This window comes from Elgaria multicarinata, chromosome 13, assembly GCF_023053635.1.
Source record: "Elgaria multicarinata webbii isolate HBS135686 ecotype San Diego chromosome 13, rElgMul1.1.pri, whole genome shotgun sequence".
NCBI classification, from domain to species: Eukaryota; Metazoa; Chordata; class Lepidosauria; order Squamata; family Anguidae; genus Elgaria; species Elgaria multicarinata.
The window spans coordinates 32,515,503-32,634,107 of record NC_086183.1 but is presented as its reverse complement, the minus strand read 5'-3'; the positions used below and the strand labels follow the sequence as shown (position 1 = coordinate 32,634,107).

Sequence of the window (118,605 nt, the reverse complement as noted above, 5' to 3'; positions counted from 1 at the left end):
GGGCAGGAATATTCTGTCTTCCTCCTCTGGTCCTTCCCCCCCCCCCCCCGCAAAGAACAGGGAGACATTTCTCCCTCCCATGGGCCTATTCAGTCGGAATTCCTTTCACTTTACTCGATCAAAGTCCTACTGAGCTGTAATCCCAGCAAATCCAAAATCCAACAAATTCTAGCAATGCCTCTAAATATACACGGGGATTAATTTAGTCCAAATATGTATTTGGACTTTTCAATATCAGTGTCCCATTAGAACTGGTCTTTACAAACTTTGCCCAGCATGGGAGAGGGCCAGGGTGCTGACTTTAGCACGCTCAACTTTGACCACTGGAAGTTCTGGTCAAGAGGGATCGATTCCCTCCAGACCATAACGCTCCCTGCAGGGTACCATCTGACTCCCCTACCCACCACTGCACCCCGAATTGCCAACTCAAAGACAAAAAGAATGTGCGGAATTAGGGTGACCAGATGCACCGGGAAACCCCGGAGACCTCCAGAAAAATGGCGGTCTCCGAGGCAACCGGGATTGGGCCCCAATTCACCGGGGAAAAGGCTGGGAGATGTGTTCCTGAAGTCCGGAACGCGCAGGGCCAGTGCTACCATAGAGGCCACTCAGGCGGCCGCCTAGAGCGCCAAGCTAAGAGGGGCGCTGGGCACAGTGCAGCACTCACGCGCATTGGCTGTGAGCCGGCCCGGCCCAAGGATTCAGCTGGGCCTGGGTGGGTGAGATGGTGCCCCACGCCCGCCCAGCTAAAGCACAGCCAGGGACGCTGAGGTGGGGGTGGGGCGGCTCCATGTTCGGACTTCTAGAACGCACCCGGAAGAGAGAGAGAGAGAGAGAGAGAGAGAGAGAATGTCTGGGTGAATGGGGTGCATGGGGTCTTTGAGTGAATGCATGTGTTCATGCGTGTGTTTGTTTGGAGTGAGTGATGCTGAGTGTGTGTGTAAACATGCGTGTGAGTTGGGAGGGATGATTTGGAGGCGATATTCCTATTAAATAATGCATTTTAGACCCATAGACATTCCTTTCCAATTTGTTTGCTATAATTGGCATGACGTCTTTCTTGCACTTTAAAATAAATTTAGCAGTTTCAAGTTTTGTGCTTCTTATGTTTTCCAGGAAACATCTGTTCTTAAAAATCAAAGCTGGCATTTTTGGTGTGTGTGTGTGTGTGTGTGTGTGTGTGTGAAAGTAGCTCACCTTGCCTAGGGCGCAGAATAGTCTGGCACCGGCCCTGGGAACGGGTCTTCCAGCTCCTCCTCCCAGCGCCAATCTAGGCTTCTCCTGCGCTCTGGTGCCGTCACGCAGGAGAAGGCCCGCATCTGCACTGTGGGGAGGAGCTGGAAGACGCGTTCTAGAATTCCGGGAACGCATCTCCCAGCCCCCGCCCCCAGCGCCAAACTAGGCGGCTCAGTTTTCGCTGCCTGCCCTGGGGAGCTAAAACGGAGCCCCGCCCATTGCCTCTCGTCACCCTGACGCTTGTCAGCGTCAGGGCGATGAGAGGCAAGGGGGTGGGCTCAGTTCACTCCCTGCCCTGGGCTGATTGACAATGGAGTTGGGGGATCAGATGGTGGTAGCCATGACACTTTAGCACAGCCTTCCTCAACCTGGGGCGCTCCAGATGTGTTGGACTGCATCTCCCAGAATGCCCCAGCTGGGGCATTCTGGGAGTTGTAGTCCAACACATCTGGAGTGCCCCAGGTTGAGGAAGGCTGCAAGTTTAGCAGATAGGGATAGTTCAACTCCCTTGGCCAACCAGCCTTTCTCCCAATGGCCTCCCCCCCCCCATCAAACTGGCAGCCAACCAGGGGCGCTTTACCCATTTCAATCCTTTTCTTTGGCAGATTTAGGTAGCTGCTGAACCTGGGATTTTAAATATTTAAATTCTTTTTGCCACAACGATGAGTAAGGGCTGTAAAATCCCAACAAAGGAAAGGAAGGCAGACAACAACCATGACATTTACTGCAAAGCCTTGGCTCAGACGCTGAAGGATGTTGACCTGCCAGTGACGGTGGGACTGTATTCACCGTGGGGACAGCAAAAAAGAAAATTCTTAGATAAAATTGAAGGTAAGCATCACTATACCATATTATTGGTTATGAAAACCAGAATTCAAAATCAGAAAGGCAGAATTCAAACTATGTGACAGAGACAGGATCTTACCCAGTTAATGCAAAGACGTCCACCATCGATGAAAATTGAGCCACTGTCCTGCCCTCATTGTGAAACCATGAGATGCTAAGCAAGGCTTGGATGGGTCTGACATCCAGCCACTAGTAGCGGGTTTCAGATGATCAGATTCAAGTTCTGTGGGATTTTAGAGGGAAGATGTTGACCTTGCAAAGGCCAAACAACAACTGAGCTTTTTACTCTCCAAGCAGGACCTGATGTATCTAATATTGCTGCCAGGTTTGAGGCGGTCCTTGAGCTAGATCCTTGGCTGGGTATGTCCCCTTTCAGGCCATAGACTTCGTCAATGCTCTGCTCTGTAGTGTGGCTTGCAAAGTTCTGCGGCAGATCAGAACTTTAGCAGGGGTCAGTTTAAGCCGGGTTTCACAGCAAAGCAAGGCAGGAAGGGATCAGCACCACAGAAAGCCCCAACTGGGACTGGAAGCCAGGCAAAGGTGTATTACGTTACTCCAACATGGAACAGAGCAAGACTGAGCCTTAAATAAGAGTTTGGCTTCATTTAGGCTGATTGACTCCCCCTCCACACTGACTGTGGCTTTGTCTCTTAAAGGGGCCTAGCCTGTTTTAGCATGTGAGTGCCCTCAGGATCAAAGTCTTGAGGCAACCCCTTCTGGAAACAATATACAAAATTTAAAACTACAAAAACATACAACATGGTTTCTTACAAACCATTTGCAGAGGTTGTTGGCCACACTGGTTTGAGCATGCTGGACAACCTCGGTAGAAAGGTTTTCTTTAAAAGACACCTGCTCCTTCCCATCCTCTAGTCACTCCCCCTTCCCACCTCCTACCAGGTAACAACAGGTGCTTCAATTTCTTTCCTTCCCCTTTGCTTTTTAATAGGGCAGCCCTGCAGAGTGAAGCTCCAGGCATTCATGCCAAAAGCAAAGGAAAGAAAAACAAGAAAGCGCTTGCAGTGGCTACAGCTGTCATTTCTCCAGCCGCCGCCCCCCAGTGGTGCAGGGCCCCTGATGGGTACCCCATAATTCTGCCTTGCTCACCCTCTGCTCATTCCTCTGAAAGGGGGCTGAATATACCAAGGAAAAATAGGTGGCAATTTTCTGGCCAGTGATTGCAAAGGAACAAGGGTGGTTGCTATACACTTTGCACCCTTTCTTTATTAATTTTTTAAATCCTTTTAATAGCATATGAGGCTGCATTATTTAAGTTTTTGCTGTTTTGCATTAACTTGTGACACTTTGCAGCAGCCCCCCCCCCCATACCACAAGGTTTCTGGGTCCTGGTTTAACTTGCTGAATTTTATTTTGGTGAGGATTTTTTGCTTATGACAAATTGAGCTACCTGCAGTCATCCAGGCCAGGCAAGGTGGATTCAGGACTGCAAAGGATGTATCTAGGAAATCAGATCAAACTTTCTGACTGTAACTGGAAGGTTGTGGGATCTCTTTGGTTAGAGTTTTTCAAGAAAATTGGTGGGGTGTATGTTTGGGATTACCCTTCTAACCCTGTGGCCACAGAATACACTCTGAGGGCATCTCTACATGAAGGGGAAATAGTGTTGCCTTACCAGGGATTTGCTTCCTGCTTCTCTTACACGAGTGTAATGGGCTGCATTACATGGGTGGAGAGGGGAAGCCACGAAGTCTGTAATTGAAAACTTCCCCTCCTCTCCGTATGCATATATGTGAATGGGGCAGCAGCCTCTAGTGGTTGCTTTGTAGAGCAACTTTGGCTGCACACGATAAGAAATTCTGCGATATTTCAGAAGAATTGGGGATATCCAGGTGTTGTTGTTTTTTAAGAACTGGATAACCAGGGGAAGATGTGGAAGACATGCAAGGGGTTGACGACATCATCTAAAGGACCCACTGGTGTAGGGTTGCTCATAATGTCTGAATTGGTGAGCATTTCCTGTATTATATTTTCTGTTGCAGATTACATGACAGACAAACCAAAAAATGATGGAAAAAGAATGAGAAAGATTTGCTCTGGGCTTCTAGCTGGCTGGTCTTGGCTGTTACTCAACTGGCATATAATATTTTGTCACTTTACCTCCGATTTGCCCAGGTATATCCTCTTCTTCTTGGTTGAAGTTACTTCTTTTCTTGAGGTCAAAAACATGTGATGTATTTCTCTCTCTCTCTCTCTTCTCCCTCTGGTGTCCTTTCAGCTCTTTGGCCTCACTTTTTCTTCCTCCTATCACCACAGACGTTTCTTCACCCCCTTTTCTATCATTCTGTGCCTGTCCTTTCATTGGCCCCAGCACTCTAAAACCTCACAGGAGTAAACATTATTACATGTGCAGATGCACATGGTGTCACATGTTACATTACATGCACAGTACTAGAATATGCATTAACCTTCCTTCACCTCATCCCTCTTTCGTCTCTCTTCCACAGCTTTGATTTTTCCCCATTGTTTCAAACTTTTCTGCTCAAGCTTCAGTTTAAAACCAAAATGAGCAAAATCGGTCTAGTAGATCTTGAGTCATAATCCTTAGATCACCGTATTCTTATATATGGTTTTTTTTTGTTTTGTTTTTGGCTTTGCCTGCCCTCTAGTGAAACCTTCTACGAGCACAATCACTCCAAAGCTTCCAAACAGCCAAGGTAGGCTTATTTTTTATTTTCTTGGAGTCTTCAGATCTCTTTATCAGACAAAAATACAAAAGGGTTTTTTTGAGCGGGGTGTGTGTGTGTGTCATCTGGTTTCGTCATCCTCAGGGGTCCTTCTCCGCGAGCCCCTGCCAAAGGAGGTGAGGCAGGTGGCTACCAGGAGGAGGGCCTTCTCTGCTGTGGCACCCCGGCTGTGGAATGAGCTCCCTAAGGAGGTTTGCTTGGCACCTACATTCTATGCTTTTAGACGCCAGGTGAAGGCCTTTTTATTCTCCCAGCATTTTAACAGTCTATAAATAAATTTTAACTTGGGTGTTTTAAATTTGTAATTTTGCATTGCTGCTGTTTTTATCTGGTTGAGCTTTTATATTGTATTTTATATTATGGTTTTATACTGTTGTTTTATACTTTGAATGATTTTAATTTCTGTGAACCGCCCAGAGAGCTCTGGCTATTGGGCAGTATAGAAATGTAATAAATAAATAAATAAAGAGTTAGAGATGATACATTCAGTTCACCTTCACCCTGACCTTCTACTGGACATTAGGAAGTTACAGGAAGCCAGATTCTGGCTGGACATCAGGAAAAACAGTTCGACAATGGAACCAGTTACTTAGGGAGGTCATGGGCTCTCCCACCCTAAAGGCCTTCAAGAGGCAGCTGGATAGCCGTCTGTCAGGGATGCTTTAGGGTGGGTTCCTGCATTGAGCAGGGGGGTGGACTCGATGGCTCCATAATGGGCTCAAGTTACAGGAAGCTGGATTCCAGCTGGACATCAGGAAAACCTTCCTGACTGTTAGAGCAGTACGACAGTGGAACCAGTTACCGAGGGAGTTTGTGGTCTCTCCCACCCTAGAGGCCTTCAAGAGGCAGCTGGACAGCCCTCTGTCAGGGATGCTTTGAGGTGGATTCCTGCATTGAGCAGGGGGTTGGACTCGATGGCCTTGTAGGCCCCTTCCAACTCTACCGTTCTATGATTCTATGATTATAACAACAAATTGGCCTCCAACTCCATTTCCACCTTTGGTCCCCCTGTGACCTAACCACAATGGCAGCCTGTTACAAACAAGAGTATTCTGCCATTGGTATAGAATCTCATTTTGTGTAACATTAATAACCACATTGAATGGGATTACAACAAATGTTTCATTATGAAACTGTGAAGACTGTGGTCATGTGCACACCACGACTTCAACATCAAGGCAGCTTCTCTTTCCTTTCTCCCCCAATCCTGCTTTTGTATTCATTTGATGAAGAGATCTGGAGATTGCAAAAATGTATACACTTCTTTCCGTGTCTTTTTGGTTGGCCTAATAAAGATATTACACTATTATGGATTTTTTTTTCTTATGGCCAATATGTGTGACTTTTGCTATTTGTGTGACTTACAGAACACAGAGCGGAGCCATTCCACAGGGTGAGCCTACGCTGGAGGAAGAGACTTTATTATCGGAGAAGTCATCCCCTCCAATTCCTAGGTAAAGCTACCCAATATCACAAAAGATTATAGGTCCCCCTCTAAGCACTGCTCTAGAGTGAAGAAAGTCCTTTACGTCTCTATTTATTTATTTATTTATTTATTTATTTATTTATTTATTGCATTTCTATACCGCCCAATAGCTGAAGCTCTCTGGGCGGTTCACAGTTCCAGAAGCCTCATTTAATTTGATTTTTTATTTTTCACCTTACCTACCCTCTAGTGCAAAGTTGGGCAATGTGGGGGACCTTTTTGCTCCATGGAGCACCCTAAAAAACAAGGAGAAAAAGGTGGGGAAATTGCCAGTTCGCTGACGAATTTCGGCGGCTAACCGCTCTATAGTGCTATTGCTACAGCACAATTTCCAAACAAGTTACATTTAGCATTTTGGGTCATGCATTCTTTGGAACTCCGAGGGTTCGAACTGGTGACAGGGATGGGGCTGTCCATGCTGCCCCCCCCCCCAGGTCCCTACATATGCTAGGCTCCACCCCTTCATCCCCCAATCCCATTCAGTTGAACTTGAGTAGAATGCTCCGTGCAATGAGGTTTCCGGATCTTGTGGAGCATTGTACTCACAGTACAGCTGTGCTCCTGGCATTGTGGGGACATAAAAGGGATGGGGGCATTTGGAGACATTGGGGGCGGAGCATGCCTGCTCCGTCCCATCCCCAATTTCAGCATTCAACATCCCAAATAGAACGTGAATGCAGCTACCGAGTCTTGAAAAAAGACCCTGAGCTCTATGAAGTGGCCTCCTTATATCAAATCCCTGTAGAGTTTTATAAATGGTGCATTCTCTGCTTTCACTCATCTGGAATGCCATTTCTCTCTCTCTCTCTCTCCATTTTTCCAGGTCAGAAGAGACCGAACATAATAATATCCAGTGTATCTTCATCAACTTCAGTGCCTGGGATTATGTGGGCTGTGATTACATCTGGGCCGGCCTTGTGACAACGCTGCTTGATGAAATTGAAGGGAAATTTAAATATAGTTTTGGTGCTTTTAGGATGTTTGGTGCGGAATATAAGGGAAAACCTATGAAAAATAAGTGGATTGTGAAAACAATGACTAAGGTGTCATTTTTCGGTATTGTATCTGTGTCTTTTGCTGTAACGCTGGGCGCTTGGCTACTTATAGAAGAGAACTTATTGGAAATATTTTCCTCTGTGATTGCCTCTGCTGTTTCCCTTTGCGGTATTCCTTTCATATTTCCATGTAAAAATCTCTTTTTCACAGTAAGAAGGAAGATTCAGAACGAAATCAGGAGGAAGGACCTTAGTGTTGAGCTGGGCTTCATGCACTATGTGAAAAAAGAAGTCAAAACCATCGTTAAGTTCCTCCAGCTCATGGCTTTTAAAAACAAGAGAAAGATCCGGGTGGTCCTGAAGATCACCAACTTGGACCTATGTGCTCCGGACAAGGTAGTTGCTGTTCTGGATGCCGTGAGCATACTTTTATCCGACAAAGATGCTCCATTTATGTCCATCTTGGCTGCTGATTCCAGCATCCTCGTGGAATGTATTCAGCAGTCAAGTAACACCTGGAGCAACGGTTATTTATACCTAGACCGAATTGTGTCTCTGCCCTTCTCTCTGCCACAGATGAGCCATCAGGGTAAGACACAACTCAAACAGGATATTAAAAGAAGGCTGGGGGATATGAAACTAAGAACGTCCCCCAGCCTAAAAAACTACAGATCGCAAAAAGCAGCCACGATGATAGTAATGACCGAGGACAGCCAGTGTGTCGTTTACGAGCTAAGGACTCAGGATTTGGGGGGATATCTTTCGGGGAATTTTGTCCAAATGGAGAGGATTGTGAACACAGTCCTGACCATCTACTCCATGATCACACAGGGATATACGTTCAAAGACGTAGAGATCGATGGGGGAAATGAAGGCACGTTGGGGATCTGCGAGGTGATCGATTGGGTCATTCTCGCCAATTGCTGGCCGTGCCGTTTGAGCTGGATTTTGCAGTGCGAGGAAAATGATCGGCAGCGAAGGAAGCTTGATCAAAGCAGTCGGATGAAGTCGGATGCCAAGACACTGTATCAGATTTTTGAGGACCATGAGTTTGAGTTGGGCGAGATAAAGAATGATATCAAAAACCTTTTGGAACTTGACGGCGATCCTGAGCTTTTCAAGATTTTCTTGCGGGACAACGAGAGCCATTTCACTGCGAAGTGGGTCAGGTGTATTTCTCACCTTCTCATCAATTTGGACTTCTCTTTGAAAAGGCAGCTCGAGTTGCATGAAGGCCTGAAGTGCATACCCACGGGCAGCAAGGGAAAGCACTTACTGGAGAGTAAAGAATGCTGAATGCCTGTCCAAACGGCGGTCTTTGAGGCATGAAGAAGACAAAAATGTCTTAGGATTCATGCCTTGCAATTTGAAAATGCGCAAATCCTTTAAGGAGCTAAGACTGCCCATCCCCCCCCCCAAATGAAATCTCTCCTTCCCACCCCAAACTTTGAAATGGCGTTGCTTCGCAGACTATTGGATAATGCTACATTGGCGTGTGGTTGTTTTCTTTGTTAACTGCTTAAACATGACTTTAATTAAATATTGTGCTTTAATTGGCTTTTCTTGTGCATCTCCTTGCAGGCTTAAAGGTTAAATAGTGATGACCTGAGCCAGTAGTGAATGCATAAATGGTGCTTCCATGTCCCATGGAGAGGTGCCCATTGCTGCATTTTGATCACAGCCATTTCAGAGGGGTCAGCCACCTGCCCTGGGAAACCAGTTGCTCACCATAAGGAGTGGAAGAAAGGGATCTCTGCCTAGACGTGCAGCTGCAGTTGTGGGGCTGGGGATCTTAGTGGCTCACTCTCTAAATCTATGGGGCAACTGATCTCTCATAGGGTCGACAGGGCTATTCTAAGTCTAGCCTTTTATGCTCCGTGCTCAGACTTTGACAGTGGACAAGCTGGAAGCCCAGGGCATTATGGGGTGTTGTTGAAGGGTCTTGTGCCAAGTACACCCACACCCACATCCCCCCCAATAATCTCCTTTCTGTGGCCTCTTTCTGAGTTTGTTATTTTCCTTGGGTTAGTTAGGATTCAAGGAGAGACTGTAGTTCCTGAGGTTCATCAGACGAGTGTTTTATCGCACGCTCGCTACTGCCCACTTAGGGATGTGTGCATGTCCGTTAGAAGATGTCCACCTCTCCCATGCCTCCTGCTCATTTTTCCATTGCAAAATGGACCCCTTTTAATCCAACTTTTTTTTAAAAAAAGAAGAATGTGCCATGATCTCCTGCTGTGTGCAGGAAAAGCAGCATGATTAAAACAGCCTCTGAATGGGCCACGTGGCCTTTATTTACTTCCTCTTTCCCCTACGGAAACTTCCTGTTAGAGCGGTATGACAATGGAACCAATTCCCTAGGGAGGTTGTGGGCTCTTCCACAATAGAGGCCTTCAAGAGGCAGCCGGACGGCCATCTGTCAGGGATGCTTTAAGGTGGATTCCTGCACTGAGCAGGGGGTTGGACTCGATGGCCTTTTAGGCCCCTTCCAACTCTGCTATTCTATGATTCTGTGAGGAAGTGTGGAGAAGCGACGGTAAGGAAACGTGATTCTCCCCTCCCCCGTGTGATGATGCTCCCTGTCTTTCCGTTTCCATTTGGGTTTTTAATATGCATCTGCAATACATGAAAAAATATGAACTTCCATGGCGCTGTGTGGCAGGGCTCTGGGGTCCCCTATAATGGCTTAGCCAGCCGTTTGGTTTCCCCATCATCAGCTAAATGGGATCAAAGCCCACGACCCGGTGTGGTTGGAGGGAATCGCTCCGCAGTTTGCCCCAAGGCTGGGCTGTGCCCATGGCGGTTTTCCAAGTGTACGAGACCAAAGAGGAAGTAAAAACCCTTTGTGCTCCCCTCCTTCTGAAACCGGGAGACCTCCTCTCTTCCTCTTTCAGTTCCATGATTGACCCAAAGCACTTCCCTAACTCTCCCTTTTCTTGCTCTGTCACGATTGTTTGGATGAGTCTGCCAACCCAGTGTGATGCGGTGGGTGTACTAAGCCATTTTTTCCTCTCTGTAAAGGCTTGTGGTAAAACAAAAATGAGATTCAGGACAGGCAAAAAGACGCACTTCGCACAGCATGCATTTAAACTATGGAATTAGCTACCACAAGCTGCAGTGATGGCCACCAACTTGGTGTCACGGCCCAGGACTAGAAGTCCTCAAAGACGGAACAATGACTCAGACCCCATAACCTATCCAGTGGAGTGGACCCAGACTCTTCTAGTCAACAGGGGACCCTGAAGAGTCGCTCCCAATCAGCTCCTCCAACTTTCAATCCCAAGGAGAAGTCTGCACCTACAGAAAAAGTGTTCTGGCCCCATAATAGGAAGATGCAACAGCCGAAAGGGTGAAGCTTCCAGAAAGACTCTCCTGGCCTTACTTAAAAAAATAAAAAAATCCCTGCCAGTTGCTCCTGGTCAATACTGGAGTAATTTATAAGTACGTCTAGCACCAGGGTTGCTGTCTATGGTCCTGATATTAACCCCCAAGTTGCAGGCATGATCTGTCCGCCCGTCCCACTGTGTGCCTCCTCACAGGTTTTTGTTGTGACCAGTACAGCCTCCATTTTCAGGGGCAGTGTACCTGTGAATGCAAAAAGCGATGACGCAGGCCAACAGCAGAGAGCTTTCGAAACCGGAGTTTAGGTGAACGGGTATGATATATCATGGTGGGATGGTGGTGGGCTAGTCTGTAAATCTAGTCTGCTGTTTTTATCTGGTTGAGCTTTTATATTGTATTTTATATTATGGTTTTATATTGTTGTTTTATACTTTGAATGTTTTAAATTTTTGTGAACTGCCCAGAGAGCTCCGGCTATTGGGCGGTATAGAAATGTAATAAATAAATAAATAAATAAATAAATAAATAAAATGGTGTCTGTAAGTCATGATGGGTGTAGTTAAGAGAGTTTAAAACATGAAAGTTTGGACATGCTCAGAGTCTTTTTTTCTTTATCAGGATTGCCAAACTACACCCGACACACACACACACCAGGAATGTGTGCTCATGGTAAAACCATTGAGGGCACAGTCCCATGGAGATGTCCATAAGCCTTGTAATGTGGAGAATTATAGTAATCCTATGTGATGAAGGCAATCTTTGCCTCCGTACTCCTCCCACTTTTAATTTCAGCTAGACAGGCTTTTTTGCCCATCTAACTGAGACATCAGGGAGTGGGGAAGGAGTGGGGAAGGCCAGAGGAGTCCTCATAAACTGGCCTCCTTAATCCCCTCCTCGCCCATGGAAACGCCCTCCCTTTACCTTCCCTGTAGAGCTGGAAAAGGTGCAGAAAAGGGCTATTAAAATTATCAAGGGGCTGGAGTGTCAGCTGGGACTGTTATCTTAGGGAAAAAAGAGGCTAAGGGGAAACATGATAGAAGTGTACAAATTATGCATGGCTGTTCTTATGTTCCTTCCAAGGCTGCTTTTGCTCCGTGGTAAATTGCAGCTGTAATTCATGCACAACTAAGCACTTCACGGCTGCATATTGTGTGAAATATGCTAATTACAGCTGTAATTTGCCCAAGATACACTAATAGTGGCCGCACTTGGCAGATCTTGTCCTGTTTACACAGACAGTCAGGCTGCTGTGGACTCTGCAGGTCCGATTCTCAAGAATCCAACCTCATTCAGGTCTCCAGCAGCCCTAGCTATCACCCCCCACCCCAAGAGCAAGACTTTGATAAAGCAAGTGGATCTTAATTGCCCATTCAAGATCAAGCTGCCCCAAAATGCATTGCATTGCAACGAGGATGCTTTGCAGGAATATACAGTTGCTGAAGAAAATCTATACCCCACCCCAGCTAACCTCAAAAGGAATGGGGAAGCCTGAGGCTGGGGGCAGGCAGACGACCTCAGCATCCCTGCTAATCGAAATATTCAAAATGTACCAGTGCTTCGAGCCTGCAAGCCCTGGCCCTGTTGCACCACTGAATTTAAGAGCAGGGACCTTCTCTGGGCTTTGGTTGGCTCCAGGCCTTTGCTGAGACAACAGCGATCTCTAGCTTAGCTGGCAGTGTGCTCTGGGAGCTAGCCATGGTCTTGATGGCTGCTTACATGGATCTGCCAGAACTGAGCCATGAGTGAAATGGCTTGCTTTGACCAGGCCTGACTGACTGTGACCTGACTGACTGAACTGGACCCACTTGACTCAGAGCTCCATCAGCATTTGAAAACCTTACGTTTCATTCATCTTCATACCTCTCCTCGGAATCGCTGTTTCCCCCCTCCCCGCAGATCTCATTTGTACCTCCCCCTTATAATCTATTGGTTGTTCGCAGGGACACCTCACCCCAGCATGCCCCCTCCCTTTCATCAGCAATGCTGCCCACCCTCAGAACATCGGATTGAGTACACTGGGATAAAAATACACGTAGAGGGTTGAGCGTATTGCTGGAAAAAACATTGCTTCCCCGCACTTGGAAACCTCGCAAAGAGGGCGGGGGGGGGGGGGAGAGGCAAGATCAGGGCAGGACATGTCCTTTGTATGCAACCGTGACAGCGGGCTATAACGCTGGTGTGATGGAGCCCTCAGTCTGCAACTTCACTCAGATTTCTCTGACTAAGGCTACCTCTCCCCTCGCAGGTCCCAAGCCCTGGGAACCAGGGTGGGATCAGGCTGTTACCACACCGGTAGAAGTCGCTGGAGACAGAGGCTTTTTGCACCCCGTTCGTCGGGTTGGAAAGGAGGTTTGTTGTGCCATGAAGCCCAGTAATGGGGGCAGCAGAGGAGGCAGAATCTCAAATGTGGCATTTTGCAGTGTGCGAACGAGAGGGGACATGTAATAAGAAGGGGGCTAGATATGGGGTGTAGCAGCGCATGTGTTTATCTGCGGATTGTTCCCGTCACATGCATGTCCCAGCACATGGGGCTGGGCAGGTCTGAAATATCTTTCTCATAGTTGTTGTGTCCTTAGTAAATTCCCTGAATCTGCAAGCAAAAAAACAAGGTAATGATTCAATAATATCTCAAGATCCAAGCCAATGTTTTTATATTATATAACACTTTAAGATTTTGATATTAATTTTTTTTTTTGCCAAATAGCCAAATAGTCTTGTTTTAGGTTTTAGCTTCCAGAACCTGGATACTGGTTCCTGTGAGGGTATCTTGGGTTTTTCCTTAATTTTTCTTAGAAATGGGAAGTGGTAGAGTCTGTTGCGTCTTTTAAATGCTCAACCACACATGTTTTCAGACTGCTGGAATTCAGTTCTACAACCTTTTTGTCACCGAGTTGCAGCCAAGCAAATCTTTTTAATTGCCATTCTCTTTTCCACCCGACTCATCCTCGGTTTGGTCTCTCCAGGTTATACCGCTCAGGCCTCGTAGCAATTCAAATTGCCTTTTCAAAGAAAAGTCTAAATTGATGAGCAGGCCGGAAAAATATCCGGCCCCCTCAACAGTAAAATGGCTCTTCTGCAAGAAGAGCCTGAAAAGGTCAGGATCTCCATCAAGCTCTAAAAGTTTTTTGATACTGTTCTTAATCTTATCTAACTCCCAAGCATGGTCCTCGTAAAATGCCAATAACGTTTTGCCATCGATCCCTGGTTGGTTTCCTTCTCCACTCCTGCTGCTGGCCAGCGAGCGCCCCGCCTGGCTTTCATCAAGTTTCCTTCGCTGCTGAGCATCTTCTTCACACTGCAAAATCCAGCTCAATCGGCAAGGCCAAAAACTGGCAAGAGTAACCCAGTCTATCACGTCTTGAATCACCAATCTGGCATCTTTCCTATCAACGTTCAGCCCTAACTTGGGTTTAAATCCCAGCCCAATCATGGATGTGATGGTCAGCACTGTGTTCACGACCCGCTTTATTTGGAAAGGATTCCCTGGGATGTAGTCTTCAAAATTCTCATGACTCAGATATTGAAGGACCTGTTGAAACTTCTCCGTTGTCAATGAGCATTTGTCTTCTCTGACCCTCTGGCCGTTTTGGTTGTAAGGATGTGTTCCTTGATTGGCAGCAGAAGCCTTCTCCCCGTTCTTTTTTCTGTTCAGAATCTCATTGAGTAGTTGTCGCTTGGCCTTGCAGCTCATCTGTGGCAGAGAGAAGGGCAGAGACACAATTCGGTCTAAGTATAAGTACCCGTTGCTCCAGGTGTTACTTGACTGCTGAATACATTCCACGAGGATGCTGGAATCAGCAGCCAAGATGGACATAAATGGAGCATCTTTGTCGGATAAAAGTATGCTCACGGCATCCAGAACAGCAACTACCTTGTCCGGAGCACATAGGTCCAAGTTGGTGATTTTCAGGACCACTCGGATCTCTCTCTCCTCTTTGAAGGCCACGAACTGGAGGAACTTAGTGATGGTTTCAACCTCTTGTTTCACAGAGTGCATGAAGCCCAGCTCAGCGGTCAGGTCCTTCCTCTTAAATTCTTTCTGAATCCTCCTTTTCTGTGTGAAAAGGACATTTTTGATTCCGCATACAAAAGGAAAAGAAAATAGAGAAAATGTTGCTATCATTGTGTATGACATCCTTTCCCATAATTTGCTTTCCACACTTTCCCTCAGCATCACGGCACATAGTGTTAGGCCAAGGAACAGGCACGAGACACACAAAAAGAAGATCTTACTCCATCCTTTAAAAACCCACTTCTTTTCTTGTGGCCCAGGCTCTTCCTTGAAGTCCGCACCAAAGGCCCTAAAAAGGCTGAATGGGATGATATAATTCCCTTCAATTTCATCAAGCAGCGTTGTCACGAGGCCGGCCCAGGTATAATCACATCCCACATACTCCCAGGCGTCAAAGTTGATAAAGATGTAACGGATATTCTCAGGCTTTATTGAACTGGAAATAGGGAGTTGAAAAATTATATGCCACATGAACAAAAGCAGAGAACACACGTTTCTTGCGCCGTTGTATCCATCCTGATTTTGTTTGCCTCTCTGGCACATGTGATCTGTAATGAAAGCATAATGCACAACATTCACACCGCTTCTAACTCTGTGAGTGTGTTGTGATTGCTGTAGGCCACAGTGTCGGAATTTATTTATTTATTTATTTATTACATTTCTATACCGCCCAATAGCCGAAGCTCTCTGGGCGGTTCACAAAAATTAAAACCATAGTAAGACAACCAACAGGTTAAAAGCACAAATACAAAATACAATATAAAAAGCACAACCAGAATAAAAACCACACAGCAAAATTTATATAAAGTTAAAATACAGAGTTAAAACAGTAAAATTTAAATTTAAGTTAAAATTAAGTGTTAAAATACAGAGAGAATAAAAAGGTCTTCAACTGACGATGAAAGGAGTACAATGTAGGCGCCAGGCGGACCTCTCTGGGGAGATCATTCCACAACCGGGGTGCCACAGCAGAGAAAGCCCTCCTCCTAGTAGCCACCTGCCTCACTTCCTTTGGCAGGGGCTCACGGAGAAGGGCCCCTGTAGATGATCTTAAGGTCCAGGCAGGTACATATGGGAGGAGGCGTTCCTTCAAATAACCTGGACCCAAACCATTTAGGGCTTTAAATGTCAATACCAGCACTTTGAATCGGGCCCGGACCTGGACTGGCAGCCAATGAAGTTGTAAAAGGACTGGTGTAATATGATCTCGCCGGCCAGTCCCTGTTAGTAAATGGGCTGCCCTGTTTTGTACCAACTGAAGCTTCCGGACCGGAAGGGACGTTACGTCATCCCAACCAGATGCTCACCAACCAGATGTTCCACTTTTAACGAAGCAAGTGCCAAGTGCCCATGGGCCAATCATTCATCCATGTGCCTCGGCACTCCATGGCCATCAGCAGGTTCAATTCTCATTGAGCGAATGGGTAAAACAACAAAGACGACACCTGGTCGTGTTGTTTTCCTACAGCCAAATCCAGGAAACAGTTTTCTCCAACCTGGCATCCTCCAGATGTGCTGGACTACAATCCCTATCATCCACTGGCCATGCTGGCTGGGGATGATGGGAGTTGTAGTCCAATGCTTACAGAAGGGGGGAGGCTGCCACAGGTGCTCCAGCTACAACATGGCAACCCTGACACTCCAGAGCAGGGAAGCAATGGATGGCCTCCGGCAGTCATGAGATCCTACCTGGAGAACTAAGGACTCAGGAGCTCTTTGGGCCTTGCAGGATCAAAAACTGCTTTCCCTAGGAGTCTTTCTGTGTCCTGGAGAACCTGCTCTGTCTATCACGTACCTCGATACATGTTGAATTCTCTCTCCATTTCTCACGTTTTCTTGCTGCTTTGATCATTCTTACAAGGGATAATGATGGTGCTTACCTTCAACTTCATCCAAGAACCTTTTTTTGTTTCGCCCCCATGGGGCATAAAACCCCACTGTCACAGGCAGGTCAACGTGATGCAGGGTCTCTGCCAAAGCCTTGCAGTAAATGCTTTCATTTGTTCTTGGTTCTTCTGTAAAAGGAACGGGAGAAAATCAAGGTGAATTTTTAATCATCCGACTGAAAGTAACACCAGCAAGAAGAGAACTGGCATCCAGAAAAATTGATTTGGAAATGGTCTCACACACCTGGATTTTCTTTAGCCATCGGTGGGTCAATGGCGTTCTGGAGCAAAATGTAGATTGGCTTATTCATCGTGGCATTTTGAAAGTCTCATGTTCAGAAGCTGTTCAACTCTCCCAAAGAAAAGTAGGAAATAAGTAGAGACCCTTTGACTGCTAAAAAAGAAAGAAAAAAAGACACCCAGATTAGCGAGTGTATTTCCATCAAGATGGGACGGAAATAACGTCTAACGATGCTGTGATTTTTGAGATAAGCAAGGAATGGCAGTTGGAGCAGTGGAGAAGGCAGTTGTGGCCCTAGAGCGGCCTCCTGTCCCACCCAGGTGATCCCAGGGCCCATTTTATTTAATGTTTTTAAATAAAAATAAAATGAGGGAGGGAGGGGGTCAACAGAGAACCTGCTCTGCTGACCCTCTTCCCTTCTCTTTAAGACCTCCAAAAGCCATGGCCACTGTAAGGTAGGTCAGTGGAGGCTGGTGGCTCCAATGTCGGTGGGGCAGTGAATCTGCTCCAGGTTTCAAACGGAACCAGTCAGAGCTCTAAAGGGGCTATCGGAGGTGTGAATAGCTCCTTTAGAGTTCTGTCTGGTTCTGACTGAAACCCAGAGCAGATTCACTGCCCCACTAACATTGGAGCCACCAGCAACCTCATGCCTGCATGAACCTCTGCACCACATAAGCAGAAAACATGATGCCCTACCGGTTCACATAGCGGCAGAGTTCGGACGACACGCTAATAAATTGTGTGTGTGTGTGTGTGGGTAATATAGGATGACCCTATGGAAATGAGGACAGGGCTCCTATATCTTTAACAGTGGTATAGAAAAGGGAATTTTAGCAGGTGTCATTTGTATGCATGCAGCACCTGGTGAAATTCCCTCAGTTCAAGCTACAGGAGCCCTGCCCTCCTTTGTATCGGGTCATGCTAGCTTTAACTGTTATGATGAAGAGAGAACTTCACCAGGTGCTGCATGCATACAAAGGACACCTGCTGATACTCTCTTTTCAATGCAACTGTTAAAGATACAGGGGCCTTGTCTGTCTTTCCATATGGTCACCGTAGGTAATAGGAACAGAATGGGAAACAACAGGTGATTAGTGTGTTGTCCGAACTCAGCCACTGAGTCTCTCCACTCCTTCTTGTACTACTACTACTACTAGTAGTAGTAGTAATAGTTATGTGCCTTTCCATCTCTTATTTGGCCTTCCTCTTTCCCTCCTTACTCCTGTTTTTCCTAGCATTATGGTCTTTTCTAATGAGATTACTTCTCATTATATGTCCAAAGTACGGTAGCCTCAATTTCAACAGTTTTGCTCCTAGCGAGAGTTCTGGCTATGTGTTCTGAAACCCCACTTGTATCTGCAAAACTCTCCTCCAACACCACATTTCAAATGAGTTGATCTTCCCCCTATCCACTTTTTTCATCATCCAACTTTTGCATTGCTGCTGTTTTTATCTGGTTGAGCTTTTATATTGTATTTTATATTATAGTTTTATACTGTTGTTTTATACTTCTAATTTTTGTGAACCGTCCAGATTGCTCCGGCTATTGGGCGGTATAGAAATGCAATAAATAAATAAATAAATAAATAAACTTTCGCATCCATCCATAGAGATCGGAAATTCCATGGTCTGAATAATCCTGACTTCGGTTTCCAACGTTATATCCTTTACTTTTAAGGATATAAAACCTTAAAGAGAGCTCCGGCTATTGGGCGGTATAGAAATGTAATAAATAAATAAATAAATGAATGAATAAATTTCCTCCAAGCCTAACCTTTTTTCCTAATAAACCGGAAACTGAGGCAGCTGAGGCCACTCTAACCTTTTCGCTCTCTCTAGTTACAATCCCTGTCATTTTTCGAGATCGACTACAACTCCCCACCTGCCCTGGGTTGCCCACTCTACTCGCAGCAGGAGAGAAACTACATATCCCAGAACGCATCACTTCTCTCTGAAGACCAATCAGGCGTCAGGCCCAGGGCAAGCGACACCATGTCATGACTGACAGGTCCGAAAGGGCCTATGCCCGTGTGGAGACGGCGCCTTAGCGCCGCCTTATTTCAGAAAGACAAGGGCTCCGGCCAATCCTGACGGAAAGGACGCAAAGGGGCGGCGCTTAGCCAGAAGCAGCCTATCGGCGCCGGCCCCGCCTTCCGTGCCTCACAGGGCAGAGGTCTGTCTCCACAGACCGGTTCTTCTGCGGGCCGGCGCCGCCGCCATGGCGCTAAGCGGGGCTTGGTGGGGCCGGGTCGTGGCGCGGGCCAGGGGGGCCGGCGGGCTGCTGAGGGGAGAGGCCTGGCCCTGGAGAGCGCGGGGCCCGAGGTGCAGCTCTGGGCGGGGGCCCGGACCTCCCGCCGTGTCGGAGCTGGACAAGGCGGACGCCTGGCTCCTCAGGAAGGCTCACGAGACCGGTGAGGGGCGGGGCCTGGCGCGCGCGCGCCCCTCCCCCGGGGTGGGCGGGGCTTGTGAGAGGGCGCTTGTGGGCGGGTGCGGCCAGTGTCCGAAGTGTCCCGAGCGAGAAGAGCAGCCCTGCCCCCACGCGAGACGTGTTGGACTACAACTCCCATCAACCCCAGGCATTGGTTGGGCTTGATGGGATTTGTAGTCCCAAAACACATCTGGGAGGGCAAGCCTGGAGTTTGCAGGCATGGTTGATGGGAATTGCAGTCCAACTCCTCTGGGCTGGGAAGCGGTTGCAGCAGGAGGAGGAGGAGGAGGAGGAGGCCGAGCCTTTTAAAGCTTTTATTTTACTTCTTTTTCATGGCATTTAAAACTCAATAGTGCTGTTCCTCTTTTGTGAGATTTGAGTTAGAATAACGGAGCGTTTGAGCTGTTGGGCTGTTTTCCTAAGGGTCCAAAAGGCTTCACGCAGATGCTGCCGTCTAGGCCAGTACGCGTGTATATCTATTTAATGTTAACAGGAGCCCTTTTACTGTGCAATGCTCTACTCAGAAATTATTCCCATTGGGTTCAGTGGGGCTTAATCCCAGGTAAGTGGACATAGGGTAGCAGCCGTCAGGGCAAGATGGTTCTTGAGCAGCCCTAGAATCATAGAATAGCAGAGTTGGAAGGGGCCCACAAGGCCATTGAGTCCAACCCCCTGCTCAATGCAGGAGTCCACCCTAAAGCATCCCTGACAGATGGTTGTCCAGCTGCCTCTTGAAGGCCTCTAGTGTGGGAGAGCCCACAACCTCCCTAGGTAACTGGTTCCATTGAGGTGCAGGGGACGCTTATCAGATTTGCAGATGACACAAAATTGGGTGGGATAGCTAATACCCTGGAAGACAGAAACAAACTTCAAAGTGATCTTGATAGGCTGGAGTGCTGGGCTGAAAACAACAGAATGAAATTTAATAGGGATAAATGCCAAGTTCTACATTTAGGAAATAGAAACCAAAGGCACAGTTACAAGATGGGGGATACTTGGCTCAGCAATACTACAAACGAGAAGGATCTTGGAATTGTTGTAGATCACAAGCTGAATATGAGCCAACAGTGCAATATGGCTGCAAGAAAGGCAAATGCTATTTTGGGCTGCATTAATAGAAGTATAGCTTCCAAATCGCGTGAGGTACTGGTTCCTCTCTATTTGGCCCTGGTTAGGCCTCATCTAGAGTATTGCGTCCAGTTCTGGGCTCCACAATTCAAGAAGTGGGGGGGGAGGGGGCACCCCAGCTAGAACACCAGGAGCCGGATGGTTGGCACCTGACCTGTCTCTTCTCTCCTCCCTTTGTTTTTATTCATAAGCTGCCCTGGAAATATTTGTATTGAAGGGTAGCACATAAATTCTTAATACAAAGGAATAAATAAATCCTCCCCATAAAAGCCCAGTTCTCACTAGGTCATTGTGGCTGCACTCATCATCTGGCCCATCTCACTTACACAATCGTTGTCAGTTGCATGGTCAGTTGCTCCTTATTTCCTTTGCACCAGGTTGCTTCACAGTCAGGCAGAGGGGTAGGAGGCAGTTGTTGAGGCAGCCATCGCTCAGGTGAGCTGTCAAACAGCCCTTTAAGGTTGGCTGTTATTTGGGTATCTGTTTATTAAATGATAACAAAAGTACTTCAGTGCTGAAAGCATTTTAAGTAAGGCGTGTATAGGATTGCACTGTTAGTCTTATTACTATATTTTTGTTTCCTTTGTTAAAACTATAGTTTAATGCAGAAAAGTTGGTTAATTTTTTTTTCTGTTCTCCTTTCTCACCAGGGTTTCTTTCCTGGTTTCGGAATGGCTTGTTGGCTACCGGTGTTGGAGTGATTTCTTACGTTCAGAGTGACATGGGGCGTGAAGCAGCTTACGGTAGGTAACAAGCAAGTTGTTATGACTGTGGGAGGACGCTAGCAGAAGATGCGAAGGCCTGGGTGTAGAGATTAAAGTAACCACATTTGTAGAAATGCCCTGCTTTCCTAAAAGGGTTTGTTCTAAGAGTTCTTAAGATCTGTATGGGGCCACTCTTTGAGAATCACCCTAGCTCTTCCAGAGTGTCTGATGATCCAGAAGGTACACATAGCAGTCTCCTGCCCATCTGCAATGTAGATCCCAGCACGGTTTGCATGCTTATCAGGAGAGAGAACTTATGCCACACTGCCACTGTTTTTACTAAGGCTATTTCTCTCATTTCCTCTTTGGTGCTGAAACTCTGACTCTAAAGCACAGGGAACCTCCCGGTTTGGAAAGTAATTTAGCAGCCATAGACAGATGTTTTATAGAAGGTAAATGGTTCATTGCCTGATCTATGGTGGGGACTAAAAATGTTACTTATTTATTTTTATTACATTTTTATACCGTCCAATAGCCAAAGCTCTCTGGCCAAATCACAAAAATTAAAACCACGTGGTTTAAAACTGCAGTTTCAAAATGAAACCAAAGTAAAACCTACCAGCAGTGCAGAGATTTAAAATCCAATATCAGATTTAAAACAGAGCTAAAAGATTAAACTGGCTGGGAAAATAAAAAAAAGTCTTTCCCTGGCGCTGGAAAGAGCACAATATAGGCGCCAGGCAAACATCTCTAGGAAGCTCATTCCATAACCAGGGTGCCACTGCAGAAAAGGCCCTTATCCTGGTAGCCACCAACCTCACTTCTTTTGGCAGGGGCTCCCAGAGAAAGGCTCCTGAAGATGACCGTAGGGTCTGGGCAGGTACTTGTGGGAGGAGGCATTCCTTCAGGTAACCTGGCCCCAAACCGTTTAGGGCTTTGAATGTTAATACCAGCACTTTGAATCGGGTCCAGAAAGGGACAGGCAGCCAGTGTAGCTGGGAAAGTACTGGCATAATATGATCTCACGGCTTCCAAGTGCCCAGAGTGAGATGTGTTTGCAAATGGGAAGAGAATGCATGGTTCTTTCAGGCTAGTGCTGTGTAGCAAATGACCTACGCCAACGTGTGTCTGGCCTGACGCGAGACCCACTTGAGATGCACCTTGTGCATTGCTTGTCTGTAGGCTTTGTGCCGTCTGTGACCGGGACAGTCGCTCTTTAAAAAATTGTAAGAGCTAATTGGCAGTGAGAGCCAGAAAGGGTTTTTCTGAATGTAGTCAGTCAATAGACGAGAGTCGCTTGAAGAAGTCTCAATTGACATTTCAGACATTAATAGCTCTGGTGATATCATCTTTCGTCAGCGGCCTCCAGAAGAGCAAGTGATTGTAGCGCCTTGAAAGTCAGGCAGGGACAGTTGCAGTTTGTGGCTTTAACATGATGACCTTGGCCTGTATGCTTGTTCCCAGAGAACATCTGAGGGCAGGGGAAGGAACTTGCTTTGAAGCCTTAAAAGTGCAGCATCCAGTCGCCGTTGGAGACTGGGGCTCTGCCACCGTGAAATTGTGTGATTTCCTCATCCGCATTGCATGTTCAGGAAGGGGTAGAGGAAGTGCAAAGGAGAAAGCTCGTGGTAAAAGTGGAGAAATCGTTCCTTGAAATCAACAAATTGAACTCTTTTTAAGCAAGGACAAAGTGTGAAACAAAGTTCCATGTACCTTGGATGTCTCTGCGAAATAAAGCAGGAAGGGAGCCTAGAACGGGCAGTTTTTGCATACAGTTCTGTCGATAAGAAACCCCACATTCTAGGGTTATGCTGGATGGGGGAATATGGAAGCTGTAGTCCAACACATCTGGAGGGCACTGGGTGCAGAAAAGGGCAACTAAAATGATCCAGGGGCAGAATCTAGGATTGTTTAGTTTGGGAAAGAAAGGACGGAAAAGGGAGACATGATAGAGGTGTGCAAAATTATGCATGGTGTGGAGAACGTGGATAGGGAGACATTTTTCTCTCTCTGTGATCATACTAGAGCAGTGGTTCCCAAACTTTTTCAGGTCACCGCCCCCTTGGTTCCACAAACTCATGCCCAGTGCCCCCTACCCTACACTATAAAAATCATTATTCAGAATAGCGGTTTTCAACGACTCACTAAGGAAGATAATAACAATAAAATTCAAAACTGTAACAATTAATTGAATATTTATTCAAAATCCGAAGCACCCACCACCGCAGGCTTGCTGAGGGAGGGAGGGAAAAGAGAGCAAACGCCTCTATTTTGCAGCCGGCGTGGCGGGGCACACCAAGCAGGGTATGTCTCTGCATTAGCTTTTTGGTGCTTTTGAAACATTTCAATTCACCGGTAAAAGGACTCTTCTTAAACGGTCTTAATACATGTGTGGATTCTTCCCCTATATGGCTTGGGATCAAACTACCTTCTCCCATAAAAATGTCCCTGGGTTATAAGACCTTCTGGAGAGGCGCTTCTCGGAAAAGTCCACCTTGAGCGCCCCCCTGCTGCCCCCTTGCCTCTTAACCCCCCCCCCCCCATGCAATCCCACCGCCCCCAAGGGGAAAGTACCACCCACTTTGGGAACCACTGTACTAGAGTAAAAAGGGAGGGGGTCTCCGACGAAACTGATTGTTAGGAGATTCAGGACTAACAAGAGGAAGTGTTTCTTCACACGGTACATAGTCATGGAATTCACTACCACAAGACATAGTGATGGCCACCAATTTGAATGGCTTTAAAAGGGCATTGGATAAATTCCTGGAGGAGAAGGGCATCAATGGCTACTAGCCCTGATGGCTAGCAGTAGCCCACATCCAAAAAGGATCCATGGATCATTTCCGTGGTGCCTTCTCTTCTCATGGGGTGTGTTGGAGACACTGCTGATAGTGTAGGCTAGCGGTTTGCTAACACCCCACACTTGAATCCTCCCCCTTCCAGTGTCTGCTGAGGAATCAATATAGGTGTCTTGTGACACATTAGAAAGCCCAGTCTCAGCCGTAGGTCTTGCTGGGCCAATGGAAGCTCTCTTGCTCAGCTTAATTGCCATGCAAGGGGCAATTTTCAGGGGGGAGGTGTCCCATGTTACAACCCACCCACCTAAATACCCTCCCCCTCCCCCCCCCCCCCCAGCGATTAAGCTTAGAAGAAATATTGAATTGATGCCACTGGAAACTTTTTTCTAAGCTTCATTACTGGGGGTGGGTGTTGAAAAGGCCCAGGCACTTTCCTTTGGCCATTTTGTAGGTCTGTTCACAGCCTTTGCCAATTCATTGTAGTTAAAGAAGAACTCTGATTTAGGGTGATTTGGGTATGGGGTGCACATTAATTAAAGAACTTATTTTATTTGTGTGATTTGAATGGGAATCTAGACATTTGTGCTATTTTGTACCTGCTGAGAGGCAGAGTGGCCCTGATCCGTCAAGCGTTTGCTGGCTCCTTACCTCTGTCCACCGGCTCCGACACAGTTTCTGAATTTTGCCACAGTGGGGCAGTGGCGTCTCACACTTTGAAAGAGGCCTGTAGCTGTCCGTTGGTATCGCCCTAATTTGTAGCCAGCATTTTCATTTTGGAGGAACAACATAGCCGTGCTGAAGAATAGGTCTGCTCGATCTTCAGCTTCAAGGAGTGGCCATGAGGGATGCCTTAGTGCAGCCTTCCTCAACCTGGGGCGCTCCAGATGTGTTGGACTGCATCTCCCAGAATGCCCCAGCCACCTGGCTGGGGCATTCTGGGAGTTGTAGTCCAACACATCTGGAGCGCCCCAGGTTGAGGAAGGCTGCCTTAGTGGGTTCATCATTGCTGAAAAGTGGCAGAGTAACCTATGCAAAATACAGTGTGTGTCCCCAGAAATCCAGTTTGAATTGTGTGAGGGGTTGAGGGGTTTCCGTATTCCCAGGACTTTGGCATCTGCCTCTCCATCACTAGAGCAGGAACCTTGGGGTTTTTATACACAGTAGCTCTAATTATTCCAAGTCTTGGAAGAACTGATTAAATATTTTCGCTTTGCGGCTATGTTTTGGTTTCATTGTGCAGCGAGGAAAGTCGACACGGTAGCCATATGAACTGGGGGATAGGAGAGTAGAAAAAAAGTGTCTTTCTGGATCAACATTGGAGTATGCAAGTTTTTGTATCTTGCAGAACTCTTCATCAGAATGCGTTTCTATCTTGCAAAGAATTCTGGAACACTTGAAAGCTTGCATGCTCCTAGACCAACCCAGCTTCGGCTGTTGGGTGGTATAAAAATGCAAATAATAATAATAATAATAATTAATAAATAATAATAATATAGCATCTTTTTAATGTCAGCTCGTAGGGCTGAATTTATAAAGAATAGAGAAGAATGAAAGGGATTTCTGCCTTCTACTGTAAACCTGCCCAGACATACAAGCACACATAACGCTGCAATTACTGTCCAGTTGAGCCTTGGGCAGGAGTAATCCTGGCTAGGTCCTGCCCCGTCCCCAGAAGAGTGAGCCGTGTTTCTCTTCCTAGGCTTCTTCATCCTCGGCGGAATCTGTGTCTCGTACGGCAGTGCCTCCTACCTTATCAGCCTCTTCCTCCTCCGTCGCACCATGATGCTTTCCTTCTCCACGGCTCTCCTGAATTGCGCTGCAGTCACCACGGTGGGGCTGTTCTGGCTGTGTGCCATCTCCCTCTACATTGGCCGGCTGGAAGTAGAGATCATCCAGGATGACAACAGCGACAAGTGCCAGGCGGACAAGAAGAAGGAGGACGGGAAGTCGGAGAAGTGAAGGGCCACGTTGGCTTTTGCAGACAATCCTTTGGGACGTGGTTTCACTCTGCGGACTGAATCTTAAGGCCATCCACAGGGCACGTGCGGGCCCTCGCGGCACATGGGCCAAAGGGCAAGGAAGAGGGAATGGCTTTCTCGCGCATGAGAGACAAGCGGGTGTCTTGGCTGCTCTGTATTTATTTCAGGTTTTCCTTGTGGGCTCTGGGAAGTGACATTAGCAAAAATCAGATCCCCGGGGGAAAGACACAGAAAAAATATATGTAGAAGGACCTTCTGCTGAGCTAGTGAGCCGGCTTCCCAGCTGGAAGCATGCATTCTTGATAAGCCAGGATCTCTAGTTCTTTTCAGCAAGTGAGCATTTGTTGGTCCTGGTCCTGCTCTGTCCCCTCTCCCTCCCACTCCAACCAGGTCTGCAAGTCCTAAAGCCACTTTCAACAACAAAAAATACCTTCGTGAAAGCCTAGGGTCCCCCTGTATAGCTTTGCCTCTGCTTCTCCAGTGTTGCTTCTGCTCCAAAATCATCACCACATATCAGAAGTGTGTCTCTTCTGCCACTGGGCCACATATTCTTGGCTCCATGTGTCCAGGTCAGTTGACATTTATATTAAAGACAACAAAACCCATCTGCGCTCTCGTTTTATTTGGGAAGGGGAGGAAAATCCGTCATGGCAGCAGGTGCTCAGTTTGTAGCTCTGCCAGAGGCACAAGTGGAGGAAGACCTTTTTGTCTCTTCACAGCATCTCATTCTTACCACAGGAAAGTGGGAGATGTGGCATCGACCCGTTTGCTGCAACATTCCTGTGCTGACAGAATCTTACGCGCATGTATAAGATTCAGCCAGGTGCAGCATATAGTACCCGTCATCAGTGGTGGCTCCGATGTCCTTGGGACAGTGAAATCCGCTCCAGATTTCAGTCAGAACCAGCCTTGGAAATCCCTTAAGAGTTCTGGCTTTGCACCTTGAATAGCGCCTTTAGGGTTCTGGCTGGCTTTGCTCTCCATGGGGCCGCCTTTGAAGATGGTGCCAAACGCGGCTTCCAGATTGATAAAGGGGATCTGAAGGTCCGAACATAAAACACCAATTCTGGCCCGCTTGCAATGGCTGTCTGTATATTTCCAAGCCTGGTTCAACGTGCTGTTTTTGACCTATACAGCCTTCCATGTCTTGGGGACGCAATACCTGACAGAGCGCCTCTCCTGGTACAAAACCACCCATACACTAGGGTCATCGTGTGAGGCCATCCTCCGAGGGGTGGCATCAAGGGAGATAGCCTTCTCAGTGGTAGCCCCACCCACCCCAGCTGTGGCACAATCTCCCACAGGTCCACCTGGCACCAATATTGTCATATTTTTGACACCAGGTTAAGACTTACCTCTACTCCCAGACATCTGACGGCATATGATGGAATTTTAATGTCAAGTTGTTTTATCCGATCCCGGCATCTCATTTTAGCTGGTATATATATATATATATAATATATATATATATTATATATATATATATATATATATGTGTGTGTGTGTGTGTGTGTTAAAAGTTTTAATGTTTTGTAATTTATGGTGAACCATCAAGATCAATTATCATCATCATGTGTAGCTAGGAAAGGAAAGAAGCACTGAGTCATTACTGACTCTTGGAGGGATGCCAGCTTTCGCTGACGTTTTCTTGGCAGGCCTTATAGCGGGGTGGTTTGCTGTTGCCTTCCCCGGCCGTGATTACCTTTCCCCCAGCTAACTGGGTACTCATTTTACCGACCTCAGGAGGATGGAAGGCTGAGTTGACCCGAGCCGGCTGCCTGAAACCAGCTTCCGCTGGGATCGAACCCAGGCCATGGGGAGAGTTTCAGCTGCAGAAACTGCTGCTTTACTGCTCTGCGCCACACGAGGCTCCCAGCTAGGAAAGGCCGTGACCTAATTCCTTGACACCTGTGTGTATAAGAGCCTCTTGCCCCTACTAGAGTGTTTGAACTGCTAACCTTTTCTCTGTTATAGAACTCCGTGAAGGCTCGTCTGCAACCTCTGCTTATGGCTCAGCACTGCCGATTTCCTTTTACTATTTTCATATAATTGTTCACAATTTACCAAGGCTGCTTTGAATTTCACGCCTGTCCTTTATAGCCCTTGCAGCCTTCTCTGCTTTTCTAGCGATTAGCAAATTTGAGGAAACTCACTTAGGAATTTTTGATCCAAATCACTAATCAACGTTTCAGAGGAGGCCAGATTCCAGTAGAATGCTTGAAATTTCAGGCGGATGTGCTCTCTAAAAACCATAACCATCCTGTCATGTCAAGGTCTCCCAAATGGGTGGTGTTTCTGTCTCCTTGTGTGAATTAACCCACAATTAAGATATGTAAGCCCATAATTAGGGCAACATTTTACCGCTTTAACATGACTATAAGAAAGATTTGTGAAGTCTCTGGAAAGCCTGTTAGAAGGCAGGGAACTCGTTCATTTATTTTTATTTTCTCTGAAATCCCAGATTGCCAAAAGAAGCAGCAAAACGTGGACAAGAAGTGAACATTGGAAACTACATTCGTCTATCCAATGAGAACAGTAGATTAATAAAAGAAAAAGAAAAACCACACATACGCACACACGCACACACACAGATCTTTAGCAATGAGTTATACAGAAAAAGATCACATGGCCCAAGTGCTACTGTCTTGCTGTGGGGTTATTCCCCCCTGCTTTTCCCACCGAACTGTACAATTCTTTACTTCGAATAAGTGCTAAACGTTATGGCATACTGTTTCACCTCTTTAAGTGCTGTCATCACACATGATGGCCTGTTTCACCCCTTTTCTAGCCTCCATCCATGCTCTGAATGGGCTGGGGACGGAAAAGATCCTGCCACGTGCCCCGCCGGGTCTTGCACGTGGAGTCTTTCCGTTATCGAGCGGAGGAGTGAAACGAGAGCAGCATTTGCATAAAGGAATACGAGCAGCATCGTTGGATCAGAACACAGAGGCCCATCTTGACCATGGATGAGGGGGTCGGGGTCCACCCACTCATAGAATCAGAATAGTAGAGTTAGAAGGGGCCTAGAAGGCCATCAAGTCCAACCCCCTCAATCTCCCTCTAACTGCCCCACCCACACTGGTCTTCCCCACTCTTTCAGAAGTGCTTTCACCACTAGGAAGTTGGCGCTCCTGTGCTGCTACCTACATTTCACTTTGGAAACGTAAGCGCCACGACCCTCAAGAGCACCAACAGCGGCTTCTGACATACTGTGCAGCGCAGAGAGCAGCAGTAAAATCGTTGCGGTAACCTGCGTCCCTGACTGCCCCTCTGGTCTGAGCACAAAAGCTCAAGGGACGAAGCGATCAAGTCGTCATTTTCAGACGGGGAGAGCGTGAACACAAGGAGACATTACTAGAAAGGGAGCACAACTTGGTACAGACTTGGTACGTCCGTTTGGTTTCTCACCCCTTGATCATGTGGAGCTGAGCATGTGCCCGACTCCTGCGCATATTGCAAGGGGCTGTCAGAGAACGGAGGCCAAAAGTCGTGAACTGCTCGTGTGATACACTGATTGCAAGCACACCGGCGGAGAGGCGGCAAGGTGAAGCGCCCTGCTTTTCACTTGCAAATGCAGGCAGGCTACATTTGCCTTGGCCAGGTAGTCCTGGCAACAGAGAACTCTACCCCTGGGCCGAAACAGACCCCCGCCCCTATACACACACATAACACGAAGTTCCCAGCTAATGTCATAGCAGGAGTTAATTAACTTGTAGCAGCAGGAAGACAGACGGACGGAAGGGTGCAGGGTACCTCTTTCCTCCTAGTCGCATCTTTCCCAGAAAGGTCACACAGACCGCTTTCCATTTACACTGGGCTAACCCCTGAGCTCACACCACAAATCGCATCAGTTTAAACAGCAGCATCTGGGTGGGCAGGGACCTGCGAAGCAGAGAGCAGGAGCAAAGAGACGGACCCTCTACCCATTTTGCAAGGAGGCCGAGAAAGGGGTGTCGCGAACAGGTAGATGCACGGGGATTTGTTCTAGGACAAAGAGATTTCTTCCCCCGGTTTTGGGAACGCTGGCACGGCACTGAGCTTTCCTACAAAAGGCCACCCGGGATCTTTTATCGGCAGCTCTGCCCAGTGCAGAGTTGGGCCGTGGTTTTGTGGGCGAAAGGAGACGCCCCTTCGATCACACCCAGTTCCTCAGCCTCAGTCTTCCTTGCGCTCCAAAGCGGATGTGCCGTGGACCCCGCCGCCAGCCACCGAGAAGGGCAGCGTGGAAAACAAGGAGTCCGTGGCAGCAAACGCTCCCCCTGAAATCTGGGCCAAGCTGGCAGAGTTCCCAAACGGCGCGACCATGTTCAGCCGCTGCAGGTGGTGGTACATGAGTTCCCGGGACGTCTTCGCCTCGGCCCCGCCAAGGTCCATGAGGCTGATGGGGTGGGAGGGCGGCAGCACGTTGCCCTGCATGGCCAGCGTCATGTCAGCGGGGGCATAGCGGATCGTGCTGGTGGTGTAGAGGCCCGGGGAGCCCGGCGTGCCGGCGTGCGGGTTGCCAAGCTGGTGGACTAGCGGCACAACCACGTTGCCCGTGTGGAACCGCTGCAGCACCTCCATCTCAGTCGGGTAGACCAGCGAGGTGAAGGGCGTGGACGTGGCCCTCTCTTCGCAGGGGGAGCCCGAGAGCGGGGGCGAGAGCGTGTCTGCCGAGGAGGGGGCTGTCGGGACGGCACGGGGGGAGGTGCCGAACGGACCTTTTGCCGTGCCGCTGTCCATCTCGGGCGGGGTGAGTACAGAGTCCGGGATGGTGACGTACAGATGCGGAGGGGCGGGCCTCAAGGCGGGCTTCTCTAAGCTCAGGGCTTTGCTCGCAGTGTAAGGGCCGCCCTTGTGAGCGGCCGCGGGGCAGGTCCACGGGGCCCCTTTGGCTCCGGACACCTGTTCGGATTTAATGCTGGGCGCCGCGTTGGCTTTCAGGGCCACGCTCTTTTGGGTCTGGATGACCGAGGCAAACTCCGAAGTGCAGGGGCGCCCAGGCCCCCCGCTCCTCCGCCCGCCGGCCTTGCAGCCGTTCACTTTCCGAACCAAGCGCGCCCGCTGCGGAGTGAGGAGGCCCAGCTCCGCTTCGCTGCTGCTGTCCGACTCCTCGGAGCTGCCCAGCGGGGCCTCCTTCGCCTCGCCCGAGGGGCTGTCCGGCTGGAACTCCAGCTTGATGCGTTTGCTCGGAGGCTCCTCGTCGTCGCTTCCGCCGGCCTCCTCCGACGCCTCCTCGTCTCGGTAGCTCGTTTCGGGGCCGCTGGAATCGGTCTCCGCCATGTGGCAACGGGACGTGGCCTCCACCACACTCCTTGGGTAGGCCTCAGTTAGGGTGCCGGGTTTGCTGGGGGAGTAGAGCTTCCTCTGGGCGCTCTCCTTGGCAAAGCTGCTCTCTGAAAAGGAAACGAAAATGGTAGGGGAAATCAGTGGAGGCTGGCGGCTCCGATGTCGGTGGGGTGGCGAGTCTGTCCTTGGTTTCATTCCGAACCAGTTAGAACAGCCTTCCTCAACCTGGGGCACTCGAGATGTGTTGGACTGCATCTCCCAGAATGCCCCAGCCAGGCTGGGGCATTCTGGGAGATGCAGTCCAACACATCTGGAGCGCCCCAGGTTGAGGAAGGCTGAGTTAGAACTTTAAAGGAGCCTGTCCAAGGTTCTTTGCATAGTGCATGCATCACACCTTGGAGAGCTCCTTTAGATAGATAGGTAGATCTTTATTGTTTCAACCAGTGGTTACAGCAAGCGTAGTAAAAACAATGGTAAAACAAATCATACATTCTGCAAGGTCTGAAATTTTGCTGTATACATTTGGGCTGCCAGAGCGAAGTTCGCCGATGCCAATAGGACCGTCTTGCTATCGCTTGTAAACAAAAAGTGTATTCTTTCTGAATCGGACCAGCTGGACTTTTTTCTCAAGAAAACAATCTAAATATTTCGAGCGAATTTGGGAACAGACAGGGCTGTAGAACAAGTAATGCCCCAGAGCCTGAAGGCACAAGGAATTTTATTAAAACGCCCTTCTAGAACTGCGGTTTTCATTTGTTGCATCTTTAATCTTTAGCGTTCTGGTTGGTTCGGACAGAAACCCAAAACGGATTCACCGCCCCCATGACTTTGGAGCCACCAGCCTCCATTGAAGTGAGGGAGCTTCAATGAAGCGCCTCTACACGGCGAGGAGACGGATGGGCTTGTTGTCTAGAATGAAATATTTATCCGGAGCAGACCCTCGGGGAGTTTTTAGATCTCCTTTCAAAGCTACTTCCTACCGGCAGCATCACGAATAATCACCGTTGCAGGGCAAAGTGACTCCGCAGAGGAAGCAGTCAAGAGAATTTTGCCACCGTGGGAACTCAGCACGGCAGAGTCCCCCCTTTCGAAGGAGAAGCCTGCTTGGGAGAGTTTCACATCCTCTCCTCAAGGTTAAGAGGAAGTAAACAAGACCCCGGCAAGGAACTAAGAGTAAAAGACGGCAGCTGCCCCAGGCAGAAAACACCAGAGGGCGTCCGTCGTGGGTGGCTCCAGCCCTGGGCATTTTATTGCAGAGTGGTACCATGGGCGCAAAGCAGTCTGCCATCGCACGTGCTACAGGGCCAGGCGCTTTGGCAAACGCTGCTTTTCCCGCCACACGGACCTGTTTGACACGCACAGCGTGAAATCACTTCTGACCCCCCCGGCCTACCCCCCTTTTCTGGGCAAGCCCTCTTCCGTGGGTGACGCATGAGGGCGGCTGGGCTTGCCAGCGACCTCCTCTCCCACCTGAGGCCTCCTTTCATTCACCTTTGAACTCTCCCCCTGCCTCTGAGGCATCCGTCGGCCTCGCAGGGCTCCCAGGCAATTGGAAGACGTCCAGCGCGGTGTTCTTGTACTCAGGCTTGCTGGAAAGGGTCAAAATAATAACGGAAGGGGACAAACAGGGAAAGGTGAAAAGAGCAAATGCATATGCAGAGGTCGTTCTGGGTGACTAGGAGAGGCAGCGTCCCTGGCACTGGGATTTTAAAGTTTCATGGAGGACAAGCAAAACAACAGATTCCATGCTGGCTGAGAATGATGGGAGTTGCAGTGTGCCGCACACCTGAGCAGCACCAGGACTGGGAAGGCTGATGTCTAAGGTTGCGCTAGTCTAACCCCAGGCTATCGCGAAGCAGCAGCTGTCCGAGCGTCACATCCCAGCCATCCATGAAACCGCCCAGGGGATTGGGGGTGGGCGCAATCCCAAGAGAGAGGCTTCCAAACATCCTCTGTGACGTTGCAAAGAACCGTGGCGTGCGCCCGGCGGACCTTGCAGCGTCGCCGCTTGGGGATGGCAAAAGACCGGCCCTGGAGGAAGCCACGAGAGCGAAAGACCCTGACCGGCAGCAACGTGGTGATGCTGAAAGGCCAAGCATTAAAATAACCGCCCCACGCTCTCCGCCGCTGCCCTCCTCCCGCGTCAGAGAGCAAACGGCAGAACGCGGCCGAGGATGCAGGCTGACACATCCAGCCACCTGCAGGCTGGAATCAGCGGAACAGCGCCGCAACGGCAGAGGGCCATCGGCGCTTCATTGTCCAAGAACAAACAAGGACAGATTGAAATCGCAAAGCCGGTCTTGTTCAAACACAAAAAGACAGCCGGGTTGGGAGGGGGGGGTTATTGTCAAGCCAGCAAAGTTGGAATTGGTCCAAGTCAGACTCCCCCATCTTCTCCCCTCCCCAAGCGCCTGTCGTTGCCAGGGAGGGAGCATAAGGACAGGAGAAGAGCCCTGCAGGATCAGACCAAGGGCCCATCTAGTCCAGCACTCTGTTCCCACAGTGGCCAACCAGCCATCAGCCAGAGACCAAAAAAGCAGGACATGGTGCAACAGCACCTTCCCACCCATGTTCCCCAGCGACTGGTGTACATGTGCTTACTGCCTCTGATACTGGAGGTAGCACATAACCCTCAGGGCTAGTAGCCATGGATAGCCTTCGCCTCTAGGAATTTACCCAACCCTCTTCTAAAGCCATCCAAAATTGGTGGCCATCGCTACATCTTGTGGTAGTGAGTTCCATAATTTAACTCTGTGCTGGGTGAAGAAGTACTCGCCGGGGCGTCCTGGTCCCAGCTTGGGGCTTCCTTTGAGCCCCAGAGCCTGTTTGGAAAACTGGCGACACGGGAAGGCCGAGAAGCACTCTGTGGGTGGCTGTGCCGTCACTGTGGCAGCCCAGGCCCGCCTGAGACCAGGGGACTCGGGTTCTCGGCAGGGCCGTCACTCGGTGAAAGACGTCGTCCCTGATTCTTATAAAAGCTTCAGTCAATTTGCGATCGAAGAAATATGCTGATGGGTAAAAGCAAAAGTTCCGGTGCAAGAAGCATCTCTCGGTTTCAGATCAGCCCTGCAGAACCTCTTTCAGCCCAAGAGCCAAAGGCCATTTCGGGGAAGCTCTTGGCCACAGGCGGGACCAAAGGCAAAAGGGGGCAGGTCCAGAGGCAAAATGGGTGGGACCAAAAATCCCAGCCCGTTTTAGCTTAAAGTTCTTCCTGCCGATAACTAAGATTTCGGAGAGGCCTTCCAGCCTTTCGGAGTGCGGAAAAGCTGCACAAAAGCTGGGGACAGGGGGCACGTCCCAGATTTGGACCCTGAGGTTTTGCAGGCAGCGTCGCCAGAGTGGCATCTTCCCTCCGTGAGGGTAGGCGAGGGGTGGGGGGTGCATGCATGTGGCTGCTTCTTTTAAGATGGAGCTTCGTGTCTGCAAATTTTATAAGGACTTAAAAAGATATTTTTTAAGAGTCTGCTGCCCAATTAGTCTGGGGCAACTTTTAGTCGATTAAAAGGTTTTGCAAGCAATGACTCATCCGTCAGTGAAACGCCGCAGCCGCACGTCCGGCTCTGAGAGCAGGACCCACGCCGCTCGACTCCTCAAAACCGCCACGGCCTGAATCCCAAAGGCAAGAGGTCTGGGGCAGGGGCGGGATTCAACTGCCCCGCTGATGACCTCCGCCCACATTCCAAGGAGCTCAGAGTGGGCCCATTTGTATCGTCACAACGGCCTTGTGAGGTACGTTAGGTTGAGGGATAGTGAACGGCCCCAAAGAAGCAAAGCACCTCGCCAAATTCAAATGGTACCACCAAAGCGGAGGCAAAAGTTCACAACTGTGTGTGTGTGTGAGAGAGAGAGAGAGGGGGGGGATAAGAGAGAGAGACAGTGAGAGAGAGAGAGAGACAGTGAAAGAGTGGATGAGAGAGAGAGAGACAGTGAAAGAGAGGTGATGAGAGAGAGAGAGACAGTGAAGGATGGATGAGAGAGAAACAGTGAAAGGGGATGAGAGAGAGTGAGTGAAAGAGAGGGGATAAGAGAGAGAGACAGTGAAAGGGGATGAGAGAGAGGGGGCAGTGAAAGAGAGGGGATGACAGAGAGTGAGTGAAAGAGAGAGAGAGAGAGAGTGAAAGGGGATGAGAGAGAGAGACAGTGAGAGAGGTTTCCTGCACCACTGCACACATTTTTTTGCTGCCACTACCAATTTCCACTCCTTGCCAACCCCCCAAACACACCCACAACTTCTCCAGAATATTACATCATCACATAACCCCCCTTTCCCAATCTGACGCCCTCCAGGCATGTTGGACTGCATCTCCCATCCTCCACAGCCAACATGGCCAACAATTCATACTGGGAATGATGGGAGTAGCAGTCCAACAAGGGTGGAGGGCATCAGGTTGGGGAAGGTTTCTGGAGGTAAAAAAATAAAATAAATAGCAGCCCACTTCCAGGAGGACCAGAGCTGCTGGTTAGTCCGGTTGTCTTACCCACCGCCCCCCACACACAACCCCCACAACCCAAATTGCTAAATTGAGCCCCTCATGCTCCGTTGTTTGCAAATGGGGTGACAAAATGGGGAGGCTCCATTTCAGCTCAGCACAGTTGGGGGGTATTTTAAGCACAGATCCTTGGAGCCCGGATCCTGTTCTTCCCACCCCGTTCCCAGCCCCCCCCCCCCCAGCCCCCCATCTCTGCAGATCGCAACAGGCCAAGAATCCATCCTGTTGCCCCTCCCCTTTTGCAAAGCGGAGCACGGAGGAGGAGAGGAAGCAAGCAAGTTTCCATTGCAGGGAGGCTGCAAGAAAGTTAATTAGCCTCTAATTACAGCACTAATTAACTAAAATACTAATCACCCTGACAAATCATACATTAGTATCGGCAATTGCTTACAGGATTAGCATAATAATGCTTCCCTTTGCTTTATCAGGAGGGAGAGAGGAGAGCAGTCATTAATAACCATCTGCAGTAGCCATTCATATATTTCTTTTATCTGTTTGGAAAAGTGGGCAAAGGCGGAGAACAGAGATATCAACAGAGAAGATGTTGTAGCTGTTAAGTAGATTTCAAATGTTCCAGGTGGGTGGAGAGGAGTAGAGATGGCGACGGGGGGGGGGGGGGGGAGTAGATGGGGTTTGGTTTGAGGAGCACCAGGAACCCCTAGTGGGGGCCCTTGCTGGGACTGTACCACCTCAGACCGCAGGGAGAGGGAAATCAAGAGTTTCAAAGCTCCCCTATATTTGAAAAGGGAAAGAAAAAGGAGACAAGCCACCCTGAACACAGAAAGCTAGCATGTCAGGGAGAAAACTAACATGCTACCCATATGAAAAATTCCCTGGCATGCTGGGTTTCTGTGTTCAGGGAGGGTTCCCCTTCACTTGGAAAAGCGAGATTACCCCATCCCAGGGGACATCAGCCCAGCTCAGAGCAGGCCAACCTGCACATGGCAGGGAGCATCGAGCAGTGGGAATTCTGTTGCTACTACCTGGAGGGATTTATCAATGCAACACACACTGTGCACCAGCCTTCCCAGACCTGGTGCCGACCAGATGTGTTGGAGTGCAACTCCCATTATCCCCAGCCAGACTGGCCTACTGCAGTTACTCATTCATCCAAAATCCAGCCCCGTGTGGTGGAAAGAGATACAAGCGCAGCGTTCCAGCCGCTTGAAAAAAGCAGGGCTCCCTTTTTCGTGGCAAAGTACCTCGCGTTTGCCACAAGGGGGTGCATTTCTATGAGCAAGGAACCCCTAGAGGACTGTAGAGGAATTCTTCCACTGTTAAAACAACAACAAGGAAACTGCAGTCAAACTGGGATTCTACCACAGTACTGCAGAAAGGCCCTCGCTCAGGTCCTTCAAACACATTAACCAAACTCTCCTATCACCCCTGGCTTTGCACTCACAATATTTGCAGAATGTCTTCTGCTTTGGCTGTAGGGAATGCCCTACGTAGGGCGGGCACACACACACACACACACAGGGTGACTTCAGGCTGGCCTCCCTCACAGGGTTGTTGCAAGGATAAAATGGAGAGAAGGATGGGGCTCCTTGGAGGAAAAAAAAGTGGGATATAAATGGGGGCGGGGGAATACATCCCACGGACGTTGCATGCAACCAAAGGGACGCCTCACCTGAGGATGTAGTTCACCCAAACCATGTTCTTCTCGCTCGGGTTCTTGACGTTGACCGAGATGGTGGCACAGGACTGGACCCACACGAAGCCCCCGTTCTTCTGCAGCCAGCGGTAATACCTGGTCACCACCTGCCCCTTGTTGAGCACTGCAGGGGGTAGAGGTACAGAGAGGAGGGCAGCGGCCATTAACAAACCAGTAAGCAAACACACACACACACCTCTGTCTCTGCCTCTGCCTGAATTGCTTAGGGTTAATTTAAACCAGCCTTTCTCAACCTGGGGCGCTCCAGATGTGTTGGACTACAACTCCCAGAATGCCCCAGCCTGGCTGGGGCATTCTGGGAGATGCAGTCCAACACATCTGGAGTGCCCCAGGTTGAGAAAGGCTGGTTTAAACCATCCCTAGAACCTAATGGTGACGCTGGGCCTGGACTGTACCACGTCCAGCTGCTGTGGGAGGCTGCAAGCCTGAATGCTCACCCACATGAAAAGAAACACCTTCAGCAAAGAAAGAGAGAGTGGTGTAAATCTATGCTACAACAGAAACTTCTTGCAGATGGCTCAGTGGAAATCCTTCACCTTTACATGCCGAGTTTGTCAAATGGAGGGAGTTTGGCTGTTGTTGTTTAAATGGGGGGCATTTATTTATTTATTTATTTATTTATTTATTTATTTTTATTATTGCATTTATATCCTGCCTTTTTTCCTCCAAGGAACCCAAGGTGGCATACGTAATCCTCCTCCTCTTCTCCATTTTATCCTCACAACAACAACCCTGTGAGGTGGGTTGGGCTGAGGGTCTGTGACTGGCCCAAAGTCACCCCGTGGGTTTTCGTGGCCGAGCGGAGACTAGAACCCGGATCTCCCGGCTCCCAGTCCAACACTTTAGCCACTTCACCACACTGGCTCTATGAAGGAAAATTTAAACATACCTCCCCCCACCCTGGGCAGTTTAAGTAGTACAGTCCAGGAAGTGCTTTACCACTTGATTTGACCGGCTGTGTAAAACCGGCCATCTGAAGGTCCGCTCTTGATCGACAAGGTATCAGGAACAGCATTAGGGTACCAGCAGAGGAAAGGGTTAGGCGAGGTCATGGAGATCCAAGGACAAGATTGGCTGAAACAGTGGGCTCTTCGGGGGGGGGGGGAATTCGGGAGGGGAGGGGAGGGGAGGGGAGGGTCTTGAAGAAATCAAAGGGGGAGGTGGAGGCACAAGGAAGAAGAAGGGAGTTGGCGGAGGAGATAAAGGGGCGGGTGGCAAGCAATACAACCCCAGGAGGTAAGGTCAACCTTCCCCAACCTGTTGCCCTCCAGATGTGTTGGACTACAAATCCCATAACCATGCTGTCTGGGGATGATTGGAGCAGTAGTCCAACACATCTGGACTAGAGGAGGCTGGGTTAGATTATCCGCCACTCTGTGTTCCTCCGGCAGTATCAGGCATCTCTCTTGAAACAAGTTTTTGATTCTGTTGGTTGTTTAATTTAATCTATTGATCGTTCGTTTGCGCTCTCTCTCTTTTTAATTATTCTTGATCTTTGATGCGGCTTTTGGCCTGGTAATCGCGTTTTAATAACGGACTCTTGTTCACTTCTTTTATATTTTTGTAAGCCGCTCTGAGTGACTGCTTTTTGGAGGGGATAAGCAGGATATAAATTTCTGTATAGATAAATAAACAACAGCAACACTCTTGCGGCTCAGTCGCCGTTGTTATTTTCATTTGGTAGGGAAGCTGATCAACACCTGTAAGCCGCCTTGGAAAGGCTTTGGCCCTGAAAGGGCAAAGAAATATTCTAAATAAAATAAATTCAAAAGAACAGCTTTCGTCTATGATGACTCAAATGGAGCTTCCATGGAGAGGAGCAGTAAACCAGAATTCTGGAGAGACGCAAGTGGCGGAGTAAGCAGGACCGCTGACCTCACACCCTACTTGTGAGCTTGGTGGAGCCATCTGGCTGGCAATGAAGGAAAATATATACATTTTTGACCAGACGGATCTATAGTGCGATCTAGCAAATATGATTTGGACCCTGGAAAATACTATAAAATCCTATCACCATCATTATAACCATTATCTTGAGGCCAACATACAGTCCAGGTGGCTCTGCCGGATTCCCTCCACGTCCTCGCCGTGAATGAACCGGTAACAACTTTTCCCCACAAGCTCTGAGGGGCACAAGTCCATATAGTCGCTGATCCTGAGAAAGAGGAGAAGAGGCAGATTGCAGAAAGGCCAGGTAAGAGACAGGTAAAGGTGGAAGGGAGCTGAAGAAGACACACACACCCCCTTCATCAACCTGGTATCAAAACCGAATCAGGGCAGCAGTTAAAAGGCACTTTGCGCAGGCTTTCAATGGAATTTCAAACCTATTCGCTGCATTTTCTGTTCCTGGTTTTTAATCGTATGTTGAAACTGTTAGTTTTACCCTACCCTGTGCCTGCTTACCCTACCCTGTGCCTGTTGGCATTCTCTTCCCCTCCTTATTGTTTTACTATGATTTTATTAGATTGTAAGCCTATGCGGCAGGGCCTTGCTATTTACTGTTTTACTCTGTACAGCACCATGTACATTGATGGTGCTATATAAATAAATTAATAATAATAATAATAATAATAATAATAATAATAATAATCTATCAGCAATTGCTTCATTTCACTGTGTCTCTGTATCTTACTTTCTTTCGTTTCCCGGTTGCCGTATCTTGCACTGTGACAGATTTTGAATATGTTGCAAGCTGCCTCAAAAATTTAGATTTAGAGAGGTCATTTATTTATTTAAAAATATACTGCTGTTTCGTACAAACTTCAAAATAATACTATTTAAATAAATCACTCAATGGCAGAAATGGCACAGCAACGGAACCCCATATAAAGGTCTGGGGGGAAAGCAGCAGTTTATTTCCAAAGGCCCACCAAAATCAAAGGCTTTGCCCATTTCCAGAAAGTTAACAGGGAGGAGCCCTCTTGGTTCCACAGCATTGGGGCTGCTACAGAAAAGACCCCGCTGCGAGTGGAGGTGAACGTTTTCTCTTCATAGGACAGAATCCAAAGCAGAAGATCAGAAGATCTCAAGTGCTGTGTGTGTGTTCGACCTCCACCTTTCCCACCTCAGGCACTTCAGCGTTTTTAGTTGGCCCTGCAAACACCCGCCCGAGACACATAGATGCAAACACACACATATATCCCCTCTAGCCCCAAGTCTGGCTGGCTGGACGAGCCCTGCAACCCACATATGAAGAGCCCTGCTGGGCCAGGCTGAGGGTCCATCTAGTCCAGCACTCTGTTCTCACAATGGCCAGCCATCTGTTGACCAGGGACCCACAAAGCTGGACATGGTGCAAGAGAACCCTCCTGCCCATGTTCCCCAGCAACTAGTGTGCACAGGCATACAGCCATTGATCCTGGAGGTAGCAAATAGCCATTAGGACTAGTAACCATTGCTAGCCTTCTCCTCTAGGAATCTCTCCAGCCCCCTTTTAAAGCCATCCAAAGTGTTGTCCATCACTACATCTTGCAGCAGTGAGTTCCCCAGTTGCACGACACCCACCTGCTCTCACAGTACACAATCTGCAAGTCCATGTTGACACGGAAGACGAACATGTGGCATTCGATGCGCACCTCGCTGAGGGTGGAAGGGGGCAGCGTGTGGCCCAGCGCCACCAGGCCCATCACACGGCCCAGCACCGTGTGGGTGTGGGAGAAGGACGGCAGCCGTGGGCGGAGGCGGCCCGTCACGTGGATCACCTGCGCAGCGGGAAGGAGAACAGTCAGGGCGGTATGGATGGGCTCAGCTCCCACTTCTCTCTCCTGTCTGCGATAACGGGATGGGTTTGGGAGACGGAAAGGCCAAGGTGTCAGGGGGCTGTTTAGTTTAGAAAAAAGGCAATTGGGTGGGGGGACATGATAGAGTTTTTTAAAAGTAGGCGTGGCCTGGAGAAGAAGAAGGAGGAGGAGGAGGAGCCCTTTCTTCCTCTCACAATATGGGGAGGAAATAGATCTGGTCTTAGATTCAGGGCAGACAAAAGGAAATGTATTTTCCACCCTGCATAATAAACATTCGGCATTTACTGCCATGAGGACCGCTGACTTAGATGGCATCAAAAGGGGATTAGCCATATCCATCGAGGACAGGTTATCTGATGGAACCTCCAAGTGCAAGGGAAATCTATCTCCAAACACCAGATGCTGGAGACAGGTAACTGGGGAGGGGCTGTTGCCTTCATGCTTGGCTTGTGGGCTTCTAGAAGAATCCAGCTGGTTGCTGCTGGAAGCAGAATGTGAGACTAGATGGACCTTGGGTCTAGAGTCAGCAGGGATGGACAATAGACAGACACCCTCATTCCCTCTGGCTTTCTCCGTATACCAAGGGTGGTGAACCTGCCCCACCTGGGGGTGAGATCTGGCCCTCGGGGGCTCCCCAGATGCTGAAGTTTTCGCCTCGCCCCTTTTCCCTTTTGCCCACCTCTGGAACATGGTCCCGTGGTTTCAGCTTCTCTGAAATAGTTTAACACCCCTGGTGTATGGCCATCCTTCCATCTTCCTGTTCTTTTTAAAGGGGAAAAGATCTATTTTTTGTGTGCAAATGTCACCCACATTCAGCATTAAAACAAAAACAAAAGTTCTGCAACCTGCAAAGATGTTGCAATTTTTTAATAGTTTATTGCACCTTGTGGGATTTTAGTCTTGTAAACTGCATTCTGCCCTGCTAGCTGCATGGCCATGTGGGGGTGTGGGCAGGGGTGGGGCGTGGAGGACCTGGGCATGGCACTGAAGCCTCAGCCTACCTACGGCACATTCTGCTTTGGGGATATGAGAACATCAGAAGTGCCCTGATGCTGGATCAGACCAAGGGTCCATCTAGTCCAGCACTCCGTTCCCACAGTAGCCAACCAGCCGTTGGCCAGGGATGAAGAAGCAGGACATGGTGCAACAGCACCCTCCCACCCATGTTCCTCAGCAACTGGTGTACATGGGCTTACTGCCTCTGATACTGGAGGTAGCACATAACCATCAGGACTAGTAGCCATTGATAGCCTTCTCCACCAGGAATTTATCAAATCCCCTTTTAAAGCCATCCAGATTGGTAGCCATCACTACATTTTGTGGTAGTGAGTTCCATAATTTAACTATGCGCTGTGCACTACAGTTTGTCCAGATAAGGCCATGCCTATCTCCTAACCTTAAGGGCTAGTGACTTTGCATCTTCATTTATGTTTTTAATTGATTCTAGTCTGTGCCACCGCTATCCCCCCCCCTCCACAAGACGGGCAGTCTATCAAGAGCTCTGTTGATAACACTGAAACTCCTAGATGGCATGTAGAAAGGGGGCCCGTCCCCATTTCCGCAACCGCTAGTGGAAGACCCCAACCAGGGGGAGTCACTGTACCTTATAGCCAGATGTCTTTACGTGAAGCCCCCTCTTGGTCAGGGTTGATTTCAGGCGGATGAAAAAGGAGCGTTCCAAGGCGTCACCCTCAGCAGGATGGGAGCCAGCCGGATCTAAGACACAGAGATGGGTGTCATTTGTAGAACTTAATTAGGCAGTGTGTGAAGGGATAGCCACACAAGACAGGGGACAGAAGACGGGTTATAAGGCCCAAGTGTTCCGTTCAACATCTCCAGTTCACCATCAAGAGCTATTACTCTGGCAGGAGCCAGAAAGAGGGCTTCCTCAGTGGTGGCCCCACTCCCGTCCCAGAGAGATAATAGAATCATAGAATAGCAGAGTTGGAAGGGGCCTCTAAGGCCATCGAGTCCAACCCCCTGCTCAATGCAGGAATCCACCCTAAAGCATCCCTGACAGATGGTTGCCCAGCTGCCTCTTGAAGGCCTCTAGTGTGAGAGAGCCCACAACCTCCCTAGCGCATTGGTTCCATTGTCGTACTGCTCTAACACTCAGAAAGTTTTTCCTGATGTCCAATTGGAATCTAGCTTCCTGTCACTTGAGCCCGTTATTCCATGTCCTGTACTCTGGGAAGATCGAGAAGAGATCCTGGCCCTACTATGCATGACAACCTTTTAAGTATTTGAAGAGTGTTATCATGTCTCCCCTCAATCTTCTCTTCTCCAGGCTAAACATGCCCAGTTCTTTCAGTCTCTCTTCATAGGGCTTTCTTTGCAGACCCCTGATCATCCTGGTTGCCCTCCTCTGAACACGCTCCAGCTTGTCTGCATCCTTCTTGAATTGCGGAGCCTAGAATTGTCCAGCTGCTTCCCTAGGGCATTGGTTTCATTGTCGTACTGCTCTAACACTCAGAAAGTTTTTCCTGATGTCCAACTGGAATCTGGCTTCCTGTGACTTCAGCCCCTTATTCCGTGTCCTGCACTCTGGGATGACCGAGAAGAGATCGTGGCCCTCCTCTGTGTGACAACCTTTCAAGTCTTTGAAGAGTTATGGCCTCATCACTGCTGGCTTTTAAATAATAAGAAAAACAAATCTTGTGTCTTCATTTATTCTAGTCTGCATTTGCTGCCTACGAGGTGCTGCTCCTGAGTACGTGTGTACGTGTGCTTAATTGTAATCTATATGCCCACGTTTTTCTACGATTGCAAGCCTTCTCGTGAGGGCGGTGCACCCTGAAAGGCAGGGGCTGGCACAGGTTACGTGAGTCCTCTGATGTGCACATCTGGAAAGGCAGCTGGATGAGCAAGCTGCAGTCACCTTCAATTACCTCCGTTTTGACCAGGTGAGTGCAGTAGTGCAGAGAGGTCATTTTAGATCCTAGAGTTACGATCTTTAGGGGACCCCTTTTAGATGGCCATGAGTATTACTTCAGTTGTGAAGCAAACAACAAACTTTTCTCTTTGCCCCACCCCCATTCCTGTGCCACCATTCTGTGCTTGTTGATATCTGCTTCGGCATTCCTGAAATGGTAGAGCAAGGAGAACAAAACTGTTTGCCAACCCTGATATTATTATTATTATTATTATTATTATTATTATTATTATTATTACTACTACTAATAATAATAATACTCTGATCATGTGCACTTTTGCATTTTAAATCCACCTACATCATGTATCCAGTATCAGATAGTAAGCCTGACTCCAGTTACTGAGGAACATGGGTGGGAGGATGCTGTTGCACCCATGTCCTGCTTGTGGGTCCCTGGTTGACGGGTGGTCAGCCACTGTGTGAACAGAGTGCTGGACTAGATGGACCCTTGGTTTGATCCAGCATCAGGGCTCGTCTTGTGTTCATAGCACCATCCTGAATGGATGAATAAAATCCACTTTGCTTCTGCTGCCCTGATCACCTGCTGCTCTGTGGGTGGTCTTTGGTGGTGGTGATGGTGGGGGCTCCCTGGATTTTTGGGCCCAAGATACAGCCCTAGCTTGGACCACTGATGGGAGTGCATATTTTTGACAAAAGAGCCAACATTTTAAGACACAATCAATGATTGTGGCCTACAACAGTTATGGAGCGGAGAAGAGGCGAGATGATTGATTGAAGGGGGGGGGGAATTGATTTAATTCTGAATGGCACCCAGGACTTAGATCATGTCACTGTTGCCAAACAGCTTGAGAACAGAGATCACAACACTACCAAATTCAGCCTAAACGTGAGTAGAAAATTGCTTAGGCATGTCAAAAGTAGCCACAATGAATTTCAGGAGAGGGAAATTCTCTAAAATGAGATTTGTTAAAAGTAAGTGAAAGGAGAGAGCCAGGAAAGTTGAATCCCTTCAGTAAGGTTGGAAGGTATTTAAAATCACTCTAACGGGGGCTCGGCTAACATGGATTAGTAATTGTATGAAAAAGACCAAGACCAAGAGGGAATCTACACGTCGTACTGAAGGCGCTACCATGCGCCTCCAGTACGCACCTAAAACGATGGTGTATTCCTGCCTACCTGCAGCCCAGAAGAGACGGAGGAGGAGGTGGCTGGGGAATCCGGCCGCGTCCTTGCCACTGCCGCCGCCTCCCCGCCGGCCTCCTGCTGCAGGGGTAAGAGCGACCCGAGTCGGAGAGCTCGGCTTCCACCGAGCTCTCTGACCCGGGTCACTCTAACCCCGGCAGCAGGAGGCCAGCGGGGAGGCGGCGGCGGCAAGGCAAGGAGAGAAAGGGTTTGTAGCAGAAATTGCTGAAGGCAAACAACCAAACAAATCTTTAAATACATTAGGAGCAGAAAACCAGTGAGGTGGTAGGAGCTTTACATGACAACCGCGTGCAAAGAGTACTGAAGGAGGACGGCAGATTGCAAAAAGGCAATTTGCATTGCCTGGCGTTGGCTTTTACTGTGGAAACTGCATTCGAATTGCTTTGGAATTGCTGTGGAATTGCACCGGCAATTTGCATTGACTTTTACTGTGGAAGATATAGAAGAGAAACCCATACTTGGGGCATTGTTTTCAAGGGGGGCATTTGAAGAGCAATGTCAACTAGAGGTGAAAAGGGATGACGTTTTAGAGCTAACTGACAAGTTTCAAGCTAAAAAGACACCAGAGCCAGATGGCATTCATCCGAGAATCCTTAAAGAACTCCAATGTGCAACTGCTGTTCTTTTAACATAAATATGCAACGTTAAAATCAGCCTCCTCCCACAGAGGACTGGAAAGTGGTCTATGTAACAACTTTCTTTCTTCTCTTTTTTAAAAAAAGGATACTGGGATGGAAGGGGGACTTAGAAATTAGACCCAGCAGCCTAACTTCTGTCCTAGGTAAATTTGTAGGACGCATGATTAAAGTTAGTGTGATAAGCACATAGAAAAACAAGTCTTGCTAAGGGGAATCAGCATGGCTTTTGCAGGGAGATGTCTTGCCTCACCTACCTTATAGATTTCTGGGAGAGTTTCAGCAAGCACATGAACACTAGAGTTGATTATTCTTACAGCAGACTCAATGAAATAAGTGGGACTAGTTAGTCATGACTAATTCAGGTCCCACTAATCTCAATGAGTCTGCTCTAAGTATGACTAAGTCTGGATCCAACCCATTATATAGTGGGCAAATGGGCAACAAAGTGGCAAATCAGGTTCAGTAAGCCATACACTCTGTCAAGTCATGTACTCTGGGGTGAAACAAATTCCAACTTCATATATATACTGACGGGGTCTGAATTGAAAGTGCTAACCAAGGAGGAGAACTTGGAGGTGTTGTGGAGAGAGCTCCATGAAGAGGTCGGCCCCATAATATCTCAATGACACAGAATGTTTGCTGAATGGTAAACAAAAAATGTTTTGTTTAACAAATTGAGAAACAGGTGGAGATGACATAAACAAAAAAGGATAGACTGAATCATCTCATTGTCTGGATAAATCAGTTCCAGGTTGAAACTGAGAAGCTATACTTTAACGCAGCTGGGTTTGGGACAAGGGTGTCCACCACACTCACCCCGCAAAAAAAACCAAACTGAGGGAAATAAAAATAAAAATGAAGAACCTCTTCCAAAAAATATGACAATGAGGAGCGAGATTGCGTGGTGAGCGCAGAATGCCAAGGTGGGCATGCGGGGAGGGGGAGCAGATGCCTGGAGTGAATAATAATAATAATAATAATAATAATAATAATAATAATAATAATAATAATTTGTTACCCGCCTCTCCCTCCGGATCGAGGTGGGGTACAACACAATTAAAAACAACATAAAATACATAAAACTAATTCAAACATTTAAAACCAGTGCATCATTAAAAGCAGCACACCATTAAAAAAGGCATCTTAAAATTCAGCCGGGTAGGCGTGCCGGAAGAGATCAGTCTTTATGGCTTTCTTAAATTCTGGAAGACTGGTAAGTTGACGAATCTCTCCTGGCAAGCCATTCCACAAACTGGGAGCGGCAGAAGAAAAGGTCCTCTGGGTAATAGTTGTCAGCCTTGTTTTTGCTGGCTGGAGGAAATTCTTCCCAGAGGACCTGAGTGTGCGGGGCGGATTGTCCGGGAGAAGGCGATCCCGCAGGCAGCCTGGACCCAAACCATGTAGGGCGTTAAAGGTGACAACCAACACTTTATACTTCGCCCGGGAACTAATTGGCAGCCAGTGAAGAGATTTTAAGACTGGTGTGATGTGGAATGGAGTGGCTAAAACCCTGAGAAGAAGCACTCCCTGCTGCAACATTTTCTGGGAGGGTGCACTTGTATTTTATGTTAGTACACAAGCAGGTTCCCCCCCACCCATTCTTCTGTTATCAGACACCTGCGTTTGATTTTTCCTATTCATAAACAGGGTTGCCCGTTATAGCTAACTGGATCGTCCCTGTCCAGCGGTGGAATGCGCCATGGCCGTTCCCCTTCCATGCCCTGCTCGGAGGCTTCCTAGAGGCGCGCGGCTGCCCCATGCTGAGATGAGGATGCTAGACGAGGTGGACCTTTGGCCGAATCCAGCAGGGCTTTCTCTGCGTCCTTAGGAGAACGCACTCCGGGCAGAATGCTGATCTTGTATTCTCTTTTACTTACCGGCTCGGTATAAATCTTTCACAAGTTCCCTAGATAAAAGCCGAGCGGGCAAATATCAAATGAGCAGGGGGGCAACTCGAGATTCCATTTCATTCCTCACCCTCCGTGTCCTTCGCTCGCCCAGGTTGGGGGATGAGGAAGAGGAGAAGACGCATCCTCCCCCCTCTGAAAGCAGCATCTGACACGAAGGTCAGCTTCGGGAACAGTTCGGAACAGCATAAAAGCGCCAGGATCACAGCAGCAGGGCTTTTATTTCCAAGCAAGCGTGCGCAAGTACGCGGCTGCGCGAGGGCTTGAACCTTCGTATTGCATCCACCCCATTCCTTCTGCCTCTCCAGCCACACCTCTCTGTAGTTTGGGGGGCTCCCACCTCCTTCTCTCTCCAACGCCATCCCCCCACCCCCAACCGCGCTCCCAGTTGAAACTTGGATTGTAAGCTCCTTTCGGAGCGTCGTAAAGCGCTACATCCATACATACAAACTCCCGTAGAGTTTGTTCAGCCTGCTTCTTGCAGTGTCCGATCAGATGCTTTGAGAAGCCCACCAGGATGCAATTAGCCTCTCCCTACTGTGCCTCCCCAGCATCTGGTTTGCAGAGGTAGAATGCATCGGATCATGGAGGTTCCAATCCGTGCCAGCTTCAGGTTTTGGAGGGGCCTTGGGCAAATCGCCCACACTGCCTCCCTCAATGAGCTTACCTTCGCAGTGCCGTTCTGCCCCTTGAGAGATGCTCCAGAATTGAATTCAACCTTCAGCCTGAAAATGGTTCAACACCCGCACACCCGCCCTATAAGCCATCCGGAGCTCAGAAGGCATCTCTGGGCAGATGATGAGTCCTCGTTCCTCATGACTGGAGGGGCCACACACAGTTTCCAGGGCTGCACAGTTGGGCTTAAACCCCCAAATTAAGTGCCGGTTTCTAAGATGACCCGGAACCGTACCAGATTCGGAGGCGTCCGACAGACCAGAGGAAGAGGCGGCAGCCAACAGGCTGGATGCTTTCTGCCGGCTTGGGTGGGGAGTCTCTGAGGGCGCCTTCAGGCCCAGCTGTTCGGCGACTTCTGGGTGGTCTCCTGGGTGGACGTAATCGAAGATGCTGCTCCCAGTCAGTTCCACCTGGAAGACAAAGAGCCCGTGGGTGCATAGGCGGCAGCAGGAGGTCTGACTCACCTGAGCTGGCCTGCAGTTAGGCCCTTCGTCAAATGCTGCTGAACGTTGTTGAACAGGAAGGGAATGCATCCCTCTTGCAGGGCGGAACCACTCGGAGGTTCGCAGCGTGAGGAGGGTTTCACGAAGGCACCGCAATTCTGTAGGAGCGCAGGCGGGGGGTGGGGGAATCTCAGAATGAGAGACAGTGTGGTGTAGTGGCTAAAGTGTTGGACTGGGAGTCGGTTGATCCGGGTTCCAGTCCCCACTCAGCTGTGGAAACCCACTGGGTGACTTTGGGCCAGTCACAGACTCTCAGCCCAGCCCACCTCACAGGGCTGTTGTTAGGATAACTCCCTTCTTCCTCCTTGTGCCTCCGCCTACCCCTTTGATTTCTTCAAGACCCTCCCCTCCCCTCCCCTCCCCTCCCAAATTTCCCCCGGAAGAGCCCACTGTTTCAGCCAGTCTTGTCCTTGGATCTCCATGAACTCGCCTAACCCTTTCCTCTGCTGGTACCCTAATGCTGTTCCTGATACCTTGTCGATCAAGAGCGGACCTTCAGATGGCCGGTTTTACACAGCCGGTCAAATCAAGTGGTAAAGCACTTCCTGGACTGTACTACTTAAACTGCCCGGGGTGGGGGGAGGTATGTTCAAATTTTCCTTCATAGAGCCAGTGTGGCGAAGTGGCTAAAGTGTTGGACTGGGAGCCGGGAGATCCGGGTTCTAGTCTCCGCTCGGCCACGAAAACCCACAGGGTGACTTTGGGCCAGTCACAGACCCTCAGCCCAACCCACCTCACAGGGTTGTTGTTGTGAGGATAAAATGGAGAAGAGGAGGAGGATTACGTACGCCACCTTGGGTTCCTTGGAGGAAAAAAGGCAGGATATAAATGTAATAAATAAAATAAATGAATAAATACTGACTGCAGAATTCAGCCTCCCAAGAACACCAGCTTTGCTTTTAAATGAGGAGGCGTGTTTCTAGTCCCTTTGGCTAGGAAGATAGTCTTGAAAATGTGCAGGCTGTGCTTGGGGAAACCTGGAGGGGCGGCTGAAGGAGGTCTCCAGAGGCCAGGGCACCGCAAGACCCTGTGTGGAGTTCTCTGCTCCTTCCTTGTGGGATTACCAGGAAACAGAACTATGCAAAACAGGGAAGGAGCAGGCAAATTAGATCTGCATAATTTAGGCACACACCCCAAACCTCGTCTTTTGTTGGGGAAGAGTTTAATTTCGGCTAAAAAGGAAGAGGCTCAGGAGGAGGCAGACCACCAACGTCAGTGGGGCGGTGAATCCGTTCCAGGGTTGGGTCAGGATTCTAAGGGAGCTCTCCAAGGGGCTGCACCCACTTTGGGGGTGGCGTTCAGCACTTTGGAGAACTTCTTTAGAGTTCTGACTGAAACCCAGAGTGGATTCCCTGCCCAACGCACCTAGCGGCCACCTGCCTGCGTCTCACCGTGTCGTGTTCTTGCCTGTTCCCTCTGGCATTCCCACGTGCTGGCAAGCTGACACGAGACACTCCCATCGGTGAGACGTCTTTTATTGAGGAAATCGCACGGCAGACAAGCTTAATGGTTACAGAGTCTCCAAAACACACTTAAAGCTGAACGATGGATAGGAAGCTTTAGGCTCTTTTTTCTGAAACGGTCCTTAAGGCAAACACTTGGAGAAGGGTGTGTGTGAATAGGGTGCGCTAATTAACAGCTTTGAGCTTCTCTAGACGCTGCATATGCTGGCTCCTCAAAGGGACGTGGCCAAGCTCTTAAAACAAAGTCCCAGGAAAAGTTGCTCTGAGTCACCAGAGCCGGGCAGAGAGATCCGTGACGCACTTGTCAGTCTTAGCCTACCGCTACTGAGCTGACTTCATTACCATGACTTCAGGAAAAGTTAAGCCTCAGGCCCAGGAGTCCCGTCCTTCTGCTAAGGACCGGGAACTCCTTGCCACCTGAGTCTGGCCACGAACGCAGAATCCACAGCAAATGCAAGTCCAAGTCTATGAAAAGGCCTCACTACTTTTCATGGCACACTTCTTAGATATCCCAAGTCCAAATAGCAAAGCGTCCATGTGCAGAGTGCTTTCAAAGTCCCAAGCAGAGATGGACTCCAAAGCAGGAGGGAGGTCAGGCACTGCGTCAAGAGATGAAACCTAGCCACGCTTTTTCAGCTTTGCACCAGCCTTTAAGGCCTATTCCAAGTCACTTGACAGACAGGTCCTCTGACCTGTAAACCATGCCCACGGGCCAAGAGGGCGGGATGTTACAACCCACTTCGAAGAGTGGCCCCCACCTTTCCCAAAACACTCTGAAGTTCCCAGAGAACTGGCCGCTTCAAGGCCGAAGCAAAGGAGTGAACCAGCTACTCCCATGGGGAACTGCTTACAGAGAGAAGCTTGCTGGGAACATCTGACATTCTCAAAGCATGTCCTAATAAATCTAACCACTAGGTCCAAGGCCTATACCTGACACACCGGTTGCCTGAGTTTAGTCCCCCATGTTCCAAATCCATAAAATACTCAGCAGGCAACCCACCGCTTCCCCGGGCAGTGCATGCAGAAGGAGGCCCAGATTTGTTCCTCGTCTTGGGCCTCCCTCCCAGATTCCGCCGTCTGGCTACCGATGCATTTGCATGCGCAAAGACCCCTCCCTGCGCAAGGACCAGGGCGGCTGCCGCCTTGCGCTGCCGCTCTTCTCCCCACCAGCACCGCTCATGTGCAGCCCCGTCCTCGCTGCCGTCGCCACCCTCTCCCTGGGAAAAAGAAGGCTTTTTCCCCACCCGGCCGTGACCTCCGCGCCACCCGGCCTGTCCACCCCACAGTGCCTCATTAGCATGCAGACAGCTGGGGATCTGGCACCGCCTGATTTGAATACTAAAGGTCAGCGCTTCAGGTTAACGTTTTCCACATCATAATGAAGGGCGGAGGGAGATCAATAAATAATAACGCAGAGGTATTGGCTTCCTCTCACGGAGGGTCTGGAGCATTTAAAGGAGCTGGTCCTCATTAAAGATGCACCAGGAACACGCGACGTGATGGAAAGAGTGAAGCAAGGTGGAGAAAGGAAGAACAGGGGATCGGGGAGGAGCAGGAAGTGGACAAAGGAGAATTTTGCTTCCCTTCCTACGGGGTCAAATGTTTCTAAAGAAATGGCGAGGCTCATTTGCACATTGCACCCCTGACCTGGCTTCTAAATTCCGGAAAGGGCCCAGGACCTTCAAACCTGCCTCTCCAGCATCACAGACGGGACCTCCTGCAACCTTCACCAACCTGGTGTTGGAGGGCACATCTGGACTGCCGGATGCAGCAGTGAACATCAGGGGGGATGTGGGGAACGACACCCCCTTGCTTGTGCAAGAACTTTTCCTGGTCCAGGCAGGTCGCCTTGGCCTGGCCCACTGCGGCAAATCCATATTTCTTTTCTTTTCTTTAGGCAGAGTTGGGGGGAGAGGGAGAGAGAGGGAAAATAACCAAGGAAGCCAGAGGAGCAAAGCGACAGAGATCAAGAAGAGGAGTCTCCCTTGTGAGCCACAGTTGAAAGCGGAAGTTCAATAAGAAGGAAGCATGAAGGGACCCACACACATAAACACACACACACACACACACACACACACACACACACACACAGGCGGCACTCCAGACCCAGTAAGAATGGGTTGCCCAGAGCTCTGACGAAATTTATAGTGGGATGCAAGAGTCACCTTCCTGCCTGACACTGACACACACACACACACACACACACACACACACACACACTGCACTCTCTTCTCCCCCCCCCAAAAAAAACAGCCCCCCTCTGCTTTTCTCCCACGGCCCGCGGCAAGGTCCTCTCCATCACAATTTAATGCTGTATCAAAGGCTGCCTTCTCCTTGCCTGAGGTTTGCTCCAGGTCTGGAATCTTTGCCAGAGAAGAGGTTGAAAGTGCCCAGTTTGTCAATGGGGGGGCCTCGGGGAGCAGAAATCAGCTTGAAAAGAAGAGACGCCGTCCCTTCTCCTCTTCTATGCCCCCACACCTGCTCTCAACCACACCTCAATCACTGGATTGGGGGCGGGAGCAAGCCGAGGGAGGCATTCAAAGGAAGGGGGCGGGTGGTGACGGGATATTCGGCCTTTAAATTATGACGCAGCGCGAGGGAATTGAAAAGTGTGCAGTGTGTAAACTCAAATGTTACAGGTAATTTGGATATGTATTCAGGGCCTCTCTTTAAGATAGTCCTGAGAGAGGTACCCTAGACCAAAACACACCCGACATCACCTGAGATCAGTAGACAGGCATTGGCGTTACTGTTATGCTCTATAAATTCCTGCTATGGTGCATTTTGCCAAGAAAAGCAGCACTGCCCCTGTCAAGCGGTATAAAGTCCTGCATTGCCTCAAGCCAGGACTCCTCTCCTCCTTTCCAAACTCTTTGAAGAGTTTGGGGAGCAGTGGGCTAGAGCAAAGGATTCTGGGAGTCCGAACAACCACAGTCCACAGCCAGGATCCGTGCCGAGTTTAACAGACTGCTGTAAATGATGGGAGTTCAGATTCTTGAAAGGAGCTAGCACGAAATCCAAAGAACCGGACAAAGGGTCTTCTCCGCTTAAGACACCCTTCTTCCCTGCCTCAGTTTCCTTTCCTGTAATATCCTTGGGAAAAGATGGTATAAAATTAAAAAGAATGTGGAGAAAGTGGATCGGCCTCTCTTATAACCCTAGAACCTGGGGACACCCCTTGAAGGTGATTTGTGGGAGATTCAAGACAGACAAAAGCTAGCGGAAGAACTCTCAGAACCTTTGTCTATTATCTTTGCAAAATTATGGAAGACGGGTGAGGTGCCGGATGACTGGAGGAGGGCAAACATTGTCCCTATCTTCAAAAAGGGCAAAGAGGAGGAACCTGAGAACTACAGACCAGTCAGTCTGACATCCATCCCTGGGAAAATTCTGGAGCACATTATAAAGAAGTCAATCTGTAAACACCTTGAAATCAATGCGGTGATCACTAGAAGCCAACATGGATTTGTCAGGAACAAGTCCTGTCAGACTCATTTGATCTCATTTTTTGATAGGATAACCTCCCTTGTGGACTGTGGGAATGCTGTGGACGTCATATATCTTGACTTCAGCAAAACTTTTGACAAAGTGCCCCATGATATTCTGATTAACAAACTAGCTAAAAGTGGGCTAGATGGAACAACTATTAGGTGGATTCACAGCTGGCTACAGAATCAGACTCAAAGAGTACTTATCAATGGAACCTTCTCAAATGGGGAGAGGCAACGAGTGGGGTACCGCAGGGCTCAGTCCTGTGCCCAGTGCTCTTCAACATCTTTATTAATCATTTGGACGAGGAGGTCCAGGGAACGCTGATCAAATTTGCAGATGACACCAAATTGGGTGGATAGCTAATACCCTGGGAGACAGAAACAAACTTCAAAGTGATCTTGATAGGCTGGAGTGCTGGGCTGAAAACAAAAAAATGAAATTTAAGAGGGATAAATGCCAAGTTCTACATTTAGGAAATAGAAACCAAATGCACAGTTACAAGTTGGGGGATACTTGGCTCAGAAATACTACAAACGAGAAGGATCTTGGAATTGTTGTAGATCGCAAGCTGAATAGGAGCCAACAGTGCGATATGGCTGCAAGAAAGGCAAATGCTATTTTGGGCTGCATTAATAGAAGTATAGCTTCCAAATCACGTGAGGTATTGGTTCCTCTCTATTCGGCCCTGGTTAGGCCTCATCTAAAGTATTGCGTCCAGTTCTGGGCTCCACAATTCAAGAAGGACGCAGACAAGCTGGAGCGTGTTCAGGGGAGGGCAACCAGGATGATCAGGGGTCTCTAAACAAAGCCCTATGAAGAGAGACTGAAAGAACTGGGCATGTTTAGCTTGGAGAAGAGAAGATGGAGGGGAGACATGATAGCACTCTTCAAATACTTAAAAGGTTGTCACACAGAGGAGGGCCAGGATCTTTTCTTGATCCTCCTGGAGTGCAGGACATGAGATAATGGTCTCAAGTTAAAGGAAGCCAGATTCCGGATGGACATCAGGAAAAACTTCCTGACTGTTAGAGCAGTACGACAATGGAACCAGTGACCTAGGGAGGTTGTGGGCTCTCCCACACTAGAGGCCTTCAAGAGGCAGCTGGACAACCATCTGTCAGGGATGCTTTAGGGTGGATTCCTGCATTGAGCAGGGGGTTGGACTCGATGGCCTTGTGGGCCCCTTCCAACTCTGCTATTCTATGATTCTATGAAAAGGAAGGACTTCTTCACACAATGCACAGTCAAACCGTGGACTTTGCTACCACAAGGTGTAGTGGTATCCACCAATTTGGATGGCTTTAAAAGGGGATTAGGAAAATTCATGGAGGAGAAGGCTCTCATCGGCTACTAGTCAATTGTTTTAACTGCTTTTACTGCTTTTAAATTATATATTGTTTTAACTTGGTTCATGGTTTAATTTGTTTTTAACTGTGCATATTTATTGTTTTATACTGTATGCTTTTATCTGGACGCTGCTCTGAGATCTTAATGATATAGGGCGGGATACAAATGTTTTAAATAAATAAATTAAATAAATAAATAGTCCAGATGGTTATGTGCTACCTCCAATACCAGAGGCAGTAAGCCAGTATACACCAGTTGCTGGGGAACCTGGTTGGGAGGGTGCTCTTGCATTCGTGCCCAGTTTGGGGCTTCCTGCTGGGGCATCTAGTGTGAACAGAATGCCGGACTACACAGGCCTTTGATCTGATCCAGCAGGGCTCTTCTCATGTTGCAGACGACATCCTCCCCAAGGGAAATGCCCCGCTGAAACGAGCCAGCTGACACGGACACCACACAGGCTGCCATCCCTGGGCCCCATGCCAGCCATGACCGCTCCGCTCGTGAGGGTGTCCCGTGCCTTCCCCACCTTTCATCCATCTCTAATTGCTTAAGGGGAAATGGAAAGTTGAAAGGCAAAGAGGTCTCCGTTCAGCGTTGCACGGAGAGAAATTGGCGCTATTGATTGGTTGGGCCGTGGCAGGCTTCCCTCTGCTGATATTCAGATTCTACCACCAGCAAACACACACATACACACCGCCCCGCTTTCACGTTCTTCGCATAACTGTCAAGGTGAAAATAAAAAAATAAGAATGCTTAAAACGAAAAGAAAAGCAGGGAACGCGTGCCGTTAAGTGACTTTGGCGTGCGGGAATGGCGCTGTCTCACAGGAGAAACGGCGGAGACGGTTTTGTGATGGATCCAGGGATGCTAAACGGCAGGGCCTTCCGTTGCTTAATGGAGAATTCCCTCCCGAATGCAACAGCAACCTGGAAGACCCAGGAACATCACAGTTTGGTCCGTGGCTCAGTGGTAGATCATCTGCTGTGCGTGCAGAAGAGTCGCCCGGTTCAATCTCTCGAGAAGCATCTCCAGGCAGGGCAAGGAAAGAACCCAGCCTGAAACCCTGGAGAGCTGTTGCTGCCAGTCAGTGTTGACAATACTGGGCCAGAGGGTCAATAGTCATAACTCTACATAAGGCAGCTTCCTATGTTCCTGTGAAGCACCCGTTCGAAATCAACCTGCCCGCAATTTAAGGTGACCTAAAACCCGATGGATGGATGGATTGCATTTCTAGACTGCCTTCCTGGAACCAACCACGGGCTTTTTATAAAAAAGAAAAGAAACGAGGGGGGCATTTGCTAAGACAGGGGTGGGCTTCAAGGTCACGGATCATGAAGTGGGCTTTCTCCAGCTGGGTACGGACAACACAGTAATTTTGGCACGTTGCTCCTTTGCCAAGTATACCATTTTGATATTGTCCTTTGAATTAAGAACATAAGGAGAGATCCAGTCCAGCATCCACAGTGGCCAACCAGAAGTCCCTAGGAAGCCCACAAGCCAGAAAATGAGAACAGCGACCTTCTCCTGCTATTGCTCCCCATCAGCTTTGCATGCAGGAGGTCCCAGGTTCGATACCCGGCTCCTCCAGGTTGGGCTGGAGAGCAGCAACAAGTCTGTGTAGGTCAGCCTGGCAGACTCCAGATGTGGAACTGCAGAATGGGAAAGAAAGCCCTAGCCTCATCTGTTGGGCTAAGCAATAAGAGCCTCAGAGCTTTCCTACAAGAGGCATTTATCATAACCTCGTCATTGCCTACTCACGGTTGTTTATCGGTTCTTTAGGCAATGTCATGACTCTCCAGTTTCGCTTCTGCATCTCACCAGCACTTTCAGAGAGTTTTTTTTAGAGTAGGGAAAATGCAGCATTTAATTGTGAAAGCGAAAGAAAGCACGATTTCCTCTTGTGTAACTGTGCAATTCTGTTCTACCACAGTGCCACCTAGAGGTTATGTAGCAGAAAAGCAGAAAAGGAAGCGCTCCTTGTGTAGTGCTGGGATCTCAATTCTGCGAAGAAACCCAAAGTAGATACGGCGGATTAACAGCCTCGCCATTCAAGCGGGAATACCGCCAATACCGCTCCTAGCTCACCCCCTTGTTCTGCCCTTGAAATCCGCATCTCCCTCCTCTTCCTTTCATTTTAGGGTGTAAGCCTGAACACAGGCAATCATTCTCTGAAAAGCAGGATAAAAATGCAGTAAAGAGACAAAACAACTACAGGTCCCAACATCCCCTGCCAGCAGGCCCATTTGGCTTTGCTGGCTGGGGGTGATGGATGTCGTAGTTCAACACACTTGAGGCGTGCCAGGCTGAGCAAAGCTGATGGAGATGAACGCTTCATCAACCAGTGGCCTGACTCTGTATTGGTCCGACTCAGTTTCCCATGGAGGCTCCACAGAGGCATCGTGACCCGTAACTGACTGGCAGGAACGGGCTCTCCTGGGTTTCAGGCAGAAGTTTTTCCAGCTCTACCTGGAGACGCCAGGAATCGAACCCGGGACCTTCTGCATTCAAAGCAAGGGCTCTGCCCACGGAGCAATGAGGTCCTTTCCCTCCTCCTCAAGTACTCCTGCAAGCGGGAAGGAAAAGCACCGGGAACGATGCATCCCTCTTCCCGCTACAATCAATCAATCCCAGCTTGGAAGGAGGGCTGATCATCAATTATCAGACGGAGCATGTTCAAGCGCTTCATTTGCAGCGGAGATAATGACTTCGATTAATTATTCATGCGGCAAGGGCCGCGAGGCGAAAACCCGGCACGCCGGGAACGAGACCGGCGTTCTCCATCCGCAGGTGAGAACCGCAGAGCTCAGGCACAGCGCGTGATCCTCGCCAGGAGGCAAAGAGGTGGCTTGTCACGGAGGAAGGCGCTGCTGAACAGGTGCTCACATGTCCAAGCCAAAGGAAGCGTCCTGTGGAACCCGGAAGCCTGCACCCTCAAGTTGGACACTGGCCTAAGGGACAGATGGCAGCCATCCAGATGAATGGAGGATTTCATTCACCGTTGCTTCTCAAAAGTATGCTCTCAAAAGGGCCCCCAGTCCTTTCTGTATGCCCATTTCTGCATTTATTGCGGAGGAAAAGCAGCCATTTAAAATACGCACAAACTACTCAGAGCTACGGATGTCAAAGAAATCCACAAGGACTCAAATGAGTACAAATTTCTATGAACCCAATCCGCGGATTCTGCTGCAGACCAGCTTTTTCCAAGTCGCAGGGATTCTGCAGATTGGCTGACATTTTTTTCCAGGAATTTTATGCAAATTTAGTTGTAAAAAAATACGTAAAATAAAAAAACCTCTGGCAGAAAATGCACATTTCTCCCATAGGCTAAAGCATGAAAATGCACATTCTGGGGGTATTTGTGCATTTTGGGTGGGTGGGGGGAGGTGGGCATTTTCACATGTGAAAATTTGCACAAATGCGAATTTGTGCAAATTTGGGAAATTGGAAAAAATCAACTTCCGCCAATGAGCAGACAACAGAACGAAAAGCACCCGACAATCTACAAAATGCAAATGGAACTGATTTTATTGCCCTCCAGCATCCAAACACCAAAGGTGTCCTAAGAAACATCCCCAAGACATCTTTCTTTTCTCCCTGTGTTGCAAGACTTCTCTTTGGGCTGGAGATGAACAACCATATGGGAAGGGATTCCCCAGGGGGCTGAAGGCGATTTGCAAGGCAGAGACTTGCGCCTTGTAGGCACCCATCCCACTTCAACCTCCAGTAATAGGTTTGGCAGGTTCCTGTGCTGTTTCCAAAGCCCACGCAACCTGTTTGTTCAGAGGACAAGGTGGGGGGGGGAGTAGGTATATGGAAATAGACTGTACAGTAGCTGGTAGGCTGTGCCACACATTAATCTTGCTACAAATCCAGGGGAATTCTTGCACTAGCAACTTGTTCCCAATAATTCAGCCTTTCTCCAACATGGTGCCCTCCAGATGTGTGGGACTACAACTCCCAGCATTCCAGCAGTTGTAAAGCATTGAATGGTTTGCGGGTTGGAGGAGAAATGTTAGCTGTGTGTTTCACAACTGGAGTTATCCACGTAGCGGTCAAAATGGTCATCTCAATCCACCCGCATTCCATTCCCATCCAATCTGTGTGTGGGAAGGAACTGCACCAGGTTGGTTATTCTCCATTGATTTATTTACAAGACTGGAGATCTCCTTCCTTTTGGCCCTGAGGGAAGTCCACGGCTGTTTGCAAACTAAATCATTAAAACAGAACCGGGAAAACCATAAAAACAATTCTACAAAAAAAGAAGAAGAAAAAGGCACACACACAAATGACTATTTGGCAGGTGAGAAATAGAGAAAAAAGAGAAACCACACCTGAAATATTAGAGTAGCTCCCATTTAAACCCTTCCCCAATTGCTCTCCTAAAATAGCCGGGTTTTCACTGTTCACCAAAAGAAGAGCTTTTATTGGGAGGGTTTTCCATTCTTCTGCAAATGAAGCTCAAATGCGAAGCAAGGACAACAGAAAAACCACTGAAACAATCCTCAACATGGTCAGCTCCGGGTTTCAGTCAGAACCAGACTGGTTCTGACTGAAACCCGGAGCGGATTCTGCACCCCACTGACTTCGGAGCCACCAGCCTCCACTGCCTGAGCTATCACCTTACCTGGCCTTCCTGTGTCACCTGACTGTCCTTTGCCCCGCCTCCAGTACTCATTGGTCAGTCTCTGGCCTCTACTCCCATTTCTCCATGTCTGCTCTCCCCTCAGTGCTCATGGATGCTCTAAACCTCTAGCACAGCGTTCCTCAACCTGGGGCGCTCCAGATGTGTTGGACTGCATCTCCCAGAATGCCCCGGCTGGGCATTCTGGGAGATGCAGTCCAACACATCTGGAGCGCCCCAGGTTGAGGAAGGCTGCTCTAGCATGTTCAGTCTCGGTCCTCTAAGCTAAAGAAGTCACAAGTGTTTTCAGCATGGATAAAGATGAATCCTCATGAGGACTACACACATGCACTGTGTCTTTTAAAATGGCAGCTGAGATTCTCAGAACTCTGCAGAAGCTCACAGATATGCATTAGAAGGTGCATATTAAGCAACTGGTGGGTGAGCTACACCCGTTCCTGCCCACATCAGCTGTCCTGTGGGATCCAGCTGCAGGTCGTGAGGTATTTTCCAGACTGCATGTCCTCTGCCTTGAAAATGCTGCAGACAATCATCTTGGCTATTCTCAGCACAGCCTGCCTGGCTACATTACTCATGCGCTGTACATCTGGCCATATGAGTGGGGTTTTTTTTATTTCCAGCCTGCGCATGCATTATTCACATTTTAGTACACAGCTCACACAACCCCCTACCTGCGAGAGCCCGAGGTAAATAGACACCGTCTCAGAGATGTAAAGGAATTTTCCCTCTTGGTTCAGCGCAAACACAAACCCGTCCAGGGACTGTGGAAAGAAAGAACAGAAAGAAAAATTATCTCCCTCAAATCATGCAGGTCACTTCTTTTGCCAAGCAGAGGTGGAAGTGGGGGAGGAAAAACTACGTGTCATGCAAACATAAAGGAATATCTTACTTTGAAACTCCCGGGTCATTGTGTCATAAGGACTAGAAACCTTATGAAACCTTACGCCTCCTCCCATATGTACCTGCCCGGACCTTGAGGTCATCCACAGGGGTCCTTCTCTGTGAGCCCCTGCCAAAAGAAGTGAGGCAGGTGGCTACTAGGAGCAGGGCCTTCTCTGCTGTGGCACCCTGGCTGTGGAATGAGCTCCCCAGAGAGGTTCGCTTGGCGCCTACACTGTACTCCTTCTGTCGCCAGCTGAAGACCTTTTTATTCTCTCAGTATTTTAACACCTAATTTAACTTAAATTTAAATTTTGCTGTTTTAATTCCGTATTTTAACCTATATCAATTTCTGCTGTGGAAATTCGTAACCACAAGACATATTGATGGTCACCAACTTCGATGGCTTTAAAAGGGGGTTTGACAAGTTCCTGGAGGAGAAGGGCTATCAAGGGCTACTAGTCCTAAATTTCATTATTTATTTGCTATTTTATTAATTGCATATCTATCCCACCCAATTGGCAAGACTCTCCATCCGGTTCATGAAAATTAAAACCCTGATAAAAACATAATATAAAACCAATAAAAGTTTGAAGCAGAGTAAAACCAGTGTAGAAAATACCAGTGTATGATGATTACATATTACCTCCAGTGTACTATGAAATCATATTACATTGCAATTCTGGAAGCTGCAGTCCCACACATCTAGAGGACGACCACTTGCGGAAGGCAGATCCAGATATTCAATTGCTTACAAACTAGAGCTCAAAACCTTCATTTTGAGAGGTGTTCTATACGGCTAATTTATTTTATGGGTCAGGGATGTTTGCATGACTGGCACATTCCACTTGCCCGTGTCCACTTGTGCTTCATTATACATTCCCCTGGGGGGAAAACCCAACGTGCATCTGATGAAGTGGACTCCAGTCCATAAAAGCTGATGCCGTAATAAATGTGAAGTCTTCAAGGTGCCACAAGACTCTTGGTTGTTTCTGCTGCAACAGACCACCATGGGCAACATCTCTGGGACATTACTAAAGAGATGGAAACATCTCCTAGTAAAGATGCTGGCAGGTTTGGGGAGATATAAGGCCAGAGGTACATTTGTGTCAGGATGACACAGAAGTACAGGTAGCACTGGGATTCATCTTCCTACGAAGCTCAGCTTTTGTTTAAAACAAAAGGGCAAGTTTCTAGACCTCATGGTAGCAAAAAATATGCTTGAGATCAAGACAGAATGAAATCTTAAAAGCCAGGGAAGGGCATTGCTGAATAGGATTTCTGGTGGTTGGAAGGAATTTGGTGTCCTGTACAGCTACTAGCTTATCTCCCTGGCTAACCAGAGCACCAAAAAAGAAAGGTATGCAAAATCATATTATAAAAATGCAGAACGAATTGGCAAAATATGAGACACCTTGTGAAAGTACATCGCTAACACTGGGTGACAGAACCCAGCATTTTCTGGTCAGAGTTTGGGTTAACTTGACACAGAATTCTCCTAAGTATCTATTTAAAATACGGAGTCCCCTTCACCCTGATTAAGATAAACTCACGAACATCACAACACTCCAGTCGTGAGCTCCGGTGCCAGAAACAGGTTTGTCAGCAGAGATTGCCCTCCCGCAGGCCCGGCTCACATTCTGGCTCCCTGACTGCATTCCTTCACCCCAAAGCTGGATTTCACAGGGCAGGTTTAAAACCCAAAGAGGCACCTAGAAGAAGCTGTTCAAAATAACAGGTACATCTGGAAAATTATTGGCAAATAGGGAGAAAAAAAAGAGGGGAAAGATATTCCTGAATAAGCTCCTTGCGGGCATCCCAGGTGAAGAGCTGAAACTGTCCAGACAGACAGCTATTTCTTTAGGGAACATCCATAAAGGACGGCCAGATAAGTCTGGGGGTGGGGTGGGGTGAGCTGCAGCCAAAAGCCCCCGCCCTCGGCAAACTGTCCCAGAAAACAGGAAACTGCTCCCCGAGGAGACGCGAGGCGGAAGCGGCGGACGGCCCTTTGAATCGCACCATGGCAAATGTTAACCAACGCCAAGAAATGCCCGTTTCGCGTTCCCAGCCAGAACTCTTCAGCTGGTTGCTGCTGCTCCTCCGCCCCGTCTTAAGGCAACAAAGGAGACGTGATGAAATCTGCCCCAAAGCAGGGGGCAAGAAGCCTTCGAGGGCAGGCAGCAGCTCAGGAATTCCTGCCACAAATGCTACCTTCAGCTTCCCCAGGTTTCGCAAACCCCAGGGCCAAATTCCCACCAGTTCACAGCAAGCGTGCTGCCCGTGGTCACAAGGCCCAGGTGCCGGAAGAGGCACGGGGGCCGAAAGCCGCCATCCTAAGCAGCGCCGGCTCAGGTTTTGGAGGACCGTTGGACAAGGCACCCTCATCAGTGCACCCCTCCGCTTTCCCACCACTGTTCCGACCTGCTTGCTTGCCAGGCAGAGAGCAAAGGTGCCCGGAGGCCATGGCATCTCCTCCTCCTCCTCCTCACCTCCACCGGTGTCTGGGCCGGAGCGAGAGGCAGCAGGTGAACAAGCAGGTTGCAATGAGGAAGAGGAGGAGCGAGCCCAGGGGACTTTTTTTTTTCCAGTGGGCCCCTGTTGGGGTATGGGCCCTTTGCAAGGGCCCAACTACGCCTAGCCTTGACGCCAACCCTGATCCTAAGGGCCAGACTACATGTTACACACCCACATGTGTAACAGCAGCCTGACAGCCCTTGTGGGACCAAGAGCAGCTGCAGGAGGGGGCGGTTTGAAGCAGAGAAGTGGTGGGGGCTTAACTCTTTCCTCACTTACTTTTTCCCCTGCTCCCAATGACTTAGGGAGGCCATGGGCTCTCCCACACTGGAGGCCTTCAAGAGGCAGCTGGACAGCCATCTGTCAGGGATGCTTTAAGATGGATCCCTGCATTGAGCAGGGGGTTGGACTCCATGGCCTTGTAGGCCCCTTCCAACTCTGCTATTCTATGATTCTATGAAAAACTGGGCATGTTTAGCCTGGAGAAGAGAAGATTGCGGGGAGACGTGATAGCACTCTTCAAATACTTGAAAGGTTGTCACACAGAGGAGGGCCGGGATCTCTTCTCGATCCTCCCAGAGTGCAGGACACAGAACAATGGGCTCAAGTTGCAGGAAGCCAGATTCTGGCTGGACATCAGGAAAAACCTCCTGACTGTTAGAGCAGTACAACAATGGAAACAATGACCTAGGGAGGTTGTGGGCTCTCCCACATGTCTGCAAATTTATCCAGAGTAGTGGTTTATTTTAGCCCACCCAACACTCTCTTTCCTCCTTTTTCTTTGCAATGCTTTTTTGCAGAGCATTCCTTAGAGTTGAGTCCGGTAAAGCCACAGTGCCACCTGGTGGCAATTAAAGAAACTGTTATCCAATGCATTTCAATGTACTTTAGCATGGTTCTATTAATCCTGCGGCACTTCTGAAGTTGTGGTCAGGCTCTGGGGGAGGTTCTGAATGGAATTTTGTGGATCTAGAGGAGGTGGAAATGGCTATGGAAGAGGTCCTTTGTAGTGGCTGCTGCATAGCCCATGAAATTGCTGAAGGGAAGCAAGGGGGAGGCAGAATGAGATCCCTTATTACCTTGTAGGCATCAGACTTCATCGTCTTACCCCTCCGACTTTAATGGTCTCCATTTAGAACCACCCCTTTTATCTTCGGCCACACATCTGTGCATATATGAAGAGGCCTCTCACAAGTGGAGCCCCGTTTCCTTGGGATTATGGAGCAGGGAGGCTGGAATCTCACAGGCTGAACTTCGACCGGTCTTTATTTATAACTGCCTGCCTTAATTTGGGAGGGGGGAGGAAGGCGAGAACAGTCCCAATCCACAAACACCTCCTCCCCAAAATAATAATAATAATAATAATAATAATAATAATAATAATAGATTTATTTCTTTTCCGCCTCTCCCTTTGGATCAAGGCGGGGTGCAACATTTAGTACAACAAAACTAAACGTTTCTCGCTTGTGGCTGTACTTCCGTAATAATTCCCTCTACTTCTCATCTCCAGCCATGAGTGCCGATGCTTTTGTAGCCAAATCAGCAACTGCGATGCCCACGAGGAAGGTTGTAGCATGCTTGGGGGAACTCAAAGGGTTTACAGAAGTATAAATGCACAGTTACAAGATGGGGGATACTTGGCTCAGCAATACTACAAACAAGAAGGATCTTGGAATTGTTGTAGATCGCAAGCTGAATATGAGCCAACAGTGCGATATGGCTGCAAGAAAGGCAAATGCTATTTTGGGCTGCATTAATAGAAGTATAGCTTCCAAATCACGTGAGGTACTGGTTCCTCTCTATTCGGCCCTGGTTAAGCCTCATCTAGAGTATTGCGTCCAGTTCTGGGCTCCACAATTCAAGAAGGACGCAGACAAGCTGGAGCGTGTTCAGGGGAGGGCAACCAGGATGATCAGGGGTCTGGAAACAAAGCCCTATGAAGAGAGACTGAAAGAACTGGGCATGTTTAGCCTGGAGAAGAGAAGATGGAGGGGAGACATGATAGCACTCTTCAAATACTTCAAAGGTTGTCACACAGAGGAGGGCCAGGATCTCTTCTCGATCCTCCCAGAGTGCAAGACACGGAATAATGGGCTCAAGTTAAAGGAAGCCAGATTCCAGTTGGACATCAGGAAAAACTTCCTGACTGTTAGAGCGGTACGACAATGGAATCAGTTACCTAGGGAGGTTGTGGGCTCTCCCACACTAGAGGCCTTCAAGAGGCAGCTGGACAACCATCTGCCAGGGATGCTTTAGGGTGGATTCCTGCATTGAGCAGGAGGTTGGACTCAATGGCCTTGTAGGCCCCTTCCAACTCTGCTATTCTATGATTCTATGAAATATCTTTAGAACGCACCCCCCCCCCCCGCCAAAGCAGCTTAATGAAGTCTGACCATAACACACCTTGATTAGCTCCTTTAGAGTCTTGGCTGGTTCTGACTGAAACCCGGAGTGGATTCGCCGCCCCACGAACATTGGAGCCACCAGCCTCCACTGGTTGTCATTTTGTCCAGTGACTCCCCCCTGCCCCCCACAAATTCGGGGGGGGCACTCAGCAGGTGCCCATCCATCCATCCCCCGACTGTTCCTCTGTCTCTCTCCCCACTCCCCTGTTTCTACCAAGCCTTTGGGCCTACAGTAACAATGGCTCTTTATACAACTGGAATAGATTTGCACAATTACAACTATCCCCCATACACACACACACACACGAAGGATCCGGGGTGGGGGAGAGAAAGAGAGAGTGAAATAGCACGAGATGAATGGAACCGACAGTCACTTTAACGTTCATGCGCGTTAATTACTGCTGACAGATAAAATTGCTTTTTTTTTTTTAATCATCAAGTGGTTTCGCCGAGACGCTCGGAGGTCATCGCCGTAGCAATTAAACGGTTGACACCACATGGTGTGGGGGGGCTGCGTCTCCGTGGGGATGGGCAGGGGGAGGGAGAAAGAGAGGTCTCCCTCCCTCCCACACAAAGCCGTCCCTAGATTTATGTCGTTAGGTTTGGAGCCCGCTCTACTGAGAACGTTTAGCACAGGTAGCAAAAGCCCCAAAAGAGCAGGGCCAGATCTCATAATCCTAGAACCCAACGGGGTCCTCGCAGGATGTCAAAAGTATACATTTCCCCTTGCAGGCTACAGCATGAAAATGCAAGTTTCTGCATGGTTTGGGGAGGAATTTGTGCCTTTTCGCAAGTGTGAATTAGTGCGACTGCAAATTTGCGTGAATATGGGAGATTGCGGGGGTGGGGGCACCAAGAAGGTGTGTTGAGCTACAGCCAAAGGAGGCCGGTGGCTCTGATGCCACTGTGGAGGTGAATCAGCACCTTGGTTAGCTCCTTTAGCATTCAGACTGGTTCCGACTGAAACCCATAGTGGATTCATAGAATCATAGAATAGCAGAATTGGAAGGGGCCTACAAGGCCATCGAGTCCAACCCCCTGCTCAATGCAGGAATCCCTGCAGCATCCCTGACAGGTGGCTGTCCAGCTGCCTCTTGAAGGCCTCTAGTGTGGGAGAGCCCACAACCTCCCTAGGTAACTGACTCCATTGTCGTACTGCTCTAACAGTCAGGAAGTTCTTCCTGATGTCCAGCCGGAATCTGGCTTCCTGTAACTTGAGCCCGTTATTCCGTGTCCTGCACTCTGGGAGGATTGAGAAGAGATCCTGGCCCTTCTCCGCCACACTGGCATCAGACCCACCGGCCTCCACTAATCCAAGCGTGGACAGGAAGCCAATGGAGGGGGTTTAAGGAGAGGCTTTACGTCAGTAGAGAGCTGAAAGACATGGATTCTTTTGACGGCACAGAGGTTTGGGCTCTGATTGCTCAGCAAATAGCCCCCCTTGCCTTTTGTCTCCCACCCCATGACTCTTTGCATATAGAGGGGCGGGGGGCGGCACAGCCTCATTTTCTGCCAACCAGCTGTTGACACCACATCTGCCCCCCCCCCTCCATGGCACATTGCCCCCGCGGCGTGCAAACCGCCAAATCCGATTGCTTCCAAATAAACCCGAATTAGCTGCACGGAAACAGCCCTGGGCCGGAGCAAGCCTCGGGTGATTCAGAGGCGGCCGGAGGAGAAATATATTTTGGAAAGGAAACAGGCACACCTGGCCAAGGAGCCAAATGAGGTTAAGGGCTTGATTCCCCTCTGCACGGGACCCTGTTCAGACGGCCCTAACTCAATTGATCCACCAGCTCGCCTCCGCCTCCGCCTCTCAGCATCTGCTCAGAGCGCCGGCAAAATTAGGTTCCCTTTGAGCCACCGGGCCCAGGGAAGGCGGCCGCCATCACCTGCCAAGGGTGGAACGCGGCCCAGAGGAGGCAGGCTCCTTGCCATCAGCCACAAGAGAGAGGGAGGGAGCCCTAGTGGTTAGAGAAAGCAACTGGGCTGCGACATTTGGCCTCTCTTTCGAACAGGGAGGAGGAGAGAAGGAGAGTTTAGCACAGGGGTAAGAAAGCTGTTTGCTGAGCAGGGCCCGCTCTCCTCTTGGGTAATTGTTCGGGGGGCAGCACGTGTCAGTGGTGAGCAGAACCCCCGCCCAAACTGGGTGGGTCATTCCTTTTCTTTCCTCCTTTCTACCCCCACTTTCCTCTTTCCCATTTTTCTGCCCGCTTTCCCTTCCTGCCGCCCCCTTTCTTCTTTAGTGAACTGTGCCAGGGCATAGACCCACAACACGGAAAGTGGTAAGAGTGCCTCTAACCATGTGCAGAGTTAAGGAGGTTAAGGAGAAAGTGCTTGTTTGGATTTTCTACCTCCGGTATCAAAACCTCTCTGTGCGTCTTTGTCATGTCTAACCCTACTGCCCCTGTTTTGGGAGAAGGTGTTTCAGGTAATCAATCAGAATCAGATTCGGAAATAGAGGAGGCGGCGCCAGACACCAGCCAGCCTGTACCAGTGGGGGAGGAAGCTCTCATGGGCGATTCACCAGCTGGGAGTCAGCCCTCTCCAGAGCTTATCTCCTCAAGGCCAAATCCTACACACACTCAGTGGGAAGTGAGGTTTCTTCCGGAGGAGAGCGTCCCGACAAGCTAGCTGACGCTAGGGTCTGCTGGAAGCTCAAACGCACAGCACGGAAGGAAGGTGTGAGAAAGTTGGTCTGACTAGGATTGCGCCAGAACCTGCCTCCACACCAGGCTCTCTGAAGTTACGGGCGTTTGGGAAATAGCTTCCTATTCTTCTTGAGCGGACAATTGTCTTGCTTAGTTTGCATCGTTTTGCCTAGGGGGATGTTTCCAAGAGATTAGACTCTCTTCAGGTAGAAGAGACGTTTGTTGCTTAATAAAAGCTTTGTAGATTACTTAACAAGCCTTGTCATTTACCTCCTATCATGACAGTGACATTGCTGAAGTTTCTTAGAGTATGGCTACAGCTGCCTTCCCTAACCTGCTGCTCTTCAGATGCGTTAGACTGCCTCACCCATCATTCCCCGCTACTGTGGCCAATGGGCACCAGAGTACCAGACACAACACCGGGCTCAGGCCCCGCTGACCTGGGTGCAAGGCGCCATGGATGCAAATCCTCACTCAGCCACAAAGTCCACCGGATGTCCTTCAATCAGCCATTCCCTCTCTCTCTCAGCCTAACCTACCTCGCAGGGATATCAGGAAGGTAAAATGGGATGACTTGATTTACAGAGCACGGGATACAACGGGGCTCTTTAGAGTCGCAGGTTCAACAGCATCACGGAATAAACGGCATCAAGAGCCATAAGAAGGCATTGGGAACAGACGAGGGGATACTCGGAGATTCCCCTCGTGTGCGTGAATCAACGGGGCACAAACACAAGGGAAGGTCCATTTCGTCTCTCTCTCACACACACACTCCCCGTCGCCAGCAACCAGGCTGAGCAGCAAGGGCGGGCGCTGGCTGGGGATTGATAAATTGCTGTTTAAAACATTACCATATGCCACTTCTGATAATTAGCCAACAGCCCCAGGAGACAGCTGTAATGAGAGCTCTCAAGAAATAATTAGCGCGATCCGTCCGCTTCACCGCCGCTTGCCCTCAAATGTCACAGGCTCCTGAGCTACACTTGCTGCCGCGGCAGCTGGTGGGCACCTTGGGAGCTGTGTGGGTCCCCAAGGCTGCCCCCCCACTCCACAAGGAGGCACCTGTGGATCACAGAGGTGGGACTATCACAGCTGGCTTGCCACAGCCAGGAAGAGAAGACCATGGGGCAGGGCGGAGGCCACTGGGGGCGATGTAGTACAACTAGAATGGCTATATACTCACTCTAACGGGCCACCACCTGTCCCAATTCATCCCCAGTGTGGTGTAGTGGTTACAGCATTGGAGGCTGGTGGCTCCGATGTCAGTGGGGCCAGCTTGGATACCTCTTTAGAGTTCTGACTAAAACCTGGAGAGGTTGGAGCTGCCAGTCTCCACTGGGTTAGAGTGTTGGATGGGGTTTGGGAGATCTGAGTTCTAGTCCCTGCTCAGCCCTGAAGCTCACTGGGTAACTATGGGCCAGCCACCCAATCTCAGGAGGATCATGTAAGCTGCCTTGGGTTCACTGCAAGAGGGGGAAAAGGTGGGATACAAATGTAATAATAAAATAAAAACCCATAAAACTCCATTCCAAAGGTAGTACTGCATAAAACATAAAATGCTTCTGTGCAGCAATCTGCCGCTAAACCCAACACATTTCTAACCTCCGAGGGCCTCCATGTAGACTAAACCTCATCCTTCAAAGTCAACTCATCCTCCGTGTCTGCTTTTGCCAATCAAGACGGTCACGAATTTTGCACCAGAATTATTGCCGATGGAGTCAAAGTGTGGCCAAAACCCCTGTTCTTCCCAGAAAGGCTCATCAGTAATTTTTTTTTAAAAAAGAATCCCTGCAAGACTCTCATTGAGAGGATTCACACGTCACAACAACCTGGAGGGTGTTTTTTTTTTAAAAAAAAAAAAAAACCTCTGGGTTACTGCCAAGCCAGTGTTTGTTCTGAGAGACAAGCCAAAGTTCTTGGTTTGTAGTTCCTGGTTCAGACATAAGGCTAACGTGTCCAGAGAGAGTCACTGACTTGCTTCATCATTCCCACTGGCAGGAAGAGCCAAGCAAGAGCGGTTTGCTCACAGAGTCTTTAAAACTTTAAAACCCATTCTGGGTTGCCGTGACATGCGAACCGGGCTATTGTGTTTTATGCTCTCTTTTTTTTAAAAAAAGTATTTATTAATTCCTCACTGTTTTATACTGCTGAGTCTTTTGCTGTTTTAGTTTGTAATTTTAAGCACTTGCATTTTAATGTTTTATTGAAATCACATGAGCCACCCTGGAAATCCAGAACACATTGAAAGGAGAGGTGTAAATACATAAAAATATAATAAAGCGAATAAAATAAATACGGAGGCATAACCAGGATGGAATGTGGAAGATTGGAGACGACACCTTGAAGACTTCTTTTTAAATTTCCATCTGTGCTTTATGAATTCTTATCCTGATGATTTTTAGCACCATTCATTTTAAAGGTATTTTGGGATATATGTTAAGAACGTGATTTGGTATTTGTATTACCCTGTTACTGTGCTTAATTTATTGCTCAGACACCACCTTGTAAGGGCTTTGAGTCCTCAAAGGCAGCTTAGAAATGTGTTAATAAATGAAATGAAACAAGATAAGGATGAAGCCTGGGCAGAATCTGCTGTTCAACAACTTTTCAGACTGGTTACTCGATGCAAGAGTCAGACAAGACCGGACCGGCCCTACCATGAGGCAGAATGAGGCAGCTGATTTGGGTGTCATGATGATAATGATGATGACATAGAAAAGGAAGCGGAAAAGAGAGAAAAATATACACCATTGGCTCTGGAAGTTAAAGAACTATAGCAACAGGAAAAGGTCACAATTATTCCGTTAGTCACATCAGTCACTGGCATCACATAAAAATAATAATAAAAACTATACAGTAAACCTTCAGAAACTGGGCCTAGCAAAATACATCCACACCAACATCCAGAAATTAGTCATACTTAAAAAAATTAATAATAATAATAATTTTCTCCCAGGGAGAGGTATTTTGGCACCTTGACTGCTGGGCAGGATGGAGACAGCATTTGCAGTTCCGCCCCAGGCAGCAAAACATCTCAGACCAGCCCTGTAAGGGAGCGGCTGCACACCCCCGAGATCAGTCACACTCACCTGCAGGATATGCCCCCCTAAGTGCTGTTCAAAGAGCTCCGTCAACATTGCACTCACGTTCCTCCGGCCGGAAGCTGCTGAAAAACCAAGAACCAGCCATCAGAGAGGTGACATCTTGGGCACCTGACTACAGCAGAACCACCCCACCACCCATTCCATATTGTCTCCTTGAAGTCCAGGATTCCTGGGGGTGGAGAACACCTTGTTGGTGGTGCCGCAGGAATATTCTCCCTCCGGCTCTGCAACTGCCGGGAACAGGGAGCCATGGCACAGAGTCTTGCAATGTAACGCGTGGGACGGGGGAGAAGTCAGGAGAGGAGCAGCAGCAGAGCTAAAATCAGGATGGCCACGGCTGGCCCCAGGAGGGCTGCTTTCAGCAATGCCCCAGTAGTGAACGTGACATACAAACGTAAGAACATAAGAAGACAAAACAAGCAGCACACGGTGCAACAGCACCCTCCCGCCCATGTTCCCCAGCAACTGGTGTACACAGGCTTACTGCCTCCGATACTGGAGGTTGCACTTAGCCATCAGCACTAGTAGCCACGGATCGCCTTCTCCTCCAGGAATTCATCCAGCCCTCTTTTAAAGCCATCGGAATTGGTGGCCATCACCACCTCTTGTGGTAGTGAGTTCCATAGTTTAACTATGCGCTGTGTGAAGTGTGAAGATGGATGTATTCTGGCCCTCGGTTTGACCCTGCAAAAGAAGTTTTCCTTGCTTTGAAATAAAGTAGAGTCACGGAACAGAAGATCCCTCTTGTTAGTGAAAAACTTATTCTAAGAGGGCTTAATTCCCACATCCAAAAGGTGCCAACTTTCTCCTGCTTGCCCCTTGCGCTTTAAATTCATCTCTGGTTTAGTCGGAGGCTAATTTGAGGCTCCAAGTTTATTTCTTTTCAAAGTTTGCACGCGACATTTGGGTTCAGCCCCGGAAAAATGTAAAGGACGGCACTTCTGAGCAGGGCCAGTGCTGCCGTAGAGGCAGCTCAGGCAGCAGCCTAGGGTGCCAAGGTAAGGGGGCGTGAAGCCGCTCTCCCAGAGCGGCTCTGAGAGGGATGCTTCCAGGCGCGCAGTTCTGAAGCTGCCCGCCTGCCCCACCACCCCAGTGTCCTGGCTTCGAAGCCAGGACGCTGGGGTGGGGAGTGAGCGGGCGGCTTCGGAACGGCGCTCCTGGCTGGAAGCTGCTCTGGGAGAGCGGCTTCCGGGCACGCCTTTCTGAAGCCGGCCAGCTGGCCGGGCCCCCAAACCAGCGTCCTGGCTTCGCTTTGGCTGGGTGGGCGAGATGGCGCCCTGCGCCCAGGTACGTGGGGATGGGTGGGTGGGTGAAAGCACCTCACCTGCCTAGGGCGCAAAATAGTCTGGCACCAGCCCTGCTTCCGAGCATGAACAGAGTGCAGCTCACTTGCCACTCCCACAGTCACATCCAAGCATAGTGAGCACCAAACAGCTCTCTTTGATTTTATGTTCACCAAACTCAGAGGATCACCCTCAGAGGAGCATTCCAGCTGATACCCCACTGCAAAAAATTGGCCTTCCCTGCTGTGGCGATACCCACTTTTCTACCCCTTAGGTATGTCTGGAAGTTTGTATGTCTAGTGAGTGCAGAATATTTGACTCAGTGGGTCTGGCTGATGATGCAGTGAGAGAGAGGGAGGAGTATAAATAGGTTGGCTGAGGGGATTGTGGGTTCGTTTTTAGTTTGAGGGAGTTAAGGGAATTAGGGTTTGTTTAGTCATGAGAGTATCCAGTGGTGTGGAGAGTGAATGGAGATAAGATTTTAAGAGACTTATTTATTATCTATTTATTTAGAATATTTATATACCACTCCCCATTGAAAAATTTCGGAGCGGTGTACAAGGTAAAATGAAAATAAAAACAGAATAAAACAGTTAAAACAAAATTTAAAAAGAAGCAAAAATCAGAAATCCAAGGCTGCATGTTAGAGAAAGGCTTCTTGGAATAAAGATGTTTTCAGGAGGCGCCGAAAGGAGTACAAGGTTGGCGCCTGCCTGACCTCCAGAGGCAGGGAGTTCCACAGGAGGGGGGCCACCACGCTGAAGGCTCTTCCCCTGGTGGATTCCAATCGGAGGATGGATCTAGGTGGAACCACCAGGAGCAGGCCCTCGGATGACCTCAGTGACCGGGCAGGTTGGGAAGGGAGAAGGCGCTCTCTCTCTCAGGTATCCTGGTCCCAAGTTGTTTAGGGCTTTGTACACAAGTACAAGAATTTAAGATTACTTAAGATTACTGTTTTGATTAAAACTAGTAGATTAAGCAGGTTAACTGGCATTGAAAGTCACTAAGATCTGTTAAACAAAAATAAACGTTTTATTTTGTTTTGTTACCTCAAACCACGTGTCTGCTTGACTGTACCACTTGCTCTACAGTTACTATCATAAACACCATATATATATATATATAACTTTCAGCTTATTACATGCACAGTAAAATCTTTCCAGATTCTAGCCTTTACCCTCTCATGTGAGGAAAAGGTTGTGTTTTACCCCGCCCTCAGGTTGTTCAATTGGTGGCGCTTGGCTTGAGAAAGGTGTGCGAGGCAAGGCCTTCTGTCTAAGGTCGGTGCCGTTGCACCTACACTTTGCCCCTTCGATCTTCCAACTACGAGAGGCCAGCCAAGCACTTACTTATTTATATTTATTACATTTCTATACCGCCCAATAGCAGGGGGCTCTCTGGGCGGTTCACAAAAATTTCCGGCGCTCTGCAGGAAAAAGTGCTATCATGCTGTGACATCACAGCATCTTAGCCAATAGCTGAGTGGACTTTGTAGGCAACGGGCTGTCAATGTTGTAATGTTGTTGTTTATTCGTTCAGTCACTTCCGACTCTTTGTGACTCCATGGACCAGCCCACACCAGAGCTTTCTGTCGGCCGTCGCCACCCCTAGCTCCCCCAAGGTCGAGTCCGTCACCTCCAGAATATCATGCATCCCTCCATCTTGCCCTCGGTCGGCCCCTCTTCCTTTTGCCTTCCACTTTCCCTAGCATCAGCATCTTCTCCAGGGTGTCCTGTCTTCTCATTATGTGGCCAAAGTACTTCAGTTTTGCCTTAAATGGGTGATTCCTCAGCCTCATCCATCTTTTGCAAAAGACAGGAAAATACTCTCAAGGGGGACCCACCAGCTCATCTTGAGGTCAGAACTACTGAACCAAGGGGTCAAAGGTTGCCCCTGGGCACAGACACTTTGTCACCAAAGAGCAAACTTTTACACCTTGAATGCATGTTTTCTTTTAAAAAAAAAAATAATCAAGAAAGGCGAAGATTCGGGAGGAGGAATGGTTGGGATTCTTGGCCGGAAGTATTTTAAGGACAGAAGCGATGTTGGGGGGGTGAGGTGGGGGGAGAAGAGACAAGTACAGGCAGGAATCCTGGGAAAAGATTTCAAAGTTATTTGGCAAAACAAAAGCTGTTGCCAAGAAGGCTGTTTGCATCTCCCAGTCTTGGAAATTTTTATACAGGAATACAAGAAAAGAAACGACAACAGCTACAACCAGCGTCTTTTCTCTTTGCACACATGTACAAACCCAAATTTGGGGTGGTGCGCACACACACTGAATGCAACCCACCATACAACCAAGCACAAGGCTCTCACTTGGGGGAAAGACAAGGACGGAGCTGGGGGGGGGGGCGTGAAAGGGAAGGACAGGACACGCCATTGTGTCCTGCGCATTCCTGGGAGATGGGATTAGAATATTTATCAGCTCTGTATTCACAGCTCCCCAGCAAAGCTGAAAAGCTCACAAGACCCCAGCTTAACCTTTCTTTCAGCCCCTTGGCTCATTGTAGCCCGGGACGGCAAAGTTCCCTGGCTCAGAGGCGAGAGGGGGAGAAAGGAGGGGAGACACCAGGCCGTGAGGAGTGCGGGAAGGAGGCAGCGGAGGCGGCAAGATGTGGAGCCATTGAGAAACTCGCACCAAGAGGTGTCAGGAAGCGCTCTCTCGCTCTCTGGGGGTTTTTTTTGCAATGGAGGCTTGGGGCTCCGATGTCAGTGGGGTGGAGAATCCGTCCCAGGTTTCAGTCCGAACCAGTCAGACTCTATCCAGCACCTTGGAGAACTCTTTTAGAATTCTGACCGGCTCTGACAGAGACCTGGAATGGATTCTCCACCCCATTGACAGGGCTGGGCTGACACTCAATGCCTCGGTCCAACAAACCGCTCAGTCCTGGACACACGTCTCACCTGCCTCCTTTGCGGGCCATTTTGGGAACAGCCGATGCAAAATCCTAAGACTCCGTCTTGAGTGCCTTTATGCAGAGACAAGGATGTTGTTTGCAGGTCCAGAGGTAGACGACACAGCTCTGCTCTCAAAATGGCGCCCGCACCAACCCACATTCAATTAACATAGGGTGACCCTATGAAAAGGAGGACAGGGCTCCTGTATCTTTAACAGTTGCATAGAAAAGGTGTCATTTGTGTATATGGAGAACCTGGTGAAATTCCCTCTTCGTCACAACAGTTAAAGCTGCAGGAGCTATCCTAGAGTGACCAGATTTAAAAGAGGGCAGGGCACCTGCAGCTTTAACTGGTGTGATGAAGAGGGGATTTCACCAGGTTCTCCATATATACAAATGACACCTGCTGACATTCCCTTTTCAACACAACTGTTAAAGAGACAGGAGCCCTGTCCTCCTTTCCATAGGGTCACCCTAATTAACACCACGCACAACCCCACCAACCCCACAGGAGTGGGGGTTGTGTAAAACGCCCACCCACCCACCAGCTGTTTAAAATTTTAAAAGTATTAAATACGTTTCAATGGAGCTGAGGCCAGGAGGACTTTTCAATGGGTTACACCTGAGCCAACTCTGTGATTTCCATAGGACCCACATTCCCACACCTGAGGCAGACCTCTCTCTCCTTGCGTCACAGGAAAAGGGATGTGGATATTTCTCCATGGCACACGTGCAGAGTGCGTCCATCGGCTCATTGCTCACTTTGATTCTGTCATCAGTTTATTTGAATGCCATTTTTCCACGTCAAAACCACCCTCAAAGTGGAAAAACTGGCAATATCAGGGGAGGGGGGAATGTACGAAATAAAATGTAACATTTCATGATCATCCCCCAATGGCTAGAAGTCATAACAAAACTTAAATAGTGCTATGCGTAGAACAATCAAAAAGATCTCACATTAATAAAAATACTCCGAAATTAAACAACCTGATAATAATATAGTCAAAGGAGAAATAATAATAATAATAATAATAATAATAATAATAATAATAATAATAATAATCCAAACTGCAGCAAAATCAGCAATGGGAGCAACGTCTTTCATAGGTGGAGTCAGCCAGGTTCTTGCCCTCCCAGACCGGGTGGAAAAAGCCAGAGAAAAATACACATTTGGGGCAGGTGAGAGCCCTTAATTAGGGCAACTGGGCCACCAGATTGGGCTCTCAGTCTGCGGCAAGCACTGTCCACACCTGTGCAGGTGAGCGGCAGCATTTAAAAGGGGGCATGGATCACTCTTCCAGAATCAAAACACACCAGAGTTCAGACCCAGCATCTGTTTCAAAAGCCTGCATCGCAAATTCCCAATCACACGGCTGCTGCTTGTGGTTGCAGAGTGGCCGAAAGCACTCTGCAAATGCTCAGAGGCACTGCTTAGCTATCTTCATAGAATAGCAGAGTTGGAAGGGGCCTACAAGGCCATCGGGTCCAACCCCCTGCTCAATGCAGGAATCTACCCTAAAGCATCCCTGACAGATGGTTGTCCAGTGGAATGCCTCTAGTATGGGAGAGCCCACAACCTCCCTAGGGAACTGGTTCCATTGTCGTACTGCTCTAACAGTCAGGAAGTTTTTCCTGATGTCCAGCCAGAGTCTGGCTTCCTGTCACTTGAACCCATGACTCAGTGTCCTGCATTCTGGGAGGATCTAGAAGAGATCCTGGCCCTCCTCTGTGTGACAACCTTTTAAGTATTTGAGAGTAATAATTTTTTTTATTATCTTCAAATTTGTTTGAAGAAAACAAATTTGTTTATTTATAGAAAAGAAAAAGATGGCACAAATTGATTCTAGTTCATTTATCTATTTGTTAAAATATTTCAAAGCTGCCCTTCATCCTTAAGGGTACCAGGGCGGAGTACAAGTGTGGCCATTTAGACACACACAACAACAACAAAAATCCTAATAATACTTCAAGTTTTCTGTGGCGGAGTCACACATTCATGAGATGCTGCCTTACACCAGGGTTAGGGGTAGTTCTTCTCTATCACAGGGCAGGAGCTCTCGCACTGAGCCATGGTCTCCAAGTGTTGAAAACAGGTTGTGGGGCTAAGCCTGGGTGAAATCCTACCGCAAATTAAGCCCTCGACTTTGGCAAGGATTTTAAAGAAGCATCATTAGTGTCTGGGATCTTTTCCCGGCTGTGTGGGTCACGCTAAGAGGGTGGGAAGTAAAGATCACTGGGGTTTATTGTCACAAGTACTTTGACTCACTTTCTCTGTGTGTGTTTTCCTATCATCGGTCTCTAGCCTTCTCCAACAAGCTCTCCAGATGTGTTGGGAGTACGACTCCCAGAATTCCCCACCAGCATGACTGGTGGGGGATGCTGGGAATTATAGTCCAACAGACTTGGGGGGGCACCAGGATAGTACAAGCTGATCTATTCTGCTCCGTCTGCTTCATTCACTTTATAAAATAGGCCGACAAAAGCTTGTGTCACACCGGCTCAATTAACAAAAAAAGTTGTTAACGATTACGCTGAATATCCGCAGCAGCCTTCTCCCATCTGGCACCCTCCAGATGTGTTGGACTACAACTCCCACCACCTGGGGGATTCTGGGAGTTGGAGTTCAGCACATCTGGAGGCCACCAGGTTGAAAAAGACTGTCCTAGGCAGAACAGACGCAAAAACATTTACGCCCTGGACTTACTGGAGCAAACGGAGGCGATCGGTGTGGGGAGTGAAGTGCATTCTTCTCTTTTTGAAGCTCACTTTCAAGGAGAAATATAATTTCCTTTTTTACAAAGAAATTTTTCTCCCCCCCCCCCCCACACACATTTTTTTTAAAAAATGAAATAAAAATGAAGGAAAATAGCTTCGGCACCAGGCAGCCTCAGAGATGGCATTTATAATGGCTGTCTCCGTTATCTGTACGAATTTACTTGTAACTAACAAACAGAGAACTCCCTTGACAGACACTCGGAACAATACCGGCGCTGCTAATTGCCGCAATTTGCTCTGTCATTTTCTTTAATTCCTTCATTTTTCCTCTCTTGAAATAACCCCACGGGTCAGACAGAATGCTCCTATAATTAAAAGCATTTAATGTAAGAATTAGAAACCTGCTAGGATTACTGGGAAGGGGGGGAAAGGGGAGGGGGAACACAATCTCCCCTCCCCAAGTTTGAAAGTTGCCAGTTTTTAAAGCCACAAAGCGGGACAGGGTGGGGGGGGGGGAAGAGACAACAACCCCAAAAACATGAGCACCTTTTCTTAAAAAAAAAATGAAAACGTCAAAAAAGGCAAAAAGCGAAGGAGGCAGTGGAATTGTGGGCTGGGAAGATATGGGCTCAGATGTGGTAAATATAGATCAGTGATCCCCAAAGTGGGCAGTATTGCCCCCTTGGGGGCGGTGGGATTGCATAGGGGGGACGTTAAGAGGCAAGGGAGCGGCAGGGGAGCGCTAAGAGGCAAAGGGGGCGCTCGAGGTGGTCTTTTCTGAGAAGCGCCTCTCCAGAAGGTCTTAAAAAACCCAGGGACATTTTTATGGGAGAAGGTAGTTTGGTCCCAAGCCATATAGGGGAAGAATCCACACATGCATTAATACCATTTAAGAAGAGTCCTTTTAACGGTGAATTGAAATGTTGCAAAAGCACCAAAACGCTAATGAAGTGATATACCCTGCTTGGTGTGCCCCGCCATGCTGGCTGCAAAACAGAGGTGTTCGCTCTCTTTTCCTTCCCTTGGCAAGCCTGCGGCGGGTGCCTCCCATTTAAAGGGGCCGTGCGTAGTGCGGCCCCGTTTTCATTCTCAGCTCCTCAGCTCAGCTCTTGCACCAAGCTGCCACCGCCGCTGCTCAGCCCGGGTGCCCAGACCAGCAGGATCCAAAGGAGTGCAGCCCCTTTAAATGGGAAGCACCCGCCCCAGGCTTGCTGAGGGAGGGAGGGAAAAGATGTAATTGGATTTTGAATAAATATTCAATAAATTGTAACTGTTTTGAATTTTATTATTATTATCTTCCTTAATGGGTCGTTGAAAACTGCTATTCTGAATAATGATTTTTATAGGGTAGGGTAGGGGGCACTGGGCATGAGTTTGTGGAACCAAGGGGGCAGTGATCTGAAAAAGTTTGGGAACCACTGATATAGATACATGGGGCAGTATGGTCAATGGTTAGGGACAAGGGAGCAAAACCACAAGTCTAGAGTTGGTGGCAGGGATAACACATTAGCTTATAATCAAAACAAGTTTAGACCTGCACTAACACACACACACACACACACAAACAAAATAGGGAAACCATACAAGAGTCCTGCGACCTGTAAATCTCCAAATTCTGCAATTGAGTTCAGCACGTTCATTCAATGTGCAAAAAGCCTGAGCCCAGTAATTCTATTCTTTCCGCCAAACCTCATATTCGGAAGACGTTGGATGACAGACGTGGGGAGAAAGGAGCTATTGTTTCTAGAGAATTTTAAACCTCTGAGAGATAAATCGTTAATATGTCCGTTCTATAGATGGGCATAAGAGCTCCTGGAAAACTGATGGCTCTTTTGATGGACAAGAATTCATAGAGATGCAAACCTAGGACTAAGTGGTCAACCTGTGCCCGTACCAATTTCAGACTGCACGTGGGGTGGGAGACTGAAGCCATCTTCATACTATCGAATTCCCTTCATAAAGAAAACCAGCAAGTCAGAGAGAAGGATCCTAGCCTAGCCTTCTTCCTGACACCCTACCTTTCTGTGTGTGGGGAATTTGCTTGTGTGAAAGAGTCCTTGATCATGAGAGCTGTCCCCACCCCATTTTCTTTCTTTGTGTGAGTATGGATTAGTTTAATTTTTGTATTGGCAGATTTAAAATTAAATAAATAATATTGACTTTGCAATGGAAGATTTTACTTTTCTTACTGTTCGGAGGTTTGGGTTTGGGTGAAAAAGCAGATTATGGACTGTATTAGGCACAAATAATTTGGGGGGAATCTCTGTACACCCATGAAGTCTAGCAACTTGCTTTTTAAAGGAAGAATGCATATTTGAGGCTTTTGGAAGTGATGGAAGCATCACTCGTATGCTCCAGTTAATGGAACAGCAGCCCAACAACACCTCCAGATGGACTTGTTGAAGAACGGAGCCTTCCCTTTTGCGTTGTGCAAAAACAAGGCCCACTGGGTGTGCGGGAGGAAAATGTGGGCGGACAGAACGCAGCAATCCACGTAGTAATTTTGTCCTGTCATCATGCAATAATCACAATATTTCACCCTCCACTGAACAATGGTTTTTAATCTCTTAAAACATGTTATTTCTCCTTCCTTTCACAGCAAGAAGCAGCCTTATTTAAATAGTTTAATTTTGCGGCGCCTGCAGCAGCAGGGCCGGCTCAGACCTCGGGGTACCAGCCGACTTCCTGGGCCACCAGGTGGGACAACCAACCACTCACCTCTCCAGGAGAAAATCCAGGGGTGTTCTAAGCAACACTATTGGAGGCGCAAACAAGTTCCTGAACCCCTTGTGAGCTCAGAAGAAAGCTTCCCTCCGCCCTGATCTTCATAGACCGACCCCACCATCTCCACGGCCCCTGCCTGGTTTCTATTTCTCAGAATGCTGGGAACTGCCTATTCCCGTGGTTCCCAATTGGTGGTCCGTGGACCCCCAGGGGTCCACATAACCCACCCAGGGGGTCCATGGCACCATTCACATATTAGCTCTGCAAGGTCTGCATTTTAATAAAAGAAAGCACACTGTCTCCCGCACTTCGTTTGTTTCGATAGTGACGTCATGTGCGAAAGCACCTGTGTGATTTAGCGACTAGCTTCAGAGATTACTTCCCTGCACCTAATCCTGAAAACTCATGGAGAAGGAATCCTTTTGAATGTGGTGATGTACAACTAACAGCTCTATCTGCGGAAGAGCAAGACCCACTTGCTGACGTGACTTGTGATGGTTCATGGAAACCATTTTTTCGAAGAATATAGACTGGACCAGTTCTGGGTGAAGGTTTTTCCTGATTATAAGAAGTTGGGTGAAAAAGCTTTGAAACATCTAGTCCCCTTTTGTTCCACATATCTTTGTGAACAAACGTTTTTGACATTTTGTTATACGAAGGACAAGCATAGAAATCGGCTCGATGTTGATCCAGATTTGAGATTAAAAGTAGGAAATATTGAACCGGATGTGGAAGGGATTGTTCGGGACAAAAAGAGGCACGATTTCTCCCAATCACACTTAGGTTTAGTAGCTGCTAGACACGTCAAAATTTGTTCAATTGTGAACTAGGTGTTAGTAAAATTAAATTCGTCTTTATATTCCTAACTAAATTATTGTCATTTTTGCATGGTGATATCACAAATATCACAAATTTTATGGTCTGTTTTTTAGTATACCTAAAATCCTTTGCTTATTAGGAGCTACCCCTTGTTTTCTCCAAAACATTGCTTCGCACAGGTAACTACCACAGAGATAACACAATTTTCAAAAGTAGGGGGTCCATGGCTTGGCATTTGAATCATAGAATCATAGAATAGCAGAGTTGGAAGGGGCCTACAAGGCCATCGAGTCCAACCCCCTGCTCAATGCAGGAATTGAAAAACAAGGGGTCTGCAGTACTTAGCTAATTGGGAACCACTGGCCTATTCACCAGTAGAGGCTGATGGCTCCGATGTCATTGGGGCGGTGAATCCACTCCGGGTTCCGGTCAGGACCAGCCAACTCTAAAGGAGCTGTCCAAGGTGCTTCCACAATTTCCACAATTTCCATCTCCAGGGAGGTCTAGGAAAGAGATCCTGGAGAGCTGTTGCTGCCAGTCAGTGTTGACTCTACTGGGCTAGATGGCCCTGTGGTCTGACTCCATAGAAGGCAACTTCCTAATACTTACTAGAATTTAAATAGAAACAAAATAGATCCCGCCAGGTAGGAAAGCCTATGATGCACCTGTGCAGGCTGCTGACCAGATGCTAGCTGCTGATGAGATGCTTGAAGGCTTCTGCTGGCTCTCCCGTCTTATTATGGTCTTGATCACTAAACTGGACTTAGCCTGGAGAGCCGTGCAAGCAGAGGACAGCCCTTCCTAAAAGTAGGACACACGGCCACTTAGGCCCAACTCAAAATGGGGAGTTGGTATTTCAAACTTCCCCCAATTCCACATTGCCGTTCCTTTGGCCTAATTCATTCTGCGTTTGGCGAAGGACAAGGAGCCACGGAGAACACTTCAGCCCATCCCCAACTCCAGAAAATCTTACTCGACACCCCCAACACCGCTCAACAGATTTCTACACTTAATTGCTCAAACGTTTGCCGGCTTCTCTTTGCAGGCTTAAGGACTAGGAACATCGCTCTTTCTCTCTCTTTTGCAAAGCAACACGCAGAAAAGTTGAGATGGCCTGAACGCTGACCTCCGCGCACAAGACGAATTCTTCCAGCTGAGAATCATGTTGGGGCAGAGGACGTCCTATCCTAACCCATGGAGTCTGCTCTTCCAGCCATCCAAAAGGGAAAAGCATCTCCCCCCCCCCCCCGAAGGAAAAGGCTCGAAGGGGTTAATGTCAAAATCTGGCAGGATTATTGGAGTCGCAGAACAGCGCCTCGTCCGGAGCTGGAGCAATCACTGATTTCTTCCCCCAAGTGTGTAATTATGTGGGAGAATAAAGCCGGTGGAATCGCTGCGGATTACGGTGGTGCAGCTGCTGCGTCTCTTTAGCACAGCGGAGGGACGGCAGAATTAGCTGCAGCTGAAAATCAAAGAGCAGCTCCTTGCTGGCAAAGTTAGCTGGGAAGGGGACTGAGCAAGGCAGGGCAAGAGCCTTGTCATTTGGGGGTGGCAGAAAAGGGGGAGGAGGGGGGGCGTAAAACGCTCTGTTCGCCATCCTTGAGGTCGTGCCGTTGGTTACTGGAACGCCTTGATGAGTAGCTCCTAACGCAGCCTTCCTCAACCTGGGGTGCTCCAGATGTGTTGGACTGCATCTCCCAGAATGCCCCGGCTGGGGCATTCTGGGAGTTGCAGTCCAACACATCTGGAGCACCCCAGGTTGAGGAAGGCTGTCCTAACGGGTCTTCCAGAGGCAAATAGTAAAAAAAAAAAAAACCCCACCATATCCAGAGGAGACCAGATGTGAAATAATAAGCTTTTGGCCATTAGAGACCAGGTTGGCATGTTCAAAGCACTTCACACACATTCTCAGGCATCCTTACAACAACCTAGTAAGGTAGGACACTACCCCCCAGACCGCAAATAGTGGAAGAGGCTGAGGGAGGAAGAGGCTGGCCTGAGACGAAGAGTGAATCTGTGGCAGAAGCCAGATCGGGATCAGGGACAGTGTAGTGTAGTGGTTAGAGTGCCAGATCGGGATTGGGGAGATCTGGGTTCAAGTCTCCAGTTGGTTAGGGTGACCTCAGGCTAGTCTCTATCCTTCATCCTGACCTACCTCACAGGGTTGTTGCGACGGTAAAATGGGAGTTGGCGTGAGGAGCATGTACAGTGGTCTGAGCTCTTTGGAAAGGGTGGGTGGGATTAAAATTATTATTATTATTATTATTAATAATAATAATAATAATAATAATAAGCAGCAAGACATCTCTCAAAATAAGTACAGAGACCTGACAAAGAGCAGCACTAGAAAGGCCTGCCGGAGCAAGCAGGACGTCCTCGTGCCGTTTCCCTTTCCTGCGGTATCTTCGCCGTCCCCCATTTCGTTCCAGGCCACACACTGGCCAGTCCTTGAACCTCCTTTGAGGGGTCTCTCCTCCCCCCCCCGGCCCACTTTGCAAGCCAGACGCATCCATCCTCCCCGGACTCCAACGCCCGCTCAGGGCAGCGGGGAGGGAATGGGACGAGGGCTCCTTGGCGCGTCCTGCCAATACGAAGCAATCTGGATCAATTAGTCTGAGTGCCCCTCGCCATCGCCGTCTGGACGGAGGCCAAACTCGGGCGATTCACCTTTACAAGGGAGAAAAGAGGCCATGTCTGTCAGCACAGCCCCCGTACAACAATATAAACGCATCGGGCCGGGGAAGCAGGACAGATAGGCTGGCTTTCCACAGCTGGGATTTGGGCCGGGCCGTGGCTCTCCGCCAGGGGGAGGAAGGTCCAGGGCTGCTTGAGAAGGAAGAAGACAAGGCGTGCTGCCAGGGCCTTAACGTCGGGTGCCTAAATCATCCCACACCCAGGCCTGCCCATCTCTCTGTGTGTCTGTCTCTCGGACGTGCAGCTCTGGCCCAATTATGAGGGAAGAGAGCAAGGACATCTAACGAGCCCTGCGGGATCAGACCAAGGGTCTATGTAGCCAAGCACCCTGTCTCCAAGAGGGGACAGCCTGTCCATAGCAAAGAGAGAGAGAGAAGAGGGGCCAGAACTCAGCTCTTGCTACCCTGGTCCGGAAGCCTTAATCCCCAAACATTTGTGAGGGAAAACAACTCTGCACAGTCTTAATTCAAATGAGGTCAGAGACGGAGACAAGAGCAATGATTAAAGATGACATGGAGCAAACACCGGGGGCTTTATTCCCCCCCACACACACACATCAGTAATTTTTCAAGTCTCCCCCCCCATCCCTATAACTATCATAATATAACAGCAATAGAGAAGAAGAATTTGCTATTTACTGTTTTACGCTGTACAGCACCATGTACATAGATGGTGCTATATAAATTAATAATAATAATAATAATAATAATAATAATAAGAAGAAGAAGAAGAAGAAGAAGAAGAAGAAGAAGAAGAAGAAGAAGAATTATAAACTAAAATAGAGGTGGGGGACTTTTTTAGAAAAAAGTTTTGCAAAACAGCGGTAACTAACCTCTTGGGAAGAACAGATAATTAAATTGTTTGTTACACTCTGGAATTGTTGGAGCACATGCAGTTAAATGATTCAAAGCCCTAAATGGCTTGGGGCCAGGCTATTTGAAGGAACGCCTCCTCCCGTATGTACCTGCCCGGACCCTGAGATCATCCTCAGGGGTCCTTCTCTGCAAACCCCTGCCAAAGGAAGTGAGGCAGGTGGCTACAAGAAACAGGGCCTTCTCCGCTGTGGCACCCCGGCTGTGGAACGAGCTCCCCAGAGAGGTTCACCTACACTGTATTCCTTCCGTCACCAGCTGGAGACCTTTTTATTTTCTCAGTATTTTAACACCTATTTTAACTTAAATTTAAGTTTTGCTGTTTTAATTCCGTATTTTAACCTAGATCAATTTTTGCTGTGTGGTTTTCTCCTGGTTGTGCCTTTTATATTGTATTTTGTATTTGTGCTTTTAGATGGTTGGTTGTTTTTATGCTCTTCATGGTCTTAATTTTTGTGAACCCCCCAGAGAGCTTCGGCTATTGGGAGGTATAAAAATGTAATAAATAAAATAAAATAAAAATAAATAAATGAAAGGATGCAAACCAAAGGCCTAGAGGAGGGCCCTACGCTACCTCCGGGATCAAAGGCTGTTATGCCTCTGTACATCTGTAGAGGGGAACAGGAGGTGCTATTGCACCCCTGTCTTCATTGTGGGCTTCCTCTTGGAAGCATCTGAACAGATTACAGACCCAGCACGGTTCTTCTTATATTCCTATGCAGGGTCTTGAAGGTAGAGAAAGAGGAGGGTGGGCAGGCACCGGGGTGTGTGTGTGTGTGCAGCAAGGAAGAATGAGCGGAGCTGTTCAAGAGTCTTGTTTTTATTTATTTTTTAATCACGCTCGCGCCATCTTGCCATCCAGTTTGTGGATACAAGCCAGAAGAGTTCAAAAAGCGAAGGTCACAGATTGAGGGGGGGGGGAGATAATGGAAACCCAGGCAAAAGAAAAGAAAGTGGGTAGGGGGAATTCCATGGAGACCTTCACTGGTAAGAAGAAGAGGTTTATGCTCAATCCAGAAGGGTCCTGATCAGTAGGGACTGGTGGCACTGGTGAATCCACTCCAGGTTTCAGTCTGAACTTTAAAGGAGCTAACCAAGGTTCTGACTGGTTCTGGCTGAAACACAGAGCGGATTCGTCGCCACACTGACATTGGAGCCGCCAGCCTCCACCGTTAAAAGCATTTTCTCTCTGGTCACCCCAGCCTGTCTTTCCCTTTCTGCCCTCTTCTCTTTCCCCTGTGTTGGACTATAAATAATTGCATGCACTTTGGGGCAGGGACCTGCTCTCTTGCACTTTTTACAGTGCCGTGCACACCGACAGCACCAGAAAACCACCTTAATCATAAGCAGTTTTGGTTTCCAGCCTGCATTTCCCACCAACCCCACTCCGTACGGCTTGTCTTTCTCTCCCACATTGGCTGAGTGACTCAGGGAAAAGAGAAATTAAAAATCAGGCTCCATTTTACTTGTCAAATTACGGGCAATTTGAACAATTGTGCTCCCTCCAGATGTTTAATAAACCGCTGATTGATTAATCAACATGACCTTAATATTTTTCCCTGGCTAAGCTCCGGGAAGATCCTTGCTGTCGGCATTAAAAACCGCTGCTAATTGCGCTAATGCGATTGATTGGGAAATTGGCCCCAGGTCAAAGATGGTAATTAGTACAGGGGAAATTGCTGGCCAACAGTCTCTTTGGGGGGGCGGGTAATTTGCCAGGCAGGCAAGGTGTTGAGAGTCAGGATTCCTGGGTTCCAGTTTCATCTGGAAGGAGGAACTGTTTACAGTCCTCAGAGCAGGAAGAACTTGACTGCCATCGCCAAGTTTTATAGGTGGTTATTTGTCTTTTACTGAGAGGGGGGGGGGGAGGGAGGGAGGTCCCTGCCCTCAAGAAGCTTACAATCTAAAGCAGGAGTGTTGGGGAGACGTCATAGCACTCTTCAAATACTTAAAAGGTATTTTAAGGGCCAGGATCTCTTCTTGATCCTCCCAGAGTGCAGGACACGGAATAACGGGCTCAAGTTAAAGGAAACCAGATTCCAGCTGGACATCAGGAAAAACTTCCTGATCGTTAGAGCAGTACAACAATGGAATCAGTTACCTAGGGAGGTTGTGGGCTCTCCCACACTAGAGGCCTTCAAGAGGCAGCTGGACATTCATCTGTCAGGGATGCTTTAGGGTGGATTCCTGCATTGAGCAGGGGGTTGGACTCGATGGCCTTGTAGGCCCCTTCCAACTCTGCTATTCTATGATTCTATGAAACCTGCGGGCCATAGCCAATCTACCTAGGGTCTCAATCCAGCCCTCTGAGTTTCCACAGACAGCTGGGCCCACTGTCCCCTGACTGCCAAAATTGTTTGACGGTTTCATGACTTTTCCATTCTAAAAGCCAGAGAAATGCTCTCTTAACGCTTAGCTGCTGGCAGCCAGAGCTTGAAGCTAACATACACTGGCAGCTGGGGCCGCCCCTGTTACCTCTGGCCCCGCCCACCACTGAAATGCAGCCCCCCACCCCCCAAAGTGAGTCTCTGAAACTGAATTCAGCCCTTGAGCTGAAAGAGTTTCAATGCTCAAGTCTAAAGTATGAGAGTTCATAGAAGTCTGAAGCCAACAGCCTCTGCACAAACAGGGTGATTTTTGGCTCTTTTTGCCTAGATCATCTTCTTGGCCCGCCGCTCTGACCATGTCACTCCACTTCTGAAATCTCCTCATTGGCTTCCAATTCACTCCAGAATCCAATATAAACTTCTCCTGCTGACCTTCAAAGCTCTTCACGGTCTAGCTCCTGCCTATCTCTCCTCTCTCATCTCACACTACCGCCCCGCTCGTGCTCTCCGCTCCTCTGATGCCATGCTTCTCGCTTGCCCAAGGACCTCCACTTCCCTTACTTGGCTTTGTCCTTTTTCTTCTGCTGCCCCTTACGCCTGGAACGCTCTTCCAGAACACTTGAGAACTACAAACTCAATCACTGCTTTTAAAACTCAGCTAAAAACTTTTCTTTTCCCTATAGCCTTCAAATATTGAGTTTGTTCTGACTCTATACTGTTAGCTTCACCCTACCCGGTGCCTGTTTAGACTTCCCTGTGCCTGTTTGCATTCTCCTTCCCTCTTTATTGTTTACTACAATTTATTAGATTGTAAGCCTATGCGGCAGGGTCTTGCTATTTACTGTGTTATCTGTACAGCACCGTGTACACTGATGGTGCTATATAAATAAATAAATAATAATAATAATAATAATAATAATAATAATAATAATAATAATAAATGTATACCCTGCCTTTCTCCCATCATGGAACTCAAGGTATTGTTCATAGATTATCCAGGCATTCTTCTCTTTGCTAATGATTATTAATTTATTATTATTATTATTATTATTATTATTATTATCATCATCATCATCATCATCAACATAAGAAGAGCCATGCAGGATCAGACTGAGGGCCCGTTCTAATCCAGCGCTTTGTTCACGCAGTGGCCAACCAGCTGTTGACCAGGGGACCCACAAGCAGGACACTGGTACAACACCCTCCCACCCATGTTCCCCAGCAACTTGTGTATACAGGCTTACTGCCTCTGCTACTGGAGGTAGCACAGTAACAGAGGCAGTAAGCCCTTATTAATCATTATTATTACTATTTCCAATTATATCCCACCTATCTACAAAATATTCTAGGCAGCAAGTTTGCCACACCACGTGTCCTCAGATACCACGTTGTCAAAGCCAGCCTTCCCCAATGTGGTGGCCTCCAGATGCTTTGGACTTCAACTCCCATCAGCCCCAGCCAGCATGACCAATGGTCAAGAATGCTGAGAGTTGTAATATAAAACATCTGGAGGGCAGCAGGTCGTTGAAGGCTGGTCTTAACCCAAGCTATAGACAGAAGCTCCAGCGTGGCTTATCTCCTCTGAGTCTTCCTCTTCATGCTTCTTTATACCTATTTAAGTTCAGTTCTTCCATAAATCAGAAAAATTTTGTGAACCGTCCAGAGAGCTTCGGCTATTGGGCGATATAAAAACGTAATAAATAAATAAATAACCCATTTAGACTTTAGATGCTGCTGCTGTCTTACAACTGATTAACAAATAACTTCGGTTGTTGTTGCATCAGGGATGTTGTTCTAAAATGTTGCATGAATAGCAGCATAAATGTGTTGCAAAGAGCTGTGCTAATTCCCGTGGAAATCGGCGGGGCTTCGGAGTGCTTTGCAGGATCAGGATCAGGCCCAGGCCCACCGCGTTGCACGGGTGTGGATATTGTCGCACTCACACCGAGAGACTGAACCCATAACGGCTATTCTTCTGAAATGGAACACAGCAGGCGTACAGAGTACAGAAGCTGAGAAATTCATCCACTTTTCAATTCAAATGCATTGTTTGCTCAGTCTCAAGAACGCCGAGAGCAGCAATGCCTCTCATCTGAAAGAGGGTGGCCATTTGGGGACCCCCGGACGGCCAGATGGAGACCCCAGGCAGGCCAGGTTCAACACCATATGGAACAGATGAAGCTGCCTCATTCTACCAGGTCAGTATTGAGGACACTGACTGGCAGCGCCCCGCCAGCATTTTAGGCAGGGGTCTTTCCTAACCCCACATGGAGATTGAACCCGGGACCTTTGCTTGCAACTGAGCCATGGCCCCTCCTCTGCTCTATAGGCTTCCTTCCATATAAGTCCCTAGTCCCCATTGCAGAAAGCTAGCTAGAGAGCCGGTGTGGTGTGGTGGCTAGAGTGTTGGACTGGGAGACGGGAGATCCAGGTTCTAGTCCCCACTCGGACATGGAAACCCACTGGGTGACTTTGGGCCAGTCACAAACTCTCAGCACAGCCTACCTCACAGGGTTGTTGTTGTGAGGATAAGATGGAGAGGAGGAGGACGATTATGTATGCCACCTTGGGTTCCTTGGAGGAAAAAAGGCAGGGTATAAATGCAATAATAAATAAATAAAATGTCGTGGCAGGTGTACCACCAGCCAGCCCCCCCGCCCCCCCGGACAGGGTTAAGCCAGCAAGCACTTCAGCATCCGGTCTCTCAGACTCCACCCTGTCCTGACCACCAGGCTGCCCTCTCTTTGAAGAGATTCAAATCTCTTTTCCAGGACACAGCTGTGGCAAAACAATAGAGGAAGACCTCTTCCATCGTTCTGAAAAGTTCTCGGCCGCAGCGGCACCCCTCTTCCAAAGCCAATCACGAATAGAATTCATTCCCTACAGATTTTGGCTTCTCTTGCAATCTGGGGGAAGCAGCGTTGGAAGTGAGGGGAGTGGGTGGGGGAGGCAGACTTCACAGAAAGATGTCTCTTCCTCAGTGCTGGAATCTGCTGGTGGGTGGGTGGGGGGAGGCGAGAGGGGGAAGAAAACGGACACTACCTCGCCCAGCATCCCCAAACAATAGGCAGATGTTTATCCCTATTTCATGGAACACTCGTTATTTGGCTGATAATTACCCTGCGGGTAATGATAGTAATCAGAAATTGCTGCAAGCCTGTATTCTTCCAAGGCAGTTAATTTATTTAATTACACACTTTGAAGCTGCATTATTTAAATGGTGATTTATTGCATGGCTAATCAATGCTATTTTATCTGGGCGAGGGCCTGTGCGTGTGTGCGTGTGTGTGTGTGTGTGTGCAAGGCTGTATGTGTCTGTGTGTGTACGTATGTGTGTGTAGGAATGGAGCAGCCGCAAGGCCTTTTCAAGAGGAACTGGTGTGCGTGGGGTGGGGGTGGAACGAGAGAATGGACGGACTCAGAGACAGATTTCAAAGAGACGGGCGGTCCTCCGTTAAATGTGGCATTGCAGGCACACCCAGAGGTTTGGGGGATTTGCAGGCGAGCTGCAGGACAGGACGGACCGTGGCTCAGGGACGGAGTGGCTGCTGGGCTTGCCACTCCAGGTTCATCTCCCCAGCGGCCTCTCTCTGCCTGCAGAGCCGCTGCCGGCCCAAGCGGGTAACACTGCCCTAGATGGACAAATAGTCCAGCTTCCAAGAATCCAAACAGGAAGACATCTTACACCTCAGTTCCATATCCCTTTCAGAGGTCAGTAGTGGTGTTTTAGGACTTGCATATTTTGTATTGCAAGTGACTTTGCACATATTACCATTATTATTATTATTATTATTATTATTATTATTATTATTATTACTATTATTCCCAGAGAGCTTTGGCTATTGGGCAATATAGAACTGTAACAATATTATTATTATTTATCATCATCATCATCATCATCTTTATCCCACCCCATCTCCAAGGAGCTACATGGTTCTTCCCCAAACCCTCATTTTATCCTCAGAGACAGACAAGGAGCTTTTTTTCCACCATTGAAATGGCTGCTCAGCTTACTTGTCTCACTTTTGCTTCCAGTAAAACAGGTTGGGTAGGTTTTTAATATTGTTTCCAAGACCTGCAAAACGTATTCATCCGCAGGCAATGTTAAGACCAAGGAAATGTGTACATATATCAGGGGACCCAAAACCTTCTCCCAGCCCGCTGAAAGGCCTCAGCTCAGTGGTACAGCACTCACTTTGCATGCAAAAGGTCCCCGTTTGATCCTTGCCATCCCCAGGTAGGGCTGGAAAAATTCCTGCCTGCAACCTTGCAAAGATGCTGCCAGTCAGTGTTGACAATACTGGGCTAGATCCTATGTCTCTGTCTCCAGTCTTAGGCTGAGAGGCGGCGACTGGTCTAAAGTCACCCAGTGAATTTCATGGTTCAGTGAGGATTTCATAGTTCACCTCCTCCCATATGTACCTGCCTGAACCCTAAGGTCATCCTCAGGGGTCCTTCTCCGCGAGCCCCTGCCAAAGAAAGTGAGGCAGGCGGCTACCAGGAGCAGGGCCTTCTCTGCTGTGGCACCCTGGCTATGAAATGAGCTCCCTAAGGAGGTTCACCTGGCACCTACACTACATTCTTTCAGACCTTTTTATTCTCCCAGCATTTTAACAGTCTATCAATTTAATTTTAACTTGGTGTTTTAATTTGTAATTTTGCATTGCTGCTGTTTTTATCTGGTTGATCTTTTATATTGTATTTTATATTGTGGTTTTATACTGTTGTTTTATACTTTGATTTTAATTTTTATGAACCGCCCAGAGAGTTCCGGCTATTGGGCGGTACAGAAATGTAATAAATAAATAAATAAATAAATTTAAACCCAAGTCTCCCTGGTATAGCCTTTCACTCTATACCAATACTAGCTCAACAATCACCACTGCACAAAGAAAAAACACAGAATAAAATATGGGCACCGTGACACAGTTTCTTGAGAACTGGCCAGTTCCTTTCTTTTTTAAGAAAAGAGACCAAGTATCTAGTCCTCATAGCTAAAAAAATATATTTATGCTTGGAAGTATGACGTTTCAATGCCTGTTGAAAGCCCAAAAGCCCAAGAGATGGTTGAATGAGATTTTCTGGTGGTTGGCAGCAGAGTGTCCATCCCTTACCTAGATTTTTGACCGTCTGCCCCCCACCCTTCCACCCCAGTGACATGTAGTTTCTTGGCTTCCTCTACACTCACACACATCATGACTCATAGAAGCAGGGTTATGGAGGAAGGGGGGACTGCAGAATCGTGCAAAATAACGTTCATGCACATTCACTCCAGTGGCGTAACGTATTCAAGGTTGCAGATGTCAGATTTTCACCAGCATCGGCACACACCAACACTAATTAAAGGGTGGCGTATTACACACACACACCCCATCCCAATCCGTTAGAGCTGGTCTCCTGTACTCTTCTCCCAAAGCCCTTGAGAGTCTCACAAGGGACGCCGCAGCCTCCCAAGAGAAGCCAGACGCTGCTCAAGCAATGCGCCTCTAGCACTCAGCACCGCAAGGGCTGGGCCTGCTCAACCGCCGGTCCCCAACCCCTGAAATCCAAGCCATGATTGCTCCTCCTCCTCCTCCTTTCTCCACTGCAGCCAGATGGCCCCACCAAGATGGCGGCCGCACACCATGCGCACCGGGGGAGGGGGGACGGCATCCCGTTTGAGCCCACCTGGAACCGGCACTCACCTTTGCTGGCTGGGGAAGGCCCTTCTGCTCGCAGGCTCCAGGGGGGGTCGCCGTGGTTGGCGAAGTCACGCATCTTGAGGTAACTGATGGTGAGGCGGACGATGGAGGCCTTGTCCAGCTGGCTGGTGATGGCTCCGGGCAGCGGCAGCATCTTGGCCAGCTCATAGAACTCAAAGTTCTCCTTGCCCCGGCGGGAGCGGGCCGCGTTGCGGGACTTCTCCTTCCGCAGGGCCTGCAGGCTGGGCAAGGGAAGGAGGACCGGGCAGAGTTAGCAGGGATATGCTGGGGGCCGACAGACTAAAGCCAGTGTGGTGTAGTGGTTAGAGTGTCGGACTGGGAATCGGGAGATCCGGGTTCTAGTCCCCACTCAGCCATGGAAACCCACTGGGTGGCTTTGGTCCAGTCACCGACTCTCAGCCTAGCCTACCCACAGGGTTGTTGTGAGGACTACCATCTGTCTGGGATGCTTTAGGGTGGATTCATGCATTGAGCAGGGGGTTGGACTCGATGGCCTTGTAGGCCCCTTCCAACTCTGCTATTCTATGATTCTATGAGGATAAAATGGAGAGGAGGAGGATTATGTATGCCTCCTTGGAGGAAAAAAGACAGACTATAAATGCAATAAATAATAATAAAGTGGGGTCAAAATCTTGCAGCCTACTAAATGTCATTGGCTTCAAACATCAACCTCAGCCAGAAAGGCCAAGGGTCCAGATTGATAGAAACTGTAGTCCATCATGGGGGATCATGGGTTCCTCAGTCCCAGGCTTAACAACAAGCCTTTATTCTTTTACCGGTGGGTTTCCAATTGTGTTTTTAATGTATTGGTTTGATTACATTTTTTTGTTTTAAATGTTGGCCTTTACTGTTGTGAACTGCCTTGAGTGCCGTTTCCTGGTATTTATTTATCTGGTGGGCACCAGTTGGGGGAGGCTGCGAAGCCTCACTCTCACCTAAACCAGATCTGAGAAATAAAAACAGGGAGCCCCACGAGCAGAAGGAACGGAAGAAAAGACCAACAGGTGTCGGTGTGCCATTCCCCACCCCCACCCCACATTATCCTATAACAATAAGTGATCACCCAAATGAAGGAGAATTGTAGGCTGAAATTAGAACAAAGACCGTAACAGCTTTGAAGGAGAAAAAAACAAACAAAAAAAAACAAATATAATGTCCCCTCTGGGGGGTACAAAACTACCAGGAAGAAAAGAAAAGCGTCTTCCAAGAATCCAATTATATCCCTGTTGTACTAAGTCTTAGGGCAGCCTTCCTCAACCTGGGGCGCTCCAGATGTGTTGGACTACAACTCCCAGAATGCCCCAGCCAGCTGGCTGGGGCATTCTGGGAGATGCAGTCCAACACATCTGGAGCGCCCCAGGTTGAGGAAGGCTGTCTTAGGGGCTCCAAGGAATTACTGAAAATATAGAGCCCTGCTCTCAATCAGAGAAGATAAGGAAGAAGACAGAGAAAGAGAGATGAGACAGAAATAAGAGGTGGGGAGGCGGCGAAATGGGGCGGGCGTTGCGTGTGACGGATTGCGGTTGGCCAGAAAAAAATTGCTTGACTTCAAGGTGCAGAAGACTCTTTGCTGGTTTTGTTGCAATGGACTAAGAAAATGTTCGTGGCAGAAGCTCTTCTCTCCAATGCAACTTCAAAGAAGATTCCAGATGGACGTCAGGAAAAACTTCCTGACTGTTAGAGCAGTACGACAATGGAATCAGTTACCTAGGGAGGTTGTGGGCTCTCCCACACTAGAGGCCTTCAAGAGGCAGCTGGACAAGCATCCGTCGGGGATGCTTTAGGGTGGATTTTATTTATTTATTTATTTATTTATTACATTTTTATACCGCCCAATAGCCGAAGCGCTCTGGGCGGTTCACAAAAATTAAAACCACAATAACACAACCAACAGGTTAAAAGCACAATTACAAAATACAGTATAAAAAGCTCAATGGATTCCTGCATTGAGCAGGGGGTTGGACTCGATGGCCTTGTAGGTCCCTTCCGACTCTTCTATTCTATGATTCTATGATTCTAAGAGAAATCCATACCAACGTAAGAGCTCTGGTGGGACAGAGCTGAGTCCTACGTAGCTCATCCAACGTCCTCTTTCCAAACTATGGCCAAACAACCACCTGCACGGCAGCACCGTCCCACCCATGGCTGAATATTGCTTCTGATACTGAAGGCAATATATAGCCATCGGGACCAGTAGCCATGGATCTCTTTCTCCTCCAGGAGTTTATGCAACCCCCTTTTAAAGCCATCCAAATGGGTGGCCACCACCATACCTGGGGATAGCGAATCCCATAGTTTAACTCTGTGCTGCGTGAAGAAGTCCTTCTTTTGATCTGTCCTGAATCGCCAACCATTCAACGCCATGGGATGACCCCATGATGTTGAATGGTTGGAGATTCTATTAGGAGAAAGAGAGAGGAATGTCTTCCCCTGTCTACTTTCTACACACCATTTTTACAAACTTCTCTCTAGTCTGACTTTACTCCCTTTCCCCCTAATCTAACAAACCCCAGACTTTGCAACCTGTCCTCGTCGGGGAGTGGCTCCAGGCCCCTCCTCATTCTGGCTGCCCTTTGCTGCACCTCTTCTAAGTGAACATGGGCTGTCATCCCACAGGACGCCTCGTCTCCGTCCTTGAAATCCCTGCTCCCAAAGAAATCTCTACGGCAGAGGTGGGCAAATGGTGGCCCTCCAGATGTTTTGGCCTACAGTTCCCAGCAGGGCCTCACCATTGGCTAGGCGGCATGGAGCTGATGGGGAATTGTAGGCCAAAACATTTGGACCACAAGTTGCCCACCCCCGCTCTGTGGCAACTATACGGCGGTTCCAGTGATCTGCACATTTCTTTAAGCGTCGAACTAATCGGTCTGCCTTGAGAAGCGAAGACTGAGGGCGGGGGTGGATGGGTAGAAAAGCACTTTTCAATTACCTAAAGGGCTGTTGCACAGAAGAGTCCCACAACCTGTTCCCCAAGATTGTAGGGCAGGAAATAACGGGCTTAAGTTACAAGAAGGCAGATTTAGGAAAGACCTCCTAACAGACAGAGCGGTTTGACAATGGGACCAACTGCCTAGGGAGGTGATGGGCTCTCCATCCCTGGAGGTATTTATTCATTCATTCATTCTTTATTTACAGTCAACAGACCAATATAAAACAAGAAGATACACAGTTTTATAAAGCAGTGCAAATTGAGAACAGGGAAGTAAGAGACGTGGTACAAAACCACTAATGATAAAAACTACTGGATTGTTATTCTATGGTTTTTGGGAAGGAAACAGGATCGAGTTATTAAAAGCCTTTCAGAGTGAAAAGGGGAGGGATGTATAAGTGATGAAGTTGCTAACCTGTGGATTTAAACACAGACATCCATAAGAGATCTGGTGCGGATGGCCACATTCAGGAATTTGGCCACCTGCTCAGTGATAGATTTGCTGGAGCCCTGGAGTAGACTAATCAGAAGTGACTCGGGGGAGCGTCCCGGGAAACGTTGCGTGATAGAACATATTAGGTTTTTCCTTGCCTGTTGGTAAAAATTGCAGTGGAAGAGAACATGTAGAATGGATTCCACCTTGATGTTGTTAGATGGGCAGCATCTATTTTTGGATGGAATTTTCTTATATCTGCCCTCCAGCAACTTGGAGGGCAGGACATTGAATCTTGCTAGGGTGAATGCCTTCCTGTATTTGGGAATGGCTAACCATCCCAGGTACGGCATTCCACCTTTGCAAAAAGGGACTGGGAGACCCAATGATTGGGGGGAGGTATTCCTGCACTGCGCAGGGGGGTGGACTTAATGGCCCCGTCCAACAGGAGGATCCTACAATTCTGATTCCATGATTTTAAATGGTGCCACCTTACCAGGGCACGGGCTGGTTCTTCACCAAGAGCCCCTGCAGAAAGTCCCACTCGACGCTGACGCATTTCACTTCGCTGCCATATAGAGCCGCCATTGTGATGCAAGAACCATCCGATTTCGGGGCAGCCTCACTGCGTCCCCCAAGCGACGGGTTCTGTCAGGGAGAGCCCCCGCCTCCTGAAAAAGAGGAGGAAGGTTACGGTTGGTTCCCCCCTTCCCTTCATTTACTTCTCCCCCCACCCCATCCTGCTCTCATCCCATTTCTTCCTCTGGGCACCCACACGCAACTTGCAAAGGGAACGTAATTATTTTATTTCTCTGCAAATATGCAAACGGCTGTTCAACTGAAGTCACCGCAATCCATCAAAACACGGAAAAGATGTTTGTTCCACATTGACATAAATCTCAGCAGGTCAAGTGCCACATCTATAAGGAAGGTACTTACGAAACAGCAACTCTAATTGCCTACAGTCCAAAACACCTGTGAAAACAAAGGTTCCGCGGATCTAGGAAGGAATGGAATCCTACCGTTCAGGAGCCATCACTGAAAAGACCTTGTTATTAGTAGCACGCAGGAACCTGCCTTAAACTATGTCAGACCAATAGGCTAGCTAGCCCAATACTTATTTATTTAATTGTTACATTTATTATTATTTATTTATTTATTTATGTAGCGCCATCAATTTTCATGGTGCTGTACAGAACAAAATGAAACAAAATTCAAAACACCAACCAGCATGGGGGACGTAAGAATTAGTATCGTCACACTACAGATTATAAGCTTTTGAGAAAAGAAACGTTTTCAAGTAAGATTTAAAAACTGTAATCGATGTCGTGGTTCGCAGATGCGCTGGAAGAGAATTCCAGGCCTAGGGGGCAGCAAGCGAAAACGGGCGAAGACGAGCGAGAGAAGTAGAAACTCTTGGGTGAGTAAGAGACATCGTGTTATGAGAGCGAAGGGTGCGAGCAGGACAGTAAGGTGAAATAAGAGACGAGAGATTTATATACCGCTCCATAGCCGAAGCTCCCTGGGCGGTTTACAAAGATTAAAACAGTGAACTTTAAAAATAAATATACAAAATTTAAAACCTTAAAAGGCATAAAAGCAGACAATATCCATTAAAAACAACTATTCTGGGTCAGTTAAAAAACTCAGCATATGCTGTTAAGTGCCCGGGAGAAAAGTCTTGACCTGGCGCCAAAAAGGTAACAATGTTGGCTCCAGGCGAGCCTCGTCGGGGAGATCATTCCATAATTGGGGGGCCACCACTGAAAAAGCCCTCTCCCTTGTTGCCATCCTCCGAGCTTCCCTCGGAGTAGGCACCCAGAGGAGAACCTTAGATGCTGACCGTAGTGTACGGATAGGTTCATGTCTACTCTGAGTAGCAGCAGCCCCACCAGGGGTTTTTCCCCCATTGTCTGCTCCCTGGTTTTTCAACTGGAGATACCGGGTTGCACACATACCACATGCGCTACCACTGAGCTACAGTTCCCCCCATAGTGAGTAGTCCCACTTCAGAATGCAAGCAGAGAACTCAACCCAAGTTGCAAGTTAAGGGGCTGTTCACACAGCACGCTAACCCACACTCAGTGCTTAAGTGTGGGTTGTTTTGAATCTTGGGAGAGGAGAGGAGGAGGATCACGTATGCTGATTTGGGCTCATCCTTTGAGGGCAAGTTGGGGTATGAGTGTAAGAAATCAATAAATAAGGAAACTGCAGTATGACAAGACAGACCCAAGCAATAAAATAGAATCATAGAATAGTAGAGTTGGAAGGTGCCTAAAAGGCTATTGAGTCCAACCCCCTGCTCAATGCAGGAATCCACCTTAAAGCATCCCTGACAGATGGTTGTCCAGCTGCCTCTTGAATGACTCTAGTGTGGGAAAGACCACCACCTCCCTAGGTAACTGGTTCCATTGCCGTACTGCTCTAACAGTCAGGAAGTTTTTCCTGATGTCCAGGCGGAATCTGGCTTCCTGTCACTTGAGCCCGTTATTCCGTGTCCTGCACTCTGGGAGGATCGAGAAGAGATCCTGGCCCTCCTCTGTGTGACAACCCTTTAAGTATTTGACTTAAAAGACCAAGACAAATAAAAAGGCTTTCACTCGATGCCAACCCATGCAAGATTGCTTCCATGCTCTCTGGAAATGTGGACTAGTAACTTGGGGAGATATTTGCAAGGCTGAGCCACATATGGCCTGCAGAAGCCACGGTGACTCAGGCTCTCTGCTCATGGGTTGCCCTGGCTGAGCAGTGGGCCCCACACCACAGCCCTTGGGTACCCTTTCAACATTGATTCATTCATTAAGCCCCAAGTAAAGAGGATGCGTCTTCTTCGCCCCCCCCACCACCACCACGTCCTTCTCAGACTCCTTGACATGCTGCGCATTTTCCTCATCTTTCGCTCACAATCTTCTCCAGTCAATTTCAGCATTTGCTGAGCAACAATCAGGAGCAGCCAAGCAGAAAAGCACCCGGTGTGCGACGCAAGAAATCCCAAGATCGACCGGGGGGGGGGGGGGGAGGAGGGGGAGGGGGAAGAGAGGGGGAAGGACAGAGCAAACTCAACTCACCCTCCCCCCCATTCCATCCGCCACTACTCATGTCCATCCCGACTCAAAAACACACACATACCCTCCTGTTTCAAGGACTCTCCACAGAACCACTACTCATGTCCATCCCGACTCAGAAACACACACATACCCTCCTGTTTCAAGGACTCTCCACAGAACCTACATGAGTTCCAGGGCTCATCCCTGCAGGAGCAAGGCTATGTGGTGCCCGGGATGGTTTATAGTGTTTTGATCCCAGGTTGGCGTCCCTGGTTCTCCACCATCACTCCCATTTTATCCTCACAACAACCCTGTCAGGTAGATTAGGCGAGCTTCACAGCTGTGCTTCAGAGTCCTCCCCCGAACCTCCCCCAGCCCGCAGATGTGCTAGACTGCAACTCCCATCACCCCAGGTAGCATTTCCATTGGGAATGATGGGAGTTGTAGTCCAAGACATCTGCAGGGCACCTGGTTGGGGAAGGCTGCTGGCTTGCACATTGTTTTAACTGTTTTAATTGTTTTTAACTGCTTTGAAATTATATATTGGTTTTAACTTGATTAATGGTTTAATTTGTTTTTAGCTGTGTATATTTATTGTTTTATATTGTCTGATTTTATCTGTACGCCACCCTGAGATCCTAGTGAAATAGGGCAGGATACAAATGTTTTAAATAAATAAATACCTCTAAACCACACCTGTCTGTCTACCGCCAGACCCATAGACCTGGGATTAGGGACTTCTGGGCTAGAAGGCTCTGGAGCCCCAGCACCTATCTGAAACATCAACAGCTCCCTGATGAGAGAACTGCCAGTCATATCAAGCAGGTGGATTGTGCAATCAGCCGGCTCCTGAACCAAAAGGGGCTATGGACAGGATGCACCAGGCTGGATTTGCACATGGCGAGATGAATAAGACACCATCACCACTCCTCTGACACGTCCTGAGCAAGCGGATTTTGGAGCAGGTTACAATCGAAAGCAAGCCCCGCCCCACATGCCCCACACACCCCAAGAATCCTCAAGGCTTGTTAGCGCTTTCTGTACCTGATCCTTTCTGTTGCAATTGCTTGGCACTGACGCTCTCCACGAAAGCAGCCCACAAGCGGGTAATTTGACATCGAGTGCAAGACCCAAGCTCTTTTGAATCACAGGTTTCAGATTAACAAGAAGAAGTAGAAGAGCCCTCAATCTTCTAGTCCTCAGGGCTGCAATCTTAAATTCAATTTGCAAGGCTGACTCAGGAGATGAAATTGACAGAAGCTTTAACCCCTCAACCAGCAAGGCTGAGAGTGAAGGGCTCTTGATGAGGAAGAGGACCAGGTCTGGACATGGTTTGGTTCTGTTCTGTTACGCCAATGGTCATATGGAAATTTACAATGGAAAATATTTTTCTCCTAACATCAATGGGTAGCTTTAAAAAAAGGGATTCATTTGCAAGCTTTCTCACGCCTCCTTCAATTACCCCAAAAGGGTGCCTATGTCAAGACGTCAGTAAAACAGAAATTTAAGCAACTCATTAGTCAGTTAGAAAACAGATGGTTAATCAGTTTTTTTAAAAACAACAACAAACCACCTTGAATTTCTATACTTTTCAGACTCTACTCGGTGACGACAAGATGTGTTTACTTCTCTGCTCAGTGCTGAACAGTGGAATTGTTCCAAGGCGTAACGTGGCTTAATAAATCCCGGCCTTTCGGTGAATAGCATGGATGGCTCAGGAACCGACTGTGACTTGTTTGCTAAACACTTTGCAGATAAAAATAAAATAAAATCTCGCAACCAACCCCACTTGGACTCCCCTGTGACGACGGTGTCCGTCCCCGAGGTCTCCTTGGCCTCTTCTGCTTGCTGCTGCTTGGAGGGGTTTCAGCTGTTTATTTATTCATTTGCAGCATTTCTACCCTCGTCCTTTCACCAAAAAGCCACCCCCAAGGGTGGCTTACGGAAATAAGTAGCATCACAGTCCTGTCCTCAAGCTCACCATTTAAACTTCAGACACAGCACAGAAGGAATAAGGGGATCAGGGAGTTTCTATCATTAAAAAGACTATTTTTGAAGAGCAGGTGATAATTTACTTCCCCTTTCTTTCCTGCTCACAATTAGGGACCTAGGAAGCCTGCCTTCTGACTCAGTAGAAGTAGAAGCCACTGATCCATCTAAGCTCAGTACTGCTGGCACTGACTGGCAGCCGCTCTCCAGGATTTCACGCAGGATTTTTTTTTTTTTTCTTGCTTGCGCTACCTGGAGAAGCCAGGGATTGAACCTGCGACCTTTGGCATGCAAAGCAGGTCCTCTGCTACTGAGCTACAGACCTTCCTGCAGTTGCTGCAACACCGAGGGCATAAACAAGGTCATTTTTCTCACTTTATGGAACAAGTGACGGTCACTCACTTAGGGTTCATGATGGGGCAGAGAGAGAGAGAGATCTATTGGCTGCAGTAGAACCTCCATGCTCAGAGGGGGTTTATCTGGATACCAGCTGCAGTGTGGGGCGGCATCTGGGTTCGGGTCCTGCTTGTGGCCTTCCCTGAGGCATCTGAGAAGCCATTGTGGGATGTAAGTCGGTGTAACTTTCAGGGTGGGCAGTGACAGAGGTCGGCATCATTGGGCCCACAAGCCCGCAGGGACCCCCTGACAAGTGCCCCTTGGATTTGCTACTCCTCCTTACCATTGCACCTTGCTTGTTCTCCTGCCCCTTATTTATTTATTTATTTATTTATTTATTTATTTATTTATCTATTGCATTTATATACCTCCCCATAGCAGAAGCTCTCTGGGCGGTTTACAAAAGTTAAAAACAGTGAACATTAAAACAAATATACAAAGTTTAAAAGCATAAAAAACAACAGTATCCTTATAAAAACAGCTATTCTGGGGTCCGTTAAAAACAAACACACTCAGCGTATGTTGTTAAATGCTGTTAAATGTCTGTGAGAAGTGAAAGGTCTTACCTGATGCCGAAAAGGTAACAATGTTGGCACCAGGCGAGCCTCGTCGGGGAGATCATTCCATAATTGGGGGGCCACCACTGAAAAGGCCCTCTCCCTTGTTGCCATCCTCCGAGCTTCCCTCGGAGTAGGCACCCGGAGGAGGACCTTAGATGCTGACCATATTGTACAGGTAGGTTCATGTCTACTCTGAGTAGCAGCAGCCCCAGCAGGGGGTTTTCCCCCATCGTCTGCTCCCTGGTTTTTCAACTGGAGATACCGGGTTGCACACATACCACATGCGCTACCACTGAGCTACAGTTCCCCCCATAGTGAGTAGTCCCACTTCAGAATGCAAGCAGAGAACTCAACCCAAGTTGCAAGTTAAGGGGCTGTTCACACAGCACGCTAACCCACACTCAGTGATTAAGTGTAGGTTGTTTTGAATCTTGGGAGAGGAGAGGAGGAGGATCACGTATGCTGATTTGGGCTCATCCTTTGAGGGCAAGTTGGGGTATGAGTGTAAGAAATCAATAAATAAGGAAACTGCAGTATGACAAAAGAATAACTATGATTCTCTTGTCATACTTTCTCTTCTCATACATTGCAGTATGAGAAGAGAAAGGTCTTAACCTGGTGCCAAAAAGGTAACAATGTTGGCGCCAGGCGAGCCTCATCGGGGAGATCATTCCATAATTGGGGGGCCACCACTGAAAAGGCCCTCTCCCTTGTTGCCATCCTCTGAGTTTCCCTCGGAGTAGGCACTCAGAGGAGGACCTTAGATGTCGAGCGCAGTGAGTGGGTAGACAGTCTGCTCTGGCTCAGACAATAGTGGGGAGGGGGAGGAGACGACGATGCCCCGGTCTCCTGGCTCTCTGCCTGTCAAGCAAGCAAGACGTAGTGATGATGAGAAAGAGAAGGAGGAGAAAGAGCAGTCGGTGACCCTGGCAGTGGGCTTACTGAAGGAGGGGCCCCATGGAAGGGGCCTTTCCCCAGGACCCTCCAAAACCCAGAGCCTGCACCAGTACCTCTCCTCTGCTCGTAAGATCTTGGTGGAGCCGTCTGGCCAAGCACCCGTACTCAAACCTTTGCCTTTCTTTAGCCAGTTGGAGGAGTCTAGCCAAAGCGGCTGACATTTTGAGGAGGAGGAATCCTGGACCCTCTCAAGAAGGACATTACTGGAAGGATGGAGTGAAGGGCAGGGAAGAGGCCCTCCCAGGATCCTGGAAATTACGGGCTGCTCTTGAATTGACCAATTCTTGACAAGGCGATGGAGCAGGTGGTGGGAGCCCAGCTCTGGGTTCTCTTGGATGAGGCTGACTTTCGAGCGCCATTTCAATCCGGTTTCAAACCTGCGCTGGGGACAGAAGCTGCTTTGGTCATGCAAGTAGACCACCCACTGGGGGAGAAAGGGATTCTCGTGGACTTCGTGGCGGCTTTCAATACCATCAGTCATGGTATCCTTCTGGGCAGCCTAGCATACTGGCTGGGGATGCTAGGAGTTGCAGTCTGACACACCTGGAGGGCACCAGGTTGGGGAGGCAGTGATGGGAGCAGGTGGCGCTGTTTTGCAATGGGTCTGTTCTTACCTGTCGGAAGAAGTGCAGCTGAGAAGGCCAGTTCTGCTCCGCAGGTGTTCTCTATGTGTGTGTGTTGGGGGGGGGGGCGTGCACAGGGTTCAGTCTTGCCCCAATTCATTTCCACCACCATGGGAAGTCATCCGAGGATTTGGCGTTCAGAACCATCAGTATGGCGATAACACGCCGTGGCCGCTCTCCTTGTCCTCAAATCCCAACGAGGCAGCGAGGTCTTTGAACGCTTCTCTGGAATCAGCAATGGGCTGGATGAGGGCCAAAAAATCGAAGCGCAAATCAACTAAGCAGCTGGCTTCCAGGATCCAGGAGTTGGTGAACAGCCAGCTCTGGCCAGGGTCACGCTCCTCCTCCTCCTCCGCAGGAACAAGTTTACAGTGGGGGGGGCCACCCTCTTGTTCCCAATCTTGCTCCTGGATTCTCCGGTGATGGTGATGCCACCTATTTCCCAGCTCAACCTGATACGCTAGCTGTACTGTCCTCCCGATGACTTGGATCGCATCTCAGCTATGCATGTCTTGCTAAGCTCCAGGTTTGACTACTGCAGCACGCTCTGTGTGGGGCTGCCCATGGATACATTTCAAAACCTCCAAGTGGTTCAAAATGCGGTGGGGCCGAATTTTAATTGGGGACCATAAAACATTGCTCCTGAAACATCTGTATTAGCTACCTACTTTGTTCCCGGCCCAGTTTGAGGTGCTGCCGCTAACCTTTAAGGTCCAACATACACTGGACCCAGCGTACCTGAAGGAACACCTGCTGCCTTGCACAATAAAATCTGTGTGTATTTCTGTAACCCGAAGTGTAATATGTCACCATGAGATCTAGAGCCTTGGATAGTTCCTATAGAGCTCTAACGGGGTCTGACTGAAACCAAGAGCAGATTCACCACCCCACTGACATTGGAGCCACCAGCCTCCACTGTTTTTTGGTGGCGGCACCTTCAGCTCTGGAGGATCTTCACCACAGAGGTGCATTTGGCACCCTCTCAGCTAAGATTTCAGAGACAGGTGAAGATTTGTCATACCGCAGAGTTTTTAACCTGAATTTTAATTTTAAAAACTTAAGATGCTTTTACTCCTGCTCCAATTGTTTCTTAAAGCTTTGACTAGCTATTCTTTTTCTGAAACCACTCTATACTAATGGTTTGTCTATACATTATTTTTTTTTAAATATATCTATACGTACACTTAACATGAATTTAGGAGAAATACTCCATATAAAGATATAAAAAATATATGTGTGCGCGCGTGTGTGAATATTTTGATTTGTGGGGACATGAAAATTGACACCCAAATATCCCTCCATTTGCACTGAAAACCGTCTCTCCAAGAAATCAAGTTTGCAACACTGGTGGGGTGGGAGGGGGCGGCAGAGAAGAAAGAAAAATGCACACTGACAACTTTCCCAAAGCTGAGCAGCAGAGAGGAATCTTGCTAAAAAGCCACTAATTGCAAAAAAAAAAAAAAATATTAGCATAAACTATGACACAAATTTAGCTCAATTATAGCTGACTCCCTTACTAGAGTTATAATTAAAATCCACAGAGCTCTCAGCGCAACTCCAGATAGAAAGAGAAGGAGCCCTCCGAAAATGAAAATAAAATGAAAACTCTGAACACACCAATTTCTATCAAGGTTGAAACAGCTCTTTAAAACAGTGTGACAAAGGGGCATGAGAGCATTTAACTCAGGCCCAAGTTCTAATCTCTGCCATGGAGTCACTGTGCAGCCTGGGCAAGGCACTAGTTCTCAACCTTAGTTTCTGGGCAGAATTCAAAGTGCTGGTTATGACCTTTAAAGGCTTATATGGCTTGGGCCTGGGCTACCTGGAAGACCACCTTCCCCCATGTGAGCCTGCCTGGGTTTTAAGATCTCCCATGGGGGGGGGGGGAGGTGTTCTTTCAGTACCACCATCTTCAGAGGAATGGTGACTTGAGAGACGGCCTTCTTGGTGATTGCTCCCAAGTTATGGAACTCTTTCCACCAGCAGGCAAATACTTTTCTGTTCAAGCAGGCTGTTAACATGGAAGTTGGTCTGCTGGGTTGGGTACTGTTTCTACTCTGTCATTTTCTGTGGTTTTCATGTGTATTTTAATGTATTTAACCAAGTTATCTATTTTTTAAATTGCTACAACTGTTAGCCACCTTGAGCAGCATTTTCTTGGCGGAAAGGAAGGCTACACATGACTGAGTGCATATATACTACGAGTGGGCTCTGAACTACCTTCAAGGCCAGCCCCATGTAGAGTATGCTGCAGTAGCCAATCCTAGAGATAACCAAGGCATGGACTTTGCAATAAAGGATGCAAAGAATAAGAACAAGATAATAACCCCAGGCACTTTGAACGCTAAACACGGTACAGTTATGAGTAATGCCTCTTTCCTCTGACTTCTCTTAGAAATTGCAAAGTGCAAGAATGTACAAAACACAACATCCAGCTGGTCCCACATAGTGGTATATTATAAATACACTCTGTGCAAGGTGGAATGAGCTCCCTAAGGAGGTTCGCCTGGCACCTACACCATATTCTTTTAGATGCCAGGTGAAGACCTTTTTATTCTCTCAGTATTTTAACAGTCTATAAATTAATTTTAACTTTGCTGTTTTAACTTTGTGTTTTAAATTGGTATTTCTGCACTGCTGCTGATTTTATCCTGGTTGTGCTTTTATGTTGTATTTTATATTATGGTTTTATACTGTTGCTTTATACTTTGAATGGTTTTAATTTTCGTGAACCGCCCAGAGAGCTCCAGCTATTGGGCGGTATAAAAATGCAATAAATAAATAAATAAGGTGCCTACGCCTCACCACTGAGCAACCTGTCCCACATGTGTTGGTGTTTCCTTCCAGAGTACGCGGCAGGCCTTAGCCCCAGCACCTCTTGTTTTCTTCACCACCACCCTCCAGCCACCTCTTCACCTGGTGATGCTCCACTCAGAAGTATTTGCAAGACTGAGACATCAAACCTCAGCTTTGCCTCCCAGCTTTATACCCAGTGAGGGCAGAAGCAAAGTGATGAAGCCCTGTTTATGGGTTATTTAAAATAAAATAATCATCATCATAACCATAATCATAGTGTGCATTTAAGAAAAAACACAGGCATACCAACATTCCTCAACCTGTAAAAGCGAGGCTCAAAATATCACAATATCAATGCACCACACATTCACTTCTTGGCCCTAGAAATCAGTTTGGTGATGGAAAGGACTCCTCTCTATGGGACAGACTTCAGCACAGAGCCGGTACAGTTAAGGCAGCATGATGAATTTCCAGAGTTTGTAGGAAACCCCCCCCCCAAAAAAATGCAGCAACAGCCAGTGGCGTTAAAAGGAGGTCTGCCCACATTCATGGTGGGATACGTCTATCTGGAGCTATTAGACACAGAGGACTGGAGTTGCAAAGGTGTAATGTTGCAATGGATGCCTTGATATGCATGTTGTGAGCTGCTTTGGGTACATTCTGTGGGAAGGAAGGAAAGGAACCTCTCGTGCAAGCACGGAGTCATTACTGACTCTTAGAGGGACGCCAGCTTTCGCTGACGTTTTCTTGGCAGGCCTTTTAGCGGGGTGGTTTGCCGTTGCCTTCCCCAGCCGTTATTACCTTTCCCCCAGCTAGCTGGGTACTCATTTTACCAACCTCAGGAGAATGGAAGGCTGAGTCGACCCGAGCCGGCTGCCTGAAACCAGCTTCCGCTGGGATCGAACTCAGGCCGTGGGGAGAGTTTCAGCTGCAGAAACGGCACACAAATTAAAATGACGCTGATGCAGATGGGGATGAATGTTTTCCCCTGCATGATGCAGATAAATAAATAAATAAATAATAATAATAAGAAGAAGAAGAAGAAGAAGAAGAAGATGGGGGCTTCTGCAAGGCATCTGTCAGGACACGGTGGGAAACAGGACGCTAGAGGAGATGGTTCAACTTTGGTCTGATCCCACAGGGCTGCTTTTCCAACGCTCTTAAGGCAGGATAAAAGCTTGCGCTGGAACAGCAGGGAGGAGGCAAAGGTACCCAGGGCCTGACATGGATTTGGAGAGGCACAATTGGCATTGCCCTTGTTTAAAAAAAGAAGAATTAGATAGATCTGTGAAGGACCAGTCTATTAATAGCTATTAACTGGGATAGCTAAGTGGAATCTCAGTCTATATATTCAGAGGGAAAATACAGCTGAATCCGAAATGGTGGAGACGAATACAGAAGGCTTGTTGCTGGGCTTGGATTGGGAGCTTTCTGGAGTGATGTACATACAGCATCACTTGCCTCTGTTACAAGCAGGGTGCTGTACTAGGTGGACCTCAGTCCGGTACAGCAGAGCAGCATTTAAATGGACTGGCCACGCTTAACATTTCTCGCTTTCCCTTGCAACAACAACAACAGAAACTTTCAAAGGCTCTCTAGGACGACGTAGAAACCCCCTTGGAGTGTGGCAAATAAACTTCTTTCCAGCCCCCGGAGAGCGACTTGCCAAAGGAGAAGGAACCTAGCTTGGCAGGGCTGTACGGAAGGAACTGTCCAACATCATTACACGAAGCAGCGGAGATGAAAATACAGTCTGCGGTGCATGGAAACTAAAAAAGCACACCCAAACCGGGATTGTTAAGCGTCAGCATGAGCACCGTCCTACAAGCAGATTCTTGCTACAGGAAGCACGCTCCAAGGGCCGCACGTCCAATCCACCGCGCCCCCCCCAACCTCCCCGCATCAAACGCGCGAGCGCCCACGCATACCGATCCGGAGGCACGCACAACTGCACTCGCACCCTCTCGCACATACCAATACAAAACCCACACCTCTCCCGCATATAAAATTGAGATCATCAATAGACACACTGCCTTGTGCATACCAATGCCCTCCCAGCCCCGGTTAACACCTTCGCAAGCTGCGGACAGCGTAACTAGGGGTGGGGTACGGGGGCTGCGAAGAAAACACCCCCATCGAGGCGCGGACATCCCTGAAACTTTTGAGCCCAGGAATGAGGTTTTGGGGAAATGCGCATTTGTTCCGTGCGTGAACAACAAACCCAGCGACGAAAAGGAGGACCCTGAGAAAAATGACTAACTACGAACTCTGCCATTTCAGAAGGAGGGCGAGAGAAGACAGGAAGAGTCACGTCCCCACTTGGAGGGAGATCGCCCCACACTGGGCAACTGGAAAGAGGGAAGGGTGCACACACGGGTTTCAAAGGGGAGGGCTAGCAGCACAACAGCATCTAACGCTTCATTGCACCAAATACATGTGCAAAATAAGACCGGCAGCAATGCAGAGCTGGACAAATATTTCAGAAGTTTTTTCAGGACCAACGTCAAATCCTTAAGGCTAAACATGAACGTTTTAAACAGTCAGCCCCACCCCCCACCCCGCCTCCCGGAATTTTCCCAGGTCTTCAGAAGCTCCAGAGCCAGCTCACGGGCCCAAGCAACCTTAAGCTTTCCAGGGTGCAAAGAATCAGTGGAGCATGCCCCACGTTCCCTTGCAAAGCCACAGAAAATGCTGAGCGCCTCTCCCAAACCCTGTGTGGGCTGGCACACACATCCGCCCTAACACTGCAAGGGACCTCGTGATGGGCTGCTAAATGATATGGGCCTTTGGCCCAACCCTGTAAATAAGCCCACAAACATTACTAGCCTGAGGGAATTTTTCACTCACCTGCTGGTGGCTGGCAGAGGAGCGGTGGAGAGCCTCATTTCTATGCTGGGCGCTCCCGTCCCTCCTCCACCAGACTGCTCACTCGCCTGTACAGAATTCCTGATCGCCTATGACTACCATGCAAGTGCAAGGCTGATCCACCCAGTGGAGGCTGGTGGCTCTGATGCCAGTGGGGCAGTGCATCTGGGTTTCAGCCAGAACCAGCCTGAACTCTAAAGGAGCTCTCCAAGGTGTTTCGCACCTTGTGCTGAAACCTTATTATTATTTATTTATTTATTTATATAGCACCATCAATGTACATGGAGCGGATTCACCACCCCACTGACATCGGAGCCAGCAGCCTCCACTGGATCTACCAGGGCCATCTAGATCCAGTTCTAGCTGCTTCCTATCACCAGGTCAGACCACTGGTCCACCCAGGCCTGGCATCCGTCCTACTGGCCTTGGTCTCCAGGGTCTCCGGCAGAAAAGCCTTTTCCTCTTTGCCTGCTCCCAGAGCCTGTTAAATGAGAGATGTCCAGGAGTAAACCGGGGACTTCGTGCATGCACAGCCTGTGCCCCGTCAGCAAGCGCCCCAAATACCCAGACCTGGAGCACATGAAGCAAGAGATCACCTTCCATCCAGCACCAGAAACATGCAAGAGGAATATGGGGAGGGGGGATTGAGCTTTGGCCCCTCTCATGTTTGAAATTAAGTTCTTGCTGTCCGGGTAATTGGATAGAAATGTTTCCCTGCAGGATGGCTTTGCACTCCCCAGTCGTTCTTTTTTTGCCTTTACCCTTTGCAATGATGCTGATGCATGAGGCTTCCTGGGGCCAACGTGAACCAATGACCGACAATCCAGATAACGGTTTGATCTCAGGCAGCTACGCCTGGAAAGAGATAGCAGTTCCTGCCCCCTCCTTCCCAACGCCTGGAGAACTGAAAGCATTTCTAAAGGGAGATTTTTGCTCATAACACGGGCATGAGCAAAATACCCCCCTTTTCACTTCTGAGCAAACAGGAGTGGCAGGTTTTTGCACGGCTTCAAAAACCTGCCAAACCTGTTTAACTAGAGGCAATCAGGTACCGGGGGGGTGGGGGTAGAAAAGAAGAAACCTGTATGCATGGGAAGCAAATGCTCTCTCAAACTGTGTTGAGCTCTTCAGCCTTACTGACTTGATGGGCATAATGTCACCTGTGCTGATTCTACCCATGACTGAGGTGCGGCTAACTGACAGAGAGTCCAAGAAGTCACCTGCCATTAGCACACCTTGTCACAGCCATTCCTTCCAAACCAGCAGGTTAACTGATCAGCAGTCAACTGATCCATATTCTGCAGCCTGAATTGAAATCAGGGGAGTCAGATGGGGGGGGGGGAATAAGTTTTCTTTAGTGCCTCCCCACCCCCTAAAAGAAAACAGCATTTTTCACAGGCTAGCTCCCCAGATGTAAGCACCGTCCCCGCAAACAGTTCTAGAAAAGCTACTGAACCAAACACACTGCGGGCCTGAAAGAAACTGCACTGGGACTCAGCCTCAACCCTTTTCCAAAGTGCTAGAGGTTTTCTGCTCGGAACCAATTTTAACTTGCCAAAAGCAGCCCAAAAAGTTGCCGTTAAAGGTGGAAGACGCCAGCCCAGCCGTCTTATCACCCCTCCTTGGAAATGTCAGCCAAACTGTCAAGGTGGGACCCCAAGTGAAAGACCACACCGATTTGACCCTCAAGACCTCCCTGCTTTGAGCTTTGATTGGCTGAATTTGTCCGAATTGCACAGATGCTGAGGTGCGACGTACACACGCAGCCCTGGATAACCTCATGGCTTTAAAGCTTAAGCTTCAAAATTCAAACACTGTTTGAAAATGCACATTTCTTCCCAGAAAATCCTACAAAACCTGGAGAATGCCCAATTTTTGTGATTGGATGGACGTTCCCAAATGCATCCTTTCGATTTGGCAGAAAGGAGACATCGTATTTGGAAGGTCTAACCCAGGTTTCCCCAACCTGGCGCCTTCCAGGCATGTTGGACTACAACTCCCAGTATCCCCAGGGCATCTGGAGGGCACTAGGTTGGGGAAGGCAGATCTATCCCATATTGTTTCCTTTGCTTGAAAACATCCCTTCCTGGCACTGGTAAGGCTCCTGGAAGAATCTGTTCGACTGAAGAGCTCAGGTCAGACTTCTGCCCATCTCTGCTGGTCCCGTGCATTCTGCCAATTCCTCCTTCAAGCCTCAAGCTCTGCAATTCCTGCCAGTCTGCTGAAAAGCCGCATGTCACTGGACCCTGCAGCCCCTCCGGGGTGGGAGACGAAAGGCGGAGTGAGCCTTTGCAAGTTTAGTTACCAAAGCCCAACTCCAGCTGGACCCTCCTTCAGCCCCAGTGGTCAAAACCTGGAAGTTGTTTTTCTGTGATCATCAGCGGTCGGATGTCAGAGTTTTAGTAAAGGGAGCTGTGCCTCTGACCACGCACAGAGTGCCTTTCTCTCACCACCCAGTAAACTCAACAAGGTGAGGACAACAGCGCATTTTCCAGGCACGTTCCGTAGGTGTCCACAGACGCCCTTAAAAGAGGCGGCAGATGGAGAGAATGCCAGCCGAGACCCCCACATCGCTAGCCACTTGGCAACCCCACCCCAGAAGGTCAAGCGGTGGGGGTGGGGGTGGGGGTGGGGAATGGCAGGCCAGGAGTAGAGCAAGTAAAGTTCAGACTTACCTTCTGCCAAGAGTGATGCTGGAAAAAAATACCTGTTAAACCAGCCTCCCCCAACCTGGTGCCCTCCAACACATGCCGGTTGAGAATGATGGGAGCTGTAGTCCAACACTGTAGGCTGCTGTAGGAGGACAAATTGTGTCACCCTTCCTAACCTACACGCCTAAGAAAAACGGAAGGGAGGCGCCGAAGGGAAAAGGAGAGCTAAATGGAGCGAAGACTCAGATCAAGGGAACAGAAGTGCCCTGCTGGGTCGGACCAAAGGTCCCTCTCACCCAGCGTCCTGTCTCCAGCAGTGGGCAGCAGGAGACCAGCAGGACGGACAGCATAGAATCAGGGCATCAGCTGAACCCCAAAGCTCTTCAGCAGTTCCTGTTATGTTCAATGGGGCTTGTGCAAGATAGCGTCCCGCTATGTCGTAACCCCCTAAATGATAGCCAGCCAGCACCCACTACCGCCTTTCACGGTGCCCTAATCTGTGACCAGACGTGGCTGCCTCACCTTAACTCTGCTGCTACCAAAACCCCTCTAACCCCTCCGCGTTCACACACACACCACAAAGCAACCCCAAGCCAGGAAGACCTTCCCTAACCCCAATTCAACCCAGTCCACGTTCACATGCATCGCCCAACCCTCCCAAATCCAAATCGCATGACCCCAAACGTCTCCCATCGCCCCAAACTCCCTACGGATTTCACACCCCGTTGCTACAATATGGAGTGCGCTAAATCTAAGGACGGTGGTGTCTCTCCCCACCCCCATCCCCACCCCCACCCCACACTCACCCCCAAAGGTCTTTCTTTAAACTGGAGTCTCCCACCCTCGCCGGGCCTCGGGTATCTGAGACACCGCCGCTATTCCAGATCCCAGATGGGGAACCGTCCGTCCGGTGTCAGTTAGATGCAGCCCTCCAAGCTCCTCCTGGTGTGCCCCCCCCACCGCCCAACACAGACCCCCCCTCCCACTCCTCAGCCCCTTTCATGCAGGGTCCAAATCACCTCTCTGCCTCTCCATGCAGACCCAGACTCAGCTGTGCACCCCCGACCCACCGAGATCTCTCTCTAGGCTCCCAAAACTTCATGGATCACGTACCCTCTCCCGCCCCCCCCCGGGTTTCCCACTCTATCACCAACCTTCTAGGCAGAGACCAAAGTCCCGCCAGGCTCTCCGCTCCGCTCCGCTCCAGAGTGGATCACCCTCCGCTCTGGTCTGCCCTCCCCCCCCCCCGCTCGGACTCCCATCCTCTTTTGCATCCACCCCCCACCCCACCCCACCCCCCGCCACTACCATTTCCCAGGCTCGCCCAAGATGCTCTGCTCTCCCTACCCAGACCCTAAAGGACCACAGTGCCCCCCCCACCGCATCTTGCTCAGCCCTCACCCTATTGTCATCCTTCTATACTCACCCCCCCAACTCACAAAAGCCGCTCTAGCCGCCCCCCCTCCCAAACTTGCTCCCCGAAGACTTCACTCTTTCCGCTCCCAAACTCTCAACCGGGGAATCCCCCCCCCCTGCACACGCCTCTGCACAACTCTCAAGCCAACCCACGCGGGGAGGGGGGGATCAAACTCTGCCCAAACGCCTCCCCCACCTCAATGCCAGATCTTCAAAATCCTAATCTCTGCCCCCCCCAGCCCCCAAACTTTCGGCGGGGACCCCAAAGCCGAAAGACGCCCCCTTCCCCCGAGCTCCCAAACTCTCAACGTCGCCTTCGCGCCCCCCCCCCCCCGGGCGCCCAGGAGCGCACGTGCTCTTCCCCGGCGGCTCCCCGGTCCCGGGGCCCGTGGGAGAGGGGGCGCCCCCCCCGCCCCCGCCCCCTCCCCGGCGCGCCACTCACCCGGCGCGCAGGGCAGCCTCCGCGGTCCCCCGCGCCCGGCCCGACGCCGCCGACGCCTCCGGCTGGGGCTGACCATCCACCGCGGCCTCTGGGCGGCCCGGCGGGGCTCCTCCGCCATAGATCGGGCGCCGGAGCGAGCCGGCCGGGCAGCCGGCGCGCACGAGGGAGGCGAGGCGGGCCAGCGAGCGAGCCTGCCTGCCTGCCTGCCTGCCTGCCTCCACACCCCCTCGCTGCTGCCGCTGCTGGAGCCGCCGCCGCCGCCGCCACCGTCGGCGCGGCTGCCTTTCACATGGTGATGAGCCGGCGCGGCGCTGCGCATACTGATGCCGCCTCCGCCACTCAATGGACGGGAGGGGGAGGCAGAGGCAGCCAGGCGCCCCCCTCCCCTCCCCTCCCCTCCCCTCCCCAGAAGTTGCGCCGCCCGCCCTGCCTGCCTGCCTGCCCGGAAGGAGAAACACTCTGCACATGCTCAGGGCCCAGGGTGTTTGATGAAGAACATCAGAAGAGCCCTGCTGCAGCAGAGCGGGGTGGGGGGGAGAGGGTGTGCAGCGGCGGCGGCAGGCGGCTCGGTGAGGCGCTAAATCCGCTCTGGGTTTCGGTCCGAACCGGTCCAAACTCTAAAGGGACCTAGTGGAGGCTGGTGGCTCCGAGGTCACCAGGGCGGTGGATTGGTTCTGGGTTTCAGCTAGAGCTCTCCAAGGTGCTGAAGGGATGTGGAGGAATAGGGTTCATCAGCACCTTGGAGAGCTGCTTGAGAGTTCTGGATGGTTCTGGTTAAAAAAAAACCCAGAATGGATTCACAGCCCCAACGAAATCGGAGTCACCAACCCCCCATGGCTGCTTGTCTTGGAGCTTGGGGGCAAAGTCGAAAGCCCCACGGGCTGGGTATTTATTTTATTTATTTATTTATTTATTTATTTATTTGTAACATTTCTATACCGCCCAATAGCCGAAGCTCTCTGGGCGGTTCACAAAAATTAAAATCGTGAAGAGCATAAAAACAACCAACAGCCTAGAAACACAAATACAAAATACAATATAAAAAGCACAACCAGGATTAAAACCACACAGCAAAAATTGATAGAGGTTGAAATATGGAATTAAAACCGCAAAGTTTAAATTTCCGTTAAATTAGGTGTTGAAATACTGAGAAAATAAAAAGGTCTTCAGCTGGCGACGGAAGGAGCACAGTGTAGTGGGATGACAACCAAGAGCAGTATTTATTTATTTATTATTAAAATATTTATATCCCACCCTATATCACAGGGATCTCAGGGCGGCGTACAGAGAAAATCAGACATATAAAATAGAATAAACATACAGTTCGGAAACAAATCAAACCATTAATATGTTAAAACCAATATGAAATGTTAAAACAGTAAAAGCCAATTAGAACAAGACAGCGTGCCGGGTGGTGGATTTAGCCATCAAAGGCTTTGTTAAAAAGCCACGTCTTAGCCTGGTGCCAAAATGAAGCCAGCGCTGGCACCAGTCCAGCCTCCAGGGGGAGGGCATTCCACAGGCGGGGGGCCACAACCGAGAAGGCCCTCTCCCATGTCCCACCATAGCGTATATCTCGCATTGAGAAGGGATCCTCCGACAGTTCTCAGGTCTCGGGCAGGCAGATATAGGGAGAGGCGCTCCCTCAAGTATGTGATGTGACAGTGACCAACAGGCCCAGTGCCACTACCCGGGCCGGAATGAACATGCCTACCACAGCAGCCTTTATTTCTTATTTTTCAAATCATTTTGCAGCCAGGGAACATTGTGCTGCTTCTACATGCCCGTTGTATTATTTTTCCTTTTAAAATATATTTTTCTACCCCCAAAAAAGGGGGGGGAAAGGTGCTTCTTTCTAAATGTATTTAAGCATCAGGGTAGCAGAAGCAAACTCCATTTTGACAGAGTTATGATTTAAGTGAGTTTAAAATGCGAAACTGCGCATGGTCAGAGCATTCATTTGCTTAATCTGGGTTAGCAAATGTGTGCGTATCTGTCTGTCTGTGTTGCTTTTGTTTTGCTCTAAAATATCCTCCCAGAGTGCAGGACACGGAATAACAGGCTCAAGTTACAGGAAGCCAGATCAGGAAAAACTTCCTGATGGTTAGAGTAGTACGACAATGGAACCAGTTACCTGGGGAGGTTGTGGGCTCACCCACACTAGAGGCCTTCAAGAGGCAGCTGGGCAACCATCTGTCAGGGATGCTTTAGGGTGGATTCCTGCATTGAGCAGGGGGTTGGACTCGATAGCCTTGTAGGTTCCTTCCAACTCTGCTATTCTATGATTCTATGATTCTATCAGGAATGTAGAAGCAGTTGTAAAGTGTAGGAGGCAGGGGAGGAGATAAATGGTAGTTATGTTCTTCACAACACAAGTAATACACATGGATGTTTTATGCCCCCCGCCCCCCCTAATAATACTATTAAGACCAGGACCTAAACTTACCTCGTTGCACCACTGACCAGGCACACATGTTACCAGGCTGCTCAGCAGTAGGGCTGCACGCTCCACGCCGCTAGCCACCCCACACAGGGTGCTTTTAAGGAAGTTTGGCCAGAGCCTTTGGCATTAACAATGGAGATGACTCAGCAGCTGCCGGTCACGTCTGCAACGCTAGATCTGGCATTGCCAAATCAATCAAAGCTGCATATATTTAAAAAGCCTCAAGGCGGACAAGAGGTAAAACTGAAGCAAACGTGCAAGAAACCAGTTCTGAAGTCAACGCCGGCTCCAGGTTTTGGGGGAGCCTTCGGCAAGACACCCTCAGTGGGACACCCCCCTCCGGGAGTTTACGTTCTCAGCACCCCTTGTCTCCGGCTGCTGTTGCTCCTTGCTCCTCTTTCTTATCACTGCTAGGTCTTATTTGCTTGGGAGGCAGAGAGCCAGGGAGCCAGGAGGACGGGACGTCTCCTCCTCCTCCTCCTCCTCCTCCTCCTCCCCCCCCAGCACTATCTGGGCCAGAGCGAGAGGCAGAAGAACAAACAGGTTACAACAGAGAAGAACAGAAGCAACTCTGGGGGCTCTGACCAGTGGGCCCCTGCTTCAGGGTGAGCCCTCAACAGACGCACTGTCATGACTACTTTTGACATAGAATCATAGCGTTGGAAGGGGCCTCTAAGGCCATCGAGTCCAACCCCCTGCTCAATGCAGGAATCCACCTTAAAGCATCCCTGACAGATGAATGTCCAGCTGCCTCTTGAAGGCCTCTAGTGTGGGAGAGCTTACGACCTCCCTAGGTCATTGGTTCCATTGTTGTACTACTCTACCAATCAGGAAGTTTTTCCTGACGTCCAGCCGGACCTGGGCTTCTTGTCACTTGAGCCCATTATTCCATGTCTGAAGTCATTTCCCCCCTCCAGGTGTAAAAAAAGAGAAATCATATAGTTTATACAGGTATCACAATTTTACATACCAGTTAAACAGCTCCGTGGGGCAGAGCGTCCATTCCTCAGAGCCAGGGAGAGGAGTATCTTTCAAAGCCTGTCCTGATTTGAGTCGAACAGACGTCTGAAGAACAGAGGGGGTGAGTGGTGAGGTGGCTATGCTTCCAGATGACGCCCAAATGTTCAGGATGGTCAAAGCAATGCGGGGATTGCAACGTGCTCCAAAAGGCTCCCTCCACAATGGCTGACTAGGCAGTAAGATGGCAAGTGTGGTTCCATATAAGTACATGTAAAGCATAGAGTCATAGAATAGTAGAGTGGGAAGGGGCTTAAAAGGCCATCGAGTCCAACCCCCTGCTCCATGCAGCTTTTCTCCAGCCTGGTTCTCTCCAGGTTGGGGAAAACTTTCCCCTTTGGATGCCTGCCTGATTCCATTCTCCATCTCAAGACTGCCCTGAGAATTTTGACTGGCAGGGGGAGGAGGGAGTATGTCCCTAGTATTAAATTACTTAGGGGACTTAGTATAGCATGTCCCCCCTCCCCCCTCCCAGAGTATCCAAAACAAGCTTTGACTTATATAGCATTGCAAAGATAAATGGTGTTTTGCAGAACTACATCAGCAAAAAGGTGCCTGCCCTCAGGAACTTATATTCTGGATTACATTCTTCATTTCACTCATATTTGAGTTGGGGGTGAGGACATGCAATAGCATTAATATTGGCTTTTTTTTTTTACTGGGAATAGCTTTGCTTCAGTTATCTATACGGCCGCAAACTCCTATTTGGAGAACTGCATGCAAACATTCCTTC

At 48.8% G+C, this 118,605-nt stretch overlaps 3 protein-coding genes across 3 annotated transcripts; 2 read left to right on the top strand and 1 right to left on the bottom strand.

Moving 5' to 3' along the window:
- The first annotated feature begins 1,898 nt into the window (after window positions 1–1,898).
- LOC134407818 (NTPase KAP family P-loop domain-containing protein 1-like) lies at window positions 1,899–8,608 on the top strand. Its single transcript, XM_063139766.1, has 5 exons — window positions 1,899–2,067; window positions 4,083–4,215; window positions 4,710–4,757; window positions 6,155–6,241; window positions 7,097–8,608. Exons 1-5 carry the CDS (start codon window positions 1,899–1,901, stop codon window positions 8,562–8,564), a joined length of 1,905 nt encoding a protein of 634 aa, XP_062995836.1. The 3' UTR covers window positions 8,565–8,608.
- Window positions 8,609–18,934: 10,326 nt separating this feature from the next.
- On the top strand, window positions 18,935–26,391 carry TMEM160 (transmembrane protein 160). Its single transcript, XM_063139792.1, has 3 exons — window positions 18,935–19,160; window positions 20,956–21,048; window positions 25,507–26,391. Exons 1-3 carry the CDS (start codon window positions 18,968–18,970, stop codon window positions 25,764–25,766), a joined length of 546 nt encoding a protein of 181 aa, XP_062995862.1. The 5' UTR covers window positions 18,935–18,967; the 3' UTR covers window positions 25,767–26,391.
- Window positions 26,392–29,568: 3,177 nt separating this feature from the next.
- Window positions 29,569–114,434, bottom strand: NPAS1 (neuronal PAS domain protein 1). The gene is made up of 12 exons (XM_063140825.1): window positions 114,413–114,434; window positions 97,167–97,341; window positions 93,291–93,529; window positions 71,261–71,334; window positions 60,394–60,483; window positions 48,511–48,685; window positions 42,563–42,675; window positions 40,724–40,920; window positions 39,268–39,374; window positions 37,175–37,322; window positions 32,546–32,643; window positions 29,569–31,161 (listed from the first exon to the last, which is right to left on the bottom strand). Exons 2-12 carry the CDS (start codon window positions 97,256–97,258, stop codon window positions 29,942–29,944), a joined length of 2,553 nt encoding a protein of 850 aa, XP_062996895.1. The 5' UTR covers window positions 97,259–97,341; window positions 114,413–114,434; the 3' UTR covers window positions 29,569–29,941.
- Window positions 114,435–118,605: the final 4,171 nt, after the last annotated feature.

What these genes read in the sequence shown, in the direction of transcription:
- LOC134407818 (XM_063139766.1), top strand. Translation starts at nt 1,899, where the DNA reads ATGAGTAAGGGCTGTAAAATCCCAACAAAGGAAAGGAAGGCAGACAAC. An exon ending in ATTCTTAGATAAAATTGAAG is followed by an intron (nt 2,068 to 4,082) that starts GTAAGCATCACT and finishes TTTCTGTTGCAG; the next exon opens with ATTACATGACAGACAAACCA. An exon ending in TCATCCCCTCCAATTCCTAG is followed by an intron (nt 6,242 to 7,096) that starts GTAAAGCTACCC and finishes CCATTTTTCCAG; the next exon opens with GTCAGAAGAGACCGAACATA.
- TMEM160 (XM_063139792.1), top strand. Translation starts at nt 18,968, where the DNA reads ATGGCGCTAAGCGGGGCTTGGTGGGGCCGGGTCGTGGCGCGGGCCAGG. An exon ending in CAGGAAGGCTCACGAGACCG is followed by an intron (nt 19,161 to 20,955) that starts GTGAGGGGCGGG and finishes CTTTCTCACCAG; the next exon opens with GGTTTCTTTCCTGGTTTCGG. An exon ending in GGGGCGTGAAGCAGCTTACG is followed by an intron (nt 21,049 to 25,506) that starts GTAGGTAACAAG and finishes TTCTCTTCCTAG; the next exon opens with GCTTCTTCATCCTCGGCGGA.
- NPAS1 (XM_063140825.1), bottom strand. Translation starts at nt 97,258, where the DNA reads ATGGCGGCTCTATATGGCAGCGAAGTGAAATGCGTCAGCGTCGAGTGG. An exon ending in TTTACCTCGGGCTCTCGCAG is followed by an intron (nt 48,686 to 60,393) that starts GTAGGGGGTTGT and finishes TTTGTCTTCCAG; the next exon opens with GTGGAACTGACTGGGAGCAG. An exon ending in TGGGTGAACTACATCCTCAG is followed by an intron (nt 32,644 to 37,174) that starts GTGAGGCGTCCC and finishes GACCCTTTCCAG; the next exon opens with CAAGCCTGAGTACAAGAACA.